The sequence below is a fragment of the Hemitrygon akajei genome, chromosome 31 (genome assembly GCF_048418815.1).
Source record: "Hemitrygon akajei chromosome 31, sHemAka1.3, whole genome shotgun sequence".
NCBI lineage: Eukaryota > Metazoa > Chordata > Chondrichthyes > Myliobatiformes > Dasyatidae > Hemitrygon > Hemitrygon akajei.
In genome coordinates, this window is record NC_133154.1 from 39,572,214 (window position 1) to 39,716,392 (window position 144,179).

The 144,179-nt window shown below is 44.7% G+C and overlaps 1 protein-coding gene across 1 annotated transcript; it reads left to right on the forward strand.

Moving 5' to 3' along the window:
* Positions 1 to 6,248: 6,248 nt before the first annotated feature.
* On the forward strand, positions 6,249 to 117,759 carry LOC140719259 (ras-related C3 botulinum toxin substrate 1-like). The gene is made up of 7 exons (XM_073033752.1): positions 6,249 to 6,467; positions 73,201 to 73,272; positions 78,038 to 78,155; positions 84,237 to 84,299; positions 87,062 to 87,221; positions 107,221 to 107,353; positions 113,669 to 117,759. Exons 1-6 carry the CDS (start codon positions 6,433 to 6,435, stop codon positions 107,349 to 107,351), a joined length of 579 nt encoding a protein of 192 aa, XP_072889853.1. The 5' UTR covers positions 6,249 to 6,432; the 3' UTR covers positions 107,352 to 107,353; positions 113,669 to 117,759.
* Positions 117,760 to 144,179: the final 26,420 nt, after the last annotated feature.

The window sequence follows — 144,179 nt, forward strand, 5'->3', positions numbered from 1 at the left end:
AGTGGTGCAATTCCTCTCAGTCCCTCACTTGGGGCATGTTCTGATGGACAATAGCTTACTTACCTGTAGCCATCTTAAAAGACCCTTCCTCTCACAGTGATGAGGTCAGGAACCTCAACAGCAGGTAGGTAACAGTTATTACCCCTCAACCATCAGGCTCTTGAAGCAGTGGGGATAACGTCACTCAGCTTCATTTGCCCCATTCCCGTACTGTTCCCGTAACCTATGGACTTACTTTCAAGGACCCCTCATATTCTTGATATTTATTTCATTTTTTTCTTCTTGAATTTGCATTTTGTTGACTTTTGTACGTTGGTTGGTTTTTCATCTAGTGTGCTGTTTTTCATTGACTATAATGTGTATCTTTGTGGTTACTGTGAACGCCCACAAGAAAATGAATCTCAGGGTTGTATGTGGTGACATGTATGTATTTTGATAGTAAATTTACTCTGAACTTTGTAACTGAGTTGTTCCAAGAGGACCAGTGGAGATCACTCCTTGGAACTATGTGAGGAGAATTACACAATAAGTATGACCACTTTATTATGTTTGTGGCCTTCTGCTGTTTTAGCCCATCCACTTCAAGGTTCAATGTGTTGTGTATTCTGCACACTACTGTTGTAAAGCGTCATTATTTCAGTTACAGTCATCTACCTGTCAGCTTGGAGCAGTCTTGTCGTTCTGCTCTGACCTCTACTCTGACGAGGTCTTTTCACCACAGAACTGCTGCTCACTGGGTGTGCTTATGCACCATTCTCTACAAACTCTGAAGGTTGCAGTGCATGAAAATCCCAGGAGATCAGCAATTTCTGAGATACTCAAACCACCCTGTCCGGCACCAGCAGTCATTCCACGGTTAAAGTCACTTAGATCACATTTCTCCCCCATTCTGATGTTTGGTCTGAACAACAACAGAACCTCTTGACCACGTCTGCATGCTTTTATACATGGAGTTGCTGTCACATGATTGGTTGATTAGATATTTGCATTAATGAGCGGGTGTACCTCTTAAAGTGAGTATATATCGAATGGTGGGTCCTACTGGAGAAGTTGAGAGCTTGTAGCTTTAGGAGGATGTTGGTAAGTATGGTTGTAAGCAGTAAATACGAGGGTAGGAAGGGGAAATTGTGGAGATAGGGATAACTGGTGGGAAGCACTGAGGTCTGGAAGCTGCTTTAGTGAAAAAGCACTCTGGCAGGGTGCCAATCAAACTGGATGGTTCCAGGAGAGACTAGCGGAGGCCAGTCCTTGGAACAATATGAGGAGATTACATAGGTAATTATGCCACTCAGTCACGAGCACACTTCAGAATAGGACTGGAGTGACATAATGTGTCTCAGAAATGATCATGATCACATTTCACCCCAGGAAAAAGTGCATTTTTCATCATGGCTTTGATCAAACTTCTCTGCATGTCTGTAAAGGAGGAGGAACTAGCACCTACTGTCCAGTTGACCTGAAGCAGAACGTACAACATCCTAAAACAGTGCAGCACAGTTCAGCACTGTCAGCCATGATGTTGTTCCAATCAATCTAATGCTTTTCTCTGTCCTCCACAAACAGAGGGATTTCCCAGTGGCCACCCATTTCAACTTCCCCTTCCCATTCCCATGGTCTCCTCTACTGCCATGATGTGGCCACACTTGGGTTGGAGGTGAAAAACCTCATATTTTCTCTCAGAAGAAGGACTCAACAGAATAAGGGAGATGATCTTGTAGCACAGTTTGAGATTGGTAGGTATGATGTTGTGGGCATCACTGAATAGAGGCTGAAAGAAGATCATCATTGGGAGCATAACATCCAAGGAAACACCTTGTACTGAAAAGACAGGCAGATAGACAGAGTGGGTGGTGTGGCTCTGTTGATAAAAAGTGAAATGAAATCCTTAGAAAGAGGTAACATCGGATTGGAAAATGTAGAATTCTTGTGGGTGGAAAGGGTAAAAAATTGGGTGTTGTGTAACGAATGAGATTTGGTGAGGAGCTGAAGGTAATGGAACCCTAAGAAGACAGTGATCATAATATGATAGAATTCACCCTACAGTTTGAGAGGAAGAAGATAAAGCTAGATGTATCAGTATTATGGTGGATTAAAGGAAGTTACTAAGGCATGAGAGAGCAGCTGGCCAAAGTTGTTTGGAAGGGTACACTAGCAGAGATGATGGCAGCATAGAGTTCATGATGACAATTTGGAAAGCCCAGGATAAGTACATCCCAAAGATGAAACAGTATTCTAAAGGGAGGATGAGGTAACTGTGGCTGACAAGGGGAGTCAAAGACAGCATAAAAGCAAAAGAGCGGGCATATAATATAGCAAAAATTAGTGGGAAGTTAAAGGATTGGGAAGCTTTTCAAAACCAACAGAAGTAAGAAAGCATAAGGAGTGTAACGATGAAATATAAAGGTAAGCTGGTCAATCCTGAAGAAGATGGTGGCAACAAACAATAGGACATCCTTTAAACAGTTCCAGAATCCACTTCTTTTACTCGTTTTACTACTTCTCCTTCCAAATATGATTCCACTACCAAGCTGCGTGTGATTGGAACCTGTGATTTACATTTTGATGGTGTGTTTTTGGGTCGACAGAGTAATCTGATGCTTTGCTGTCTCAAAGGAAGTTAGGTGAGGTTTCAAGTGGAGTGTGTGGCCTGGAAGCCAAGAAGCCTCGAAACAGAGCATGGGCCCATGGTTGACTCCTTTTCTCACTGATTAAAGTGTTGAGCAAGATTGTAATCGATAAGGATGACAGCAGAAGACAAGCACTGTTCAGTGCCATCTACCTGCCTCCCTCCCTTTCGCTCGATGCTGCTGGATGATGGTGTCAGAGTCTTGTGTCTTGGGCAAGACTTAATTAGGGCAGATTGTGGACTGGACCCTGCAGTTCATGTTATGTGATGTTGGTTTCTGGTCACTCCTTTATTATTGCTATTTTGATCGGGGCAGATTGACTCTGTGGCCTGCCGTCAACAAACGACACAATGCTAAATTGCACTGAACTGAACGTAGCTAGACTGTTCCAATGACTCTGTGGTCTGATGTTTTATATTCTGTTTTTCACTCATTTATTGCCATTTGCACAATCTGTTCTTTTTTTGCACATTGGGTGTCTGATGTTTTCATTGAATAAGTTCCATGGAGTTTCTTTGTTTCATGGCTGTCTGTGGGAAGATGAATCTCAGGGTTGTATACTGCATACACACTTTAATAACAAATGTACTTTGGATCTTTAAAAGAGCAGCAGGAGTAGATGTTGGTCTGCTGGAAAATGGCACTGGAGAGGAGGTAATGGGAGAAAGAAGTGGCAGATGAACTTAATCAGTACTTTGCATCTGTGGAAGACACTAGCATACACCAGAAATTCCAGAGTGTCAAGGGGCAAAAGTGAGTGTACTTGCTAAGGAGAAGGTACTTGGGAAAGTGAAAGGGCTGTAGGTAGATATATCACCTGGACTAGACAGTCTATACCCCAGGATTCTAAAAGATATTGCTGAAGAGAGGGAGGAGGCATTAGTAATGATCTTTCAAGAATCAATACAATCTGAAGTGGTTCTCCAGGACTTGAAAATTGCAAATATTATTTCACACTTTAAGATGGGAGGGAGGCAGAAGAAAGGAAATTATAGGCCCGTTGGCCTGAGCTCAGTTGTTGGGAAGATGTTGGAGCCCGTGATTAAGAATGAGGTTACTGAGAGAAGGCAGGAGAATGGGATTGAAAGGGGTAATAAATCAACCACAATAGAATGGTGGAGCAGACTCAATGGGCCGAGTGGCTTAATTCTGCTCCCATGTCTTATTGTCTAACGGATATGGTTAGCCTCCAACCTGACAACATGAACATCGATGTCTCTATGTTCCTCCTGGAGAATACACCGTATGTATGTCTGTGGGATCCTGCTGCTGCAGCCCATCTCCTTCGAGGTTTGACATGTTGCTCTCCTGCACTCCACCGCTGTAATGTTTGGTCATCTGAGTTACTGTCACCTTGAAACAGTCTGGCTGTTCTTCGCTGACCTCTCCAATTAACAAGGCATTTTTGCCCACAGAACCTCCACTCACTGGATGGTTGTTGTACCATTCTCTAAATAATACTGGGAACATGAGTGAGAGTGAGTCCATAAGTTCAGAGTTGAGATATGTGAAGTTATCCATGCTGGTTCAGCTGTAGGGTGATAACCTGAACCTGGTGGTCTGGGACCCAAGGCCCAATGGTAGAAGCAAGAAGAGAACATGGCCTAGATGGTGGGGGTCCTTCTTACTGACCAAATGTTTCATACTAATCAAATCACCTATCTAAGTAACTCCCATCTGTATGTATTTGGCATACATCCCCCCATCCATGCAACCTTTGAAATGTCGTAATTATACGGTGATGAGGAGGAATTCCCTCTCTTAAAAGGTCATCAATCTTTAGAAATTTCAGAAAGGCAGAGGGGGAGACATAAGAAGGGTAGCTGTTAAAAACCTCAAGAGATTCTGCAGATGCTGGAAATCCAGAGCAACACACATACAAACTGCTGGAGGAACTCAGAAACTCAGGCTGCATCTATGGAGAAGAATAAACAGTTGATGTTTTGGGCCAAGACCCTTCATCAAGACTGATGGGTGGCTGTTAGGTTTATAGGTGAGGCCTAGATGGAAGGAGTACATGGAAAGAGGGGTGGAGGAAGGCGTACAATTATGACATTTCAAAGGTATTAGGGAAATATTCGGCCAAATACATGCAGATGGGATTAACTTAGATAAGGGATTTGATTTGGATGAGGGGCCAAAGGACCTATTTTTATCCAGTTTTCCTGGGTAAGTTACAGAGACCAATTAAACCATTACCTATCACCTCCCAGCTTCTCACTTCACCACCCTTCTTTCCCCTCACATGGTCTCACCTTCCTCCAGCATTTTGTGTGTGACACCATCTTCCGCCAGCAGTCTTTCTTCCCCTCCCTCCACCTTCTTATTCTGGCTTCTTCCTCCTTCCTTTTCAGTCCTGATGAAAGGTCTCTGCCTGAAATGTTGACTGTTTATTCCCCTCCATAGATGCTGCCTGACTTGCCGAATTTCTCCAGCGTTTTGTGTTTGTTGCTTTGGAATTCCAACATTTGCAGAATCCAGGTGTTACAATTAACCAACCAACTACTTCCACACAGAACCCTAGAACAACTCAGCAGGTCAGGTTGTGGAAATGAATAAACAGTCAACGTTTCTGGCCAAGGACTGGACTGGAAAAGGAGGAGGGAAGATACGGAATAAGAAGGGGGTGGGGAAGGAGGACAAGCTAGAAGGTGAAAGGTGAAACCAGGTGGGTGAGAGAGGGAGAATGAAGTAAGATAGATAGATAGATAGATACTTTATTCATCCCCATGGGGAAATTCAACTTTTTTTCCAATGTCCCATACATTTGTTGTAGCAAAACTAATTACATACAATACTAAACTCAGTAAAAAAAATATGATATGCATCTAAATCACTATCTCAAAAAGCATTAATAATAGCTTTTAAAAGGTTCTTAAGTCCTGGCAGTTGAATTGTAAAGCCTAATGGCATTGGGGAGTATTGACCTCTTCATCCTGTCTGAGGAGCATTGCATCGATAGTAACCTGTCGCTGAAACTGCTTCTCTGTCTCTGGGACATGATAGGTGGAAAGGGCTGGAGAAGGAATCTGGTAGGAGAGGATAATGGACCATGGGAGAAGAGGAAGGGAAGGAGAAGGGGCAGGTAAGAGGCTTGGGAATTGAAGTGGGGGGGGGGGATTACTGGAAGATGGAGAAATCGATGTTCATGCCATCATGTTGGAGGCTATCCAGTTGGAATACGAGGAGTGTGAGATTCTGCTGGACCTGCTGAATTCCTCCAGCACATTGTGTGTGTTACTCTGAATTTCCAGCATCTGCAGAATCTCTTGTGCTACCAGCTAGTTTGTTCTTTGTTGAGATCTTAACCCCATACAGATTCGAGAATATAGATAGATATACAGACACAAAGGTGAGAAAAGGGTTCCTTTCACAGGCTTGCTTTAGATAACTAGATATATTTATACAAGGCAATTTGGTGCAATGCTGGTCCAAAATTGGCAACCTTGCCTTGCCTATTATCACTACAGTCCAATCGGAAATGAAGGGGCGGGCGCAAGACCGGCTGACTGACAGAAGGGACAGGCAAGATTGCTGGTTATGAATGACATCAATATGAACCAACCAGCTTAGAGTTGGTTGCTAAACGACCAATGAACGCGATGAGAAGGTGGAGGCTGTAACTCAAGTTAGTTAAATCTGCAGCGCAGGCTTTGGGTGGTGGCTGGTGTCCGGGTTTGGTCAGGGGAACTTGTCTGGGATTTGTTTAATTTGCAGTTATTTTATTTCTACCTTCTCACCGCTCCTGACCTATTTTTCACCAAACTAACTTTTGTTTGGGAAACTTTGAAACCTTATCTGGAAGATGCAGGCAATCAAATGTGTGGTAGTGGGGGATGGGTAAGTAAACTTAAACTCTTTAAACTTTTTTAAAGTTCTTTTTTTACGCTCCCTTCCCTTAAATTGAGAAGTTGTGGAAATGTTGTATTAATTCTTGTATTGATTTTTGTCATGATAGATTGTGTTTTTTCTCATGCTGTGTGCTGGGAGGATGACTAGAAGGAAAATCATCTTGATTTCGTTTCCTCAGCATTGTGCATGAAGGTTATTCGATGCAAGTTGCCTTTGAAAAAATAAAAATCGCAGCAGTAACATTAGCAATCTGAAACTTTACGGATCTTACATTGTGTCTGCCGCTCTCACTGTGTAACTCCCCACATCTGCCTTTAATGCTCCATCTGTTTTTAATAAAGGTTAATACTGTAGACTTGAGATTAAAACATATCCTGGTAGTGTTTGCCATCAGACAGTTGGAAAGTTCTCTTGTGAAATAAGTGTCAGGGCTTGAGTTAGAAGGAGCGACCTACACTGGGACTTTCTGCCTTAGCGAGGGGTATCAAATCACGAGGAGCCCAGATGAGGTGAATGGTCGTGGTCTTTTCCCCAGGCCTCGGGAGTCTAAAACCAGAGGGCGTAGGTGTAAGGTGAGAGGGGAACGTTTTTAAGGAGACCTGAGGGCGACATTCTCCACACAGATGGTGGTGGGTATGTGAGAACCGGGTCCTAAAATTTGTTGTTTTGTGGTAGCAGTGCGAAATTTGTTCATGAACTGTTCAGAAATCTGATGGCAGAGGGGAAGAAACTGTTGGCTTCAGGCTGCTGGAGTAATGAGAAGAGAGCGTGTCCCGGGTGGTAAGGGTTTTTAATGACGAATGCCGCCTTTCTGAGACACTGCCTTTTGAAGTTCTCGATGATGGGGAGACTCGAAGGAGCGAGCTGTCAAAGGGAGTGGTAGAGTTGGGTACAACTACAATGCTTGGTAGGCATTTAGACAGGTTCGAGTGATATTTGCAAAGGGGACCAGCTCAAGCAGACAACATGGACGAGTTGGGCCGAAGGGCCTGTTCCTTGTTTTATGGTCTGTAATCTGATTAGGGTTAATTTAATTCGAAATGACAGCTCAAAAAAATCTTCAGAATTTCTACATTCAGTATGATATATCTGTAGAAGCCAGCGATAACAGGCTACGGATGTAACGGTGATGACGTATCTAAGAATTTCAACACCTACTACCGCCGGCTTGATTTCCAGAAAGTATTGTTTTTAACGCTCGGGCAGTTTTTGCTCTTAGTTCGAGGTTCTAATTAACGATGATCTGCCGTTCTACAGTGTTCCAGCCTAACGGATCTTAACGGCAAGCAGGTGGACTGGTTGAAATTTCATAAAGTGGCAACACATCTGCGAGCTAGTTAGGCTCTAAGGTTTTGTGATTTTGTTCAGAAGGGAGTTATTTTGGGTAGATTTTTTTTTAATGATAACATCTTACTGGAAGGGCTATGATCACTGACAAATGAAAATCTGTTGCATTGCATTAGCCGTGCAGCGGGAGACATCAGAATTACCTTACAGCATAAAGAGTGTTAAAGTCAAATAAGGAGATGGTGTTGGAGGACCATTCAGAACTCCCCCGCCCTCCCCCACCCCTAACACCTCTCCAATCTCTAGAGTGTAATTCAGAGGAATATTTCTCTGTTGACTTTTTGGACTGAGACCTTTCATCGGGACTCATCCTGAAACGCCCGCTGTTTATTCCCCTCCATAGATGCTGCCTGACCTGCTGAGTTCCTGCATGTGTTGCACAGGACTTCCGGCTGCTGTAGATCCCTTGTCTTTAACATTTCCCTGTTGCCTGTACAGTATTTAATCCTTCCCAACCAGTTACAATTTATCTTGCTGTGGCTAATGGGATTTTGCTGAACATTAATGTGGTACTGTCTTTTCTCCGTGATGACTGCAATTTATGGGTGGGAAAGGGTGGGGGCACGAAAGAAAAATGTCGATCATTCTGCAGATGCGATAAATCCACAGTAACACACACACAATGCGGCCGGAACTCAACAGGTCAGGCAGCATCTATGGAGGGAGATAAACAGTAGGCATTGTAGGGCTGGTCTGGAAGGATCTCGGCCCAAAACATTGACTAGTTATTCCTTTTCATTGATGCTGCCCGACTTGCTGAGTTCTTCCAGGATTTAGTGTGTGTTACCAAAGAAAAATGCAAGTTGTTTCTTTCAACGAGTACAAATTTGCTGGGTGCGAATTCTGTTGTAACCTGCACCTCCCTGTCTGAGCCTGTCCTTCGTTAGGACGATGTTGATGAATTGATTGACTGGGGGCTTGGTGTAATGGGACCGGTCTGCTGATGGTTTACTGAATCTAGAAGAGAGTGGAGAAGGCCCTTCCGGCCCTTTGAGTCATACCACCACAGACAAAGCGGTTAACCCTAAACTATTTAAAATGATCAGTTAACCTACTGGTACATTTTGGAGGAAACCGGAGCACCCGGGGAACATCCAGACATTCCACGGGGAGGATTCCCAGACTCCTTACAGGGCAGAGCCGGAATTGAACCCTGAGCTGTGATAGCATCAAGCTAACACCACACTACCATGGCTACTTATTTAATTCCCCAGCTGCCATGGTGGGATTTGAGCTCTTGTCTCTTATCTCTGGATCACGATCTTGAACTCTGGCTACTAATGCAGCAAGTTAACTGCCTTGCTGTGGTACTATAGTGTATCAGCTTGGCAACTCTCCCACCCCTCAGTGCTGGCCTCCTGCCTGCAGGAAAGATACCAATAATGAGTGCAGAGGGTGTTGTCAGGACTTGAGGACCTGAGTTACAGGGGAATGTCTAATAGGTTAGGACTTTATTCCCTGGAATGTGACTAGCTGAGGGATAAATGGGTGGGTTGCTGGCTGTGCAGTTCGTTGAGCTGGAAGGGCCTGTTCTGTGCTGTATGTAAATGAATAAATAAAAGATTGCAGGGAGATTTCATTGAGGTATCCAAAATTATAAGTGTATAGATAGGGTGAGCAGGCATTTTGCACTGAGGTTGGGTGTGACTCGAACTAGAGGTCACGGTTTAAGGGTGAACGATGAAATGTTTAAGGGGACCTTTTTCACTTGGAGGGTGCCAGTAGATGCAAGTCCCAGTTAAGAGAAGTGTGGATAAGTAAATGGATGGGTAGGGTATGCAGGGCTGTGGTCCAGGTGTGGATCGATGGGCAGTTTGACATCGAACAGATGGGCTGAAGGACCTGTTTCTGTGCAATAGTGCTCGATGCCAGTCTGATCCCAGTGTTGTTCAAACACTGTTTTGGCACTGGTTTCAGTGATGTTTGTAAAACAAAATAAAATGGTTAATAAATTGAAAGACTCTTTTCCTTTTACAGTGGAGAAGGTGACAGGAAGGTGGGGGTGAGGGGATTTTAAAGGAAATTTGCAGATTTTTTTTAAACAAATGGGTGCTGGAAACTGGCTACCAAGGTGGTGGTGGTGAAACTAGATATGATGAAGGGATTCAAGTGGCTTTTAGAAATGTCAATACTGACAGATTTGAATCATGTGCAGGCAGAAGAAACTTGGTTTAATTTGGCATTGCTTTCAGTACAGATACTGTGGGCTGAATGGACTGTTCTGTGCTGTTCATATGAGCAAATCTATGGAGATAAAAAACTCTGCAGGAGGAACTCAGAGGGAAGGTAGTCACGTGAAAGTCAAAGTAAGTTTTATTACCAAAGTACATATGTCACCATATACATCCCTGAGAGTCATTTTCTTGCAGGCATTCGCAGTAAGTACAATGAAACATAATAGAATCAATGCAAGTCAGCACATAACAAGAAGGACAAACAACTAACGCACAAAAGTCTACAAACTGTGCAAGTACAAAGAAAAATAAGCAATAAAAATTGAGAATCTGAGTCCTTGAAAGTGAGTCCATAAGTTGTGGGAGCAGTTCAGTGAAGGGGCAAGTGAAGCTGAATGAAGTTATACCCTCAGAGCCTGGTGGTTGAGGGGTAATAACTGTACTTGAACTGGTGGTGTGGGACCCAAGGATTCTGTAAATCCTTGCTCATGGCAGCAATGAAAGAAGTGCATGGCTGGATGGTGGGAGCCCTTGGCTGCTGCTTTCTTGTGACAGTGCTCCATGTAGATGTGCTCAGTGGTAGGAAAGGCGGTATCTGTGACGGACTGGGCTGTATCCTCTACATTTTGTAGGCCTTTCAGTTCAAGGGCAGTGGTGTTTCCATATCAGGCTGTGATGCAACCAGTCAGTATATTCTCCATCACTCATTCATAGAAGTTTGCCGAAGTTTTAGATGATATGCCAAACCTTGGCACGTCATGAAGTGTAAAGCCAATTTAAAGTGGAGGGGCGAGAGTGGTGAGACAGGGACCAGTGGGCCATTTCATACTGACTTCCTCTCCTGAACCTTCTATTGGTATTTCTACTGACCTTGAGCAGAGGTGTGGAATACTTACCTGGGGCATCTCCTGTCATGGGCTGTCTGTTTCCGTTTACTAAACCAAATCCTGAGACCCAAGACCTTTGACCATGAAGAGTACAGTGCAGGTCCTTTGGCCCACATCATTGTGTATCCTTTTAACCTTCTCCAAGATCAGTCTAACTCTCCCCTCCTACACAGCCCTCCATTTTTCATAGTTATAAGAGTAGAGCACAGAAATGGCCCTTCAGCCCATCTAGTCCATGCTGAACATTTAAACTGCCTGTTCCCAATGATCTGCACCAGGACCAAAGCCCTCCATATTCCTACCATCTGTGTAACTATCCACACTTTTCTAAAACACTGAAATCGAGCTCATGTGGACCAGTTGTACTGGCAGTTCATTCCACACTCTCACAGCTCTCTGAATGAGGAAGTTTCCCCTCATGTTTCCCTTAAGCTTCCTATCTTCTGTACCCAGTATATTGATTTTTGAAGGCCAATGTGCCAGAAGCTTTCTTTATGATCTTCTCTACCTGTGATGTGCTCCTCAGTGCCCTACCATTCACTGTGTAAGACCTACCATGGTGGTCCGATCAAAATGCAAAATCTCACACTTGTCTGAATTAAATTCCATCTGCCATTTCTCAGCCCACTTTTCCTGCTGATGCAGATCCCACTGCAAGCCGTGATTGTCTTCCTCACTGTCCACTACACCCACAATCTTGGGGTTATCTGCAAATTTGCTGATCCAGTGACCTGCAATACCAACCAGATCATTGATATAGATATTTTCTTTCATCTATGTGTCTAACTAAGAGTCCCTAATCTATCTGCCTCTGCCAACACTCCTGGTAGTGTGTTTCATACACCCACCACTCTGTTCCTACCCCTGACATTTCCCCTTTAATCATTCCTTCAATCACCTTTAAAGTATGTCTTCTTGTATTGACCATTTCTAACCGGGGGAAGAAGGTGCTGGCTGTCCACTCTATCAAGTTGCATCTCATCCTCCTTCATGACTAAACACTCATCATCCTTGCTCTCAGTGATCTCCCATTCTAAGGGACGTGGGCCATTGGATGCATGAAACTTGTCACTCAGGGGAGCTGCTCCTTAACTGTGAAGGACCCAAGTCTCTGCTTGGGTGATTGCATTCTTGTCTACGTTCCAACAAGCACACCTTGGCCTTTAAGGCTAAGGATTTCAAAGGTCTGGATCTATTGTTCTAAAGTGTTCAGTTGGAGTGTGCATCACACTGGTGCGTAGGATGGTCTGAAACAAACACCAGCAAGGTGGGCAAACCAAATCTTGGTCAGGTTCAGCAGTAGGGATGGGGTCGGAGTTGAAATAGCTCCATGACCTCCATGTTGTCGGGACTGGGCTGTGTAGGAGAGTGGAGGGCGGCTGTATGAGGGAAGACTATAAGGAGTCTATATATGTGGAGTCACTATATGTGGTAAAGGAGTTTTGGTGTTTGCAACATTGTGCAAAGGTAGGCTCTGGATAAGGTACTGCTGAAAAATCCTCTTTAGTTGTCTGTCCTTCTGGGCAAGCCAGACCATAAAACATGAGAGCAAAATTAGGTCAGTCAGCCCATCAAAACTTCCCCACATTTCACCATGGCTGATTTGTTATCCCACTCAATCGCATCCTCCTACCTTCTTCACCGTTACTAATTAACCTCTGCTTTAAATATCTCCAATGACCTGGCCTCCATAGCTGTTTGTGGCAATGAATTCCACAGATTCATCTCCCTTTGGCTAAAGAAATTCCTTCTCATCTCTGTTCTAAAGGAACATCTTTGAACTCTGAGGCTGTGCCCTCTGGTCCTAGACTCCCTCCACTAGTGGAAACAACATCACCACACCCACTCTATCTAGGCCTTTCAATGTTCGATAGGATTCAATGAGATCCCCCCCCCCCCCTGTTTTTTCTAAACTCCTGTCAATACAGGCCCAGAGCTATGAAACATTTATAGCCTGGTCAGTCTGGTGATTGTGGGTGGGGCAGCAGAGGTGTGAGTGGCATTTGTAATCGGGCAATGATGTGAGACCTCACTCCTTCTGGTATTTGGTCCGTTGAGTCTGAGACTGTGGTTCAGGAGGGTGTCTACCAGGGTAAGGAGAGGAAGATCTGGAAGTCATTGGTGTACAGGAGCAGAGCACGTGTCTGAGACCAAAGGGAAATGTGCTGATGAAAGATCATGGGGAGGCTGAGGATAATGGGTAACAGGGCTGACCCTGGAGAGAACCCTCCCCATGACGGGCAAAGGCCAACTGAACAGGCTGCCTCAGGTTCCTCTTTGCTTCAGGCCTTGATTTCTACGCTGGGGTGCGGGGCTCAACTTCCTCAGCTGCTCACCACCTGCGATGCAACCACCATCCTGTCAGCCCTTGCATCACAGCCCTGCAGCTAGTAAGGGCTTGCCACACTCGTATCTGTTTTGATGCTTTCTGTGTGGACAGAGCTCCACTAAATCCTGGCCAGTGCTCAGAAAGAAATTTGTGGCAGTGAGGTTTGCAGGCAACAATCTGTTCCTAAACAGGAAGCAAACAGCTGGAGAAACTGTTTCTGGTCGAGACCTCCTGATTTCCTCCAGATTTCAGCACATGTAGGTACTCTGATTAGAGAATCAACACAATAACAGTCTCTCCTGACTCGAAAGTGAACTAAAAGTCTGAGAGGTGTGCTTACAATTTACTGAATTCCAAATTTTAAAAGTACATTTAATCCTTCATTACAAACCAATAATAAAATCATTCAACTCTTCCGTAATTTGTGTAAAAGTAATCGGATCCAATTCAAACAAGGCCGAGCAGTCAACTCCGAGCTCCCTACTCACTGCACCCCCCCCCCCCCCCCCCCCAACCGCCAGAAAGGTGAGCAGGTGACTATATTGGATTATTTTCACCGCCACCCAATCTGTGTGGCAAATTAGAATGAAGATGCTCAACAGTGATGCAATAGATTGATACAGGGCTTCTAGGCCACCCAGTTACACCCAGGTAACCCGTAGGTCTCTGCAATGTCGGAGGAAACTGGAGCGCCTGGAAGAAACCTGTGTGGTCACCGTGTGCAAACACTGTACAGACGGTGACAGAGTTGAACCGGCGTCACCGGCACTGTAGTAGTGTTACACTCTGCAGTATTACTGTGCCACATACCTTGTGTCTAAAATCTATTTTGGAGCCTCAGGAGCTGAATTCTACCCTCAAGGGATGTCATCTGCATTTGTCAATTACCGCAGTATCTCATAACTGTATACTGTCTCTTTGCTGTGCAGTTTAGCAGTAGGCAAATCAGGAGCCTTTCTGAGGTTTCTGAGCAGTCATTCTGTCACCTGTGACACTGAGTCATCCTTGCAGAGTTTAGGGTCCCTGCAGTGATCTCATTGGCGGTGAGAGGAAGGCTCACGTTCACGTGGTAGCTCAGGGACACAGAACTGCAGTTACTGGAAACTGGGGCAACACATGAGAAGCGGATGAAACTCAATGAGTCGGGCAGCATCTTTGGGGTAGGGAGAGGGGGAATGAACAGTCAGTGTTTGGGTCGAAACTCTTTAACTGTCCACTCAAACTATGGAGCAGAATGAGATTTGTCATCACTGACCTGTGTGATACGACATTTGTTGTTTTTCAGCAGTTGTACACAAAATTCAAAGGAAATTTATTGTCAAATTACATGTATGTCACTCTATATAACCCTGAGGTTTGATTTCTCACGGGCATTCAGAGTAAATCCAAGAAACGATAGAATCAATGATAGACCATACCCAACCAGACAGACAAATAATCAATGTGCAAAAGACAACAAACCGCAAATACAAAAAGAGTAAAAAAAATAAGAAATACTAATAATAAATAAACAATGCACCAAAGTTTCAAAGTGCATTTATTGTCAATGAATGTATAAATTATCCAACCTTGAGATTTGTTTGCTCACTGACAGCCACAAAGCAAGGAACCCAAAAGAACCCAACTTAAAAACAAATTAAGACCAACCCTCCCCCACCCCTAGTGCCCACAGAGAAAGAGGGGAAAAAAAACCCAAAAAAATCACATAAACTTTAGAAGCAAGCGACAACAACAGCATTCTGAACCAACTTGAATCCTTGAATCCAAATCCATGGAGTGGCCTAGAGTAGGCCCAAAGCCTCAGAATTCTATATATCATATTAGTGGGGCAATTCACCGCAGAGTTCACAGGCACAAAGCACAGCAGCCAGGGGCAGTCTCACATCCTTAGTGTTTTGGAGAGGGAAGCCTCCAGATTATCTGGGCTGACGTTTAAATTGTCCAAACCTTGCACTAGGACCCGGGCCCTGATGCCGTCAGATTACTCCGGGCCTAGATTTTGCTGCTGAAAGAGCTGTTCTTGACCTTTCCGAATCAGCTCAGCACCCAGAGCAATCTAACCTTGCCCGACTCTCAACAATATTTATCGCGAACATGAGATGAAGAGTCCTTGAAAGTGAGTGAGAACAGTTCCGTGATAGGGCAAGTGAAGTTAACCTCTCTGGTTCAAGAGCCTGATGGTTGAGGGGTAATAACTGTTCTTGAACCTGGTGTTGAGTCCTGAGGCTCCTGTACCACCTTCCTGATGGTAGCAGTGAGAAGAGAGCATGACCCAGGGCCTGGGTGATGGGCCTTGTAGATGATAGATGTTGCTGTCCTGCAACAGGTCTCCATGTTGATATGTTCAATAGTGGTTAGGGCTTTACTCTGTGAAGGACTGGGCCATATCCACTACAAAAGCATGAAATTACTATACATAGAACATACTGTAAAACGTAGAGCACTTTGGCCCATGATGTTGTGCTGAAGTTTTAGTCTACTCTAAGACTGGGCTAACCCTTCCCTCCCACATAGCCTTCCATTTTTCTTGCATCCATGTGCCTATCTCAGACTCTCTTAAATGTGCCTAATGTCTCTGCCTCCACCACCACCCTTTCCACACAGCCACCACTCTCCTTACAAGGTGCTGCCTGGCCTGCTGAGTTCCTCCAGCACTGTTCGTGTGCCACCCCATCAGACACGGAAGAGCTCAGTGCTCTGCCGGAGTAATGGTGTGTGGGAGCCCAGTGAAGCGATAGAGATTGCCGCTGATTTTTGTGCCTCAAAAAGGATACATTGACGTGCACCAGGATGGTGTTTTACTTTGCTTTCACAGAGAGAGGGGGTGAGGCTGCATGAGGAGTTCAAAGTTGAAAGTAAATTTGTTGCCAAAGACTTTAATCCTTCTGGCTTTGAGGCTGAGACTGAGGGGTGGGGAAGGGGAGAGCTGGACATCGCTGGATGCCTGAGGCTGCTGATGAGGGATTGTGGAAAGGTGTGGGGGGGGGGGGGGGTGTCGACAAGCCTGACCACAGTGAGACCAGGAATGGCCAACTGAACAGGCTGCTTGAGGCTGCATTGGAGTGTGGGGTGTAAACTCCACATCCAGCCTGCCAGAAACCTTCAGCGTTTTGTTTGTTTCCAGGGTTCCCAACCTTTTCTTATGGACCCCGTACCATTAACAGGGTCGGGAAACCCTTCACTGGACTGTTCAACCTTTCCTCATAAAGACATTCCAGGACCATAAGACATGAGAGCAGAATTAGGCCATTTGCCCCATCGAGTGTAGGCCAGTTCATCATGGCTGATTTATTATCCCTCTCAGCCCATATTCTCTTGTCTTCTCCCTGTAACCTATGCCACTCGTGCTCATTCCACTGTTTCTAGTACAGTATCAGAATCTGGTTTAATATCACTGGCATGTGTTGTGACGTTTATTGTTTTGCAGCAGCAGCACAGTCCAATACATTTTTAAAAAACTGTAAAATTATTATATGTAATTAAATGAACAAAGTGCAAAAAGAGCAAAAAAGAAGATAGTGAGGTTGTGTACATGGGCCTAATGTTCATTCGGAAATCTGATGGTGGAGGGGAAGAAGCTGTTCCTGAACTGTTGAGTGTGTGGCTTCAGGCTCCTGTACCACCTCCTTGATGGTAGCAATGAGAAGAGGACATGGCCTGGGTGGTGGGGGTCCTCAATGATGGATGCTGCCTTTTTGATGCATTGCCTTTTGAAGGTTGCTACCATTCTGTAATTAAGACCAATACATTTTGTAATACTCTGACATCTTTTTTCCGATGCTCCACAACATCACCTCCCAATGTTTGTATTCAAGACCCTCGTTCGTCCTATTGTGAAGGGGCTAGTGAATTGTCTTCCTGCACCCAGGATGTTGACTGTGAAGTGTCAATGACAAGAGACAATAGTTTTTCTCCAACTTTGTCTTGTGTCAAAGACTGCAAGGCTGTCACACTTTTTAAGTATCTGTGAAACATTTAAAAATATCTCTTAATATTCATAGAGATTTAAAAATTAAAACATTTCATATAAAATTGATTAAAAACTAAGACTACTGATCCAGTCATCCTGGAGAGGAGTTGGACTGAGGTTGCTTGGAAAACAGGTACAAAATGCTGGAGGAACTCAGCAGGTCAGGCTGCATCAATGGAGGGAAGGTCTCAGGCAGAAATGGCATCTGTTTGTCCTCTGTAGACGCTGCCCGACTTGCTGAGTTCCCCCAGTTTTTTGTGTGCATTGCTTAAGATTTCCGACAGCTGCAAAATCTCCTGCATTTATGATTTGCAGTTTCTCTGTGAAGTCTGTTCTGGTAAGCCTAACCTGAAGGAGTTGAAATCCTCTCTCTGGGAGTTCAGTGCAACCCTCTCTCACTGCTGCCCCTCTGCAATCTTTGCTCTTTGACATCTGCCGGTACTTCTTCCCCTCCATGGATCTTCTGAGATCCTTCAGCATTTTGAGTGTTGCTCTGAATTCAAAACTGTTCAATTGTGCCAAACATCTTGTACAATGGATCCAGATTTCACTGTGCAACGTTCTGCAAGTTGAGGCATTTTATTTCAAGATCAATGTAACCTTGCTAAGCAGGCACAATAAAGTCTGTTCACATCTAAATATAGGCGTGTACTAATGCAGAGGTTATTTCTTCCTTCCCAAATGCAAAGGGACTGAGGAACTGCTGCTTTTAGCATGCCATCCATTCAGATTGTTTCATCACATTAATGCACTAAAGTAACATAATGGAAAGCCATAACAGAGTGCAAAAGAAAGTGTCCAATGGAAGGCCATAATGAGGTCAAGAGTTCATCTTATTACTCAAGCGGGAGCCATTCAATAACTGTATAACAGTGTCATTGAGACTAGAAGTACAGTACATATCTACTGTACAATTTTGGGTGGAGAGGGGAGCGTGAAGAGAGAATGTCTGGGGTGGGTGGGGTCTTTCGTGTTGGCTGCTTTACTGAGGCAGTGAGGAAGGCGAGGAGGCTGGTTTCTGTGATGTGTTGAGCTATGTTTCTCCTTGCGGATTCCCAGGATGACCCCAAGAGCTCTGGCTTGCCCTGAGATGGGCAGGTGGGCAGTTTAGTTGGTCTCTGTATGCTCCCCTGATGTGTGGGTGGGAGGAGGAATCTAGATCAGTGATGGGAGTGTCAGGAAACCCAACCTGGGGTCTGTGGATCCCTTAGTTAATGGTAGGGATCTACAGCATAAAAAAGGTTGGGGAACTCCGGTGTAAAGAGGTGTTTAATTGGTGTGGTCTCATAAGACTATAAAACCATAAGACACGGGAGTAGAATTGCCAGGGGTTCCCACCCTTTTTAACAGCACAGACCCCTACCATTAACTGAGGGGTCTGTGGACCTGAGGCTGGGAAGCCCTGTGTTCGGCCATGAGTGATGTACTTTCAGTGGCCACTTTGTTAGGTACAGATGTGGAACCCAGTGTGGTCTTCTGCTGCTGTAGCCCATCCACTTCAACATCCAGCGTGTCGTGTGTTCAGAGATGCTCCTCTGCACACCACTGTTGTGACTCCTGGTTATCTGAGTTACTGTCACCTTCCTGTCAGCTTGAACCGGAATGGCCATTGTCCTCTGACCTCTCTCATTAACAAGGTGTTTTTGTCCACAGAACTGCTGCTCACTGAATGTATTCCTTTCGCACCATTTTCTGTAAACACCAGAGAGTGTTGTGCTTGAAAATTCCAGATCAGCAGCTTCTGAGATATGCAAACAGCCCTGTCTGGCACCAACAACCAATCCATGGTCAAAGTTAGTTAGATCACATTTCTTCCCCATTCTGATGTTTGGTCTGAACAACATTTGAACCTCTTGATCATATCTGCATGCTTATGATAGATAGATAGATAGATACTTTATTCATCCCCATGGGGAAATTCAACTTTTTTCCAATGTCCCATACACTTGTTGTAGCAAAACTAATTACTTATTAGTTTATATAATCTTATATAATCACTTATATGCATGGAGTTGCTGCCAAGTGATTTGCTGATATTTATATTACCGAGCGGTTATACAGGTATACCTCAGTGTACTTTTCCTCTTAACCCCATTAACCTTTGACATACTTACTAATCAAGAACATATCAATCTGCACTTTAAATATACCCGGTGGCTTGGCCTCCCCAGGCACCTATACCTATGCTTTATTGCTCTTGATTCTGTGAGGTTCTGTAAGGCAATCTCACTTGCCAGGGAGAGTCTCACTGGGCAGAAGAGCCCAGTTGCCATACCTGGCCATTTGAGAACTAAAAACTGCACAAGGAAAACTGAGCTGGTCCTTGGAGACCTTCCCTGAGGATTGGCACCCAGTCGGGGATGATTACTGGGGACAAAAGCCAACTCGGGCAATCTCTGTTGTCAGAACAGATTAGCAAGTGGGCCTTACTGGTGCTTTGAAGTTGACAACAGTATGGCTGGGAACTGGGCTCTACCCTTTCTTTAGATCCTGTTGACTCTGAACATCTGCCATAGATCTCTGATAAATAAATCTAACCTTTAGTATTGATTTCCTCCACTACTTCTATTCCCCACTCTGGCCTCTTGCCTCTTCCCACCTGCCTATCGCCTCCCCTGGGTTCCCTGCTCCCACCCTTTCTCCTATGATCCACTCTCCTCTCCTATTGGATACCTTCATTTCTAGCCCTTTACCTTTCCCACCTTTCTCCTCATCCCACCTTATTATTTTGGCTTCTTCCCTCTTCCTTTCTGGTCCTGATGAAGTTCTTGGCCCGAAACGTCGACTGTTTATTTATTTCCATGGATGCTGAGTTTCTTCAGCTTTTTGTGTCTGTTACTCTGGGTTTCCAGCTTCTGCAGAATTTCTTGTGTTTAATCTTTAGTTCAGTTGGGCATCTTGTTTGGTGTGGGTGAGCAGGGTCAAATCGCCTGTTTCTTTGACTTTAATAATACACATAGAATAGTACAGCACAGTACAGGCCCTTTGGCCCACAATGTTGTGCCGACCCTCAAACCCTGCCTCCCATATAACCCACCCACCTTAAATTCCTCCATATACCTGTCTAGTAGTCTCTTAAACTTCACTAGTGTATCTGCCTCCACCACTGACTCAGGCAGTTCATTCCACGCACCAACCACTCTCTGAGTGAAAAACCTTCCTCTAATATCCCTCTTGAACTTCCCACCCCTTACCTTAAAGCCATGTCCTCTTGTACTGAGCAGTGGTGCCCTGGGGAAGAGGCGCTGGCTGTCCACTCTGTCTATTCCTCTAATAATACACATGCAGAAGGAAACCTCTGATCTCAAACCTCTTTTACCTTGCAGCTCAGGGGAAGGCTTTGGGAGTAAACTCTGAGGGAAGAGTCTGGTGCTGGAGTCCCTAAGGCAGCTCTACATTGAGTTCAATGTTGACTGGCAACTGGTGTGTGCTGCTGGTACCGAACTGTATCGGTCTCTGCCGTTCCTTTGGGTTGATAGATGTGAGGCCTTGCTACATGGGCAACAGCCTGTTCTCCATGTGGTATTGCCCAGGCTTGCGTATCTAGACAGTTAGGACGCAATATCCATGGTCGACCCTGACTAAGGGAGGCCTCATTGACTAATACAGCCTCGAAGCCTGAGCTGAACACCTGAGTGCATATCAGAGTCGGAATCTGGTCCCTGATGGCAGCAATGAGAAGAGGGCGTGTCCTGGGTGACGGGATCCTTAATGATGGATGCCGCCTTTTTGAGCCAGTGCTCCTTGAAGCCATCCTGTGCACTGGCCCCTGGTGATGCAGCCAGTTAGAATGCTCTCCAGGATACATCTGTAGAAATTGGCATGGCAGTGCTGTCGTTCCAACGCTCCCATCTCTGAGGACTGGCTACTCTGATGCATAAGGATTCCAAAATGTCCATTTACCTCTGTCAGTGATCCCAGTATTCGGAATTAATATTCCCAGCCAGCTGCAGTTTCAAATGAAGTTGGAGCAAAAAAAAACAGGTACATGGATGAGAGGGGTATGGAGGGATATGGTCCAGGTAAGTGGGACTAGGCAGTAAAATGGTTCAGCACAACCAAGAAGGGCCAAAGGGCCTGTTTCTGTGTTGTAATATTCTGTAGTTCTAAAAACATACCTGCTGGAGGAGCTCAGAACATTGAGCAGCAACTGTGGGGAGGAAATGAATTGTCCACCTTTGTAATTAACCCTGCATTGGGGGACTCGAAGCATTAGAGATCTGCAGTGTTTCAGCCCAGAACATCAGCAGTTCCCTCCCACACGCCCACAGATGCTGCTCGACTTGCTGAGTTCCTTCAGCAGATTGTTTCTACAGATTACAGCATCTGCAGTCTCATGCCTTCAAAATAAAATGGGGTGCCATTTTGCCGCGTTGTGACACCAACATTCTGAGCATTCCAAAGACTGATTTTAAAAAAAGTGTCTGCAAAGTATTTTGGGATGTCCCAGAGGTTGTGAAAGGTGCTTTTTCTTCTCTGAAAGGCAAAAGCTTTTGCACCCAGTAGGAAGTTAAACCGCACGGGATATTAAGCAGCTTCGAGCCCCGGCCTTGACGGAAGTGTACACTTCCTGGCACAGTGTCTGCTTATCTGCTAGCACTTATGAACTGATGCAACTTCTCTCCCTCCTTCTGCGTTCTTCTATCAGGAGCCGATCAAGTGGTTGTGTGGAGGGCTGTATTAGTAACCTCCTGGAACTGAGCATTTGTAGAAGCAGCTCGAGGGTAACTGAGGTTTGTAGAGATGGAGGTCTGTTGCCAGAGGATGAATGCTGGATATTTTATACCTCCTGCCTTTAACTGTCAGATCAGATCACACCCTTCATCAGCGATTCTTGGCCGGTTTTGACTCAACTACATTGCCAAGAATAAATTAGAACATGAGCATTGAATTGCATCTTTGGCTAAATGCAATTCTGCAAGTTGGAAATTTCTAGTAAGTAGGATTTTCCTCTAACTGTACTGGCAGCCGAGAAGGACCACCACCTGCAGGTTCCCTCTAGTGTCACAGCATTGTCGTGGATTTGGTCTCTCATCATTCCTGTCTCCAGCAGTACTGTGGGAGCACCTTCTGTAGAAGGGGAACAAAAGGTCCCTTCTCAAAGACTGCTAGGAACTCATTAGGCCAGTGGAGTCCATGCACCCCTCGGTTAATCACAGGGGTCCATGGCATAAAAAAGGTTGAGAAGCCCTGCATCAGGGTGTCTCTAACGGCAACGTTGCTGTTGGTACTCTCTGTACCTCGTGGCTCTTCCCTATAAGCCAGGTATAGGTCTGTGACTGTCAACATTTCCCTAGCACAGGAAGGGCAAATCTTCTCTGTCAACATTATCCAACATTGTCTTCAAATATCATAGCATGCTATCACTCTATTAGGCTTATGAAAGATCTAGTCCAAAGTTATAGGAGCAGAAGAGGCTATTCAGCCCATCAAGCTGAACTGCCATTTTATCTTGGCTTATATTATTTTCCAATTCCATTGTCCCACCTTTTACCCATAAGCCTTAGTCCTGACTTAAGGACCTGTCAGTCTCTGAATTAAATACACCCAATGGTGGCCTCCACAACCCTCTGTGGTAACAAATTCCATTGATTCATAACCCACTGGCTGAAGAAATTTCTCATCTCTGGTTTAGAGGGACTTCCCTTTATTCTGAGGCTCTGCCCTCAGATCCTAGACTTTCCTGCTAATGAAAATACCCTATCCACATCCACTCTTTCCAGGTCTTTATCCAGTAGGTTTCAATGAGATTTCACCCCTGCCCCCCCCCCCCCCCCCCACTGTCCTTCTGAACTCCAACTTTGTTCAAATCCTGCCTTTTAAAGAACCTGCCCATTCCCCTTTTTATATTAAATTGAATTGAACCCATCACTACTAGGGGATTTTTTTTTACCGGTTCCTAGTATTCCTTGATGTGTACTTAGTCTTTGTGTATCTTAATGCCCAACCCTTCCAGTGAAGGTGCTCCCTTGGAAAGAGAGTTCAGGGGTTGGACTCGGAAATGATGGACCAAGTGAAAACGGTGTGACTCGTGGAGGGAACCGGCAGGTGGTGTGTACCTCCGCCTCTGCTGCCCTTGTGCCTCGAGATGAAAGGGTTACAGGTTAGGGAGATGCTGCTGGAATAGCTCGGATGAGGAACTGTGGTGCATTTTGTAGACGGTTGTACACTACAACTGTATCTGTACAGATACCGTGTGCTGGGTGTAGAAGGATTGAGTGTTTGGACTGGATATTAGTGAGTCAGTCAAGAAGGCTGCTTTGTCTTGGGTATGTCCAGCTTATTGAGAGAAGATGGTACGTAACTCATTCATAACGAATGTCATCATATTCTGTAGAAGGTGGAAAGGTTACAGGGTATCAGGAAGTGACTCATTTGCCACAAGGTACCTGAACTGCTTTGGTAACCATGGAAGTGGCCAATTGTGTTTCTTCTCAGGGGTGGGGACATTACAACTGTACAGTGTATTGACGGCTCACCATTGAGGCCACCTTCAAAAGGCATGGCAGACATAGCAGACCAACTGAATAACTACTCTGATTCTGTCTTCACTAAGGAGGACATAAATAATCTTCCGGAAATAGTAAGGGACTGAGGGTCTAGTGAGATGGAGGAACTGAGGGAAATACATGTTAGTAGGGAAGTGGTGTTAGGTAAATTGAAGGGATTAAAGGCAGATAAATCCCCAGGGCCAGATGGTCTGCATCTGAGAGTGCTTAAGGAAGTAGCCCAAGAAATAGTGGATGCATTAGTGATAATTTTTCAAAACTCCTTAGATTCTGGATTAGTTCCTGAGGATTGAAGGGTGGCTAATGTAACTCCACTTTTTAAAAAAGGAGGGAGAGAGAAACCGGGGAATTATAGACAGGTGAGTCTGACATCGGTGGTGGGGAAAATGCTAGAGTTGGTTATCAAAGTTGTGATAACAGCACATTTGGAAAGAGGTGAAATCATCGGACAAAGTCAGCATGGATTTGTGAAAGGAAAATCACGTCTGAAGAATCTTATAGAATTTTTTGAAGATGTAACTAGTAGAGTGGATGGTGAGAGCCAGTGGATGTGGTATATTTAGATTTTCAAAAGGCTTTTGACAAGATCCCACACAGGAGATTAGTGTGCAAACTTAAAGCACACGGTATTGAGGGTATGGTATTGATGTGGATAGAGAATTGGTTGGCAGACAGGAAGCAAAGAGTGGGACCTTTTCAGAATGGCAGGCAGTGACTATTGGGGTACCGCAAGGCTCAGTGCTGGGACCCCAGTTGTTTACAATATATATTAATGATTTAGACGAGGGAATTAAATGCAGCATCTCCAAGTTTGCAGATGACACGAAGCTGGGCGGCGGTGTTAGCTGTGAGGAGGATGCAGGGTGACTTGGATAGGTTAGGTGAGTGGGCAAATTCATGGCAGATGCAATTTAATGTGGATAAATGTGAGGTTATCCACTTTGGTTGCAAGAACAGGAAAACAGTTTATTATGTGAATGATGGCCGATTAGGAAAAGGGGAGGTGCAACGAGACCTGGGTGTCATTGTACACCAGTCATTGAAGGTTGGTGGCATGCAGGTACAGCAGGCGGTGAAAAAGGCAAATGGTATGTTGGCATTCATAGCAAAAGGATTTGAGTACAGGAGCAGGGAGGTTCTACTGCAGTTGTACAAGGCCTTGGTGAGAACGCACCTAGAATATTGTGTGCAGTTTTGGTCCCCTAATCTGAGGAAAGACATTCTTGCCATAGAGGGAGTACAGAGAAGGTTCACCAGATTGATTCCTGGGATGGCAGGACTTTCATATGAAGAAAGACTGGATCGACTAGGCTTATACTCACTGGAATTTAGAAGATTGAGGGGGGATCTTATTGAAACGTATAAAATTCTAAAGGTATTGGACAGGCTAGATGCAGGAAGATTGTTTCCAATGTTGGGGAAGTCCAGAACGAGGGGTCACAGTTTAAGGATAAAGGGGAAGCCTTTTAGGACCGAGATGAGGAAAAACCTCTTCACACAGAGAGTGGTGAATCTGTGGAATTCTCTGCCACAGGAAACAGTTGAGGCCGGTTCATTGGTTATATTTAAGAGGGAGTTAGATATGGCCCTTGTGGCTAAAGGGATCATGGGTATGGAGCAAAAGCAGGTACAGGGTTCTGAGTTGGATGATCAGCCATGATCATACTGAATGGTGGTGCAGGCTCAAAGGGCTGAATGGCCTACTCCTGCACCTATTTTCTATGTTTCTCATTGGTGACCTCCGGGAGGGGGTGGGGGCTTGTGGGTAATGCTGACGAATATTGAGGGTAGATAGTTAGACTGTCCCTTGCTGGCACTGGACATTGCATGGCACTCTCGTGACATCAGTGCTGCTCTCCACATTACTAGGTACACCTGCCTGCTGTCCAAGTCTTACTGAAAGTTGAAATGGGCTGCTTCACTCGCCAAGGAACAGAACACAGCGGAACCAGCTTCATTATCTCTGAGATACAGTATGGCATACTGTGGCAGTGGTACAGGGCAAGGTGTTAAAAATGACCACGTTACAATGCAAAGTAAAATCGTGCAGAAGTGAGATGGTAAGGTAGTGTTCAGAAGCTGTTTCTAAAATGCTGAGTGTGGGTCTTGAAGCTCCTGTACCTCAGTAATGTTAAGAGGGCATGTTCCAGATGGTGAGGGTCCTTAATGATGGGTCGCACCTTCCTGAGGCACTGCCTTTTGAAGGTGGCTTCAATGGTGAGCTGTCAATACAATTTCACACTGTACGGTTGTAATGTCCCCACCCCTGACGATGATGGAATGAAAGTCACTCATGAAGTTGGGTATAGAATACTACTGTGAGAATTCCCCACAATAACCCTAGGGGCTGGCATGATTTGCCTTCTTCCTTTGTGTGAGGTACAACTCCATCCACTTTATCCAATGTCCAGTGTCTTCAGTTTTTCCCAGAGGAATCTGCTTCCATCACCCGTCTGGTTTCCTGGGCTTTCCATTATTCCTGCCAATTGCTATCTTCAAGTGAACTCTATTGTAGTTAGATGGATAATGCAGAAAGTGCAGAGCTACGTTTGGGCAAGGGGGATGAACGTGAAACACCAGGGTTGGTCAAACGCCTAGGAGTATGATGGGGCTAGAACAGGACAGGCCCTGTGGCCCACAATGTCAATTTAAACTGCACATCCTTTCCCTGACTCTTCATGTGCCTCTTAAACATTGATGTCACTGTTTGGCAGTGCAGTCCAAGCATCTACCAGTCTCTCTGCCTCTTTAAAAAAAAACTTTCTCACCTTACATTAAAGCTGTTTGAAATTTCCACCTGGAGGGAATAAAAACCATTTACCACATCTATCCCTCCTGTAATTTTAGTTTCCCCTTGACATTTGGAGAACAGAATCCAATACAAGTTTTTATTTTGCTTTTGAAAAAATAATTAATTAGAGATGCAGCATGGTAACAGGCCCTTCTGGCACAGAAAGCTGGTGCTATCCTATTAACCCACATGTCTTTGGACTGTGGGAGGAAACCGGAACACCCAGAGGAAACCCATGTGGTCATGGGGAGAAAGAACAAATTCCTTACAGGCAGAGGCAGGAACTGAACTTGCATCGCTGGCACTGTAATAGTGTCATTAACCACTACGTTACTGTGGTACCCTAAACTGCTCCTTTTAAATGTCCAATCTCTCATGTCACCTGCCCTCTGATCCAACCAACATCTTCCTGCTGCAGTCTATAAGGAGTTTTTTAACTGGCTTGCTCTCTATTTAGCTAGAGGGAGAAGGATTTGTTGGATGACAAATGCGCCATTTTATTTTTAAAAAATTGTTTATCTTACAGAGAATGTTTCAAGAAACCCAAAATGTTACCCCACCCCGGTACATGAAAGGCATTAAACAAGCTTGTTAAATCTTGCACATTAGATTCTGCAGTACATGCAGTGTTTAGAATTGTTCCCTTGTCTTTGACGGGAGCCATAAAATCAAGATTCTGCGGATGCTGGAAATCCGGAATAACGCACACTAAGCACTTGGGTCAGGCAACGTCAATGGAGGGGAGGGAATAAACCGTCAAAGTTTTGGTCCAAGACCCTTCATCAGGACTGGAAAGGCAAGTGGCAGAAGCTGGAATTACTTGGCGGTGGAGATGGGGAAGGAGTACAAGACTTGCCTGATTGGACTCCTCCTCCCTCTACCTGAATCTGGAGTCTTCCCCTTTCCTTCCCAGTTCTGGGACATTGACTGCTTATTCTGCCCATGGAAGGAAGCCAAAGTGCTCATCCAGCCCTTTCTGGGTCACTCCTTTGCCCTTTTCCTGCAGCCCTGCAAATTCTTTCCTTTTTTGTTTCAGACATTTATCCAAGTTCAAGTTTATTGTCCTGAGCATACACACCCAGACTGTAAATGCAACAGCAGTGTATGACAATAAACAGGCACGACAAGATGACCATAATGACATTACTGCGAGCTGAGAGGGAGAAGAGAAAGAAATATGAAAAATATATGGGGTTGTATGGTGATTAGGAGTTAGCGCAACAGCTGTAAGATTGGGGTTGGATTCCTGATGCTGTCTGTAAGGAGTTTCTGCATTCTCCCCATGACCACGTGGGTTTCCTCCAGATGCTACAGTTTCCTCCCACATCCACAGGCCAGGGTTAGTGAGTTGTGGGCATGCTTTGTTGGCACCCTAAGCGTGCTAACAACTGCGGGCTGCCCAGCACAATCCTCGCTGATTTGATTTGACACAAGTGATGCATTTCACTCTATGCTGCCATGTGACTGTGACAAATAAAGCCAGTCTTTATCTCTAAGTACTCTGTGGGGTAGTAATAAGGTTTTTTAGGCTGGTTCAAGAACCTGATGACAATGGGAAGAAGTTGTTGTTGAACTTTGAGGTGCTGGTTTTCAGGTTCCTGTATTGCTGCTGAGCGCTTGGCTGAGAAGGCGGGGGTCCTTGATGGATGTTACCTTCCTGAGTCATGGTCTTCTGTAACAGCCATGAAAGGCTGGAGGAACTCAATGGGTCAGGCAGCATCTGCAGTGGGAAATGAATAGGCGCTGTTCTGGATGTGCAGAATCTTTTGCATCACCTCTTGGAACATAGAACAGGACAGCAGAGAAACAGGTCCTTCAGCTCACAATTCTGTGCTGAAACAAATAAATCAGTCATCAAATGGCTGATGAAACTAATCCCTTAAGCCTGCTGACTGCCCATATCCTTCCATTTTCCTCATGTCAAAGTCTCTAATGTATCTGCCTCTGCCTCCACCCCATGCAGTGCATTCTACTCTAAATGATTAAAACAAACATGATTTTCTCCTCACACCTCCTTAGAAATTGCTCCTTCTCACCTTAATTGCATGCATGCCCTCTGGTATTAGACATTTCAACCCTGGGAAGTAGTGTCTGTCTACTCTAACTATGCCTCTCGTAACCTTATGAACCTCTATCAGATCCCTCCTCAGCTTCCGACACTCCACAGAGAGAGAGCAGCCCAAGTTTGTTCAGCCTCTCGTCATAGCACATGCCCTCTAAACCAGGCGGCATCTCTTCACCCTCTCCAAAGCCTCAAAATCCTTCCTATAATGGGGCAACCAGAACTCCAGACGTAGCCTAACTGGAGTTTTCTACCCCTGCAACAGTGAGGAGGACAGATTCCATGATCCAGCTCCCTGTTGCATCTGCCTCCAGCAGCCTGCAAACTGTAATGGAGAGTGGGCAGGGGACTGGGTGAATGGTGCAGCTAAAGACGGACCAGCTTTCCTTTCAGAACGGAAAGGTTTGATTATAATTTGGTTTTGTTCCTTTGGGGCTAAGAGATGAGTCAGGGATTCCAGAGTTCTCTTGATCTGTAATCTCATCCTAGGCAGACCAGTGTCACAAAATAGAAACAATTTGTGCTTGTTAGGCTTAAAGTGGATGTTGTAGGCAGGCTAAATGGATTCACTAATTGTCCTGGCTAAAGTTTATCCCATAGGCAATGTTAAAAACACTTACCTGATCGATATCTCGCTGCAGTAAGTGTAGCAAAGTATGTATATACCACCCTGAGATTTATTTTCTTGTGGGCATTCACAGTAGTACAAAGAACTAATGAGAAACTAGACACAAACAAAGGCTGACAGGCAATGTACAAAAGACAAACTACAGATACACGCAAAAACACATTATAATAATAAGTAAATAATATTAGAAACATAGAAAACCTACAGCACAATACAGGCCCTTCGGCCCACAAAGCTGTGCTGAACATGTCCTTACCTGACAAATTACCTAGGGTTACCCGTAGCCCTCTATTTTTCTGAGCTCCATGTACCTGTCAAGGAGTCTCTTAAAAGACCCTATCGTAGCCGCCTCCACCACCGTCACCGGCAGCCCATTCCATGCACTCACCACTCTCTGTGTTTATATATTTTAAAAAAAACCTTGCTCCTAACATCTTGTCTGTACCTACTTCCAAGCACCTTAAAACTGTGCCGTCTCATGCTAGCCATTTCTGTCCTGGGAGAAAGCCTCTGACTATCCACACGATCAATGCCTCTCATCATCTTATACACCTCAATAATATTGAGAACATAAGTTGTAGAGTCCTTGAAAGTGAGTCCATAGGTTGTGGAGTTAGTTCAAATTTGAGGTGAGTGAAGTTATCCACACTGATTCAGGAGCCTGATGGTTGAATAACTGTTCCTGAACCTGGTGGTGTGGGCCCTGAGGCTCCTGTGCCTCCTTCCTGATGGCAGTAATGAGAAGAGAGCATGGCCTTGTTAGCGGATGCAGTGCTCCTTGTAGATGGGCTCAATGGTGGGGAAGGCTTTTTCTGTGATGGACTGGGCTGTATCAAACCTGACTGAATGAGACCCACTTTTCTCCCACCCTTCTCTCTAGCTCAGTTACCCTGTTCTATAGCTGACTGACACCTGTGGCTTACTCTGAGACCAGAGGAGTTACAGAATATTTTGGACACAGGAGGAGGCCACTGTGTCTGTACGAGCTGAAGCACCAGCCCCACCCCTAACCACCCGAATCATCATATCCTTTGTACCTGATCTGCGCAGGATAAGCTTTTGAGGCAATGCCTGAAAAAGGAAGCATCCATTATTAAGGACTCCCACCACCCAGGACATACCCTCTTCTCGTTGCTACCATCAATGAGGAGATAATGGAATCCTGAAGGTACACACTTAGCGTTTTAGGAACAGTTTCTCTGCCATCAGGTTTCTGAATGGACCTCATTTGCTCTCTCTTGCACTCCTTATTTAATTTTACACCATATATTTATTATAATTTAGAGTATACTTTACATATTGCACTGTCCTGCTGCTGTAAAACAACAAATTTCACAACAGACGTCAGTGATTCTGATTCTGAAATAGACATCGAAGTTCAGTTTAAATGCTGGGTGTGAGATAGTGAAATCTGTTTCACAATGCCTCGTGCCTTTTGCCAAGCAGAAAATTTCTGGTGTGTGTGTGTGTACACGAGTGTTCTATGCACAAGTAGAGGTGCATGCCTATGTCTGTATGTGTGTCCCTGTCTCATTTCTGTACATTCCAGTCAGTGCTGTCCATGATGACGTTCTCCAGACCTAAATGCCAGTCACTGTTACTGATGTTGGGCTCTGCATCTGATAGTGAGGTAGTGTACATTGTCCATTCAGAAATCTGAAGCCAGCAGATCAATTCCTTTCGTAAGTCCTTTTGTAATCTCTTTTCCAAGGCCAGCTGTACTCGATCTCTGAGCAGTTCTATGTGGTAACTCAGTGTGAAGTTTGCCTCAGCCCAAGACTCTTTGCTTGTGATTGTTATTATGTACATTATAGGAGAGAATCTCACTTTTAGAATGATCTTATTGATAGCTGACGTGATTTGCCATTTTTATTTAATGATGCCTTTCAATGCTATTTTAAAATGGTGTCTGTAGTGAGTCATAGCATTTCTCATCACAGAGCAAGTGTTTGAAACTGAACAGTACTCAGATATATTCGAATTAAAGGTACAAACAAGCTGGATGAGCTCAACAGGTCGGGCAACATCCGTTGAAATGAGCGGTTAATGTTTTGGCCCGAAACGTTGACTGCTCATTTTCAGTAGATGCTGCCCAACCTGCTGAGTTCATCCAGCTTGTTTGTACGTGTTGATTTGACCACAGCATCTGCAGTGTACTTTGTGTATTCTAATTAAAGATTAGCTTTATTTGTCATATTTAGCTTTATTTGACACGGACTAGGAGGGCCGGAATGGCCTGTTTCCGTGCTGTGATTGTTATATGGTTATATGTACATTGAAATATACAGTGAAGAGCATCATTTGCATCAGCAGCCACCACAGTCCGAGGATGCGCTAGGGGCAGCCCTCAAGTGTCGCTATGCTTCTGGCACCAACTTAGCCTACCCACGAGAACACACAAAGTCTTTACAAGCAGCAGTGGGAATTGAACCCTGCTGACTGCTGGTGCTGTGACACGTTACACTACCCACAATGTTACTGTGCCACCCTGTACACGTGCTGACCTTCAGCAGATGTGTACCATTAACCAAACCTGGGCCTCTGTACCTCCCTGTTCAACTGGATCCCTGATTTCCTTACTGGGAGACCACAGTCTGTGTGGATGAAAATAATCTCTCCTCCTCTCTGACGGTCAATACTGGCGCAGCTCAAGGATGTGTGCTTAGCTCACTGCTTTACTCTCTCTACACCCATGATCGTGTGGCTAGACACAGAGCAAACACCATCTATAAATTTTCCAGCAACACAACTATTAGCAGAATTTCACATGGTGACGAGGAGGCGTACAGCAGTGAGATATATCAGCCGGTTGAGTGGTGTCGCAGTAACAACCTTGCACAGTGTCCGTAGGCCAAGGAGTTAATTATGGACTTCAGGAACGAGAAGTCGAAACACGCAGTGGTCCTCTTTAAGCTAAAGTAAGCATAGGTCCCTTGGGGGACCAGAAGGAGGAATTGGTATTGGGTAATGACGAAATGGCTGAGACTTGAATGACTATTCTGTGTTGGTCTTCACTGTGGAGGACATGTCTGACATGCCAAAGAGAGATGTTATGGATGCGATGGGAGGTGAAGACCTTGATACAGTAGCTATCACTAAAGAGGTGGTGCTGAGCACACTTGTGGGCCTAAAGATAGACAAGTCCCCTGGTCCTGATGGGATGCATCCCAGGGAACTGAAAGAAATGGCAGAAATTGTAGTAGAGGCTTTGGTGAAAATTTACCAAAATTCTCTGGACTCTGGGCAGATCCTGGCAGATTGGAAAATGGTGCATGTCACACAACCATTCAAAAAAGGATGTAGGTAAAAGGCAGGTAACTATAGGCCAGTTAGTTTAACATCTATAGTTAGGAAAATGCTTGAAGCTATCACTAAAGAAGAAATAGTGAGGCATCTGGAAAGAAATCGATCCGTCAGGCAGACGCAGCATGGATTCAGCAAAGGCAGGTCCTGTTTGACAAATTTTTGTGGATATAACGAGCGCAGTGGATAGAGTGGAACAGATGGATGCTACTTGGATTTCCAGAAGGTGTTCGATAAGGTGCAGCATAAAAGACTTGTCCATAAGATATTGATACTTAGTGTTGGGGGTGACGTATTAGCATGGATAGAGGATTGGTTAACTAATAGAAAGCAGAGAGGTACGATACATGGGTGTTACTCTGGTTGGCAATCAGTGGTGAGTGGTGTGTCACAGGGGTCGGTGCTGGGTCCGCAACTGTTCATGATATACATTAACGATCTGGAAGAGGGGACTGAGTGTAGTGTACCTAGGTTTGCTGATGGTACTAAACTGAGTGGAAAAGCAAACTGTGCAGAAGGTATGGAGAATCTGCAGAGGAATATAGATATGTTAAGTGAGTGGGCAAGGGTCTGGCAGATGGAGTACAATGTTGGTAAGTGCGAGGTCATCCACTTTGGAAGGAAAAATGCAAGAGCAGATTATCAAGTCAAGTCACTTTTATTGTCATTTCGACCATAACTGCTGGTACAGTGCATAGTAAAAATGAGACAACGTTTTTCAGGACCATGGTTTACATGACACAGTACAAAAAACTAGACTGAACTACATAATAAAAAAAAACAACACAGAGAAGGCTACACTAGACTACAGACCTACACAGGACTGCATAAAGTGCACAAAAAAAGTGCAGGAATTACAATAAATAATAAACAGGACAGTAGGGCAGGGTGTCAGTCTAGGTTTCAGGTATTGTTATTTAAATGGTAACCTGCTGCACCTGCAAACCAGCCTTTTGTGATTCATGCACAAGCACTCCCAAATCCCTCTGCACAGCAGCATGCTGTCAAGAAGGCAAATGGGATGTTGGCCTTCATTGATAGAGGGATTGAATTTAAGAGCAGGGAGGTTATGCTGCAACTGTACAGGGTACTGGTGAGGCTGCACCTGGGGTACTGGTGAGGCTGCACCTGGAGTACTGCGTGCAGTTCTGGTCTCCTTACTTGAAGAAGGATATACTGGTTTTGGAGGCGGCTCAGAGGAGGTTCACCAGGCTGATTCTAGAGATGAAGGTTTAGTCTATGAGGAGAGATTGAGTTGCCTGGGACAGTACTTGCTGAAATTTAGAAGAATGAGAGGAGATTTTGTAGAAACATTTAAAATGATGAAAGGGATAGAGAAGATAGAGGCACTGGTAGGTGAGACTAGAACTAGGAGGCATTGCCTCAAGATTTGGGGGAATAGATTTAGGATGGAGATGAGAAACTGCTTTCCCAGAGAGTGGTGAATTTGTGGAATTCTTTGCCCAATTAAGTAGTGGAGGCTACCTCAGTAAATAAACTTAGACAAGGTTGGATAGATTTTTGCACAGCAGGGGAATAAGGGTTATGAGGAATAGTCAGGTAGGTGGAGATGAGTCCATGGTCAGATCGACCATGAATTGAATAGCGGAGCAGGCTCAATGGGCCAAATGGCCTACTTCTGCTCCTATTTCTTGTGTCCTTATGCTCTTATGAGGGATCAAAACTGGAAGGGGTGAGCAGTTTTGAGTTCCTAGGTGTCAATCCTGGGCCCAACATATTAATATAATAGAAAGAAGGCAGAATAGTGGCTATATTTCATTAGGAGTTTGAGGAGAATTTATATGTCAGCAAAGACACTTGCAAATTTCTATAGATGTACCATAGAGAGCATTCTAACTGGTTGCTTCAATGTCTGGTATAGAGAGGATACTAATTTAGAAATGTGTAAGCAGAGAGATTGCTTGGCCATTTGAGTAATAATTTAATTAGTTTGGCACAATTGTGAGCCGCAAGACCCGTTCTTGTACTCTACTCTTCTAACAACACACACAAAATGCTGGTGGAACACAGCAGGCCAGGCAGCATCCATAAGGAGAAGCACTGTCGATGTTTCGGGCCGAGACCCTTCGTCAGGACTAACCGAAAGGAAAGATAGTAAGAGATTTGAAAGCAGTGGGGGGAGGGGGAAATGCGAAATGATAGGAGAAGACCGGAGGGGGTGGGATGAAGCTATGAGCTGGAAAGGTGATTGGTGAAAGTGATACAGAGCTGGAGAAGGGAAAGGATCATGGGATGGGAGGCCTCGGGAGAAAGAAAGGGGGAGGGGCAGGCAGGGTGATGGGCAGAGAGAGAAAAAAAAACTAAATATGTCAGGGATGGGGTAAGAAGGGGAGGAAGGGCATTAACGGAAGTTAGAGAAGTCAATGTTCATGCCATCAGGTTGGAGGCTGCCCAGCCGGTATATAAGGTGTTGTTCCTCCAACCTGAGTTTGGATTCATCTTGACAGTAGAGGAGGCCATGGATAGACATATCAGAATGGGAATGGGACATGGAATTAAAATGTGTGGCCACTGGGAGATCTTACTTTCTCTGGCGGATGGAGCGTAGGTGTTCAGCGAAACGGTCTCCCAGTCTGCGTCAGGTCTCACTAATATATAAAAGGCCACACCGGGAGCACCGGACGCAGTATACCACACCAGCCGACTCACAGGTGAAGTGTCGCCTCACCTGGAAGGACTGTCTGGGGCCCTGAATGGTGGTGAGGGAGGAAGTGTAAGGGCAGGTGTAGCACTTGTTCCGCTTACAAGGATAAGTGCCAGGAGGGAGATCAGTGGGAAGGGATGGGGGGGACGAGTGGACAAGGGAGTCCTATGGAAAGCAGAAGGGGGGGGGGGAGGGAAAGATGTGCTTGGTAGTGGGATCCCATTTGAGGTGGCAGAAGTTACAGAGAATTATACGTTGGACCTGGAGGCTGGTGGGGTGGTAGGTGAGGACAAGGGGAACCCTATCCTGAGTGGGGTGGCGGGCAGATGTGCGGGAAATAGGAGAGATGCATTTGAGAGCAGAGTTGATGGTGGAAGAAGGGAAGCCCCTTTGTTTAAAAAAGGAAGACATCTCCTTCATCCTGGAATGAAAAGCCTCATCCTGAGAGCAGATGCGGTGGAGACGGAGGAATTGTGAGAAGGGGATAGCCTTTTTGCAAGAAACAGGGTGGCAAGAGGAGAGTCTGTAGGCTTATAGTAGACTACTCTTCTATCTTCTCTTTCTCCCTAGCCCCCTTTGAAGAAGGATTTCTTGTTTTCCTGTACTTGACTACAGATCCACATTTAGGGTTGATTCAGTTTGATATTTGCCTGTTGATTTACTATTGTCCCAAGTACTGAGATACTTCAAAAGCTTTTGTTTCCACGCTGCCCTCCAGATCATTCCATACGCAGGTACATGGAGCTAGTACAAAAGGGAAAGCAATAACGGAATGCAGAATGTCACAGAGGAAGTGCCATGCAGGCAAAGTACAAGAACATGTTGAGGTAGTTATTATGTAACCAGGTGCAAACACGAGCAGGATAGAAGCTAATGGGGAAATGAAAGATGGGCTACAATTGCCAATGTCTGCCATCAGACAGAAGCAATCTGGTGACAGCAGAGGCGGTTGATTTTCATCTGGTGCCCGACGTCAGTGAGTTGTTGTCAGGATTACCATGTGGGCAGAAAACATGAGCAACGGTAACCACTAGATCTGCAAACTGGTGAAACTGGAGTTCAAGGCCTTTCCCCATCAGTGGTGAGAATGGTGTTTGAGATTTACTGTGCAGGGTCCTGGCAATGGAGATACCACCACTCGAGGCCTAGTGTTCGGGCTCCTGTCATCAGAGTCTGGATTTTATAACCATATAACAATTACAGCACGGAACCAGGCCATCTCGCCCCTTTTAGTCCATGTCGACGCTTACTCTCATCTAATCCCACTGGCCCGCACTCAGCCCATAACCCTCCATTCCTTTCCTGTCCATATACCTATCCAATTTTACTTTAAATGACAATACCGAATCTGCTTCTACCACTTCTACTGGAAGCTCGTTCCACACAGCTACCACTCTCTGAGTAAAGAAATTTCCCCCTCATGTTACCCTTAAACTTTTGCCCCCTAACTCTCAACTCATGTCTTCTTGTTTGAATCTCCCCTACTCTCAATGGAAAAAGCCTATCTATGTCAACTCAGTCTATCCCCCTCATTATTTTAAATACCTCTATCAAGTCCCCCTCAACCTTTTATGCTCTAAAGAATAAAGACCTAACTTGTTCAACCTTTCCCTGTAACTTAGGTGCTGAAACCCAGGTAACATTCTAGTAAATATTCTCTGTACTCTCTCTATTTTGTTGATATCTTTCCTATAATTCGGTGACCAGAACTGTACGAAATTTTGAGATGTGGTGTTCAATGTCCTGTTATTCGCAGATGTAGCCCATCTTCAAAGATCTTTTCAGTTACAGGGATGTGGTCTTTGGAGCTTCTGTTGGCATTTCTGTAGCACTGGGATTTTACAGGGTGCAGTTGCTAGCCCCATACCTGAACCACCTCCTTTCATAGCCAGGCTTGGGCCCATCCTGATGGAGTGTCTGGTCTAAAACATCGGTTGATGAAGTGCGTGTACAAGATCCCCTCCCCCTTCCCTTCCATTCCCCTTATCACAATGTAAAATAATTGTTTTTTTTTTAACCCACGCAGTTTCAAAATAAAGGAAACAGTTTTGTGCAAATTTCGCAGAGCAGACATTTGCAGTTTTTAGCACAGTTAAAAGTTGAACTGTTGCTGAACGTAATCCATAAGACAAAAGGAGCAGAAGTCGACCATTCGGCCCATCGAGTCTGCTCCACCATTTCATCATGAGCTGATCCAATCTCCCCTTTAGTTCCATTCCCCCGCCTTCTCACCATAACCTTTGATGCCCTGACTACTCAGATACCTATCAATCTCTGTCTTAAATACACCCAATGACTTGGCCTCCACTGCCACCCGTGGCAACAAATTCCATAGATTCACCACCCTCTGGCTAAAGAAGTTTTTTTGCATCTCTGTTCTGAATGGGCGCCCTGCAATCCTCAAGTCATGTCCTCTCGTACTAGACTCCCCCACCACGGGAAACAACTTTGCCACATCCACTCTGTCCATGCCTTTCAACATTCGAAATGTTTCTATGAGGTCCCCCCTCAATCTTCTAAACTCCAAGGAGCACAGTCCAAGAGCGGTCAAACGTTCCTCACATGTGGGTCTTTTACCAGATTGACATGGATTATCTTCGCAAGGGTAGCTTCAATGGACACTTTAACCCTCAGTGTCTGCACTGATCTTCGACCACTTATTTACAATAATCCTAAACATTTATTTTTCCCGACTTTCTAAAGTTGTAGATTAATCCAACATTGAACATAAATTTCTCCAAATTCTGGTAATGTCTTCCTCCGTCCCCCTTCTCCCCTTTTCCATTCCTCTTTCCGGCTCCCCCTTGCCCTTTCTCTTCTCATCTGCTTGTTGCCCCTCTCTGGTGCCCTTTCCCACCCCTTTCTCTCCTGGTCCACTCTCCTCTCCTATTAGATTCCTTATTCAGCCCTTTGCCTTTTTCACCTATCGCTTCCCGGCTTCTTATTAAGCTGCATTTGGTGGTGAGTAACTCCTGTTTCCTTAGTAAAGAGAAGACTGAGGCACTGGGGAGTTTTTTAATTACTTTATTTGTCAATGTGAAGCTTCACATACAGTGAAACGCATTGTTTGCATCAACAACCAAAGCAGTCCAGGGATGTGCTGGGGGCAGCCTGCAAGTCTTGCTAAGGTTCCAGTGCCATCATTGCAGGCTCACAACTCGCTAACCGGAACTCTGTCTTTGGAATATTGGAGGAACTCAGAGTACCTCAAAGAAAACCATGTGGTCACAAGGAGTATGTCGAAACTCCTTACAGTGGCAGGGATCAAACGCTCATCATTGGCACTGTAAAGCAATTGCACTAACTGCTGCATTAGACCATCAGACATAGGTGCAGAATTAGGCCACCTGGCCCATCGAGTCTGCTCCACCATTCAATCATGGCTGATCCTTTTATTATTCCTCCTCAACCCCAGTTCCCAGCCTTCTCCCTGTAACCTTTGATGCCATGTCCAATCAAGAACCTATCAATCTCTGCCTTAAACGCGTCCAACAACCTGGCCGCCACCACTGTATGTGGCCACAAATTCACCACTCTTTGGCTAAAGAAATTTTTCTGCATCTCTGTTTTGAAAGGACATCCCTCTATCCTGAGGCTGTGCCCTCTTGTCCTCGACTCTCTGACCATAGGAAACATACTTTTTTGTGGTTACATTAAAGACTCAATGACTTATTAAAAGTATAACGTTTTAAAGCCAGGTTTGTGCTTTGGACAAAGGATTGAGTTAAGGTGTCGTTCTAAAGTTCCTTCCCTAAATTTCTCCAATTTCTCTTCAGGTCCTGTATTTCACTTCCTTGTGTTGTTTATGATGGATTCAAGCACCCTTATAGCACACCCACACCTCGCTAACCCTGACTCAGTCTTTGAAACCAGAACACCCGGAAGAAAACCATGGGGAAACATCAACTCTTTATTCCTTTCCATAAATGCTGTCTGACCTCCTGAATCCCTTCAGCGTCCTTATCCTTGCACTAGATTCCAACATCTGTAGCATCTTGTGGATCCAGACTCAAAGTTCAGATCCTGCCAAGACAGCTGTAGAATTTAAATTTGGTCAATACTCTTTCTCTTCTCACCTTCCCCAGTGCCCCTCCTCCTTCCCTTTCTCATGTGGTCCACTCTCCCCTTCCACCTGCCAGCTTGTACTCCATCCTTCCCCCACCTTCTGCCCCTTTCCTTTCCAGTCCTGATGAAGGGTCTTGGCCCGAAGCATCGTCTGTTGGTTTCTGCCCCATGGATGCTGCCTGACTTGCTGAGTTCCTCCAGCATTTTGTGTGTGTGCTTTCAGTATTATGTTTATTTTTTATTATGAGTTGTGTCTTCTCCAATTAGATTGGTTAGTAATCACAAAATACAACACTTAGCTGAAAGAGTATCACCGTTTGCCAAAAGGATATTTCCTTAAAACAAATACACTTCATCTTCTCTTCTTTGCCTTTTTGTGATGTTATGCTGAGAATTTATGACGCATTGGTCAGACCTCACTTGGAGAACTGCGAGCAGTTTTGAGCAACTGTGCAATGCTTGTTCCCCTCCAGAAGGGCACCTGGAGTCCAGACCTCAGCTCCACACTTAAAGGTCAGTGATGTGAACATGTGATCGAGGATGTCCATGTTGGTGGAGCCTGAGATCACGTGTCATTCTAGTGTGAGTCAGGTGATCAACAATGTTCTATTAGCTCCACTTTTAAGAAAGGACATGCTGGCATTGGAGAGGGTCCAGAGGAGATCCCAGGAATGGAAGGGTTAATATATCAGGGTCGTTTGAATGCTCTGGCCTTGTACTTGCTGGAGTTTAGAAAAATGAGGGGATTTCATAGAAACCTACTGAATATTGACAGGCCTACATAGAGTGGTTATGGAGAGGCAATATAATGCACTCAGACAAGAAGAACATTCTATTAGAACAGAGATGAGGAGGAATTTCTGTGGAATTCATCTCCAGAGGCAGCTGTGGAGACCGAGTCATTGGGTATATCTAAAGTAGAGTGTGATGGGTTCTCGATTAGTAAGAATGCCAAAGGTTACGGGGAGAAGGGAGGAGAATGGGGTTGAGAGGGATAATAAATCAGCCATGATGGAATGGCAGAGCAGACTCAACGGGTTGGACGTCCTAATTCTGCTCTTGTCTTATGGTCTTGTTTTGTGGGCACAGTTTGATAATCAAAAAAATTGTTTTGAACAAGATTTTTGATTTTGGTTGTCTTGAGCTTTTAGAGTTTCTTTAAATGTGGTCAGTCTAACAACAGCAGCAAAGTGTAAACTATGTGGTAAGTTAGAATACTTGACTGAAATTAAACCAGAAAATGTTAGAAACATTTAGCAGGTCAAGCAGCTTCTGTGGAGAGAGAAGGTGTCGAAGATGTTGGTTTTTCTCCTTTCCCACCAAACGTTGCCTGATCTGCTGAGTGTTTCCATCATTATCTGGTTATATTTGTCATTTTCCACCTTTTTTAATGTCTGGAGAATGATTTATATCTACATTGAAACATACAGCGAAATGCGTTGTTTATGTTAAACCCAACACAACGTAAGGATGTGCTGGGGGCAGCCCACAAGTGTCACCACATATTCTGCTACCAACATGGCTTGCCCACAATATTGTGCCTCCTGCTTACACAGACACTTGATCTCAGGCTCTACCAGCATGAACGTCCTCTATCACATGTTCACGTCACTGGCCTTTAACTGCGGAGCTGAGGCCTGGACGCCAGATGGCATTCCAGAGGGGAGAAAGCATTGCACAGTTGTTAACCTGGAATGTCTATGTGGCATAGTTCAGTGTCTCTAGTTTTCTGCGCGTTATCACGCTGTGTGTGATGTCATTCTAGTGTGAGTCAGGTGATCGACAATGTTACATTGGCTCCACTAGCAGTGAGGCACAGCTGTGCAAAAGTCTTAGGCACAAATACAGAGCTAGGGTGCCTAGCACTCTTGCACAGTACTGTATTTGTCGACGTGTAGTGTAGAGCGAGTTTGTAAATCTGGCAGGAGCAAAGGATGTTGGGATTAGCAAGGAAGGGGAGCAACGTAGCAGGGTGTGGGACAACAGGCAAAGAAGGAACAACAGAGGAGGTGGGGTGGTACAAGTGCAGATACACACAGCCTGGAGGTCATTTGATTCCAAACAATTGGTTTATTGATCATTACAGAATGTCTCTCTGTTGCTTCCTGCTCCCTCCCCTCTCCCTTCCCCTTTCCCAACCATGATTCCCCTCTCCCTGCCCCCTTCCCACTCTCTGTCCCCAATAGAGACCCACATCAGAATCAGGTGTATCATCATATCAGTCAAGTGTGTCATTTTGCTGTGCAAAAGTCTTAGGCACCCTAGTTCTATATATGTAGTGCACCTGTGCTGATGGAGATTGTGGAAGAGAAGTTGTTGCCAATATGGGGTCTGCATACACGGAAATCCAGGGTCCAATTGCACAGTAGGATAGTGAGGCCAAGGTCTTGAAGCTTATTAATCAGTTTTGAGGAGATGAATGCTGAGCTGGAGTCAATAAAGAGCATCTTGATGTACGCATCTTTGCTGTCCAGATGTTCCAGGGTTGAGTGAAGAGCCAATGAAATGGCACCTGCTGTGGACCTGTTGTACTGGTAAGCAAATTGGAGTGGATCCTTTGCTTCTCAGTTAGGAGTTGATATGTTTCAACACTCCAGCCCGTTGATCAACACCGGTCTTTGGTATTCGGCCAGATACCCGTCTGGGCTGGGTGCTTTCTGTGGGCTCACCCTCCTGAAGGAAGCTCTCACATCAGCCTTAGAGACTGAACCCACAGGGTCATCGGGGGTTGTGGGAGTTTGTGATGGTTCCTCATTGTTTTGATGGTCCAAGTTCTTACTCACAAACCAATCACCATCATGTTTAATCATAGACACAGGAGATTCTGCACACACTGGAAATCCAGAGCAACACACACAAAATGCTGGAGGAACTCAGCAGGCCAGGCAGTGTCTTTGGAAATGAATAAACAGTTTACAGTTCAGGCCAGGACCCTTCTTCAGGGCTGGAAAGGATGGGGGAAGATGCCAGAATAAAAAGGTGGGGGGAGAGGAAGGAGGATATCTAGAAGGTGATAGGTGAAGTTATATGGGTGGGAATGGTCAAGGGCTGGAGAAGAAAAATCTGATAGACCGCGTGAGTGGACCATAGGAGAAAGGAAAGGGGAAGGGGCACCAAGGGCAGGTGATGGGCAAGTCAGGAGAAGAGGTAAGAGGGGAATAGTGGAAAGGGAAAAATCTGAAGTAAGAAACTTGTAGTCTAGATTACTTTAAAGCTTATCTAGATTCGAGGTGTTTTTCTAGAGTCCCAGTGAGGGTTCTTGGTCTGGAATGTCAACTGTTTATTCCTCTCCCATAGTCACTGCCTGACCCACCGTGTTCCTCCAGCAGTATGTTTGTGTGTTACTCTGGATTTCCAGCATCTGCAGAATCTCATATTGGTGTATTGTTCCGTGAATGGTTGGATTAAAGCCATTAACACACATAATTACTTCCGATGGTGAAATAAAACCTAACTTGGTGAGTACATGCTGACAGGTCAGTCCAAAGAAGCCAAGCTCAGGGGTCACCGCATTAATGCAAATTTCTATTCAGCCAATCATGTGGCACCAACCCAATGCATGAAAGCAGATATGGTCGAGAGGTTCAGTTGTTGCTCAAAGCCAACATCAGAATTGGGAAGAACTGTGATCAATGTGACTTTGACTGTGGAGAAATTGTTGATGCCAGATGGGTTTGTTTGAGTATTCCAGAAACCCTGGGGTTTTCATGGACAACAGTTTCTAGAGCAGGGGTTCCTATCCTGGGGTTGATGGACCACTCAGTTAATGGTAGGGGTCCATGACATACAGAGAATAGTGCGAAAAACAGCAGACATCCAGTGAGTGGAAAATGCCTTGTTATTGAGAGAGGTTGGAGGAGAATGGCCAGTCTAGTTCAAGCTAACAGGAAGATGACAGTAACTCAAATAACCATGTGTTTAGTACAACTGTGTTGTGCAGAATGGAATCTCTGAACGTACAACACGTCAATCCTTAAAGTGGATGAGATGCAGCAGCAGAAGACGAAAGACACAGCTGCCTCTGTAATGTTACTCCACATCGGGAGTGCTGGCCTCGTCACAGGAAGGATTTGGAGGCTTCAGGCGGTGTAGAAAGGTTTATCAGGATGCTGCCTGAATTAGAGGTCACCTATAAGGTTGGACAAATTGGAGTTGTTTTCTCGGGAATGTTGGAGTTTGAGGGAAGTCCTGATAGATGATAGAGTGATATTGACAGGCAGTATCTAGCTTTCTCCTGGGGTCACAATGTCTAGTTTTAATAGGCATGCATTTAAGTTGAGAGGGGGAAAGTTCAAAGGAGAAGTAAGGGAGAGTGCTGTGTGTTTAGAAAGCACTGCTAGGCTGGTAGTGGAGACGGGCTTCACTCACCTCAGCCATCGAGCTCCTGGATTGGCCTCACTCACCTCAGCATTGACCTGACTCCATGGCTGTGAACTCACTTTTGGGAACTCTGCGGATCAGGTTCTGAGTATTATTTTTTTGTTTGCGCGTTTGTTTTTTTTCACACGTTGGATGTTTGACAGTCCTTGATGTGGGGGGTCCTGACTGATTCTGTTGTGTTTCTTTGTTTTGTGGCTCCTGCAAGGAGGTGAATCTGAAGGTTGTACCTGGACAATAAATGCACTTTGAACCTTGAAATACATTTGAGGTGTTCAAGAGGCTCTTGGATAAATGTAAATATGCAGCGAGCAGAGGGATATGGACATTGTGAAGGCAAACGGCCATTCTGCTGGCTTTGACTCGCCATTCTATGTCAGAATGCTGCTTCTGGATTTCGTTTTGGCATCCAACACTATTGCCTCACTGACTTGGTGAGCAAACTCCTTCTCCTCGGTCTGAATACACCACTGTGCAACTGGGTGGTGGAATTCTTACTGAACAGAGCTCAGATAGTCGAGATGCACAACCGCCTCTCCCTCCCCATCATCCCCATCGATAATGTCCCCCAGGGCTGGGTGCTGAGTTCACTGCTCTACGCTCTGCTCACACACGACTGCACAGCCAAACACCTGAGTAATCACATGGTCAGGTTTGCTGATGACACAACAGTGATGAGACAGCTTACAGACACTTCATGTCAACAAGACAAAGGAGATGGTTATTGACTTCAGGAGCACAGCAGTGGAAACTGTGAGCAGTTTCAATCTCCTGGAAGTGCACATCACGTACAACCTCTCATGGCCTCAGAACACATTCTACACAGCCAAGGAAGCTCACCACGCCACGATTTTCTGAGGAGACTGAAGAGAACTGGACTATGCACATCCACACCCGTGTCATTGTACACGTGCACAGTAGAGAGCATCCTACCATCTGCATCACTGCTTGGTACGGAACCTGCACTGTGGAAGACAGGAAGGTCTACCATGGGTTGTTAAAACTGCCCGACACATCACTGTCCACCGTGGAGGACATGTACACAGAAAGGTGCCAGGAAAGGTCCAGTAACATCATGAAGAATCCCACAATACTTGCTCGTGGACTGTTCCTCCCACCCCCTCAGGGAGGAGGCTACATAGTAGTCAGGACTCCCAGAGTCAAAAACAGTTCCTTTCCCCAAGCAGTAAGTCTGATCAACACCCCACCCACCAACTCCACCACTAAGTTATTGTTCCCCATCAATCGCCTTGTGTCCATAAAGTGACACTGGCAATCACTATTCTGTGTATTTATATTTATGTTCTGTTTCGTTATTATGATCACGTTCTTTATCTTATGTTTATTTTTTTGTGCTGCATCGGATCTGGAGTAACAATTATTTCATTCTCCTTACACTTGTGTACAAGAAATGCCGTTATATAATCTTGAATGATTTGGTGCCGACTTCAGATAAATGTAGTGATACAGACCACCAGGTCTGGTGATGAGGTCAGGCTAGCTGGGTTTGGCTTTAATTCTTGCACTGGAGAGAGAATATTTGTTTTGGAAAGGACAGAGAAACTGCTGAACATGACCTTGAGACATGAATGGCTTGTGAAGCTTCAGGGATGCGGAAACTGAAATGGGATGTTGGGTCATTGAATTATATTCTTGTGTGTATATTTTTATAAAAACTTGCAGATTATAGATAACAGAATTCTGAATATTCATTTAATATGAAACTAAGGAACTTGCGTTGGAATTGGGAAGTAGGCAAAAATAGATACTGAAAGGAGCTGTTTCACAATGTGAAATAATCTGGCTTTCAAATGCAAAGTACTGTGACGAGCAGTGTTGTAGGAACAGAGGGAGACTTTTATTAAAGCAGAGGTTGACAAGTTCTTGATTAGTAAGGACATCAAAGGTTATGTGGAGAAGACAGAAGTGGGGTTGAGAGGAATACTAAATTAAAACCATAAACAAGAGAAAATCTGCCAATGCTGGAAATTCTTAAATCAGATGATTTCAGAGCTTGCATTTGCTTGTTTAGAAGATTGAGGGGGAATCTTATTGAATCCTATCGAATGTTGGAAGGCTTTGATAGAGTGGACATGGAGAGGATATTTTCTATATTGCGGGAGTCTAGGATGGGAGGCACACCCTCAGAATAGAAGTACATCCCTTCTTCAGAACGGAGATGAAGAGGAATTTCTTTAGCCGGATGGTGGTGAATCTGTGGAATTCATTGCCACAGGCGTCTGTAGAGGCCAGGTCATTTGGTGTATTTAAAGCAGAGGCTGACAGGCTCTTGATAAAGGACATTAAAAGTTATGAGGAAAAGGCAGGAGAATGGGGTCAAGAGGGATGATGAGTCGGCCATGATTGAATGGCAGATTGGGCTCGATGGGTTGAACGGTGTAATTCTGCTGTTATGTCTTGTGGTCTAAGGCCCTGGTTTGGGCAACTGTTTGAGTACATATTCACATTGCACTTTGGGAGGACAAACCAAGGTAGGGCTTAGAGAGTGAGTGGTAGGGCACTGCAGAGTGTGGTCATCAGAGGGATCTGGGAATGCAGACCTCTATTTGTAATGAGAACCTTTGGCACATTGGCTTTCGTAAATCAATGTACTGAGTATAGATAGATAGATAGATACTTTATTCATCCCCATGGGGAAATTCAACTTTTTTCCAATGTCCCATACACTTGTTGTAGCAAAACTAATTACATACAATACTTAACTCAGTAAAAAAAAATATGAAATGCATCTAAATCACCATCTCAAAAAGCATTAATAATAGCTTTAAAAAGTTCTTAAGTCCTGGCGGTAGAATTGTAAAGCCTAATGGCATTGGGGAGTATTGACCTCTTCATCCTGTCTGAGGAGCATTGCATCGATAGTAACCTGTCGCTGTTAGAAGTTAGGATGTTATGTTGAAATTGTGTAAGACATAGTTTGGAGTATTTTGTGCAGTTTTATTCACCTACCTACAGGGACGATATCAATAGGATTGAAAGAGTGCAGACAAAATTCACAAGGATCTTGCCAGGACTTGAAGCCCTGATTTATTGGGAAATGTTGAATAGATCAAGACTTTATTCCCTAGATTGTCGGAGAATGGGAATGGAGGATGAAGTGAGAAGTAATCGGTGGAAGTGGTAAAGGGCTGACAAAGAAGGAATCTGGTAAGAGAGGAGAGTGGACCATGAGGAAAATGGAAAGGAGGAGGGGCACCAGAGGGAGGTGATGGGCAAGTGAGAAGAGAAGTGGTAAGATGGGAGCTAGATGGGGGAGTGTGGGGAGAAATCGATGGTCATGCCGCCAAATTGGGGGATACCTAGATGGACTGAGTTGTTGCTCCTCCACTCTGAGAGATTCTCTTGTGTTTATGTTGTCCTAAATTGGTCATCTCACAAAACTACAGATTTCCATGATCTTTCATGTTCACTTCCTTGCCTGAATCAGCTCATTTCCAACGGGTTTCTGAGCCTGAGGTGAAGCCTGTGCTCTCCCAGGACAAGGCTGCCTGGGCTGCAACCAAGAGTTCATTGTTTCCTGTTCAACATGTGTTACTGTAATAACAAATTTCCTAAACTGTTCCAGCAATGTACCACTTAAATCAGCTTACCGTGTGTGATATAAACACCCCACCCACATTTGTAAGTTTCCTTTTACATACCAATTCCATTAGAAAATTAGCCTTTCTTTCCATAAACAGAATGATGTTTAATTCTGAGTTGACATTTTCCAAAGGCAGGACTGGGTGGGATTTGGGAGAATGTTTGCAGTAGGTTAACCCTGATAAAGGAGCAAGACTCCTGAGAATCCAGCATATTTGGGACTTCAGTAGTGCTGGATTGATTTTTTTTAGATTTTGTTTTTAGGATTAAAGATTCAGCTTGGTAACAGGCCCAACAAGCCCGTGTTGCCTAACTAAACCTGTGTAACCAATTAACCTACGAGAAAACCGGAGCCTGTCGAGGAAGCCCACACAGTCATGTGCAGAGTGTAAAAACAGCGGCAGGAATCAAACACTGGCCACTAGGGCTGTAATAGTGTTACGCTAACCTTTACACAACCATGCCGCCCCAATTGACTGATTATCTGGATTAATGGTATTATTAATATTCCAACATATTTGCTTTTAATTTGATTTTTTAAAAATGTTACTCAGTATTATTTAATTGTGAACCAATTAAGCTTAAAGGCAGCGTTAGAATCAGGGAACAGGGAGTGGGTCAGAACTGTGGGGATATCAGTCCCCTGTGAGTGTCAGAGAGCATGGCAAATACAACTTGGTGGACAATAAGACATAGGAGCAGAATGAGGCCATTCAGCCCATTGAGTTGCTCCACCATTCCATCATTGCTGGTTTATTATCCCTCTCAGCCCAATTCTCCTGCCATGTCCTTGTAACCTTTAACATCATTACAATAGACAATAGGTGCAGAAGTAGACCATTTGGTCCTTCGAGCCTGCACCGCCATTTTGAGATCATGGCTGATCAACTACTATCAATACCCGGTTCCTGCCTTGTCCCCATATCCCTTGATTCCCCTATCCATAAGATACCTATCTAACTCCTTCTAGAAAGCATCCAGAGAAGTGGCCTCCACTACCTTCCGAGGCAGTGCATTCCAGACCCCCACAACTCTCTGGGAGAAGAAGGTTTTCCTTAACTCTGTCCTAAATGACCTACCCCTTATTCTCAAACCATGCCCTCTGGTACTGGACTCTCCCAGCATCTGGAACATATTTCCTGCCTCTATCTTGTCCAACCCCTTAATAATCTTATATGTTTCAATCAGATCCCCTCTCAATCTCCTTAATTCCAGCATGTACAAGCCCAGTCTCTCTAACCTCTCTGCGTAAGACAGTCCAGACATCCCAGGAATTAACCTCGTGAATCTACGCTGCACTTCCTCTACAGCCAGGATGTCCTTCCTTAACCCTGGAGACCAAAACTGTACACAATACTCCAGGTGTGGTCTCAGCAGGGCTCTGTACAAATGCAAGAGGATTTCCTTGCTCTTGTACTCAATTCCCTTTGTAATAAAGGCCAACATTCCATTAGCCTTCTTCACTGCCTGCTGCACTTGCTCATTCACCTTCAGTGACTGATGAACAAGGACTCCGAGATCTCTTTGTATTACTCCCTTATCCAACTCTATACCATTCAGATAATAATCTGCCTTCCTGTTCTTACTCCCAAAGTGGATAACCTCACACTTATTCACATTAAATGTCATCTGCCAAGTATCTGCCCACTCACCCAGCCTATCCAAGTCACCCTGAATTCTCCTAACATCTTCATCACATGTCACACTGCCACCCAGCTTAGTATCATCAGCAAATTTGCTGATGTTATTCTCAATGCCTTCATCTAAATTGTTGACGTAAATTGTAAACAGCTGTGGTCCCAATACTGAGCCCTGTGGCACCCCACCAGTCACCACCTGCCATTCCGAGAAACACCCATTCACCGCTACCCTTTGCTTTCTATCTGCCAACCAGTTTTCTATCCATGTCAATGCCTTCCCCCCGATGCCCTGAGTTTTGATTTTACCCACCAATCTCCTATGTGGGACCTTATCAAATGCCTTCTGAAAATTGAGGTACACTACATCCACTGGATCTCCCTTGTCTAACTTCCTGGTTACATCCTCAAAAAACTCCAACAGATTAGTCAAGCATGATTTACCCTTGGTAAATCCATGCTGGCTCGGCCCAATCTTATCACTGCTATCTAGATATGCCACTATTTCATCCTTAATAATGGACTCTAGCATCTTCCCCACCACCGATGTCAGGCTGACAGGTCGATAGTTCTCTGTTTTCTCCCTCCCTCCTTTCTTAAAAAGTGGGTTAACATTAGCCATTTTCCAATCCTCAGGAACTGATCCTGAATCTAAGGAACATTGGAAAATGATTACCAATGCATCCGCAATTTCCAGGGCCACCTCCTTTAGTACCCTAGGATGCAGACCATCTGGACCTGGGGGATTTGTCAGCCTTCAGTCCCATCAGTCTACTCATCACAGTTTCCTTCCTAATATCAATCTGTTTCATTTCCTCTGTTACCCTATGTTCTTAGCCCATCCATACATCTGGGAGATTGCTTGTGTCTTCCTTAGTGAAAACAGATCTAAAGTACTCATTAAATTCTTCTGCCATTTCTCTGTTTCCCATAACAATTTCACCCAATTCATTCTTCAAGGGCCCAACATTGTTCTTAACTATCTTCTTTCTCTTCACATACCTTTTTTTTTTAAAAAAAAAGCTTTTGATATCTTCATTTATATTCCTGGCTAGCTTACGTTCGTACCTCATTTTTTCTCCCCGTATTGCCTTTTTAGTTAAGTTCTGTTGTTCCTTAAAAACTTCCCAATCATCTGTCCTCCCACTCACCTTAGCTCTGTCATACTTCCTTTTTTTTAATGCTATGCAATCTCTGACTTCCTTTGTCAACCACTGTGGCCCCTTTCCCCCCTTTGAATCCTTCCTTCTCTGGGGGATGAACTGATTTTGCACCTTGTGCATTATTCCCAAGAATACCTGCCATTGCTGTTCCACTGTCTTTTCTGCTAGGATATCCGTCCAGTTAACTTTGGCCAGCTCCTCCCTCACGGCTCCATAGTTTCCCCTGTTCAACTGCAACACTGACACCTCCGAGCTGCCCTTATCCTTCTCAAATTGCAGATAAAAACTTATCATATTATGATCACTACCTCCTAATGGCTCCTTTACTGCAAGATCACTTATCAAATCCTGTTCATTACATAACACTAAATCCAGAATAGTCTTGTCCCTGGTCGGCTCTCGTACAAGCTGTTCCAAGAATGCATCCTGTAGGCACTCTACAAACTCCCTATCCTGTGGTCCAGCACCAACCTGATTCTCCCAGTTCACCTGCATGTTGAAATCCCCCATAACTACTGCGACATTACCTTTGCCACATGCCAATGTTAACTCCCTATTCAACTTGCACCCAATATCCAAGCTACTGTTTGGTGGCCTGTAGACAACAACCATTTGGGTCCTTTTGCCTTTACTGTTCCTCAGTTCTATCCACACAGACTCTACTTCTCCTGACCCTATGTTCCTCCTTGCAAAGGACTGAATCTCATTCCTCACCAACAAGGCCACCCCACCCCCTCTGCCCACATTTCTGTACCTATGATAGCACGTATACCCTTGTACATTCATTTCCCAGGTCTGATCTCCCTGCAGCCATGACTCCGTTATCCCAACAACATCATAGTTACCCATTCGCACCTGAGCTTCAAGCTCATCCGCCTTATTTCTGACACTTTGTGCATTCAGATATAGAATTTTTAGCCCATTTCTCCTCTCTCTGTTTGAATCGCTGCCTATTGTGCTTAACGCAGCTCCCCGAACTCCCATCTGGCTATACGCCCCTAGAATTTTGTTGTCCTTCCTAAATTTACTTATTCTTTCAACACATTTAACTTCATGTTCCACACCTCTACGTATCTGTCCAAATGCTTCTTAAATGATACTTTCGTACCTCCCTCTACCACCACCTCTTATTGCATGTACTCACCACCCTCTACGTGGAGAAAAGGTTGTGCCAATGGGTCCCTTCTCCTCTCACCCTGAATCTCTGCCCCCTAGTCTTGGACTCCTCTACCCTGAGGAAAAGATTGTTACTATCCATTTGTAAATTTGTGCCTCATTCTCCCGCATTTGAAGATTAAAGATCTAGCCTGGGTAAACTCTCCCTAGGACTTGGGCCTTCTATTCCTGGCAGTATCTTTGCAAATGTTCTGTGCACTCTTCCCACTTTAAGCACCTCTTTCCTGTAGTAGTTGGACAACAGGTTATCAGAGATTTACACTACATGGAACTTTTGGAATTCTTTGCCATATCCAGACATCTGAAAAGAAAAATGTAATTTGTTGTTTTCTGACCCAAACAACACCCATGAAGCAGGAAAATTGAAAGAAACTGCCCATCCACCATTACATTGCAGGAACAGCGTCGATCTGAACGCCAAGCACAAGAAAATCTGAAGATGTTGGATACAGTTGATGTTTCGGGCCAAGACCCTTCATCAGGACTGCCTCAGGTCTTGCCCAGAACATCGACAGTTACTCTTTTCCGTAGATGCCGCCTGGCCTGCTGAGCTCCTCCGGCATTTCTTGTGTGCTGCTCGACCTTGCACTGTTGTTTGTGATGCTGGGATTTGATTTACTTCCTGCTTATCCTGAGCCCATGTCATTTAGAGATTAACTTCATTTCTCACATGTACATTGAAACATAGAGTGAAATGCATTGTTTGTGTTGAAGATGTGCTGGGTACTGCCTGCAAATATTGCCAGGCTTCCTATGCCAACGTAGCATATCCACAACTTACTAACTGTAACGTGTATGTCTTTGGACTGTGGGAGGAAACCAGAGCACCTGGAGGAAACCCATGCGGTCACAGGTATAACATACAAACCCCTTACAGACAGTGGCGGGAATTAACCCCTATCTGATGGCTGGTGCTGTAAAGTTTGTGCTAACCATTACTCAACTGTACCACTTCAGACTTGCCACTAACTTGAGCTCTCATTCGCATACTGAACACCCCCCCCCCCCGCCCCACCGCCGTGAACCGAGCTGACTGCATTCTGTCCCAGTAAGGTCCCCATGACGCATCTGATACAGTATGTCTGATCCATCATTCATTTTCAAATGGTTAATCTCTTTACAGAAGCAAAACCTGGTGACAAGAGACCAGCTAGTTTCAAAACTTAACTGTAACTGAGTTACAGGGTAGGTTTGAATAGGTTCACACTTTCTTCCCATGACCAGAGGAGAATGAGAGGAGATTTGACAGAGTTATGAAGGGTAGTGCAAGCATGCTGTTTCCACTGTGGTTGAGTGAAACTAGAGCTAGAGATTATAGTTTATGGGTGAGAGTTGAGATGCTTAAGGGGGGAACATGAGGGAGAAAACGTCTTCACTCAGAGGTTTGTGAGAGCGTGGAACGAGCTGGTAGCAGAAGGGGTGGATTCAGGTTCGACTGCAACATTCAAGAGAAGTTTGGACAAGTACATTGATGGGAGGGGTATGGAGGACTATGGTCCGTGTCCAGGTCGATGGGACGAGGCAGAAGATCAGGTTGGCATGGAGTAGATGGGCCAAAGGGCCTGCTTTTGTACTGTAGTGCTCTATGACAAACCTGACCAGCCCTCTGTCATATGTCAGACTCCTCCTAGTTCACCCAGTTGGCGCAGTAACACCCTTCGTTCCTTTAGAATATAGAATATTCCTCTATATAGAATATAGAGCATGCAGACCCTTTGGCCCACAATATCTGTGCTGACCATGTTACCAATTTAAAAAGCATATCTGCTTGCACGTGGCCTGTACCCTGAATGTTCGTATCTGTCTCGGTGTCTCTTAAACATCACTGCTTTCTGCTTCCACCACTTCCTCTGGCAGTGTGGGATGTTCCAAGCTCTTTCTACTCTGTGTTTTTAAAAAAAACTTACCTCATTACCCTCCTCTCCTTTAAAGACTCACAGTTCTTCACTGTCATTTCCAGTACACGAGTGTAAAGGAGAATGAAATGATTGTTACTCTGGATGTGATGTATCAGAACTAAGCATAAAGAACACCATAAAAACACAATAAGATAAATTATATACACTAGGTACAGGATTCTACACAGGTAGTTCTGACAGGAAATGATAAAGTAGTGGTGGTGTAGGGTGGGGTAGGTTAGTGGGTGAGGATGTTGATCAGTCTTACTGTGTGGGTAAAGTAACTGTTTCTGAGTCTGGTGTCCTGGTGTGGATGCTACGTAGCCTCCTCCCTGAAGGGAGTGGGACGAACAGTCCATGAGCTGGGAGGGTGGGATCCTTCATGATGACAATGGGGGTGGTACCTTTCTGTATAGAGTAGATGTCTTTGACGGTGAGTAGGCTGGTGCGTTGGGCAGTGTTGTCCACCCGTTGTAGAGCCTTCCTGCCCACTGCAGTACAGTTTCCGTACCAGGCAGTGATGCAGCTTGTTAGGATTCTCTCTCCTGCGCATCTGTAGGCAGACAAGAGTATGGATGTGCGTAGTTCTGCCTCCTCAGAAAGTAGGGGCGTTAGTGAACTCTCTTGATTGCGGAGGGCGTGTTCTGGGCCCATGAGACATTGTGCGAGATGTGCACTGCCTGGGGTTTGAAACTGCTCATAGTTTTCACCACTGTGTCACTGGCATAAGCTTCCTACTGTAAAGCGATGCCTTCTAGCATTTCACGTTTACCCCCAAGCAAAATCTAGATGGATTTCTGGTTTAAGATGGCATCACTGGAGGGTGAGCAACAACTTACTGGGGGGGGGGGGGGTTAACAAAACATCTAAATACTTTATTAATAACACATTTTCTGTATAAAATATGGTAAACGATTGCTGCAAACAATGAAGAGGTGAACAAAGGCGAAGTTGAGTAGAGAGTTGAAGCGTGCAGGTGTGAGACAAAGTTGGAGTTGGGTTGTGGAGACATCAGAGCAACTCGCACATTCGAGGCTAAGTTGGGGCAAGTGGAGTTGAAGTCAGATGTCGGGCCCATCCACCTAAACCGAGAGCGAGGTTTGATCGATCTAAGTGCCGGATCAATTTGGAAAGGTCGGGTACAGTCCAAAACATGGCAGCGGCACCCAGGCCCAGAGCGTGTTGATACAACAGGGCCCAGGTCCCAGAGCGAGGAACAATATTGATGTCTAGACAACTTAGATGTGGAGCCAGATGGATTGAAAAGGCAAGGTGTTTGGACCAGAGGTGAGGGTCAGGCTGTTCTGCTCACTGCTCCATGACGTTTACTCTGCTCTTCACTGCACTGAGGCTAAGGCCTGCTACAGGCTTCATGTCTGCAGGCTCTGCGACATTTCCTCTGCTATGTGATGCACTGAGGCTGGGGCCTGCTCCGGCTGCTCCAGGCTTCATGTCTGCAGGCTCTGCGACATTTCTCTGCTATGTGATGCACTGAGGCTGAGGCCTGCTACAGGCTTCATGTCTGCAGGCTCTGCGACATTTCCTCTGCTATGTGATGCACTGAGGCTGAGGCCTGCTCCAGGCTTCATGTCTGCAGGCTCTGCGACATTTCCTCTGCTATGTGATGCACTGAGGCTGGGGCCTGCTCCAGCTGCTCCAGGCTTCATGTCTGCAGGCTCTGCGACATTTCCTCTGCTATGTGATGCACTGAGACTGGGGCCTGCTACAGGCTTCATGTCTGCAGGCTCTGCGACATTTCCTCTGCTATGTGATGCACTGAGGCTGAGGCCTGCTCCAGGCTTCATGTCTGCAGGCTCCGTGACATTTCTCTGCTATGTGATGCACTGAGGCTGGGGCCTGCTCCAGGCTTCATGTCTGCAGGCTCTGCGACATTTCCTCTGCTATGTGATGCACTGAGGCTGGGGCCTGCTCCAGGCTTCATGTCTGCAGGCTCTGCGACATTTCCTCTGCTATGTGATGCACTGAGGCTGGGGCCTGCTCCGGCTGCTCCAGGCTTCATGTCTGCAGGCTCCGTGACATTTCTCTGCTATGTGATGCACTGAGGCTGGGGCCTGCTCCAGGCTTCATGTCTGCAGGCTCTGCGACATTTCCTCTGTTATGTGATGCACTGAGGCTGGGGCCTGCTCCAGGCTTCATGTCTGCAGGCTCTGCGACATTTCCTCTGCTATGTGATGCACTGAGGCTGAGGCCTGCTCCAGGCTTCATGTCTGCAGGCTCCGTGACATTTCTCTGCTATGTGATGCACTGAGGCTGGGGCCTGCTCCAGGCTGCTCCAGGCTTCATGTCTGCAGGCTCTGCAACATTTTCTCTGCGATGTGATGCACTGAGGCTGGGGCCTGCTCCAGGCTTCATGTCTGCAGGCTCCGTGACATTTCTCTGCTATGTGTTGCACTGAGGCTGGGGCCTGTTCCAGGCTTCATGTCTGCAGGCTCCGTGACATTTCTCTGCTATGTGATGCACTGAGGCTGGGGCCTGCTCCGGCTGCTCCAGGCTTCATGTCTGCAGGCTCTGCGACATTTCTCTGCTATGTGATGCATTGAGGCTGAGGCCTGCTACAGGCTTCATGTCTGCAGGCTCTGCGACATTTCCTCTGCTATGTGATGCACTGAGGCTGGGGCCTGCTCCAGGCTTCATGTCTGCAGGCTCTGCGACATTTTCTCTGCTATGTGATGCACTGAGGCTGAGGCCTGCTCCAGGCTTCATGTCTGCAGGCTCCGTGACATTTTCTCTGCTATGTGATGCACTGAGGCTGGGGCCTGCTACAGGCTTCATGTCTGCAGGCTCTGCGACATTTCCTCTGCTATGTGATGCACTGAGACTGGGGCCTGCTACAGGCTTCATGTCTGCAGTCTCTGCAACATTTCCTCTGCTATGTGATGCACTGAGGCTGAGGCCTGCTACAGGCCTCATGTCTGCAGGCTCTGCGACATTTCTCTGCTATGTGATGCACTGAGGCTGGGGCCTGCTACAGGCTTCATGTCTGCAGGCTCTGCAACATTTCCTCTGCTATGTGATGCACTGAGGCTGAGGCCTGCTACAGGCCTCATGTCTGCAGGCTCTGCGACATTTCTCTGCTATGTGATGCACTGAGGCTGGGGCCTGCTACAGGCTTCATGTCTGCAGGCTCTGCGACATTTCCTCTGCTATGTGATGCACTGAGACTGGGGCCTGCTACAGGCTTCATGTCTGCAGGCTCTGCAACATTTCCTCTGCTATGTGATGCACTGAGGCTGTGGGCCTGCTACAGGCTTCATGTCTGCAGGCTCCATGACATTTCTCTGCTATGTGATGCACTGAGGCTGGGGCCTGCTCCGGCTGCTCCAGGCTTCATGTTTGAGGACTCACTTTCATTTGAAATGCTATTTGCTCACTTTTATTGTATGCACGATTTGTTTCTTTTTCTCTCTCCGTCCAGTGGGTGTTTGTTGGTCTTGTTAATGGTTCTTTTGGGTTTGTTTGGCTGCCTGTAAGGAGAAGTATACAAAGTATACATTTATTATCAAAGTATACATACTTTGATAATAAATGTGCTTGAACTTTGAAAATGATTCAACTACCCTCCCTATTTTTTTTCTCAGACCCTTTCCTCTCATCTTTTCACACCACCACACCCAAAAGCCGTTTTAGTGGTTGACTTTGTTGGTGAGACTGAGACCATTCTTTCATCTTCCGCTGCCCTCTGGTTCTCTCATCAAATTCCTCTGCTTTGCTGGTTCCCCCACTCCTCGTTGTCCTATTCCCAGGTTACTGCTTCTATTGATTCCCTGACCTTAATTCTGAGTGCGATCCAACAGTACTCGTTTAGAGGGCACGTGCTATCACGCGAGTCTGGATACACTGGGGTTGTTTTCTCTGGAGCGTCGGAGGCTGAGGGTAGATCTGATACAGGTTTACATGATTATGATATGCATAGATAGAGTGCACAGAGAGTAACTGTTTCCCAGGGTTGAAATGTCTATTACCAGAAGGCATGCATTGGAGGTGAGAGGGGGTAGATTCAAGGGGGATGTGAGGGGTTGTAGATGTCTGGTATTGTGGTAGAGGCAATTACATTATGCCTCTGTCTCTCTCCACCCCCTGTACCTCACTGAATGGGGGACCTAGTGGCTCAGCTAATTTTCATCATGGTTACTATTATATGCTGTGTCGTATAATGTCTCCTATAATGATCTTTGAGCATGATGGTTCTTGGCAAACCTTTCTACAGAAGTGGTTTGCCATTTCTTTCTGAGCAGTGTTTTTTCAAGACGGGTGATCCCAGCTATTTCCAATACTCTTCAGAGATTGTCTGTTTGGTGTCAGTGGTTGCATAACCAGAACTTGTGATATGCACCAGTCGCTCGTACGACCATCCACCACCTGCTCCCATGGCTTCATGTGACCCTGATCAGGGGCTAGGCAGGTGCTATGCCTTGCAAGGGTGACCCACAGGCTAGTGGAGTGAGGGAGCACCCTACACCTCCTTTGGTAGAGATGTACCTCCACTTCACAACCAACTGCTATTTTTAAACCCTTCTAAAAATGCAAACAAACAGGAACAGGAGTAGAATAATCACAAAAAAGAGAGAATCTGCAGATTCTGGAAATCCAAGCAACATGAACAAAATTCTGAGGGAACTCAGCAGGCCAGAACAGGAGCAGGATATTCATTTGGCCTTCATCAAGCCTGGAGTGGGACAATCGGCATCATAGTGCAGTGCTGTTCAATAACATAATGGCTAACCTCTGCCTCAAATCAACCTTCTGTCTCCCCTAGTCGTCGGTCTTTTCAGCCTTGAAGCAATTGGTGATTCAGCCTTCACAATGCTCTGGTGTCAGTAATTCCAGAAGTTCGCAACACCCTGAAGTGAGAAATCCATCCTCCTCGCTTGGATTACAGTCCCATTTCTGGACCCAGTTCCGTCACAGGTAGAACCATCACAGCCCAGTCCATCTGAGGAGAAGCCAACCCCTCCACTGAGCACATCTACTAGGAGCGCTGCCACCCGAAAGCAGTGAAACTCCACGTTCCAGGCTCTCTGCTACATCAGGCAGGAGGTAGAGGAGCTTCAAGACGCACACCACCGGGTTCAGGAACAGTAATTACCCTAGACTCCTAAACCAGTGCCGATAACATCACTCACCTCAACTCTGCACTGATTTTACAGAATCACTTTCAAGGACTCTACATCTCGTGTTCTCAGTGATATTTACTTTTATTGACATGATCTGTCTTTTGACATTGGCTGTTTGTCAGTCTTTGTACAGTTTTTCATAAATTCTATTGTATTTATTTATTTTCCTGTAAATGCTAGCAAGAAAATGAATCTCAAGGTAGTATTTGGTAACATACTGTGTATGTAAGAACTTTGGTAATACATTCACTTTGACTTTGACCTCCTTCAAGGGGCAGTGCCTCTAGAATGTGGCATATATCACTAAGGACCCTCACTATCTGGGACATGCCCTCTCTCATTACCATCAGGGAGGAGGTACAAGAGCCTGAAGACTCGCACTAAATATTTAGGAGCAGCTTCTTCCCTTTCTCTGTCAGATTTCTGAACAGTCATTATTCATCTTTTACACCATTTATTTGTTTTGTAACAGTAATTTTGTGTACTGCAGCTGCACAACAATATCAGTGATAATAAACCAGATTTTGATTTTTGTCCTGCCATGAGAGGGAATAACCTCTTATCTGCTTACAGAGTCCCTCTTTCTGTAGTTCCCCCATGCACTAGGGTGGTGCAGTGGTGCCACGGTTAGTGCCTCGGTATTTTGGGTTCGATTCCTGCTGCTGCCTCTAAGGGTATGCGCATTTTTCCTGTGACTGGGTTTCCTCCCATGTTCCAGAGATGTACAGCTTGGGGTTAGTGAGTTGTAAGTATGTCGCATTAGTGTGGGAGGCGTGGTGACACTTGCAGACTGTCCCCAGCACAGCCTTGCTGATTTGATTTGACACGAATGGCACATTTCACTCTGTTTCGATGTACCGTATCTATCTATATATATCTCTTCGATACTCTGAAACTACTCAGTTTTGTGACTGGTTAAGTCGATGGCTTTTGCTTTGCCTTTCCCCAGTTGCCAACTTCCTCCTTCCTGGTGAAGTGTTGCAAGATTGAGACCTTTGAGGCTATTGGATGTGGGGCTGCTTCACCTCCTCCTCCCCCCCCCCCCTCACTGCTGCCCCACCCCAGCTGCTTTGACAGGAAGAACAGTCATTTGAAGGTTGCATCAGCAGTGTGGGGGTTACTCCACTGCGATCTTCTTCCTGTTCGAGATAAATGGGCAGCAATGTTCTGAAATGGCTGTGGAAATTGTTGCCAAGCTGTGATAGAAACTTCCTTTCTGACTCACCGTCGCTTTAGTCCTGTTTGAGAAGCGGGAAGCTTGCAGATGCTGGAACCTGGAGCAACAATAGAACTAGGGGACTGGCCTCACGATTCCGAGGAATAGATGTGGGACGGAGATGAGAAGGAATTGCTTTCCCGGAGAGAAGGGAATCTGCGGAATTTTCTGCGCAGGGAAGCAGTGGAGGTTACCGCATTAAATATATTCAAGACCCGCTCAGATTTTGCATAGCTGGGGATTGAGCATTATGGGCAAAAGGCAGGTAGCTGGGGCCAGATCAGCCATGGTATTTTTGAATGCTGGAACAGGCTCGATGGGCCAAATGGTCCACTCTTGCTCCTATGTCTTGAGTTCTTAACACAAAACCGATTGCCTGTTTCCCTCTATAGATGCTACCTGGCCTGCTGAGTTCCTCCAGGTTTTTGTGTGTCACCTTTATTCCTGTTACTGTGGCTCTGAAGTTGTTATTCATACAAGAATTTTGAGCTCAAGTACATGAGTCATCCCTACTAAACCCGAGAAAAGTTGAATAACTGTAGCCTTGAACCACTGCCGCCCTTCTGGAGAAAGTGCTCCAGCAGAGGGAGAAGGGCTCCTGGAGGTTATTGAGAAAGGTACTTTAACATTTGAAAGGAATGTGGACAGGTACACGGACAGGTATATGTGTGGAAGTCGAATCCAGATAAAGTCATTCAGAGACTGTTTAGGTACAAACTCTTTATTCAAAGCCCCCAGGGCTTACTCAGTTAGTCACTCAAACAGGAACAGTCAGTGACTGTTCCTGCCCAGTCCACCAACTAACTGCCAGTTCCCCTTACAGAATGGATATAGTCATTCAGATACCCCCACACATACCAAGCTGGAGCCAGACTATCGATTGCTTTACAGTACTGAAAGACACATTACAGAATAGTCATAATGGCCTCATACACAAAACAGACTGGAGCAGTCTTATCTCTGCGCGTGACTACACAAGGAGACGGGGACCTTGAAACACTAGCTGGCTAACTACGAGAAGAAATATTGCTCAGCATTGAATAGCATACCTGTTGATCATCAGGTTTCTTTCAGAGAAAACAGCCTGCTATATTTAAGTGACAGTGTTAACCCTTTATCATATGGATAGGAAGTGTTTAGAGGGTATGGGCTAAATGAGAGCAGTGGAATCACCTTAGATGGGAATCTTGACCGGCATAGCCAGTTGAGCTGAAGGGCCGGTATCTGAGCTGTACTCAAGTGTTGTTGAGAACATTCCAGGATTTAGGGCTGGCTTTTGCGGTGTTTCTACATTGGAGTTGTGTGTGACCTGCGTGTCATGGTGTTCTGAAGCATCTCCTGTCCTTGTCTTTGGTTTGATGGCAGTACAGGCCACTGGCATGGGAGGGTTGCACATGTTGTGACTGTGAATGAGGCTCCGAGACACCAGAATGGTCGATTTAAATCATTGCCAATCACCATCATCATCCAACGAAGGAGAGTAAGTGAATGTTGTTTGCTTCGATTTTCAGAAGGCCTTTGACAAGGCGCCACACGTGAGGCTGCTTAACAAAATGAGAGCCTGGGGTATAACAGGAAAGATTCTAGCATGGATAGAAGTCTGGCTGATTGGCAGGGGGCAAAAGTGGGAATATAGGGGCCTTTTCTGGTTGGCTGCTGGTGACTAGTGGTTTTCCACAGAGGTCGGTATTGGGACTGATTCTTTTCAAGATGTACGTCAGTGGAGGATGGAATTGAAGGGTTTGTGGCCAAGTTTATGGACGATAGGCAGAGTGGCAGTTAGTGCTGGGGAAACAGAGAGGCTGCAGAAGGACTGGGACAGATTGGGCCAATGATGGGCAAAGAAGTAGCAGATGGAATATAATGTAGGAAATGTATGCCCATGCACTTTGGTGAATAAAAGCAGAGATGATTTTCTAAATGGGAAGAAAATTCAAAAATCTGAGATACAAAGGAGCTTATGAGTCCTTGAAACATAGAAAACCTACAACACAATACAGGCCCTTCGGCCCACAAAGCTGTGCCCAACATGTCCTTGCCTTAGAACTACCTAGGTTTACCCACAGCCCTCTATTTTTCTAAGCTCCTTGTACCTATCCAGCAGTCTCTTAAAAGACCCTATCATTTCCGCCTCCACCACCGTCACCAGCAGCCCATTCCACGCACAAAATGAGAGTCGGTGGTGAGAAAGTCAAAGAGCAAGGATTAATGCTGAGGCTTTATAAGAGTGTCCAAAGAGAATCATGAGAATGAGTCCAGGAATGAAAGGGTTAACGTATGAGGAGCTTTTGATGGCTCTGGGCCTGTACTCACTGGAGTTCAGAAGAATGAGGGAGGACCTCATTGAAACCTATCAAATATTGAAAGGCATAGATAGAGTGGATGTGGCGAGGATGTTTGCTATAGTGAGGGAGTCTAGAACCAGGGGTTATAACCTCAGAATAGATGGACATTCATTTAGAACAAAACTAAAGAAGAATTTCTTTAGCCAGCCAGGTGAATTTGTGCAATCCATTGCCACGGACAACTGTGGAGGCCAAGTCATTAGGTACAGGTATATTTAAAGCACAGGTTGGAATATTCTCGACTAGTCAGGGCGTCAAAGGTTACAGAGAGAAGGCAGGAGAATAGGGTTGAGACGGGTAAGAAATCAGCCATGATGAAATGGCAAAGTAGACTCGATGGCCTGAATGGCCTAATTCTGCTCTTGTGTTTTATGGTCATTGCCCAGTGTGGACCATGTGAAATGATGTGGATACTTCCAAAAATAGTCAATAAAACTGTCGATGTTTTTGGTCGAGACCCTGTACAGGACAGGGTCTTGGCCCAAATTGTCGACTGTTTATGGATGCTGCCTGACCTGCTGAGTTCCTCTTGCATTTTGTGTGTGTTCCTGTGGATCTCCAGCATCAGCAGAGTCTCTGGTGTCTAACTTCGCCCATCAATTGTGTAAAACCATCATAATCAATTTTACCACTGACTTGTGTGTGTTGGTCTGCAGCAGCAGACATAAAATTAGAATAAATTAATGCAGAAATGGAAGGTACATGGATTGTTCAGAAATCTGTGGCTCAGTAGAAGAAGCTGCTCATCAATGATTGTGTGTGGATCTTTGGGCTCCTTCCCCCTCTCCGACAGGAGTAAGGGAAAGGCTAAAGTGACTCTAATAGGGATCTCTGTTGTGGAATGAGATTGGGAAGGGGGCAAGGAGAAGGAAATCATGGTTAGGAAAAGGGAGAGGGGAGGGAGTGGGAAGCATCAGAGATATTCTGTTAATGATCAATAAACTAATTGTTTGGAATCAAATGACCTTGCTGGGTGTGTCTGCACCTATACCATTCCCCCCACCCTCGGCACTCCTTCTCTGCCACCTGTCCCCCACACTTCCTCTGAGCTCCACCCTCCCCTTTTCCAACATCCTTTGCTCCTGCCAGATTTACAAACACTCTGACAAATACCGTATGGTGCAAAAGTCTTGGGCATGTGTATAAGATTTTTACATGGTACCGTAGCTGGGATAGGTATAACTTGTGACAGAATTCAGTGCGAGAAGCTGGCATTCTGGTAGAGCCTGTTAAAAATAATCTCACTGAAAGTTCAATGAGATTTTATAATTTTTAAGCATAAAGTTAACAGCAGGTGATTATATACAGTTTCAACTTCAGTGGAGGCAAATCACCGCAGAATCGCAGATGGAGGGAGAAGGGATATAAAAGCTGAGGCAAGAAACCCTGGTGGAGATGTATGTGGGCTTTGGGTAGTCTGTTTCTATCTTCCCACCATCTCTCCTTAATAGTCATAGAGAAGTACAGCACAGAAACAGGCCCTTTGGCCCATCTAGTCCATACCAAAACCATTTAAACTCCCAATAACTTGCACTGGCGCCATAGCACTCCTTACCCCAACTACCCATGTACCTATCCAAACTTCTCTTAAATGTTAAAATTGTGCTCACATGGACCACTTGAGCTGGCAGCTCATTCCACACTCTCATGGCCCTCTGAGTGAAGAAGTTTTCTCTGTACTCTTTCAACCTTGTTTACATCTTTCCTGTAGGTAGGTGACCAAACTGCACACAAATCTCCAAATTAGGCCTCACCAACATCTTACACGACTTCAATGTAATATCCCATCTTCTCTGCTCAGTACCTTGATTTATGAAGGCCAATGTACCTAAAGCTTTCTTTACAACCTTCTCTACCTGTGACACCACTTTCAATGAATTATGGACTTGTGTTCCCAGATCCACCACACTCCTCAGTGCCCTACCGTTCACTGTGTAAAACCTAGCCTGGTTGGTCCTACCAAAGTGCAAAACCTTGCACTTGTCTGAATCAAATTCTATCTTCCATTTTTCCAGCTGATGCAGACCCTCTGCAAGCCATGGTAGCCTTCCTCAGTCCACTATTCCACCAGTCTTGGTGTCATCCACAAATTTGCTGATCCAGTGAACCACAGAATCATCCGGATCATTGATATAGATAACAAACAACAATGGACCCAACACCGATCCCTGTGGCACACACCCCTAGTCACAGGTCTCCAGAGAGGCAACTATCTACTACCACTCTTTGGCTTCTCCCACAAAGCTAACTTCTAATCCAATTTATTACCTCATCCTGAATGTCGAGCGACTGAACCTTCTTGTCCAGCCTCCCATGTGGGATCTTGTCAAGTGCCTTAAATGTAGACAACATCCACTGCCTTGCCTTCATCTATTTGCCTGGTAACTTCCTTCAAACAACTCTAGAAGATTGGTTAGACATGACCTACCACGCACAAAGACATGCTGACTATCCTTAATCAGTCCATGTCTAACCAAATACTCTGGTCCCTTAGCACACCTTCCAATAGCTTTCCCACAAATGATGTCAGGCTCACCAGTCTATAGTTTCCTGCTTTAGGTTTAGAGCCATTTTTAAACAGTGGAACAATGTTGGCTATCCTCCAATCCTCTGCTACCTCACCTGTTGCTAAGGATGATTTAAATATCTCTGCTAGGGCCCCGGCAATTTCTGCACTTGCCCCTCATAGGGTCCGAGGAAACACCTTGTCAGGCCCTGGGGATTTATCCACCCTGATTTGCCTCAGGGTAGCAAAGATATCCTCCTCTATAACCTGTGCAGGGTTTGAAGTTGATGATGCTTTGCCTGTATAAATTTCTATGAACTGTGCATCAATCTCTCGAGTAAATCAAGGTGAAAAGCATCTGATTCTTGACCAGTTGAAAGGCAGAAGGACAGGCATTCCAGAATGGTGACATCATGGTGTGCAGGTTCATATGTTGCAGCTTCATTTTTAGATTCAGATTTATTCCACATGCAGTTACATGCACATTGACAACCCAAGGATGTGCTGGAGGCAGCCCGCAAGTGCCCGTAGAACAACACAGAACGTACCGAGTGACAACAGTGAAACAGGCTATCCCTCCCACACACACATTCCTCTAACCCCACCTCAGACCATCTTCGGCCTCCTTTGGACTCGTGCATTCATAGACCTTGGACTCGGAGGGTTGAAAACCTGGGTCTCTGGCCATCAGGCCTCGAATTCTGGCATTGCATTTGACCTTCAGGCTTCGATCTTTGGTATCAACCGATGATGATGAATGAGAACTCTGAGCACCCAAATACCAGGCCTTGAATTATGGACTTACTGTTGACAGGATCCTGAATACTATGCCGCAAGCTCTGGACTTGTTACTTGCATACCCAGGAGATTACCATCCCTCGTCTGTCCTGCCTGCATGGAACACAGTTCCCATAACACACTGACAACCCACTGACTTGTGAGGGCCACTAACCCCTGACTTCTCCTAACCCAACATCCGACCACATCACTAGCTTCCGAGCTCAGAGTGAGGCTTAGACTCTGTCCTCGAACTTCCCCATTCCTGTCCCTAAACCCTAACTCCACCCTCTGTCCCCCAAACCATCCCTATGAACCTAAAAAGTCTGAGATACGACATCGTCAGAAACCGCAACTCAGTGCCATCTGGATCGGAACCTTTTTAAGCATGCTGTTATCTCCATATCCATGTGATCCTGATTGGAATAGGAGTCCTGAGGTGTGCCTGCTTTGTAGGAATGTCAGAGGCATTCTGAAACATTTAATAGTTTAATGACTGATTAAATAAATAGTTTCAGTATCCTGTCTTGTAGAATTAGCTATTCAGTAGTGGTGAGATGTCTCGATATGTTTCTTACTGGTAATCTGGTGATGGTTGCACAGTGACGATAGGTGCAGAAGTAGACCATTCGGCCCTTCAAGCCTGCACCGCCATTCTGAGATCATGGCTGATCATCTACTATCAATACCCAGTTCCTGCCTTGTCCCCATATCCCTTGATTCCCCTATCCATAAGATACCTATCTAGCTCCTTCTTGAAAGTGGTATCAGTGCGGCCTATTGCAGCCATCTTAGCCTGCACTGCAAGCAAGTGGTGGAACCTCACTGCTCATGTCAAAGGATAGAATCATAAATACAAGAGATTTTGCAGAAGCTGAAAACCTTGAGCAGCACCTGAAATGTTGGTGGAACTCAGTAAGTTGTGAGGGGAAGGAGTATGCACTCCTCTCCCATCAGATTCCTCTTTAGCCTTTTATTGGTTCCATCTATCACCTGCCAGCTTGGCTTCTCCCCCCCCCCCCACCTCCCCATTCATTTCCAGTCCTGAGGACAGGTCTCAGCCAAAATGCTGAAAGTTTATTCCCCTTCATCGATGCTGACTGCAGAATTCTTCCAGCACGGTGTGTATGCTGCTCAGTGGTACTGAAAGCTCACCCCTCTGTCCACTGCAGCCACCTTGTCAGAATCATTTAGTTTTCCGTCAAGATCATCTCTTGTTCTTCTAAACTCCAGTGAACATGGGCCCTAAAACCATGCCTTTGTTCAAAAAAAATAAACAAAACTTTGCATTCCATGAAGCAACAAATACTGAAGAGGAAGAAGAGAATGAATACTGTGCTTTGTTTAAATAGAGGGAAGTCATTTACACAATGTCTGTAGAATTCTTTCTCAAAAGAAAACCTGTTACTTTATAGACCCCTTTTGGCAATGGTATTAGTGGTAAACAAACAAAGAATGCTTTTATCAACAACATATTTACAATATTACTCATACTACTGAGATATGAAATACACAACTCATTCCTTCTCATTATAATGGGAGGAGTCTGTTGGGAAATAACAGTAGCCCTGGTCACTGGTGAGAAAGACCTACAGGTGCAACACACACCAACTTTTCTGGGGAAAAATGGTGTTTCTGGCCAACTGTTGATCAAGATTGGAAAAGAGAGGGGCAGAACCCAATAAAAGAAGATGGGGAAGGGAAAGGAGTAAGGGGGGGGGGGGGTGTAGAAATTACCAAAAGTTGGAGAAATCAAGTTGGAGGCTACCAAGACAGAATATGAGGTGTTGCTCCTCCAACCTGAGTTTGGCCTCAGTCGTGGCAGTAGAGGAGGCCATGTCATGGGAATGGAAGTCAGACTGAAATAGGAGATCCTACCTCTTGCAGCAGACAAAATACTGTTCCTCAACAAAGCAGCCTCCCAATCTGGGCCAAGTCTCACCAATGTAGAGGTACACCCATGGCCTCATTGGTTGTGCTGCTGTTTGGAGTTTTGGTTAATCTATAAAAATATTTGGCGGGACAGGTCACCTGACCCTACGATCACACTCGTCATTGTTGGTGATGAGCTCCACCACTGTCGCGTCATCAGCAAACTTGACAATGTGATTACTCAGGAGTTTGGTCGTGCAGTCCTGTGTGAACAGAGTGAACTTAAACGTATCACTTAAACGTAGATGCAATATTCCAGTCAGTCACTGTAAAAGATTCCATTGTTTCATAAACTTCCCCTCTGTGCTTCCTTATCCTTCGTTGCCCTTGCCTGGTTCTGTTGTTGAGAAGTTTGTGATGAGGGGTGGTTACCTGTGCCCAGGATTAATGGGAGAACTGCACTTGAACAGTACAGGCACCTTGGCCCACGATGTTGTGCTGACCTTTTCACCTGCTCTAGGATCAATCTAACCCTTCCCTCCTACATCCATGTGCCTATCAAAGAGTTTCTTCAATGCCCTTAAATTCTCTGTGCCTCCACCGCCACCCTCGGCAAGGATTCCATGCACCTACCACTCTGTGAAAAAGAAAACTTAGTTCTGTCACCTCCCACCCCCACCCCCCACCATACTTTCCCCCCACTCAGCTTAAAAATGATGCCCTCTTGTGTTAGCCATTTCCACCCTCGGGAAAAATCTCTGGCTGTCCACTCGATCTTGTCATCTTGTTACCTCTATCAAGTCACATCTTATCCTCTTTTGCTTCAAGGAGAAAAGTCCAAGCTCACTCAAACTTTCTTCATAAAATTTTCTCTTCTAGATTTAAACCTAAGCCCTCCAGTTCATGACACCACAGCTCTGGAATAAGGATGTCCTATGTGCCCCCCCCCCCCATGATTTCATACACCTCTATAATATTACTGCTCAGAAGTACACAGGTACAGTGTAATGGGCCAAATGGCCTCTATCAGCCTCATGGCCCTCATCATAAACTGTTCCGCTTTCAAGTTACCTGCTGGCTGAAAATTTATTGCCTTCAGGAGCGAAAACTTTCTACCAACAAGGTGCTCATCGAGGTATTTATTTCACAAACTATCTTGTACGGTTTCCATCTGAACCAGAATTAGATTTTATCACTGACTTGTGTCATGAAATTTGCTCTGTAGCAGCATCACAGTGCAATAGGTAAAATTAATATAAGTTACATTAAGAATACATAAACATGAAATTATACAAAAGAGTGAGGTGGTGCGCAAGGACCATATTCAGAGCTCTGATGGTGGAGAGGAAGAGACAGTTCCTAAAATGAGTGTGTGTCTTCAGGCTCCTGTACCTCTCCCCTGATGGTGGAGAGGAAGAGACAGTTCCTAAAATGAGTGTGTATCTTCAGGCTCCTGTACCTCTCCCCTGATGGTGGAGAGGAAGAGACAGTTCCTAAAATGAGTGTGTATCTTCAGGCTCCTGTACCTCTCCCCTGATGGTGGAGAGGAAGAGACGGTTCCTAAAATGAGTGTGTGTCTTCAGGCTCCTGTACCTCTCCCCTGATGGTGGAGAGGAAGAGACAGTTCCTAAAATGAGTGTGTATCTTCAGGCTCCTGTACCTCTCCCCTGATGGTGGAGAGGAAGAGACAGTTCCTAAAATGAGTGTGTATCTTCAGGCTCCTGTACCTCTCCCCTGATGGTGGAGAGGAAGAGACAGTTCCTAAAATGAGTGTGTGTCTTCAGGCTCCTGTACCTCTCCCCTGATGGTGGAGAGGAAGAGACAGTTCCTAAAATGAGTGTGTGTCTTCAGGCTCCTGTACCTCTCCCCTGATGGTGGAGAGGAAGAGACAGTTCCTAAAATGAGTGTGTGTCTTCAGGCTCCTGTACCTCTCCCCTGATGGTGGAGAGGAAGAGACAGTTCCTAAAATGAGTGTGTGTCTTCAGGCTCCTGTACCTCTCCCCTGATGGTGGAGAGGAAGAGACAGTTCCTAAAATGAGTGTGTGTCTTCAGGCTCCTGTACCTCTCCCCTGATGGTGGAGAGGAAGAGACAGTTCCTAAAATGAGTGTGTATCTTTAGGCTCCTGTACCTCTCCCCTGATGGTGGAGAGGAAGAGACAGTTCCTAAAATGAGTGTGTATCTTCAGGCTCCTGTACCTCTCCCCTGATGGTGGAGAGGAAGAGACGGTTCCTAAAATGAGTGTGTATCTTCAGGCTCCTGTACCTCTCCCCTGATGGTGGAGAGGAAGAGACAGTTCCTAAAATGAGTGTGTATCTTCAGGCTCCTGTACCTCTCCCCTGATGGTGGAGAGGAAGAGACAGTTCCTAAAATGAGTGTGTGTCATCAGGCTCCTGTACCTCTCCCCTGATGGTGGAGAGGAAGAGACAGTTCCTAAAATGAGTGTGTATCTTCAGGCTCCTGTACCTCTCCCCTGATGGTGGAGAGGAAGAGACAGTTCCTAAAATGAGTGTGTCTTCAGGCTCCTGTACCTCTCCCCTGATGGTGGTAATGCTGACAGGGGGTGTACAGGATGGTGAGGGTCTTTCATGTTGGATGCTGCCTTCTTGAGGCAACTTCTTTTGAAGATGTCCTCGATGGTGGGGAGGCTGGTGCCCATGATGGAGCTGCTGAGTCCACGATCCCCTGCAGCTTTTTAAATCCTGTACGGTGGTCCCTCCGTGCGAGATGGTGATGCAGCCTCTCCACAGTACATCGCAGAAATTAGCTAAGAGTCTTCGAAGACATACCAAGTCTCCTCAAACTCCTGATAAAATATAGCCGCTGACATGCCTTCTTTGTAATGTTGGGTCCAGGATGGAGTTTCGGATACTTTGGCATTTGAAACTGTTCACCCTTTCCAATGCTGACCCCTCAATGAGGACTGGAGTACCTGTAAGAGGGAAGATGCTAGTGACCACCTGTATTTGTATAGCTCCTTTCACTCAATCAGACGAAGAAGCTCTTTGTGAAAGTGTTGGGGTTTGAGAGGAGGGAAGGGTTTGGGGTTCTAAGTCCAAGATGAGCTTGTGTGAGTGTGGGAAGAGGCCAGAGATCGCAGAAGATGAGAGAATTTGCACTCCATGAAACACTGTTATTACAGACAAGAATAAATCTTTGCAGCCCCTGAATCTGGCTGTTTCTTAAGCTAAAATATATAATTTTGAAGTGGAATTTCTTTAGTTAGAAGGTAGTCAATCTGTGGAATTCATTTGCAAAGACTGTTTTGGAGCCCAAGTCATTGGGTATATTTGAAGTGGAGGTTGATAGGTTCTTGATTAATAAGGGTGTCAAAGGTTACAGGGAGAAAGCAGGAGAATGGTGTTGAGGAAAAATAAATGAGACAGGATGGAATGGTGGAGCAGATTCTATGGGCCAAATGGCCTAATTCTGATCCTATGTCTTATGGCCTTATTTGTTTGAAGATTTGAGATGGATTTTGTTGTATAGAGCACAGAGCTTTCAGAATGACTCAACCCTTTAGGCGAGTTTTCAATGAATCATAATCCACAATGCTTGGAAATCCAACCCAGCAACAACGAAGCCTCCACTGTTTTCTTTGCCACCTTGCTGCATGTTGGACCAAGCTGAGGGTCTGTACTTCCACCCTAAAGTCTCAAGCTTCAGCAGCAAAGATTTGTATTTCCGTAGTGGCCTTCCCAACCTCAGAACATCCCAGGGCACGTTACAGCCAAAGTGATAATTCTCCAAGCTGTTACAGTTTTGGTAAGTGTGGCAGTCTGCTTCAACATAAAAAGTTCCCATAAACAGCATTGTTATGACAATGTTTTTGCTGATTGAGCATTTTAATCATTACCCAGGAGATTTCAAAGTTCAAAGTAAATTTTATTATCAGAAGTACATATATGTCACCAAATACAACCCAATTTTCTATTGGGCGAACTCAATAAATCCATAGAATAATAACCATAACAGAATCAATGAATTTGAGTGTTCAACCAGATTGCAGAACACAACAAAATGTGCAAATACAAAAAGAACTAATCATAATAATAATTATTATAAATAAATAAGCAATAAATGTTGAGAACATGAGATGGAGAGTCCTTGAAAGTGAGTCCATAGGTTGTAGGAACATTTCAAAGATGGGTCAAGTGAAGTTGAGTGAAGTTATCCCCTTTGGTTCAAGGGCCTGATGGCCCTTGATAGCAACTATTTCTGAGCCTGGTAGTGTCAATCCTGAGGTTCTAATACATTTGTCCTGCTGACAGCAGCAAGAAGAGAGCATGTCCTGGGCGGTGATAGGCATGATGATGGATGCTGTTTTCCTGCGACAACATTTCATGTAGATGCTCTCAATGGTTGGGAAGGCTTTCCCTGTGATGGACTGGGCTATATTCACAATTTTTGGTAGGATTTTCCATTCAAGAGCATTGGTGTTTCCATACCAGACTGTGATGCAGCCAGTCAATACACTCTCCATCGCACATCTTTCGAAGTTTATCAAAATTTTAGATGTCAGGAGGGAAACGTTGCTTCCTTTTTCCCCAAAACAATTCAGTAGGTGTCTCCCGTGTCTACATTTGGAATGATGTTATAATGTTTTGCCTTGGGGGAGGGGGGTTTGCTTTCTAAGAAAGCAACAGTGTTCATTACTGAGATACTTCTTCATTGAGGGTGTAAATCTTTGGAATTCTTAACTTGATTTATGATTTAATCTTGCCCTCCCCACACAGAGTGCGACCACGTCTGTCTTTATTTGCCTCTTAACTTTAATTATCGTAATCCTCCCACCCTTCACCATGGCCCACAATAGTGGACCTGGTATCTCCACACCCCTGCCCCGACCCTGGAACCATGGCCCATTCTCCTGCATAAACCCCACCTCCCCAACACTGCGATGCACTAATCTTGGGTTCTGACTCTCTCCCTTCCCCTCCCCCAACCCTGGGGGATTGGATGTATGAGGACCAGAGGCTATAGGTCCTGTCCTGGATCAGACAGCACATCCTGGCTTAGGAGGATGTGAATGCTAGGAATTATAGATCTCTTGTCTTGCTGGAGTCTGGCATAGGAAGTCATTAACCTGGTTCACTGCAACCCATGTGTTTTTGGAAACTGAAGTTCCTGTAGTGAGTTGCCCTCTGGTATAAAACATTACTGACTAGTCCGAACACTTCCCAGTGATTTGTGATAAACACCCCATTTTGTTTACAGTCCTGCATTATGTTGAAGGAAGCTACAGAAATACTTGTATATTATCAATAAAACCTAGGGCTAAAATTCGGTTTCTTATCAGAAAAGTGCAAGAATGAAACTTTTTGCCAAGTTATTATTTACCAAAGTTTTCTTTGGTATTTTAAATTGAAGAGAGCAATTGCTAGAATGTGCAGAGAAATCCTTTCCCTGGGGTGAAGGAAGGGCTGGCTGGAACAGGCAAGGAATCTGGAGCAACACACACAAAATGCTGCAGGAACTCAGCAAACAGACAGCATCTATGGAAATGAATAACTAGCTGACTTTTTGGGCTAAGGTTCTTCATCAGGAATTGAGAGCAGTAGTGAAAAGTCTGACCTTATTAAGATCTGGGCTGTTCAGGAATAAGTTTCAGATACAGTTTGCATGTATTCACAAAGTAAATTTCAGAACCCTGTGTTCTGCATTTCATTTTGCCTGTGCATAGTAAACAAGGCTTCCACAACTAAGGCAGGATCTCACTGAATAGTGAGATAGTTGTGAAGCTTAATGACCTTCTATTCCTGGATTCCTACATCTGGTTTTACCAATCCTACCCTTGCTCTCAGTCCTGAAGAAGGATCTTGGCTCAAAACATTGACTGTTTATTCATTTCTATAGATGCTGCCTGACCTGCTGAGTTCTCTGATGCTGTCCTGTGCAAATTTCTTTTTAAAGATGACCTTTACTTGTCACATGTACTTTGAAACAAGCAGTGAAATGTGTCATTTGCGTCAATAGCCAACACAGTTCATGTGCTGTGGACAAGCCACAAAAGTTACCACGTTCCCGGCATGTTCACAACTCAGCAACCCGAACCCATGTGGGAGGAAACCCGAGTGGTCACGGGGAGAACGTACAGCCTCCTTACAGGCGGCGGTGGGAATTGAACCTGGGTCACTGGTGCTGTAAAGCATTGTACTAACCACTACACCACCGTGCGCTTTCCGAAGCGCAGGCACTGCTGTAATGTGGGTGATAAGGCCGCCAGAGCAAAGTAGAGCAGACTGTGATGGTCACGTTTTTGATGCCTGTTTCTCTTTTCATTCACAGGGCCGTGGGTAAAACCTGCCTCTTGATCAGCTACACTACAAACGCCTTTCCCGGAGAGTACATCCCGACTGTGTAAGTATCTGTGCGTGTGTGTGTGCGTGTCTGTGTCTCTGTGTGAGAATGTGTGTCTCTATGCTACAGCACAGAATAGTAATCATTTGGTTTATATGGCTGTTCATTACCTACAAGGACTGTTTTTAAAGGCCCACGATATGTCACCTCTGTTTTATGTCTCACCACCAACAAATTGGCTGCCTTTGCCAAATTTTCCTTCACCTCTGGGACATCTATAAAATATATTTTTCCAGATCAGGTGTAGAATCATCTACCTGGGATCCAACTTCATCTTGAACCACAGAATCATACAGCGTGGAAGCAGCGCCTTTGCCCACTCTCGTCCGTGTTGCTCAGTGAGCTAGTCCCATCTGCCATGTCTGGCCCGTCACCTCTCCAGTCCCTGAACGTCAGGCATTTGAGCGTTGCTAACAGGCTCGTCTCAACTACTATTTCTGGCAACACGTTCCAAATACGCAAATTGTGTGTGTGTTAGTCTGGAGTTCCAGCATCTGCAGAATCCCTTGTGTTCCAAATACGCGGAACTGTGTGTGTGTGTGAAAACGATGCCCCTGATGTTTCTTTTAAGTCCCTTATCTCTGATGTTAAGCCTGCTCCCCCGTCCCTGTACTTTTAGCTCCCACTCCCTGCTTAAAGACTAGGACTTTGTAGGTGTGAATGCCACACTGAAGTACACAGTTGTAACTTTACACGTCACTGTGTGAAGCGTGGCGGAATTGGCTCCGTTCCCCTCTGTATTTCCAACAGCTTCTATCCAGTGCATCTTGTGACTGTACCTGGAGTCATTCATTTGATTACGTCCGGAATATCGCATTCAGTTCTGATTTGCCCCTTACGGGAAGGATTTAGAGGCTATGGGGAGCGTACAGAAGAGGTTTATCAGGATGTTGCCTGAATTAGAGGGCATATATGATAAGGAAACGGTGTACAAGCTGGAGTTGCTTCCTCTAGAGTGCCAGAGGCTGAGGGGGCACATGATAGAAATGCTAAGACTGAGAGGTAGGGTGTTTTGAGATATTTTACACAGGGTGTCTGGAATGCACTGCCAGGGTTGGCTTTCGAGGCAGGTACATTGGGGACGTTTAAAATGACTCGTAGATGGTCACATGGTTGATGGTAAAATGGAAGACTGTGTGGGAGGAAGGGGTTAGAGTGGTCCAAAGACCCGATACTGTGCTGTACTGTAGTTCAATGTATAGACAGGATAGAGAGTCGGAATCTCCAGAGATTCTGCAGATGCTGGAAATCCAGGCAACACACACAAAATGCCGGAGGAACTCAGCACCTATGGGCCTTTCTTCAGTCAGAATCCTGTTTTGGTTTTTTCTCTCCCCCCCCCCCCCCCCCCCCAGGGATGTATTATCTAATACTACAGCCATTTATGATGAGAGAGGTGATTTAAAAGGAGACGTGTGGGAGATGTGCAGGACAAGTTTTCTTTTTACACTGTTGAGGGCGTTGGTAGAGGTTCTTCGATAGGTACATGACTTTGAGGAGTTTGGAGGGGTGTGGACAGTTGTGTAGGCAGAAGAAATTAGTTTAATCAGTTCTGGGCTGAATGGCTGGTTCTGTGCTATTACACGGGCATTGAAGAGGCTGGAAATCTTGAGCGACACACTCAAGATGCTGGAGGAACTAAGTCCCTAATGAAGAGTTTCAGCCTAAAACATTGACTGTTTATTTCCCTCTACAGAGGTTACCTGACTTGCTGAGTTCCTCTAGCATTCTGTGTGCGTTACTCAAGATTTCCAGCATCTGCAGAACATCTTTTTAAGCTAGTGTTCTAATTTTGCTCATGTCTTCTGCCTGCACGTGGTCTGTGAATCTCCATTCATCGCATAGACAATAGGTGCAGAAGTAGACCATTCGGCCCTTCGAGCCTGCACCGCCATTTTGAGATCATGGCTGATCAATTACTATCAATACCCGGTTCCTGCCTTGTCCCCATATCCCTTGATTTCCCTATCCATAAGATACCTATCTAGCTCCTTCTTGAAAGCATCCAGAGAATTGGCCTCCACTACCTTCCGAGGCAGTGCATTCCAGACCCCCACAACTCTCTGGGAGAAGAAGTTTTTCCTTAACTCTGTCCTGAATGACCTACCCCTTATTCTCAAACCATGCCCTCTGGTACTGGACTCTCCCAGCATCTGGAACATATTTCCTGCCTCTATCTTGTCCAATCCCTTAATAATCTTATATGTTTCAATCAGATCCCCTCTCAATCTCCTTAATTCCAGCGTGTACAAGCCCAGTCTCTCTAACCTCTCTGCGTAAGACAGTCCAGACATCCCAGGAATTAACCTCATGAATCTACGCTGCACTTCCTCTACAGCCAGGATGTCCTTCCTTAACCCTGGAGACCAAAACTGTACACAATACTCCAGGTGTGGTCTCACCAGGGCTCTGTACAAATGCAAGAGGATTTCCTTGCTCTTGTACTCAATTCCCTTTGTAATAAAGGCCAACATTCCATTAGCCTTCTTCACTGCCTGCTGCACTTGCTCATTCACCTTCAGTGACTGATGAACAAGGACTCCGAGATCTCTTTGTATTACTCCCTTACCCAACTCTACACCGTTCAGATAATAATCTGCCTTCCTGTTCTTACTCCCAAAGTGGATAACCTCACACTTATAGTCAGATACGCAAGAGCCTGTCATGAATGGCTTCACCCCCACCCCTGGCGCTCGCCACTCTCTGTAAAAGAAAATCGCTTGCCCCACATATCTGGTGGCGCACGGTTGTGTCACGGTTAGCATAACACCGTAGTACCAGTGACCAGGATTCCGTTCTGCCGCTGCTGATGAGGAGTTCTCCCCATGTCTGGGTAGGGGATCTCTGGGCGCCCCCGTTTCCATCCACATTCAAAAGGTGTACGGTTAGAGGGTTAACTGGTCGCGCTTCGAGGAAGGGCCTGTTTCCATGCTGTACCTCGAAGTAAAATAAATAATAATCAGATAAATAAACATCTCTTTTGAACTTGCCCCTGCTCACCTTAAATGCCAGAATGGTGCTGGAAGGTTGAGGAAACAAAGGCACTAGCATGGAACGAGTGTAAATCAAATGGAGGAATTGGAACTGAAATACCGATTGAAAGAGACATAATGAGGAAAAAGAAATGTTAACAGTTTCTCTCTCCACAAAGGCTGCCTGACATCATTTCTGTTTTCTCTCAGCATTTTCTGTTCTTATTTTGGATTTCTTGTACAGCATTGTGCAAAAGTCTTAAGCCCATATATATAGCTAGAGCGTCTAAGGCTTTTACACAGTACTATAGTAATTTTAGGTATTGCTCTGTACTGCTGCCGAAAAAAACTGATTTCCTGACGTGAATGATGATAAACCTGATTCTGATGTGGGTCTTTAATGTGGACTGAGAGAGGGAAGGGAGCAGGGAGAGGGAAATCACGGCTGGGGAAAGGGGAAGGGAGAGGGGAGGGAGCGGGAAGCACCAGAGAGACAGTCAGTAATGATAAATAAACCAATTGTTTGGAATCAAATGTCCTTGCCTGGTGTCTCAGGGCTGGGTGTGTCTGCACCTGCCCCTGGCACTCCTTCTCTGCCACCTGTCCCACACCCCGCCCCTGACGCTCCACCCTCACCATTTCCAACATCCTTTGCTCCCACCAGATTAACGAACCCTAGCTGTTGCATGTGTCTTATTTTTTCTTTTAGCTTTTGGGAGCTATAACCATTTGAAGGCTTGGCTAGAGAGTTTCTCTTCACACTCAGCAACTCTAGTCGTGGCTTTTAGCTGCTGATTGTTAGTTTTGTTTTGACTCAGACAGCAGAAGGGGGAAATTCTTGCCTCTGACACACCAGTTTTTGTTATTTCCGGCTGGTAAACAGAGCTGTAGTGTCAGCTGTGGGGGGGGGGGGGGGTCAGTGGGGGGGAGATAATGGAGAGTTCACTGCTCTTGGGAAGGCCCCTTGAGGAACCATTGCAGATAAATAATGGAAAAATATGTGTAAAAGCAATTTTCAGTAATTTTTCCCCTCCCCTCTTTTTCAAATCCCCAATCTGCCCTGCCCCACCTCTTCTCCTCACCTGCCTATCACCTCCACCAGGTGCCCGTCCTCCACTGTCTCTTATGGACCACTCTCCTCCCCTATCAGATATCTTCTTCTCCAGCCCTTTATCTTTTCCACATAACCTTCGAGCATAAACTTCTCCTTCTCCCCTCACCTTATTTCTGGCTTCTTCCCCATTCCTTTCCAGTCCTGATGAAGGGTCTCGACCCCAAACCTCGACTGTGTTTTCATTTTCATGGATGCTGCCTGACCTGCTGAGATCCTCCAGCATTTTGTGTGTGTTGCTCTGGATTTCCAGCATCTGCAGAATCCCTTGTGTGTATGAAGTAATGCCAAAGTTGGTAAAGTAATGCAGTGATCCACTGCACAAGTGGCAGGAATAATGCATTTCCAGGGAGATTTTCGAGAGCGACACAGATGCGGAGCAGTTAGCAAAATGCTTTTATAGAATGAGTGACCTGACTTCAAAATCTGCAGCTTTTGTAAGGAGTTCGTACGTTCTGCCTTGACCGCGTGGGTTTCCTCTGGGTGCTCAGGTTTCCTCCCTCATTCCAAAGATGCATGGGTTGTGTTGAGCTGCTTGCAGGCTGTGCCGTGCGATCCTCACTGGTTTGATTTGACTCAAGTAGCATGTTTCACTCTATGTTTCGGTGTACGTGCGACTGATGAAGTGAATCTTTATCTTTATTTGCACTTGTGCCATTGATACTCTTCTGTCCCCATTCAGGTTCGATAACTACTCTGCCAACGTGATGGTGGACGGGAAGCCAGTGAACCTGGGACTCTGGGATACAGCTGGACAAGAGGATTATGACAGACTTCGGCCACTCTCTTACCCACAGACAGTACGTACCCCTTTGTCACTCTGAAGCAACCTTCCCTCTAATTTTGTTACAACTATTGCTCTGAGCAGGAAATGTTTACATGGCCTGAAAACTGTGTAGCACATTATATAAAAGAAAATTCCAGCTGCGCACCAGCCAAGTCTATCTGTGTGGGAACTTTTCTGTTACTGCACGGCCGTCTCTCATTGTCCTACGCAGAGTGCAATGAAAAACTTACAGGCTCAATATTCACAAGAAATACATAACCTAAACTATCTGAGGGGAAAAAACTATAGGAACAAAAACAAATTCCACAGTAAGGCCGAAGTGGTTTTGGTGCTTTGTGTTGAAGTAGAGATTAGAGTTGTGCCTATTGGTTTTAGAGCGAAGGGAAGTAGCTGGGACCTCATACTTGCTGCCTGCTGGGAACTGTGAGAAGATGGTGTGGCCTGGATGGTGAGGGTCTCGGATGATGGATGCTGCTTTCTGGAGGTAGTGCCTTGTGTAGACACTGCCGATGGTAGGGAGGGATGTATTGGGTTTAATTCCTCCACTCTCTGCAGCTCCTTGCATTCCTGCACATTTGGATTGTCACACCAGAGCATGATGCAACCAGTCAGGACACTTCAACAGTACATCTGTTTGTATAAGTGTTTCATTAACAAGCCGAACCTCCTTACCCTCTAAGAAAGTAAATTCGCTGGCATGTCTTCCTTTGTGCTGGGCCCAGCACAGGTCACAGTGCTGCTGTACTGAGGTAGTGATTAGGATTTTGTTGGTTGGTTCAAGAACTGAATGGTTGAAGGGAAGTCACTGTTCCTGAACCTGATGGTGTGGGACTTCAGGCTTCTGTAGCTCTTGCCTGATGGTATCTGTGAGAAGATGGTGTGGCCTTGGATGGTGGAGATCTTTGAGGATGGATATTGAAAGTTCAAAGTAAGTTTATTATCAACGTACATATGTATCACCATATACAAACCTTAGATTCATTTTCTTGCAGGCGTACTCAGTAATTCCATAGAAAAATAACCAGAACAGAACCAATGAAAGAGCAGACCAACTTGAGCACTCAACCAGTGAGCACGAGACAACAAACTGTGCAAATACAAAAAGAAGGAAAGAATAATAATAAATAAATAAATAAGCAGTTAGTATAGAGAACATGAGATGAGGAGTCCTTGAAAGTGAGTCCAAAGGTTCTGAAAACGTCTCGGTGATGGGGCAAGGGAAGTTGAGTGAAGTTATCCCCTTTGCTTCAGGAGCCTGATGGTTGAGGGGTTACAACCTTTCCTGAACCTGGTGGTGGTCTCACCTGGAGTGAGAACAAAAAGCATTCACTACTTTTTGTAGGATTTTCCGTTCAAGGGCATTGGTGTTTCCCCACCAGGCTGTGATGCAGCCGGTCAATATCCTCTCCTCCACACATCTCTAGATGAGTTTTAGATGTCATGCCGCATCTTTGCAAACTCAATAGTTCACCAGTTCCTTTTAATATCGGAGAATATATACAATACACAACCTGAAATTCGTGTTCTTTGCAGACAATCACGAAAACAGAAGGGTACCCAAAGAATGAATGGCAGTAAAAACATTGGAACCCCAAAGGCCCCTCCCCACACACAAAGCAACAACCCTCCCCCACCCTGAAAAGCATCAGCACCCTCCCTCCACCAAACACCAAAGCCCGCAGGAAAGTCCATCATCTGCAGTACAGCAAAAGCTAATAGTTCACCTGACAATTTAACCTACACTGGCTCCCTCTCCCTCATAAAAGGGCAAAGAGGTGCCACACAGCGAGAGGGGAGACTAACAAGACAAAACAAAATGGTGTTAATGACTGCTGTGCCTTTTTTCCCTGAGTTCTCTGACTCAAGAATCGGCATGAAGCTCTCCCCTACCAATGGGGGGGGGGAGAGAGAGAGAGAGTGAGTGAGTATTTCTACGTAATTGCACGGATGTGCTGGGCTCAGGACAAGTCGTCTGAAATAATATCACCGAAGCATTTAAAGTCACCTTCCTGAGGTAGCACCTCCTGTAGATGTTATCGATGGAGGGGAGGATGTGCCCTGATGTATTAAGCTGAGTTCACTGCAGCTTCTTCAGTTCTGTGAGTTTGAATTGCTGTATTAGACCATGATGCCACCAATCAGGCTAGTTTGTTTTAGAGTGATTGCTGACAATCCAAACCTCCTAACCCTAAGAAAGTAAAGATATTGGTAGGCCTTCCTTGTGATTGTATCTCTGTGCTGGGCCCAGGACAGGTCATCCATTACCCAGTAGTTTAAAGCTGATGACTCTCTCCATTGCCTTCCCTAATGATAGACACATGTTTGCATTACTTCCCCCTCCTGATGTCAACAATCAGCTCTACTTCTGAGAGTCGATAACACCCCTGCATTGAAATCCAACGTTTCCTTCCATTCCTTGTACTTTCCTCCCCCACCCCCAACCTCTTGTTTTGTCTGAACTATTCACTGCATTAGCGAGGACCAGTTCCTGGTTGAGCATGACAATGCATTCTCGGGGGGTGAGTGTTGTGTACGTGTGGACTCCATGATGCGGTTGCAGTGTCAGTGTAATGGGAGTCACCGAGTTAGCACAGGATCTCAGTCTAAGTGTCTGTACCATATACGACCTTCAGGTAAATTTTCATGTAGGCATTTACAGGAATATAAAGAACTATGGTAGAATTTATGAAAGTGAGCCTGCAGGTTCTGGAAGCAGTTCTGAGTTGAGGCAAGAGAAGTTATCAATGCTGGTTCAGGAGCCCAGTGGTAGTTGATAGCTGTTCCTGAATCTGGTGGTGTGGGACCTAAGGCTGCTGTACCTTGTACCCGATGCTGGTAGTGAGAAGAATGGGTTGGTGGGGTCCTTGATGGATGCTATTTTTCTGTGCAGTGCTCCTTATAAATATGCTCATTAGTGGTAAGGGCTTTGCCTGTGATGGACTGGGCTGTATCCACTGCCTTCTGTAAAAATTTCCGTTCCTGTGCAGTGGTGTTTCCATACCAGACTGTGATGTAACCAGTCAGGATGGGATTGCGTTTGTGTAACTCATCCTGGGAATGTGTTTAACACAGTGATAGCATCGTGGGGAACCCAGTGGTCTAGGGTGACTCCAGTTTCAATTCTGCTGAAACCTGGGCATGTAACTGAGCTGGCTTCAGGAAAGATTTACCCAGTCTGCTCAAAGTGACTCAGATCCAACAGTGACCTTGGCTCTAACTGCCTTCTCAATTCAGGAGTAGTGAGGGATGGACAATTAATGCTGGCATTGTCAGTGATGTCAGCATCCCATGAATATAGTAATAATTTTTTTCCCAATTTTTAATTCTAATTTGAGATACAACATGGTAACAGACCCTTCTATACAAATGAGCCTGTGTCGCCCAATTACACCCATGTAACCAATTAACCCATTAACTTGTACGTCTTTGAAATATGGGAGGAAACCAAAGTGCCCAGAGGAGACCCACACAGCCACAGGGAGAATGTATGAACACCTTAAAGGCAGTGGTGGGAACTGAACTGGGGCTGCTGTAATAATGTTACGCTCACCACTGTGATACTCTGCAAGCTCCTACTTGTTACACTGGACAAATGGCATGGCCAATTAAGCACTTCCTCACTGCTCCAGTGATCCAGGGTCAATCCTAACCTCCAGTGCTGTCTATGTGGAGTTTGCACGTATTCTGTGGTCTGGTAGGCTTTCAATGGCTGCTCCTGTTTCCTCCCACATTCCAAAGATGTGCTGGTTGTTAAGGTTAATTGGATGCTGTACATTTCCCCTTTTGTGTGGGTATGGGGAAGAATCTTGGCGGGTGAGGGCGTAACTAAGGGGAATATGGGCTGAGTAAAATGGGATTCATGTAAATGGTTACTGGACAGTCAGTGAAGACTTTTAGGTTAAAGCCTCTGTTTGCCTCTAGGTTGATTGTGAGATTCTGATGATCTGCATCCCAGGGTACTTAAAGAGGTGGCTCTAGAAATCGTGGACGCATTGGTAATCATTTTCCAATGTTCTATAGATTCAGGAACAGTTCCTGCTGATTGGAGGGTGGCTAATGTTGTCCCACTTTTCAAGAAAGGAGGGAGAGAGAAAATGGAATTATAGACCGATTAGACTGACGTCAGTGGTGGGAAAGATGCTGGAGTCAATTATGAAAGAGGAAATTATGACGCATTTGGATAGCCATAGAAGGATCAGTCCGAGTCAGCATGGATTTATGAAGGGAAAATCATGCTTGACTAATCTTCTGGAGTTTTTTGAGGATGTAACTATGAAAATGGACAAGGGAGAGCCAGTGGATGTAGTGTACCTGGATTTCCAGAAAGCTTTTGATAAAGTCCCACATAGGAGATTAGTGGGCAAAATTAGAGCACATGGTATTGGGGGCAGAGTACTGACATGGATTGAAAATTGGCTGGCTGACAGGAAACAAAGAGTAGTGATTAACGGGTCCCTTTCGGAATGGCAGGCTGTCACCAGTGGGGTACCGCAAGGTTCAGTGCTGGGACCGCAGCTGTTTACAATATACATTAATGATTTAAATGAAGGGATTAAAAGTAACATTAGCAAATTTGCTGATGACACAAAGCTGGGTGGCAGTGTGAAATGTCAGGAGGATGTTATGAGAATGCAGGGTGACTTGGACAGGTTGGGTGAGTGGGCAAATGTATGGCAGATGCAGTTTAATGTGGATAAATGTGAGATTATCCACTTTGGTGGCAAGAACAGGAAGGCAGATTACTATCTAAATGGAGTCAAGTTAGGAAAAGGGGAAGTACTACGAGATCTAGGTGTTCTTGTACATCAGTCAATGAAAGCAAGCATGCAGGTACAGCAGGCAGTGAAGAAAGTTAATGGCATGCTGGCTTTTATAACAAGAGGAATTGAGTATAGGAGTAAAGAGGTCCTCCTGCAGCTGTACAGGGCCCTGGTGAGACTCACCTGGAGTATTGTGTGCAGTTTTGGTCTCCAAATTTGAGGAAGGACATTCTTGCTATTGAGGGAGTGCAGTGTAGGTTCACAAGGTTAATTCCCGGAATGGCAGGACTGTCATATGTTGAAAGATTGGAGCGACTGGGCTTGTATACACTGGAATTTAGAAGGATGAGAGGGGATCTGATTGAAACATATAAGATTATTAAGGGATTGGACACGCTGGAGGCAGGAAGCATGTTCCTGCTGATGGGTGAGTCCAGAACTAGAGGCCACAGTTTAAGAATAATGGGTAGGCCATTTAGAACAGAGATGCGGAAAAACTTTTTCACCCAGAGAGTGGTGGATATGTGGAAAGCTCTGCCCCAGAAGGCAGTGGAGGCCAAGTCTCTGGATGCATTCAAGAGAGAGTTAGATAGAGCTCTTATAGATAGTGGGGTCAAGGGATATGGGGAGAGGGCAGGAACGGGGTACTGATTGTGTATGATCAGCCATGATCACAGTGAATGGCGGTGCTGGCTAGAAGGGCCGAATGGCCTACTGTCTATTGTCTATTCCTTGTTCTGGTTTTGTGGAGCACTCTGTCCAACCTTGAAGGCCACCATGTGTGCTTTGCCCTTTTGTTGAGAGATCATTCTCATGTTGTGTTTTGTGCTGGGCCTCCACACCATGGTCTCATTTGGCATGTCATTGGTCAGTGGGAAGCTGCTGCCAAGTGGGCTGGCCCCAGTGACCAGGAAAAGATGCAGGGGTGAAGTGAAACCCAGTTTCCCATCGACAAGAATGTTATAAATCCTGAGCAACACACACATAATGCTGGAAGAACTCAGCGGGTTAGGCAGTATCTATGCTGAGGAATAAACAGTCAACATTTTAGGTTGAGACCCTTCATCAGGACCAATTTTCCTATCCTATTTGATTCTCCTATACAGACAAAAGGCTCAGGGACGCTTGTTATTGATGCTTGTGTGTGTGAGGAGCAATTATTTAGTAGGTGAATGGGGATAGAGGGAGAAACAAAAATTATCGAGTGCTAAGAAGAGACAAAAAGAAGAGTGAGTCTGTTCCTACCAGGTCCACTTCCAAGGATGTCACAGTTACGGGCGGGTGTTGGGCTGCACCAACCCACCAAGTGACCATTTATTGTCTTTCCTTTCCAGGATGTTTTCTTGATCTGCTTTTCATTGGTCAGTCCTGCATCGTTTGAAAACGTTCGTGCTAAGGTGAGTGTAATTTCGTGTTGGTGCTGCCTACACCCAGTGCGCCCTGAATCGTGTCCAGGCGTTGCCGATTCTGCCAAGTACCCTGGTATTAAAAGCCGGAGCTTGGATGCCAACATGCCACTGCTCGCTGCCGGAACCATCGCTCCAAACAGCCCCAAACTACTCAGAATCTGGTCGTTCAATTTGCTGTCATTGGCTTATCGAGCCAGTGGCTCCTGGCAACACTGTGTCTGCTCTGCATGCAAGGCAGGTGTGGGCATCTGGAAACTTTAGTACTAATTAAACTCTGCATGCGGGACAGGATGTTCAGAAAGGGAGAGCAGAGTATCTTAGTGATGTCTGAGAATGGGATGTGGAGCAAAGAAAATGGGACTAGTGTAGAATGGTCAGTATGGGCTCGAGAGGCTAAAAAGCCTGCTTGACACCATTGACCCCAAAACTACAAAATGTTTTGACAAGGAAGATGCATGAATAATGTTTTCCTGGCTGAGGAGTCTAGAACCAGGGATCACAGTCTCAGCATAAAGGGTCCGTCATTTTGGGTAGAGATAAGAAGGTTAGTCATCCAATGGATGACAAAAGTCTATAAGACATACAAGCAGAATTAGACCATTCAGCCCATCAGGTTTCTCTGTTATTTGATCATGGCTGATCCAATTCCCTCAATCCCATTCTCCTGCCTTCTCCCCGTAATCTTTCACTCCTTGACTTATCAAAAACCTATCAATCTCTGCCTTAAATCTACCCAATGAATTGGCCTTCCCACCGCCAGTAGCAACGAATTCTACAGATTCACTACTCTCTGGCTAAAGAAATTCCTCCTCTCTGTTCTAAGTGGATATTCCTCTATTCCAAGGTTGTGCCCTTTAGTCCGAGACTCACTCACTCACTCCTGTCCACATGCACTCTACCCAGGCTTTTCAATGTTTGATAGGTTTCAATGATGTCCCCCCTCATTCCTCTAGAATCCATTGAGTACAGGCTCAGAGCATCAAATGTTCCTCATTGATAAGCCTTTCATTCCTGTAATCATTTTCATGAACCTCCTTTGAATCCTCTGCACTGTCAGCACATCCTTTCTTAAGCAGGGGATCCAAAACTGCTCACAATATTCCAAGTGAGGTGCCACCAGTGCCTTTTGGAGCCTCAGTATTACATCCTCGCTTTAATATTCTTGTCCTCTTGAAATGAATACTAACCTACATTTGCATCCTCTCCACCGACTCAACCTGCAAGTTAAACTTCATGGAATCTGACACAAGGACTCCCAAGTCCCTCTGCACCTCATTTAAAAATCAGATGACGTTTCTATTCCTTCTACCAAAGCACATGTCGGTACACTTCCTGACACTATTCCATTTGCCATTTTTTGCCCATTCTCTTATTCTGTCTGTCTTTCTGTAGCCTCCCTACTTCCTGTTCCTCCACCTATCTTTTTATCATATGCAAATTTAGCCACAAAGCTATCAGTTCCATCATCCAAATCATTGACATACAATGTAAAAATAAGTGGTCCCAACACCAGCAGAAAACCACTAGTTGCTGGCAGCCAGTCAAAAAATATTCTCTTTGTGCTCCATCCATGCTAGTATCTTTCCTGTAAGACTATGGGTGTCACACAAGCAGCCTCATGTGTGACACCTTGTCAAAGGCCTTCTGAAAATCCAAGTACACAACATCCACTGATTCACCTTTATCTATCCTGTTTGTTATTTCCTCAAAGAATTCCAACAGATTTCTCAGGCAATGTTTTCCCTTGAGGAAACCATACTAACTTTGGCCTATTTTATCATGTTCCTACAAGTATTCAGAAACCTCATCCTTAACAATTGACTCAATCATCTTCTGAACCACCTAACTGGATTATAATTTCAATTCTTCTGCCTCTCTCCATTCTTGAAGAGTGAAGTGACATTTGAAATTTTCCAGTCCTTTAGAAACATGCTAGAATCTAATGATTCATGCAAGATCTTTACTCTTTGGAAATCTCCAAGAGGCTCAGTCATAGATTATAGTCAAAAGTCAGATCAGTAGATATTGGGATGTTTAAGGAATTGAGGGATGTGATCTTGATTCAAGACAGTGGCCTGAAGTAAACTGCTAACCCTGAGCTTGTTAAATGGCAGATTATGGGAGCTAGGGGGTGAATGGCCCCCTTCCTGTATCTGTTATGTCCTTGCCATTGCGCCACACACTGTAGGACCATAAGACATAGGGGGCAGACTTAGGCCATTTGGCCCATCGAGTCTGCTCCATCATTCTATCATGGCTGATATATTATCCTCCAAACCCTATTCTACTGCCTTCTCCCTCCTTACCTTTGACACCCCTGCTGATCAGGAACATAGCAGCCTCCTCTTTAAATATATCTAATGATTTGGCCTCTGCAGCCATTTGTGGTAATGAAACTAATCTTCATTTCTGTTCCAAAGCATCATCCTTCTATTCTGAGGCTGTGCCATTTGGTCCGAGGTTCCCCCAACACAGGAAAGATCCTCTTCACATCCACTCCACCTAGGCCTTTTAATATTCAATAGGTTTCAATGAGGTCCTCTCTCATTCTTCTAAACTCCAGCAAGTCCAAGCCTAGAGGAATCAAAATGCATAAGTTAACCCTTTCATTCTTGTGAACCTTGTCTGGACCCTCTCCGAGTGGAGCAGTGATGATCTAAAATGCCTATGGGACACGATCATGAGCTGCTGGTGTGGGGACCAGGAGGTGGGTCGCAGGTAAGCTGACAGATCTAACCTTCTTCTCACAGTGGTACCCTGAGGTGAGGCATCACTGTCCCAGCACTCCCATCATCCTCGTGGGCACCAAGCTGGATCTGAGGGACGACAAGGACACCATCGAGAAGTTGAAGGAGAAGAAGTTGGCTCCTATCACCTATCCTCAAGGGCTCGCCATGACAAAGGAAATTGGTATGAGTCGTCCCTTCTCTGGGTCATCAGCTGTGCACACCACACTGAGGGGAGCGGGTGTTTGTAAGGATGGCTCAGTGTGTTAAGGGGTTGACATGTATAAAGCCTTTGAGTTGGTGGGTAAGTGGCCTTTGTAAATTGTCCCCAGTGTGTCGGTGAGTGGTAGTAGGTGGGGTGAATTGATGAATATAAATAGGTGGTTGATGGTTAGTGTGGAATTACTGTTGTCTGAAGTTACTTCATAATGACCCTAATTCTAAACACTGGGCAATGATTTTGAACAAGACTGTCAGGCCCTTCAGCCAATGATGCTATGCTGTCCTTTTAATTCGCTCCAAGATTAATTTAAATTGGAAAGTCTGCTGAGCAGATTTACGAAGATGTTGCCCAGACTAGGGGGCATGAGTTATAGAGGGAGGTTGAGCAGACTAGGTTTATATTTCTTGGTGTGTAGGAAAGTGATGGACAACATCTTTAAAAAAAAAGTCTAAAATTGAGGCACATTGATATGGTGGACTAGGATGAGTGTGGAATGATTTAAGAGGGACATGAGGGGAGACTGAGGAACTGGTTGAGACAGGTACAATAGTATGATTTAAGAAGCAATCAAATAAAATACATGGAAGCCTGGGGCTTGGAGGGATATTGATTAAATGCAGGAAATTGGGTGGTCATTATGGACTGGTTGGGCCGAATGGCCTGTATCCATGCTGTATTGTTCTATGACTCTACTCATGATCAAAATAAAAACTGTAGATGCTGGAAACCTGGATAACAGGAAATGTTGGAAACACTCAGCAGGTCAAGCAGCGTCTGAGGGGAGAGAGAGAGAGAGACTCGTTTACAATTCAGGTCGATTGTGAACACTGCCTGACCTGCTAAGTATTTCCAATCTTGACTGTTTAAGATTGCATTGTCACTGTGTAAAGTCTGCTTGTGTCCCAAACTTTAGTATATTGCTCAATCAAAATGAACATGTTTCACTCCAGTTCCTCATTGAGTGCCTGTCATAAAGCTGATGTAAACTTAGAGCTTTGAGCAGTACAGACCCATTGGACTACAATGTCACACTGACCTTTAAACCCGCTCCAAAATCAATCGCGCCCTTCCTTCCTGCATCAGCCTCCATTTTTCTTTCATCCATGTGACTGTCTAAGTCTCTTAACTGTCTCTAACATATCAATGTTCACTGCCACCTCTGTCAATGTGTGCCACTCTGGGTATAAAAAAAACTTACCTCTGACATCTCACTTTATTTACCTCCAATCACCTTGAAGTTATGCCCCTTTGTATTAACCAACTTCACCCTGGACTGTCCACGCTGACTGTCCACTCGATCTATGCCTTTATCAATATGCTCCTCTATCAAGTTCCTGGATTGAGGTAGTGAATGTTTTCTAAAACACCCTAAGATATAGGAGCAGAATTAGACCATTTTTCCTCTCAGCCCCAATCTCCTGCCTTCCCTCCATATCCCTTCATGCCCTGACCAATCAAGAATCTATCACCCTCTGCCTTAAATATACAGAAAGACTTGGTCTCCACAGCTGCCTGTGACAAAGAATTCCAGATTCACCACTCTCTGGCTAAAGAAATTCCTACTAATTTCCATTCTAAAAGGACACCCCTCTATTCTGAGGCTGATTTTTGACTCTCCCACCATAGGAAAATCCTGTCATTTGATGGCTGAATGTGTAATTGAATCCCTGTAGTGAGCGCTGGTTCTGTGAAACCCAGAGTCATCAGTGACTTGGTGAACTGGAGTTTCTGCTGTACTTTCCGGCCACTTTGAGTTGCCATGTACACCTGCGACAGTATGGGGTCTTTTCTGGTTTCTCCCTGGATCATTTCTGCCATAATAGGGAGACTTTTAATTGGCATTAGAGGGAGTATATCAAGAGGAGTATCCTCTTTTGTAAATATTTCAGGCATTTCATTTTCCAAGGGTAAACAGGACAATCCATCAGCATTTTTGTGATTAGTCGTCCCCACTTCACCCTTCCATTGATGCCCACATCTTATATGTGAGTACTAGTTCTGAGGGAATGATAAAACAAGTCTTGCTTGGCTATTTGGTTCCCTGATCATTTCTTCTCTACATATGTTGAGGTAAGCTGCTTGTTCCCCTCACTTAGAATACCTGACAATTAAACGTAGACCATTCTATTTCCCCTGGGAGTTCTCACCCGTGATCTTGACGGCAGTTTCATGCCACCAGCGGCTAATTATAAGCAAGCACTTGCGACACTGCACAGTGCTGTGTGCAGACAAGAAACAGCCCATCCCAATGCATTTCAAGTTATTGGTGACGACCTTAACCAGGCGTGTTTAAAGAAAACTCTGCCGAATTATCACCAGCCTATAACCTGTTGCACCAGAGGTCCCAAGCACGAGACCACTGCTACACTGTAATAAGGAACACCTGTCTTTCCTTCCTGAGACCACGTCGGATCATTTGGCTGGACTCCTATTTCCTGCGTACAGACAGATCCTGAACAGCAAGGCTCCAGAGATCAAGATAACCAAGAGGTGGTCGTGGGAGGCTGAGGAACGGTTACAGGATTGCCTTGGGTCAGTGGACTGGGCCAAGTTCAAGAACTCACCTGAGGACCTGAATGACCACACCAGGGTCATTACAGACTCTATTGAAACAGCTGTGGATAAGTGTGCCCTCACAAAATCGTTCAGGGTTTTCCTCAATCAGAAACCTGGGCGAACAATGAAATCTGGAACCTGCTGAGAGCCAGAACAAAGACATTCATGCCTGAAGATGAAGAATGCTACAAGAGGTGCAGGTATGATCTCCGGAAAGCCATCTCTCGGGCAAAGTGGAGATTCTGGACTAGGCTGGAGTCAACGAGGGATGCTCAATAGCTATGACAGGGTTTGAATGCCACAACCTCCTACAAAGATAAATCTGTGACAAAGGGGACAGCAGAGCTTCACTTACAGATGAGCCCAATACCTTTTATGCTCGCTTTGATAATCAGAACAGAGAGGAACCATCGCACTATCTTTGGTCTCAGTACCTGAAGATGATGTGCAGGCTGCCTTCAAGGGAGTGAATCCAAGGAAGCATTCGGTCCGGATGAAGTACCTGGCTGAGTACTGAGAACCTGTGTGGACCAGCTGGCTGGTGTATTCACAGATACCTTCAATCCCTCACTCCAGCAGTGTGTGTTACCCATCTAGGCTAGATTAGCCACCTAGGCTTCAATCGTACCGGTGCCCAAGAACAGCCTGGTAATCTGTCTGAATGACCATCACCCAGTGGCATTTACATCCACAGTGATGAAGTGTTTTGAGAGGCTGGTGTTGAAGCATACTAACTCCTGTGTGAGTGACGACTTGGATCTGCTCCAATATGCTTACCAAAGCAACAGGTCCACAGCAGATGCTGTCTCATTGGGTCTTCACACAACCCCGGAACATCTGGACAGCAAAGATGCAAACTTCAGGATGCTCTTTATTGATTACAACTTGGCATTCAGTACTATTCAAAACTAATCAGTAGACTCCAGGACTGGGTCTCAATACCTCCTTGTGCATTTGGATCCTGAATTTCCCCATTTGTAGACTCCATTTAGTTTGGATTAGCAAAAACATCTCCTCCACAATCTCCAGCAGCACAGGAGCACCACAGGGATGTGTGTTTAGCCCCCTGATTTACTCACTTTACACCTACGACTGTGTGGCTAAGCACAGCTCCAATACCATCTACAAGTTTGCTGATGACACCACTGTTGTGGACTGAATCAGCATTCAGGAGGGAGAATGAAAATTTGGCTGAATGATGTAATAACAACAACCTGTCACTCAATGTCAACTGGAACTGATAGTAGACTTCAGGGAGAGGCAAACCAGAGGTCCATGAGCAAGTAATCATCAGAGGTGGAGAGGGTCAATAACTTTAAATTCCATGGTGCACTACCTCAGAGGACCTCATCATATAAGCATAATTGCAAAGAAAGCACAACAGCATGGCTCCTCAGGAGACTGTGGAGACTCGGCGTGTCATCAAAATGCTCGGCAAACTTCTATAGATGTGTGGTGGAAAGTGTACTGACTGTCTGCACTGTGGTCTGGTGTGGGAACGCCAATGCCTTTGGAGTGGAAAATCCTACAGAAGGTAGTGGATTTGGCCCAGTACATCACGGGTAAAACCACTGAGCACCTCTACGTGAAACGTTGCCGTGGAAAGGCAGCATTCATCATTAAAGATCCTCACCACCCAGGCCGTGCTTTTTTCTCACTGCTGCCATCAGGTAGAAGGTACAAGAGCCTCAGGACTCGCACCACCAGGTTCAAGAACAGTTACTGCCCCTCAACCATCAGGCTCTTGGAAAAAAGGGGATAACTACACTCATTCTACTTCTGGTGTTCCCACAACCAAAGTTCTCACTTTAAGGACTCTTTATCTTGTTATTTCATGCTCTCGTTATTTATTTTACATTTGTATTTGCACAGTTTGTTGTTCATTGATCCTGTTTAACAGTTACTGTTCTACGGATTTGCTGAGTATGCTGGCAGAAAAAGAATCTCAGGGTTGTATGTGGTGACATGTATGTACTCTGATAAATTTTACTTAAACTTTGAGGACAGTGTTGAACAAGTTAAGAGTTGGCCATGCCAGCTGAATTGTTTTTATACAACAACTGGGGTTGATTTCATGTTCATTACTACTGGAATTGATTTTAATTCCAGACTTGTGGTTTAAATCTCCTAGCTGCAGTTGGGGATTCAAACCTGTATCCCTAGAAATATTGTCCCGAGTTCCAAGCTATTGCACCAATATGCTCGTTATTGCCCTCAGACCGGGACTCTTGCTGAGAGGCTGTGCTGTAATTTCCTGCCCACCATTTCCTTCTCACCATAGCACCCTGTCAATGTGCAACAACTGTTCCAGATATTGATGTGGGAGGAACCATGATTCCAGAGATTGCTGGAAAGGGGTAGAGTCCAAGCTATTGGTCCACAGGGAATGGTGGAGTTTGATATGACTGGTTCTGTCTTTGCTCAGTTGAGGAAGTTGGTAACTTGCCTTGTGTTGTAATCTCTCTGAGTGTTTGGGGAAGGACAGCCCTGCCCTGTGCTGAATTTGGACACAACCACACACCACTTCCTTTAACGTTTCTATGTACCACGGACTTTCAGAACAAGTCATTACTTCAGTATGCATTCTGTTCACCAACTGAGACCATCTCTTCCCTCCCCTCTAATATAGTCGGCAACTGACTCACTATAGAAAAAAGTTTTAAAAATCACGTCTTGATCTTCCCATATACAGCCAGTAAAACTAAGGCCTGTTTAATCCTTCCTATTGTAAGTCAGCTGCCATGCCAGGATCCAACTTGCTAAACCTTTGCTGTCTGATCACAGGAGTGTGTTCAAAGTCTACTTGATTTAGAGGCATGTAAGGAGATTAGAACAGGAATCAGCAGTTTAGGCAAAGAGGTGGGTGTTCAGGTGAAGAGTGGTCCTATTGAAGGCTCTCAGCCCAAAACATCTACTGTTTATTCCCTTCCATAGATGCTGTCTGACCGCTGAGTTACTCCAACATTTTGTGTGTGTTGCTCTGGATTTCCAGCATCTGTACATTCCCTTGTGCTGACAGTGCCCAGATTGCCAAAGAAATGAATTTAAAGTATTTACTTCCGGCATTGTGTTCAGTGTCTGGTTATTTGCAGTAATAACAATGTGGAATTTGGAGCAGTGATGTTGAGGTGGCAGCACGATATTAATAGTAATACAATCACTTGGAGTCGAGTATGAGTTGTTGTCTATTGGTGGCTGTGGAGCTCAATCTGGGATCCACACAATCCTGACCTCTTTGCCACTTACTGATCATCATGGGACTTAATCCGGGATGTTAGGGAGGCTTCCCTTAATGGAGTACACCTGTGTGTGACTTTGTTTATTGTGGAGAGGCTGATGCACGGGCAGCCACAACGTGGTCCTTGACAGATCAGGATCAGTGAATAGTGGCATGGAGTGAAAGATGACTGGGGACCTTCACTGCCGCAGGCTTCCTCCACCTTCCCTGCCATTGTGATGTGTCGTCATCTTCTGCCAGCTCCACTGTTGAAGTCTCGGTTGGATCATTCTTTGTCTGGAACCTCCTCCTTCACCGTACCAGCATGGGCGACCCAGCCAGGAGCTAAGCTCCAGACGGCATCGCTCTGAGGGTCTCAGGAAGTGGCACCACGATAAGATGATGACCCTTGGAGAAGGGCAGCACGATGTCATTTAGGCTTGTGTTCACTAGAGCTCAGAAGAATGAGGGAGGATCTCCTCGGATTTGCAAAACTCAGTCAGACTGAGAAGGATGTTCTCATGGTGGGAGGAGGTCCAAGGTCAAGGGGTCACAGTTAAGGATGAGGTGGGGAGGGAAGAGTTCACAGACTGAGAGAAGGGGAAAAACTTTTAAGATGAGGATGTTCTTTTCGCAGAGCTGCACAGCTGAAAGTAGTTGAAGTCATCATTTAATACTCAAGAAGGATTTGGCTATTGTTCTTAGGATGAGAGATTTAAAGGAATATAAGTCATAGAATCATAGAAAAGTAGAGCAAAAAAAAACAGGCCCTTCAGTCCATCTCGTCCATGCTGAACCATTTAATCTGTCTACTTCCACCAACCTGCACTGGGACCATAGCCCTCCATACCCCTACCATCCATGTACTGAACCAAACTTCTCTTAAATGTTGAAAACATGGAGGAATTTAAGGTGTGGGGGGGTATATGGGAGGCAGGGTTTGAGGGTCGGCACAACATTGTGGGCCGAAGGGCCTGTAATGTGCTGTACTATTCTATATAATCTATCTATAAAACGAGCTCACGTGCACCACTTGCGCTGGGAGCTTGCTCCACACTCTCACCACCCTCTGAGAAAAAAAATCTCCCCTCATGTTCACCTTAAACTTTTCACCTTTCATCCTTAACCCATGACCTCTAGTTATAGCTCCGCCCAACCTTAGTACGAAAAGCCTGCTTGCACTTACCCTATCTGTACCCCTCATGAGTTAAACAGAAAGGGGGCAGGCATAAAACAATGACATTTGGACCATCGAGTCTTCTCTGTCATTCCATCATGGCTGATTTATTAACCCTTTCAACCCCATTCTCCTGCCTTATCCCCACAACTGTTGTTGCCCTTACTAATCAAGATCCTATCAACCTCCATTTTAAATATACAGGTAGTCCCCGAGTTACAAACGTCCGACTTACAGACAACTTGTACTTACGAACCAAGGAAGGAGAACGCCGTCCGCCATTTTAAGTCGTTGCCATTGACACTGTGTTGAGTGTTTAACTTTGTACTTGGCTTAAATTTTTCTTAGTAAGACTCACCCTGACCCTGCCCCCCTCCCCAGTTCTGGTCGGCTGGTGGCGCAGTGAGATCAGCAAGTTCGATCCAGTGACAGACTGCTCCTGTGCTGGGTTGATGTAAATCCAGCGACTCCCGTACCATCCATGCTGGGTGGATGTCGAGCTCGCAACACGACCTCGTAAAAAAAAAAACTACCACCTCCAGTTTAAATACCCACGGAATATTGTGGAGGATCAAATACCCAAACCCAGCACAGCCCCCACTTGTCCCATTCAGCCTGTCTCAGTCTTAGGACCCAGCAGACCTTGGGAGCCGGCACAGCTCGGGAACCGATGCCCACAGTGTTTCTGTTCCATTGATGGGAAGCGATCGCGATTGAAAATAAAGTGGAAATGATAAAGCGTTTGGAAAGAGGTGAAATGCTGTCGGTCATTGGAAAAGCTTTAGGCTACAGTTGGTCAACAATCGGAACAATTTTAAAGGATAACAGATAAAGTGAGAAGAATGGAGCATGTGAAAGGCCCTGCCCTGATGAAAGCTACAATTATTACTAAGCAATGCAGCAGTTTAATTATTGGAATACATACGTTTCTTAAGTGTTTTATATGCATAGAAAGGTAAAATATATAGTATATACTAAAACAAATGTTTGACGAACTGATGCTAAATAATACCAGATGTACTTGTTCCGACTTACCTAAAAATTGGACTTAAAGACGGACTCAGGAATGGAACTCGTACGTAACCCGGGGACTGCCTGTACCCAATGACTTAGCCTCCACAGCTGTCTGTGATACTGAATTCCACAAATTTACTATCCTTTGGCTAAAGAAATTCCTTCACATCTCTGTTCTAAAGGGATATCCTGTTCTGAGGCTGAGCCCTCTAGTCCCAGACCTCCCCCACTTATAGGGAACAACCTCTCCCTAACCACTCTATCAGTATTCAGTATGCTTCACTGAGAATCCCCGGATTGTTCTAACATCCAGTGACTACAGACCCAGAGCCATAAAATGGCCTTGAGATCATTCGCAAGAACCTCTTCTGAACCCTCTCAAATGACTTTGTTAGGTAAGCACCCAAAACTGCTCATGTTACTCCACATGAGGTCTGACCAATGTCAACATTGCTTTTAAAGACTGGAATATATAAGCAAGGATGGAAAGGGGTATACTCCTGAATTTTGCTACTCAGCACTGATGATATTGAATGCTGGCGAAGTCTGAATTGGTTTGTTTCTGTGAAGACCCTTTCATCACCTCCCTAGTCCTCCCTTACATCACCTCCCTACAGTTGTCTTTCACCAGCACCCAAGGCATCCTGGCCCAGCAATGTGTGGGAGCATCTTCACTGCATTGGGCAGAGTGGCCTGTTTCTGCTCCCAAACCAAATGCCTACAACACTTGTCAATCACTGTGGTTTCAAGGGGATGGTTTTTGGGGAAGTGAAGGGTCAGGTTAGGGTTTAGGGAAGCGATATGGGGGAATAGGTCAGGCCAGAGTCTAAGCCAGTGATGCAGAGGTGGGATACTGGTGGTCAGCTGTTGGATGCGGAGTTGGCAGACTGGCATGGACAAGGGCTGATACCCCCTCCTCCAGGCCAACAAACTGTCAGCAGGTTCTGTATGGACAGGAGGAACAAGAACCAAGAGGTACGCAAATTGGTGAGACTGGGTTTGGAGGTCCAGTGTCTGGAGTCCGTCACAGGCAAATCCGGTGTTCAGTGATCACCGGGTTTCAGAGTCGATGTTACGGCCCAAGGGTCGATCGGAAGTCTGGAAATTGAGGCCCATTGGACAAAGTCTTGGGTCGAGCTGGGGAAGTCAAAAGTCTACTGTCTCTGAATCTGCTGGGGTTAGGGAAATGAGAATGTGCTTGAGAGTGAAGGAGGCATGGGGCTGGTTTTGCTGCTAATCATATTCTGCTGAACATGGAATGAATGCTGTGTTGTTGCCAGAATGTGTGTCAGCACATGGGCACTACCCCCAGCATTTCCCTGAGTGAATTGGTTGTTAATGCAGATGCAGCATCTCACTGCAGGTTCAAGTTCCTTTGTCATTCAACCATACATGAATGCTGTGTTCCTCCAGTGCCAAGATTCAAAAGACAATTCCAACATTCACATACAGCACAGGGCACATATAAGACAGCAGTAAAATACAGTCTCACACAAAACTATGTACAGTACTGTGCAAAAAGTCTTAGGCATGTAGCTAGTACAGTATTTGCCAAAGTGGAGCGGTGAACAAGCTTGTAAATCTGGCGGGACCAAAGGATATTTAGGAATGGCAAGGGTGGAGCACCACAGGAGGGGTATGGGACAGGTGGCAGAGGAAGTGCCAAGGGTGGGCAGTGGTGCTGGTACAGACACACACAGCCCTGAGTGACACCAGCTTATTTGATTCCAAACAATTGGTTTATTGATCATTACAGAATGTCTCTCTGGTGCTTCCTGCTCCCTCCCCTCTCCCTTCCCCTTTTCCCAACCATGATTCTCTTCTCCCTGCCTCCTTCCCACTCTCTGTCCACAATAGACCATATCAGAATCTGGTTTGTCATCACTCACATGTCATGAACTTTAATTTCAGCAGCAGTATAGAGCAATATATAAAATTACTACAGTACTATGCAAGAGTCTTGGGCACCCTGACTATATGTAGTGCCCAAGGCTTTTGCATAGTATAATGGTCCTAGTCCAAGTCCCTGAGTCCATAATGTTGCAACTGCCTACAGTCGAACACAATACAGCTTGTCTTCTGCCGAGCTAACACTGGGGGGCAGCACTGCCCTTAGCGTGGATGCCACACCGCACCGCTTCTCCTGAGTGGCAGCAAACTGGTGACATCACGGCTTGGGGCCTAGTCCGCGCTTTGCCCGAGGCCACACAGCTCTCCCACCGAATGCTCCCGTCGTTGGGCAATAAACCAATGAATTGGACTTGCACATTCCACACCTCCATTATCCAACAGGGTCTTGCAGTCACAAGAAAAACGATGAAGACGATTACTTGCTTTTAGATTGCACACCTCCTTCGCGCACGAATGACTCTCTGTCGCTCACATCAACACCGTCCCTATCAAATCCAACTTCTCCATTAGTGAGGAACTGGCTGATGGGTTAGACCTGCAGGACTTTAAGCTCTTGTGTTTGTTAAAAAATGTTTAAAAAAGACATTAACACCTTTGGTTGACCCCTGGAGGCCACTGCGTCTGAGTGTACTGCCAACTTACCAGAAGGTTCTGTTATGATGTAAATGTGATAAATAAATATGAACCTTGAAAAAGCCGTGACCTATTTGAATGGGTGAAAGAGGCAGACATTTGCTTCACTACCTCATGATGGCGACTGAGAGGGTGGGGGAAATCCGGCCTATATTTAAACAAAACAAGTTAGCCACTTCTGCTTTCCCTGCTCTCTTAAAAAAAAATCCCTCTGCTCCAAAACCTGCCCTGACCTTAATTCAGAGTTATTTATTTCCAATGAATAGTTATACTGTTCTATTACATTATTAAGGATTAAGTTTTGGGGTTCTTAGAGCCACATGATAAAACAGACCAAAGTCTGCATAGTTTTCTTAAGGGGAAATCTTGCCTGAATTCTTTGAGGAAATAACAGGCAAGATACCACGGCCTAGTATGAAAACACTAATTTCCTTGAACGGAAAAGCCTACAAAAATAGTGCATACGACCCAGTCCATCACAGGTAAAGCCCTCCCCACCAATGAGTACATATACACAGAGCCCTGTAGCACGAAAGCAGCATCCATCTTCAAGGACCTTCACCAAGGCAAGTAATGCAATTTTTGCTCACTGAGGAACATTTTGAGTTGAGATCGTTACATGGTCTGTTGGTTGCTGAGAAAGAACCACTAAAATATATAAAGGTTGTAGATGCCATTGCATCTACAATTGTAGAACAAATGTTTTCTTCTTGCTCCTGCCATCAGGAAGGAGGTACAGAAGCCTCAGGACCCACCCCACCAGCTTCAGAAATCACAGTAAAGGCCTCCTGAATCAGAGTGGATAATTTCACTCACTCATGACCTATGAACTCTCTTTCAAGGACTCTTCATCTCATGATCTTGATATTTATTTGCTTATTTATCATTTTTTTCTTTTGGTATTTGCAGTTTGGTGTCTTTACTTTGTCACCAAACAATTGATACTAGAGCGTACAATCATCACAGCGATATTTGATTCTGCGCTTCGCGCTCCCAGATATAATAAAAAAATTTAAATTATAAATCATAATTAGAAAATAGAAAAGGGAAAGTAAGGTAGTGCAAGTCAGGTCCAGATATCTGGAAAGTACGGCCCAGATCCGGGTCAGGATCTGTTCAGCAGTCTTATCACAGTTAGAAAGAACCTGTTCCCAAATCTGGCCGTACGAATCTTCATGCTCCTGAACCTTCTCCGTGAGGGAAGTGGGACAAAAAGTGTGTTGTCCTTGATTATCCTGGCAGCACTGCTCCAACAGAGTGCGGTGTAAAGTGAGTCCAAGGATGGAAGATTGGTTTGTGTGATGTGCTGGGCTGTGTTCACGATCTTCTGCAGCTTTTGATCTTTTCCTCATTGGTTGCTTGTGCATTCATTCTATGGTGTCTGTTTGTATCTGCTGTGAATGCCTGCAAGAAAATAAATCTCAGGGTTGTACTTGATCTTTTGATGAAATGATGGAGCAGACTTGATGGGCCATACGGACTACATTTGCTGCTTTGTCTTGTGGCCTAATTTCACAAAGGTCGTTTGGTTTCTCCCCACATGGCAGACTGACATGCCTGATTTGAGGAAAGGAACAAATGTATGAAATTGAGTCTGCAATTTTTCAGAATCTGTTGGACTCCCTGGGCTGAGAATTGCTTGAAGTGATCAAAGTTGTGTTTTCATCATCCTGGTTATTTCAGTTGGTGTGGGTATACTGCCTGAACGCAAAGCTATTATGGAATCGTGATAATGGGGCCTTTTCAGCCCACTAAGATGGTATTAACCATTAACAGCAATTTGCATTAATCCCATTTTATTCTCCCCTCATTCCTATGAATTCCATCCCATCCCAACACTCCTCTACTGCTCACCTCCACACTAGGGGAAAGTTACAGTGACATCTAACATACTGGACATCTTAGATCACATGGAGAACATGCAAACACCATCAGAATCAAATGCGGGTAACTGAAGTTGTTTGGCAACAAAACTCAACAGGTTGGTCACCATCTACAGAGAGGAATAAACAATCGATACTTCAGGCTGAGATCCTTCCCCAGGACTGGAGAGGAAGGGGTAAAGTTTCTTTCTTTCTTCCCTTTATGGTCCTGATGAAGGTTCTTGGCCTAAAACATCAACTGTTTATTCCTCTTTAGAGATGCTGCCTGACCTGCTGAATTCTTCCAGCATCTGCAGAATCCCTTGTGTTTTTGGCAGCAGCACTACCTGCACCATCTTCATGGGATTAGTCTACCTGTTAATCCTAGCTTCGATGACCATCCATTGCCAAATGTATGTGAGTGATATGTTCACGACTGAGCTGGCAGCAAAAGTCTGCTAGTGAGACTCTCCCACAGAGGAAGAGCTCACTGACAAGTTGGCTGGTGGATGATAATACTGAGGATGGAGTAGGGCGGAGGGTTGGCAGTGTCGAGAGAGGAAGGGATACCATTCATAGTCTTGGAGAGAGATTGAAACAAAATTCTGGAAATGCTCAGCAGGTCAGGCAGCATCTGTGCAGACAGAAACCTCACATCAGAGCCTTTTTTGGAAGATTATCGACGTGAAAAATTAACTGTTTTTCTCTCCACAGATCTCAATTAAGTGTTATCTGTTAAGGTGAGAGGGAGCAAGTTTACCCAGCATAGTGTGTGCATGGAACTCACTGCCAGAGGTGGTGGTGAAGGTAAATATGTTAGAAGCATTTTAGAGGCCCTTAGATAGGGACATAAATGTGCAGAGAATGGAGGAATATGTAGGCAGAAGGAACTAGTTTAATTAAGCATCTAATTATTTTGGCACAACGTTGCGGACCGAAGTGGTCTTGTACTGTTCTATTTTCAGATCTTTTTACAGCTTTATTTTTCTTTTTCTGTTTCCTGCTTCCAACCAGACCAACAAGGTTGTTTCATTGTTTGCAATGTTCAGACTTCTGTCCCAAAGGCCAGGCTGACTTGAGAACCCACCCCCTGCCTCCTTGTTGCAGTCTGGGTTACACCGCCACCTGTTGGATGAGCTCTGGTGGTGCATCTTAGCTCTGATGCAAGTGATGCAATTTTTGCTCACTGAAGGAACATTCTGAGTTGGGATCATGACTCAGTTTGTTGGTTGTTGAAGAGCTGCCATTAAAATACCTAATGGCTGTAGATGCCATTACATCTACAATCTCTTCTCACTGCTGTCATCAGGAAAAGGGTACAGAAACATTAGTTCTCACACTACCGGGTTGAGGAAGAGTTATTACCATCAGGTTCCTGAACCAGAGTGGATAACTTCACTCACCTTGACACTAAACTAATCCCATGACCTATGGACTCTCTTTTAAGTTCTCTTCATCCCATGATATTGATAGCTATTGCTTATTTATTTATTACTAATTTTCTTTCATTTTGTTTGCAGTTTGTTGTCTTTTGCACATGGGCTGTTTGTCTTTCTGAGCAGTTTTTCAGATTCTCTTGTCTTTGTATTTATTGTAAATGCCTGCAAGAAGATGACTCTCGCGGTTCTATATGGGGACATGTACTTTGATAATAAAGCTTACTTTCAACTTTGAGCTTTGGCAAAATGTAACAACACAGATGCAGAGTCTCATCCCGAACTGTCGACTCTCCACCTCCATCTACGAATGCTACCTGGCCTACTGAGTCTGTCCAGCAGTTTGGTTTTCACACTGAATGCCACTAGGACAGTGGGCTAAGGGCAGGACCTGAGTTAACTTTTCATTTCAGCTTTGCAGTTTGATGGACAAGGTTGGACCCGAACCTGCTGGGTGGTAAATTCAATCAGAATCTGTGAGGTGCTCTCAGTCACACTGGCCAGTGAAATGTTGTTGTTGGGGCATTTCTGTTCGGATTACTTCGAACAGTTTTCAAGCTGTCCCTATTGTGGAAGTACAGTTTAAACCTGCCCATGTTTTGTTACTGAGATGTACACGTGATAATACATGATCCATGATACAAATGACTTTCCACGGCATAGATGTGTGAAAAATCAGGAACACCTTTATGATTATCTAATCTGTCTGCGGCCTCTCTCATTCTCTGAAACTACCTCCAGCGCTGCACCTTCGGATGTCTCCAACTGTGGCTCTTTGCACAACTCTATCTCCGCCACCTCCATGTTGGTGGCCATACCTTCAGTTCCAGGTCGGTTTATTGTCATATGTACAGCAGCACCACGGGCACAAAGCATCAGCTACGTGGTATTCACAAGGAAATAGAAATTAAGCATAAATTGTACATGATATTTTATAAGAAAAATGCAATTAGAACAAAAAAGTGGTCCATTGGTGCATTGAGCTAGAAGAAGGCCCAATAATCTGCAGTAGCAAAGCAGATAAAGGGTAAACGCTATAGAGAGAGGGCAGTGCAGATAAAGGGTAAACGCTATAGAGAGAGGGCAGTGCAGATAAAGGGTAAATGCTATAGAGAAAGGGCAGTGCAGATAAAGGGTAAACGCTATAGAGAGAGGGCAGTGCAGATAAAGGGTAAACGCTATAGAGAGAGGGCAGTGCAGATAAAGGGTAAACGCTATAGAGAGAGGGCAGTGCAGATAAAGGGTAAACGCTATAGAGAGAGGGCAGTGCAGATAAAGGGTAAACGCTATAGAGAGAGGGCAGTGCAGATAAAGGGTAAACGCTATAGAGAGAGGGCAGTGCAGATAAAGGGTAAACGCTATAGAGAGAGGGCAGTGCAGATAAAGGGTAAACGCTATAGAGAGAGGGCAGTGCAGATAAAGGGTAAACGCTATAGAGAGAGGGCAGTGCAGATAAAGGGTAAACGCTATAGAGAGAGGGCAGTGCAGATAAAGGGTAAACGCTATAGAGAGAGGGCAGTGCAGATAAAGGGTAAACGCTATAGAGAGAGGGCAGTGCAGATAAAGGGTAAACGCTATAGAGAGAGGGCAGTGCAGATAAAGGGTAAACGCTATAGAGAGAGGGCAGTGCAGATAAAGGGTAAACGCTATAGAGGGCAGTGCAGATAAAGGGTAAACGCTATAGAGGGCAGTGCAGATAAAGGGTAAATGCTATAGAGAGAGGGCAGTGCAGATAAAGGGTAAACGCTATAGAGGGCAGTGCAGATAAAGGGTAAACGCTATAGAGAGAGGGCAGTGCAGATAAAGGGTAAACGCTATAGAGAGAGGGCAGTGCAGATAAAGGGTAAACACTATAGAGAGAGGGCAGTGCAGATAAAGGGTAAACGCTATAGAGAGAGGGCAGTGCAGATAAAGGGTAAACGCTATAGAGAGAGGGCAGTGCAGATAAAGGGTAAACGCTATAGAGAGAGGGCAGTGCAGATAAAGGGTAAACGCTATAGAGAGAGGGCAGTGCAGATAAAGGGTAAACGCTATAGAGAGAGGGCAGTGCAGATAAAGGGTAAACGCTATAGAGAGAGGGCAGTGCAGATAAAGGGTAAACGCTATAGAGAGAGGGCAGTGCAGATAAAGGGTAAACGCTATAGAGGGCAGTGCAGATAAAGGGTAAACGCTATAGAGAGAGGGCAGTGCAGATAAAGGGTAAACGCTATAGAGGGCAGTGCAGATAAAGGGTAAACGCTATAGAGAGAGGGCAGTGCAGATAAAGGGTAAACGCTATAGAGAGAGGGCAGTGCAGATAAAGGGTAAACGCTATAGAGAGAGGGCAGTGCAGATAAAGGGTAAACGCTATAGAGAGAGGGCAGTGCAGATAAAGGGTAAACGCTATAGAGAGAGGGCAGTGCAGATAAAGGGTAAACGCTATAGAGAGAGGGCAGTGCAGATAAAGGGTAAACGCTATAGAGAGAGGGCAGTGCAGATAAAGGGTAAACGCTATAGAGAGAGGGCAGTGCAGATAAAGGGTAAACGCTATAGAGAGAGGGCAGTGCAGATAAAGGGTAAACGCTATAGAGAGAGGGCAGTGCAGATAAAGGGTAAACGCTATAGAGAGAGGGCAGTGCAGATAAATGATCAAGTGCAAGATCATAACGAGGTAAAGAGTGAGGTCAAGAGGTCTGTTCAAGGGTCTGATAACAACAGGATAGAAGCTGTCACTGAGCCTGGTGCTATGTGCTCTCAAGCTTTTGTATCTTCTGCCTGATGGGACGGGGGAGACAGAGTCATGGAACACTACAGCACAGAAACAGGCCCTTTGGCCCATTTAGTCCATGCCAAACTAATGATCTGCTTAGTCCATTGACCTGCACCCACATCATAGCCCTCCATTCCTCTCCCATCCATGTACCTTGCTGCACCACGTAGTGGTTAGCACAACGTTTTACAGTGTAACTGACCCAGGTTCAATTCCCACCGCTGTCTGTGAAGTTTGAACGTTCTCCCTGTGATCCTGTGGGTTTCCTCCCACAATCCGAAGACATACCCGTTGATAGTTGTTCTGTGATTAGGCTAGGATTAAGTCAGGAATTGCTGGGTGACGCAGCTCGAAGGGCCAAAGAGCCTATTCCGTGCTGTATCTCAATAAATAAGTATTTTTTAAAAAACCTCTCTTAAATGTTGAAATCCACCATTTCTGCTGGTAGTTCACTCCACACTCTGAACACTCATGTTTGCTGTAAACATTTCACCTTTCACCCTTAACCCTTAACCCATGATATCTAGTTCTCATCTCACCCGCCTCAGTGGAAAACACCTGCTTGCATTTACCCTCTCTATACTGCTCATAATTTTATGTCTCTATCAAATCTCCCCTCATCATCCTACACTCTGGGAAATAAAATCCTGATCTTTTCCTTTCCCTATAACTCTCACTCTCAAGTCCTGGAAATATCCTTGTAAATTTTCTCTGTACTCTTTCAACCATCTTTGCAGTAGGTAGGTGACCAAAACTGCATACAAGGCTCCATATTAGGCCTCACCAACATCTTACAACTTCAACATAACATTCCATCTCCTGTGCTTCATAAGTACTTTGATTTATGGCCAATGTGCCAAAAGCTTTTTTAATGACCCTATCTACCTGTGACACCACTTACAATGAATTCTGGATCTGCATTCCCAGATCCGTCTGTTCTACCACACTCCTCAGTGCCCTACTGCTCTCCGTGTAAGGGAGAAGAGAGGGTGGGTGAGGTCTTTGATTGGTCTGGCAGTGAGAAGTATAGACAGAGGCCACGGGGGGTGGGGGGGGGCTGGTTCTTGTGATGTGCTGAGCTGTGCCCACCACTCTATAGTTTCTTGCAGTCATATGCAGAGCAGTTGCCATGCCAACTGTGATGCACACACCTATAGTGCTTTCTAGCTCTTTCTTTCTTTTAATATTTTATTTTCCCTTTATTTTTCTACTGTCTTCTCACTTCCTAAATTTTAAACACAAGGGATTCTGCAGATGCTGGAAATCTAGAACATCACATACAAAGTGCTGGAGGAGCTCAACAGGCCAGGCAGCTTCAATGTCTTCCCACATCTGCCCGGGATGTTTATGTGCATGAAAAAGCTTAATAGATGTTGATAGTTTGTTTGACACCTGAGATTCAAAATCAAATTTAAAATTAAATTTATTGTCAAAGTACATATATTGTCACCATATACAGTGGATTCCAGTTAACTGGGCTATCGATTATTTGGGACAACTCTTGAAGAACAAAAACTACTTGAGAAAATAGCCTGGATTCCCTTCATTTATTTAAGACATTATGCCACTTAATTGGGGCAAGAGACTATGAGACATCTTCTAACTAGTGTCAGTGTGGCCATTCGATACTACACTCTGCTTAGAGTGAACAGTTTTTAAATAGCATCAGTAGTGTGTGCTAGTCTTCAAAAAGCAGCGATTTTTGTCACTGATAGTTGGTGAGAAATAAACTGCAAGACAATTGGGAACTGTTTTGTTCACTTCAGCATCAAGCATTCAGGCTTGGAAATGCCAGAAAATATTAGGAACCAGGCTTCCCTCGGAGGGGTGGCTAGTTCATGTTGCTTCCCTCGGTTGGGCGGCTGGCTCGTGTCGCTGCCCTTGGGGAGTCTGCCGGTTCGAATTGCTTCCCTTGGAGTCCCGATGCTCTCAGAGATGTCCTCTAAATTCTGACATTTATAGATTGGACTGCAGTTCAAATTGGCCTCTTTCAGTTCTGTTTTTTTTTCCTGTTCTCACCCTTTCGGTCTTGTTGCCGATTGGCAGGCTGGAGGTTTGGGTGGTCCGTTAGTTTTTGTGTGAGGGAGGGGTTGGGTGGATTTGGGTGATCTGTTAGTTTTTGTGTGAGGGTGGGGTTGGGTGGGTTTGGGTGGTCTGTTAGTTGTGTGAGGGTGGGGTTGGGTGGGTTTGGGTGGTCTGTTAGTTTTTGTGTGAGGGAGGGGTTGGGTGGGTTTGGGTGGTCTGTTAGTTTTTGTGTGAGGGAGGGGTTGGGTGGGTTTGGGTGGTCTGTTAGTTTTTGTGTGAGGGAGGGGTTGGGTGGGTTTGGGTGGTCTGTTAGTTTTTGTGTGAGGGAAGGATTGAGTGGGTTTGGGTGATCTGTTAGTTTTCATGTGAGGGAGGGGTTAGGTGGGTTTGGGTTATTTTGTTTCTTTCTTTTCATGTAGGGGGAGATTGATGGCTTTTCTTTCAACTACTATGGTTTTTCTGTAATTTATGGCTATCTGGAGAAGACAAATCAGAGTTGTATTCTGCATACTTTGATAATAAACTGAACCTTTGAAACTTTTTAATAGTTTTACTGTACAAGTGATGGTAGTGTTCTAATTTGTTCTGTATTTCAGTTAAATACATAATGTGTTACTGAGTTGAATGCCTTTTTTATGCCTTTTTAACTATTTCCATTAAACGTCAGCTAATTGGGCCAAAATGTACTGGGCCTGATGTGTCCCAATTAACCAGAATCTACTGTACTACCCTGAGATTAATTTTCTTGTGGGCATTCACATTAAATACAAGGAAACACAACGGAATCAGTAAAGAACTGCACACAACAAAGACTAACAACCAACATGCAAAAGACAAAGTGCAAATGCTAAAAAGAGAATAATACAAAATAATAAAATAAATAAATATTGAGAACGAACACGGAAATCTGCAGATGCTGGAAGTTCAAACAACACACACAAAATGCATCTATGCTGCCTGGCCTGCTGTGTTCCACCAGTATTTTGTGCGTGTTGTTTAAATACTGAGAACCTGAGTTGCAGAGTCCTTGAAAGTGCATCAGTTTAGTGTTGGGGTGAGTAAATTTGCTGGTGTGGGACTGAAGGTTCCTGCACCTCCTTCCCAATGGCAGCAGTGATAAGAGAGCATGGCCTGAAGGAAGGAGTCCTTGATGATGGATGCCGCTTTTCTGTGACACCGCCTCTCGTGGATGTGTTCAGTGATGGAGTGAGCTTTAGTTGAGATGGAATGGGCTTGTTTTGTGATCCTGATTCTCAGCCAGTCTAGGAAAACCAACAAGAGGCCAATCATTTGCATTACTGGGGAAACATTGGCCCGAACGTTGCAACAAGCATTTTATTATCGAAGCAATTCCTATATTTTCCTCTTTCTTTGACACAGGTTCCATGAGGTATTTGGAGTGCTCCGCCCTCACCCAGCGAGGACTGAAGACTGTGTTTGATGAGGCTATTCGGGCTGTCCTCTGCCCTGCCCCTGAGGAGAGGTCCAAGAAGAAGTGCCTGCTACTGTAAAGGTGCCTGGTTTTGCTTTGTGACTGAGACATTAGGTGCCTTGAGCCCACTACGCTATTGTGTTAGATGTGTACACCTGAATTGGCTCCAGATCTGGGGATGTCTAGTTTCATGGGTATAGGATCCACTGTCACTTTAGAACAGAGATAAGGAGGAACTTCTTTAGCCAGAGGATGATAAATTTGTGGAATTTATTGCCACAGATGGCTGTGGAGGTCAAATCCATTGGGTATATTTAAAGCACAGTTTGATAAAGTTATTGATTAGTCAGGGTTTCAAAGGTTATAGGGAGAAGGCAGGAGAATGGATTGACAGGGATAACAAACTAGCCATGGTGGATGGTAGAACAGAGAAATTCAATTGGCTGGATGGCCTAATTCTATGTCATTGCCTTATCTTTATCACATAGAAACATACAAAATCTACAGCACAGTACAGGCCCTTTGGCCCACAAAGCTGTGCTGAACATGTCCTTACCTTATAAATTACCTCAGGTTACCCATAGCCCTCTATTTTTCTAAGCTCCATATACCTGTACAGGAGTCTCTTAAAAGACCCTATCGTATCCTCCTCCACCACCATCACCAGCAGCCCATTCCACACACTCACCACTCTCTGCATAAAAAAACTTACCTCTGACATCTCCTCTGTACCTACTTTAAAACTGTGCTCTCTCGTGTTAGCCATTTCAGCCCTGGGGAAAAAGCCTCTGACTATCCACATGATCAATGCCTTTCATCATCTTGTACACCTCTATCAGGTCACCTCTCATCCTCCATCGCTCCAAGGAGAAAAGGCCAAGTCCACTCAGCCTATTTTCAAAAGGCATGCTTTTCAATCCTAGTAAATCTCCTCTGCACCCTTTCTATTGTTTCCACATCCATCCTTGTAGTGAGGTGACCAGAACTGAGCACAGTATTCCAAGTGGTGTCTGACCAGGGTCCTATATAGCTGCAACATTACCTCTCGGCTCCTAAACTCAATCCTACGACTGATGAAGGCCAATGCACCATATGCCTTCTTGACCACAGAGTCGACCTGCGCAACAGTTTTGAGTGTCCTATGGACTCGGACCCCAAGATCCCTCTGATCCTCCACACTGCCAAGAGTCTTGCCATTAATACTAAATTCTGCCATCATATTTGACCTACCAAAATGAACCACTTCACAGTTATCTGGGTTGAACTCCATCTGCCACTTCTCAGCCCAGTTTTGCATCCTGTCAATGTCCTGTTGTATCCTCTGACAGCCCTCCACACTATCCTCAACATCTCCAACCTTTGTGTCATCAGCAAATTTACTAATCCATACCTCCACTTCCTCATCCAGGTCATTTATAAAAATCACGAAGAGAAGGGGTCCCAGAACAGATTCCTGAGGCATTCTACTGGTTTGCCTTCAGTGGGCAAGCCAGTTCTGGATCCACAAAGCAATGTCCCCTTGGATCCCATGCCTCCTTACTTTCTCAAAAAGCCTTGTATGGGGTACCTTGTCAAATGCCTTGCTGAAATCCATATACACTACACCTACTGCTCTACCTTCATTGATGTGTTTAGTCACATCCTCAAAAAATTTGATGAGGCTCGTAAGGCATGACCAGCGCTTGACAAAGCCATGCTGACCATTTCTAATCATTTTACGTCTCTCCAAGTGTTCATAAATCTTGTCTCTCAGGATCTTCTCCATCATCCTACCAACCACAGAAGTAAAACTCACTGGTCTATAATTTCCTGGGCTATCTCTACTCCCTTTCTTGAATAATAGAACAACATCCGCAACCCTCCAATCCTCCGGAACTTCTCCCATCTCCATTGATGATGTAAAGATCATCGTCAGAGACTCAGCAATCTCCTCCCTCACCTCCCACAGTAGCCTGTGGTACATCTCGTCCAGTCCCGGTGACTTATCAAACTTGATGCTTTCCAAAAGCTCCAGCACATCCTCTTTCTTAATAACTACATGTCCAAGCTTTTCAGTCTGCTGTAAGTCATCCCTACAATCGCAAAGATCCTTTTCCATAGTGAATACTGAAGCACAGTATTCATTAAGTACCTCTGCTGTCTCCTCCAGTTCTATACACACTTGTTCACTGTCACACTTGATTGGTCCTATTATCTCATGTTTTATCCTCTTGCTCTTCATGTACTTGTAGAATGCCTGGAGGTTTTCTTTAATCCTGTCCCCCAAGGTCTTCTCATGGCCCCTTCTGGCTCTCCTAATTTCATTCTTAAGCTCCTTCCTGCTAGTCTTATAATCTTCTAGATCTCTATCATTCCCTAGTTTTTTGAACCTTTCATTAGCTCTTCTTTTCTTCTTGACTAGATTTACAACAGCCTTTGTACACCACGGTTCCTGTACACAGCCATCCTTTCCTTGTCTCATTGGAATGTACCTATTCAGAACCGCACATAAATAACCCCTGAATATTTGCCACATTCCTGCTGTACATTTCCCTAAGAAAGTTTCCAATTTAAGCTTCCAATTTCCTGCCTGATAGCCTCATATTTCCCCTTAAATTTTCCCTTCCAATTAACCGCTTTCCTAACTTGTCTGTTCCTATCCCTCTCTAATGTTATGGTAAAGGAGATAGAATTGTGATCACTATCTCCAAAATGCTCTCCCACTGAGAGATCTGACACCTGACCAGGTTCATTTCCCAATTCCAGATCAAGTACAGACTCTCCTCTTGTAGGCTTATCTACGTATTGTGTCAGGAAACCTTTTTGAACACACCTAACAAACTCCACCCCAGCTAAACCCCTTGCTCTAGGGACATGCCAATCAATATTTGGGAAATTAAAATCTCCCACTACAACAACCCTGTTATTATTACAGGGTTATAATAACCCTGAATCTGTCTCCCTATCTGATCCTCTATGTCCCTGTTACTATTGGATGGTCTATAAAAAAACACCCAGTAAAGTTATTGACCCCTTCCTGTTCCTAACTTCCACCCACAGAAACTCAGTAGACAGTTCCTCCATATCTTCCTCCTTTACTGCTACTATCTCTGATCAACAGTGCCACACCCCACCTCTTTTGCCTCCCTCCCTGTCCTTTCTGAAACATCTAAAGACTGGCACTCGGAGTAACCATTCCTGCCCTTGAGCCATCCAAGTATCTGTAATGGCCACAACAACATAGCTCCAAGTTCTGATCCATGCCCTAAGCTCATTTGCTTTGTTCATAATACTCCTTGCATTAAAATAGACACATCTCAAACCATCGGTCTGAGCACATCCCTTCTCTATCACCTGCCTATCCTCCCTCTCACACTGTCTACAAGCTTTCTCTATTTGTGAGCCAACAGCCTGTTCCTCCATCTCTTCAGTTCGGTTCCCACTCCCCAGCAATTCTAGTTTAAACTCCCCCCAATAGCCTTAGCATACCTCCCCGCCAGAATATTGGTCCCCCTCAGATTCAAGTACAATCCATCCTTTTTTTACAGGTCACACCTGCCCCAAAAGAGGTCCCAGTGATCCAGAAATCTGAATCCCTGCCCCCTGCTCCAATCCCTCAGCCACGCATTTATCCTCCACCTCACTCACTGTCACGTGGCACAGGGCGTAATCCTGAGATTACTACCTTTGTGGTTCTGCTTCTCAACTTCCTTGTTAATTCCCTGTAGTCTGCTTTCAGGACCTTCTCCCTTTCCCTGCCTATGTCGTTGGTATAAATATGTACTATAATCTCTGGCTGTTCTCCTTCCTACTTCAGGATATCGTAGTCACGATCAGAAATGTCCCAGACCCTGGCACCTGGGAGGCAAACTACCATCCGTGTTTCTTTCCTACGTCCACAGAATCGCCTGTCTGACCCCCTAACTATAGAGTCCCCTATCACTGCTGCCAACCTCTTCCTTTCCCTCGAAACATAACCATACAGTGAGAATGTGCCATTTGCATTAATAACCACCACACCCATGGATGCACTGGGGACAGCCTGCGAATGCCAACATAGCATGCCCACAATGTTCCATAGAATAACACAATCAGCAACAGGAAAACGAGCCCCTCCTCCACCCACTCAGTCACATACACAGACAGGCCTACAACCCCAGGACAGGCCTCCACTGAACTTAAAAGATCCTGGTCTAAGGAGGTGCCTCAGCCAGTATTTTGGGGAGGTTGAGGGAAGATCTGCTGCAGGCCAGCACTGAGGGTATAAAATCCACCTTTGACTGCTGGCACAAGTGCAAAGCTCTCTCCACTCTGTGATTTTTGTTAGGGCCAGAGGAATCTGATGTGCAGGAGCTGTTCTAGCTTCTGTATACTCTCAAAAATCCAGCCCTTTGGTGAGGAGAATAAATGTGTGGTCGGTGGCTCTGTGAGTGGTGACTGAGTGGGAAGATAAGGTTTATTGATCTCACATGTACTGAGATACAATGGAAGACAGATTATACCTTGCATTCGTGTGTCCAGTTATTAAAGAGAAAACCAAGGCCAGTACGATGTGGTGGGGCGAAGGGCCGCTACTGTGCTGTAATGTGCTATGTTCTAGTGTTTGCGACTCTACAGGTCATCTGGAGGCCAAAGGCAGCCTGTCCTCAGGTTAGGAGACTCTGTATACAGTATATCCACAGGTCTTCATGGTGGCCAAACAGTTTAATTCTGATTCCCATTCCTGTTCCAACATGTAGGTTCATGGCCTCCTCTTGTGAGGCCACCTTCAGGATGGAGGAGCAACACCTTTTATTCCGTCTGGGTAGCCTCCAACCTGATGGCATGAATATTGATTTCTCCTTCCAGTAAAAAACATTCTTCCGCTTCCCTCTTCTTCAATTCCCACTCTGGCCTCTTACCTCTTCTCATCCGCCTATCAACTCCCCCGGTGTCCCTCCTCCTTCCCTTTCTCCCATGTCCACTCTCCTGTCCAAACACATTCCTTCCCATCCAGCCCTTTACTTGTGTTCATCTATCACCTTCTAGCCATCTTCCTCTCCCCCCCCACCTTTTTATTCTGGTGTCTTCCCCCTTCTTTTCCAGTCCTGAAGAACGGTCTCGGCTCTAAACATCAGCTTTGTATTCACTTCCATGGATGCTGCCTGACCTGCTGAGTTCCTCCAGCTTTTTGGGTGTGTTGCCCAAGAATCTCTGGTGTTTCTGATGATCCATGGGAGGGAGGGACACTGTTGTTTGCTGTGTTCTGTGTCGTTCTGCTGAGCATTGTGACATCGTATGTTGGCGCCAGAATTGTGGTGACTCTTGAGGGCTTCCCCTGCACATCCTTGGGTGTGTTGGTTGTTAAAGCAAATGATGGATTTCAGAGTGTTGCGAAGTACCGTAAGTAGATCTGAATCGAACTGGAGAATGTAGTGGAGCAGAGGAAGTGAGGTGAGTTAGGTTGACAGGTAAAGGCTTTTTCTTTCAGCTTGTGACAGATCCGTTCAAGAGGATGGTCACAAACATTAGAGAACACTCAGTCGTCACTTTTTTAGGAACCCGGTGAGGTTTTCTGCTGTAGCTCATCCGGTTCAAGGTACAATTTGTTGTGTGTTCAAAGATGCTCTTCTGCACACCACTGTTGTAATGAGTTACTGTCACCCTCCTGTCAGTCTGACCATTCCCCTCCCACCTCTCTCATTGACACTCACTGGATGGTTTTTTTTGCTTTTCGCACTATTTCCTAAAAACCCCAGTGACGGTTGTGTGTAGAAATTCCAGATCAACAGTTTCTGAGATACTCAAACTACCCCATCTGGCACCAACAATCAATTCATGGTCAAAGTCACTTAGATCACATTTCTTCCCATTCTGATGTTTGGTCTGAACTACAATTGAACTTCTTGACCGTGTCAGCATGCTCTTATACATTGAGTTACTGCCACATGATTGGCTGATTAGATATTTGCATTAAAAGCAGGTGTGCAGATGTACCTAATAAAGTGGCCATTGAGTGCATGTAATGTGGAGGGAGATCCATTTGTGAGAGATCAGGAAATTAAATGCTGTGGCATAGAGGAAGAGATGAGTCTTGGCCTATCAGCCATGATTGTACTGAATACAGGAGGCCGGAGGGGCCTATTTTCTTGTCCTTTTTTGGATCAGGTGACCCCTTCGTTATGGGGATGGGAGTTTACATTCCTATAAAATGCCTAGATTTTCCATAACATGGCTAGGGTCAAGAAATGAGAGTTTATTTGATATTTATTAGTTGACTTTTTCCACGTAAATTCCACAAGGGAGTACTTTTATTCTGTGCATCAAATTTTCAGACAGTGAGTTGTAAGTCTTGCAGGGGAGAGTTTTGGTTACACAGGGTTGCTGGTGCTCAACACTGTCACTATAACTCCTGTCTGATTTCTCTCACTATTGCAGTTGTATGGATGCCACATAGCCGATAACCAAGCCAAGGAATTCTACCAGAGGACGCACCATCAAGCCTTATGCAGATGAATAATGCCTTTTGTAACATATTTGGGGTTGTTTAATTACGTTTCTTAGAAGGTTTCTTTTCATTTAGTTTTATAAAATTCTATGTTGATCCCAAAAAAATCTTTTATTTTTGCTTGCGCATTTGTTGCCAGTTCTGTTAGTTAAACAGAATTCACACCCAGTTGAAACATATTATATAGCAGCTTAATGTTGAAAAACATCCTATAAAATATGTGAACCATGAACATTATTTAACTTATTTTCCTCTTCCTGCTGGGCCCTCTTTCACCACTCCCTGTAAAACCAGAAGCAATTAAATGAAGATATCTGGGAGGACATGGGAGGGTTTTGACAGTTCAAAAAGGAGGCTTCTGTACATTTTAATACTGAAAAGATATCCCCAACAACTGTCCAAATTGAGGACCCCTAAAATGACTCCAGCAAAGGTCTCGGCCAATTTGTGGAAGATGGGGATTGGGGGATAAGTGGGGCCTAATTTGGAATATTGTGTGTCACCTACCAACAGAAAAGATGTAAACAACATTGAAAGGGTACATAGAAAATTTACAATGATGTTGCCAGGTCTGGAGGACCCAAGTTAGAAGGAAAGATTGAATAGGTTAGGACTTTATTCCCTAGATTGAGAGGAGGTTTGCAAAATTATGAGGGATATAGGTAGGGTAAATGCAAGCAAGCTTTTTCCACTGAGGTTGGGTTTGACTACAACCAGAGGTCATGGGTTAAGGGTGAAAAGTGAGAGGTGTAAGGTGACATGAGGGAAAACTTCTTCACTCAGAGGGTCGTGAGCGTGTGAAATGAGCTGCCAGCACAAGTGCTCAAGTGAGATCGATTTCAGCATTTAAGAGAAGTTTGGATGGTAGGGATATGGAGGGCAGGTCGATAGGAGCAGGCAGTTTAAATGGTTCAGCGAGACTAGATGGGCCGAAGGGCCTATTTAAGTGCTGTACTTTTCTGTGCTATTTACTTTCAGAGCCAGCGTGCTAATTAGGAGCAAAAACAGGACACCCAGCCCCTTGAGTCAGTTCTGTCTGTCTGTAACCTTGGTTCCATGTTCCATTTGACCCCCCCCCCCCCCCCCGGTAACTTAACTCTTCGCTTATGGAAAATCTATCTATTTCTGCCTTAAAGTTATCTAGAGACGTTTGTTTCCACTGCCCACTAAGGAAGAGTGTTCAATCCTTTCAAAAAAGAAATTGCCTCTGATGAGAGACCTCTCAAATATTTACCCTCCAGTTTATAGTCTCCCACAAGAGGCAATGCTGTCTCCAGATCCACCATCAGCATCATATTGTGCTACTTTGTAACAGTTAGTTTCTGGGTCAAAAAGTTGTTTAATACTTAACAAAAAAACCCCCAGACAACCCTGGAAACTCTGCAAGTGAGCCGAGGGAGAGATTGGAGTGTGGGAATGAATCTGACAATCTGGCCCCTATGGCAGAGGCCTCTTGCAAAGGGTTCTGCAGTTTCTTCTGAATCTCGGGTTAGCTAGGGCCCTTGCTGTAGCATTGTTGGACAAAGATTCCTGCCATATCAGTACCAATATGTTGGTCACAGCATGAAAAACCTAACAGCATGAGCATCAATTGCTCTAACTTCCAATAAATTCACTCCCTCACCCTCCTCTCATTTTCCATTCTCTGTTCTGACTTCCCTCTAAACCCTTCTCTTCTCCTCAGCTGCCCATTACCTCCTACTGGTGTCCCTCCTCCTTCCCTTTCTACCCTAGTCCACTCTCCAATTTCTCCTTCAGCCATTAACCTTTTCCACCAATCACCTCCCAGCTTCCCACTTCATCTCCATTTCCCCCATCCATCCATCCATCTTCCCCCTCACCTGGTTCCACCTATGACCTCCTAGCTTGTACTCTCCCCATCTTCTTGTTTTGGTGTCTTCCTCTTCCTTGCCAGTCCTAGTGAAGTGTCTCAGCCTAAAATGTTGGCCCTTTATTCCTCTTCGTAGATTCTGTGAGGCCTAGTGAGTTCACCCAGCATTTTGTGTGTGCTACTGCAGGTACAGGCTCAGTGAACCCATGCCAACCGACGGGCCCATGCAGATAGTCACGATTTCCTGTGTTCGACCCAAGCTGCACCCCTTCAAGTGCCTCTTAAATGATAAAATTGTAACTACCTCACCAAAAATGGTGCCCGTGGGTCTCTTTTAAATCTTTTCCCTCTCACCGTAAATCTGTGTCCCCTAGTTTCGGACTCCCCTATCCAGGAGAAAATACTGTTACTGTCCACCTTTTCTGTGCCCCTCAGAATTTGAAGCACTTCCATGAAGTCACTCCTCATTCTTGTTTTAAGGGATTTAATTTAGAAAAGGTTTAATGTTATTCCCATTTTTCAGTATTCTTCCCTAAAATGTGTGTGTGTGTGTGTGTGTGTTGGGGGGTAAGAAACCCTCTGCCTCCATCACCCTCACTCCCCCCTCACCCTCTTCTTCCCCCTTCCCCCCTCTTCTTCCCCCAAAAAGTGCTTTCACATGTACAGTTTTTTTTATTCCAAGCTAATGGCAAATGGATGAAAGGAAAATAAAGGGCTTTAGGGGAGAAAGGGGTGAGCTTGATCTTTGTTGGACCAAACTGAGAAATCACATTACACTGGTGTTCAAAACATAGGCAATTTGTTTAAAAAATGGTGTGCACCAGGAGACCTGGTCTAGGGGGGCATGAATTTGGTATAGGTTTTACACTCTCAGTTGAGGAGATTACCAGTGAAAGTACATTTGATAACAGAATGGTGGCAACAGGAGGACTGAATTAACGAACAGACTGGGTCCTGATTACAGAATAACGATCTAACAGCCAATCCAATTTTCTGTTACCACAATGGGTACTCTAACATAATTAGTGAAGTTCCTGAAACGTGGGTGGTGTTGCTGCTGCATTCCATGTCCCTATTTTTGTCTGCGGTTTCCTGTAACCACATTAACACAATCCACATCACTGTTTTACTAGTTAATAGCCCTCTCCATTCTTCCCCCACAACAAATTTAGAATAGGCTAAAAGGCTGGCACAACACCCTGTACCATTTATTGTGCTATGTTAAATTGTGTCAGAAAATAACAAATTATTCCTCCATTAAAGTCATGTGTATAAAAGTGGAGAGGTGGGATTAAAGAGAGGTTCACAAACGGGTAGTGTCAGAAGTAGCTTTGCGCTCATTATTTTCAGAAATTGCAGATGAAATTAGAACAGGTTTACAGGTCAGGCAGCATCTGGGGAGAAGGAAGCAGCAGATGACCTTTCCTCAGATTAATCTCCTTCGCAGTGGAACTGGAAGGTGATACATGACTCCTAACCTCCTTTATAATTTCTTTATCCTCTTGTAACGACCAGGTGGGCAGGACCTATTTACAATGGAGAGATGATGTCATCATCTTAACTTCGGTTAATCGTTTTCCATTCCATTTCTGAGAGATTAAGATTAGCTTTATTTGTCACATATACATCAAAACATAGTGAAGTGTGTTGCTTGCGTCAAATCAAGTCAACAAAGATTGTGCTGGAGGCTTCAGATGCCAATGTGGCTTGCCCACAACTCGCTAATCCTAATCTGTAAACTTTTGGAATGTGGGAGGAAATCTGATCACGTGGAGGACAGGCAAACTTCTCGCAGGCAGTGGCAGGAATTGGACCTCAATCGCTGAAAATTCTGGGAGCCATTTCCTTGGACTTTGGAGGGATGGTAAAATTCAACAATGTTGTCCCTGAAAAGAATTCCTTTCCAAACATTCCCTGCATTCTGTTAAATGTCCTGGTTAAAAATGCTCTCTCCCCACCCACCCTGGTGTATCAGCCATGGTGACAGGATTGACTGTAGCCTAAGGTCATCTACTTAGTATTAGTTACAATTTCTTCCTTTCTGATCTAGTTGCTACCCTGCTAGTTCATTGTATGTGTTCCATTTTTATTACAAAGAATAAGAAATTTGAATGAACAAGCTATTGCTGCTGGTGATGAGCCATGTATGAACTTCGATACATCTTTTCTAATAAAATGAGCATTCTAAAACTGGCCTGCCTTGTTTCTGTTTTAAAACACAAGGGATTCAGCAGATGCTGGAAATCCAGAGCAATGCAAACACACACTGTTCCGGGGGAGCTCAGCAGGTCAGTCAGCATCTATGGAGAGGAATAAACAGTTGACATTTGGACTGTGACTCTTCTTCGGGACTGGAAAGAAAATGGGGAGAAGTACAAGGTGGCTTCTCCTCCCCCTTCTTTCTTTTCCCATTCCTGCTCTCCTCTTACAACTTCTCTTTTCCTCACCTGCCCATCACCACCCTCTGGTTCTCCTTCCCTTCTTTAGCTTACTCTCCTTTCCTATTAAGTCCCTTCTTCTTCAGCCCTTTACCTTTAACACATATCATAGCTGAGCTTTTCACAATATTCGCCCCCAGCCTTCCCACCTGCACCCTCAGATGGTCCCTCCAGAGGCCAGATTGTACTCCTCGCCCCTCAACTTCTTATTCTGACTTCTGCCCTCTTCCTTTTCAATACTGAAGAAGGGGCTTGGCCTGAAATATCAACTGTTTTGTTTTCTAGTGTTTTGCCTCTCGCCAGTCTCTTTCTCACGTCCCACCCCTTTCACATCATAAGACATAGGAGCAGTATACAGCCAAGTCTACTCCACCATTCCAACTTGGCTGATTTATTATCCCTCTCAACCCTTTGTGTTGAAGAAACAGGTAGGATTCAGAAGGACTTGGACAGATTAGGAGAATGGGCAAGAGAGTGGCGAAGTACATGGTCATGCACTTTGGTCGTAGAAATAAATATTCTGACTATTTTCTAAATGGGGAAAAAATTCAGGAATCAGAGATGTGGAGAGACTTGGGGGTCCTTGTGCAGAACACCCTGAAGGTTGAGTCAGTGGTAAGGAAGGCAAATACCATGTTGGCATTCATTTCAGGAGCTCTACAATATAAGAGAAAGGATGTGTTGCTGAGGCTTTATAAGGCGCTGGTGAGGTGTCACCTTGAGTATTGTGAACCGTTTTGGGCCCCTCATGTTGGAAAAGATGCTGGACTCTCTGAATAATGGAAAAATCCTCTACATGACCTTTCAGTATCCAGTCAATTTCGATCAGATTCCCCACTCCAGTTTAATTGTCACTGAACTATGAATATGCCAAACAAATAGCGTTACTCCGGGGTCATGGTGCAGAGCACAGTACCAACAGTCACACACAGCATAAACCGAATATAGCACATACAGTATAAGATAGCTGTAAAATACAGTCACGCCAAAACATACAGTCCAAGACCCTGAGAACATGAATGTTGCAGCAGTCTGCAGTTGAACACAATTCAGCTTGTCTTCTGCTGAATGACCACCGGGGGCAGCACTGACTCCAGCATGGATGCTGTGACTCACCACCTCCAGTAGAGAGCAGAGTCTGATGCCTCTATCCTGGGTTGCTGCAAACCGGTGACACTGCAGTTTGAGATCTAGTCCTCTCTATGATCGATGCCACGCAGCACTCCTGCCTTCAGTGAACCGGATTTACACCATTCCACATTCACAATGTCCAACAGGGTCTTGTATCATAAGAAACGATGAAGACAATCACTCACCGTTAGACTGCACTCCAACACCTCTCTGACACAGGCAGCAGCTTCATCCACACTAAGTCCAGCTCTTTCAGTTTCTCCACCAATGAGCAACTGCAATACTTTTTCTTAATGTCCATCAGGGTCTTGCAATCGTAAAAATTGTCTTGATAAAGGCCTTTGGTTCTGGGCCTGAACTCACTGGAGTTTAGAAGAATGAGGAGGGATCTCATTGAAACCCATCAAATATTGGAAGGACTGGATAGAGTGGACATGAAGAAGATGTTTCCTTTAATGGGGGAGTCTAGGAACAAAGAGCACAGTCTCAGAATAATAGGACATCTCTTTAGAACAGCGATGAGGAGGAATTTCTTTAGCTAGAGAAAATTCATTGCCACTGACAGCTGTGGAGGCCAAGTTATTGGGTATATCTAAACTGGAGGTTGATAAGTTCTTGATTAGTAAGAGCGCCAAAGATCGTGGCTGTTGTGCATTTAATACTTCAGTAGTATTTGAGGAATGTATTGTTTGATTTAGCATATTGTTCATTTAAATAATTCATTATGGGTTACATGTAAAAATCCATCAGTTGTACATGTCATGACGCTACCACATGGTAAGTGTGTGCCTCGCTTAAAGTAAAAACAAAATTAGACTCTCATTCCCGGCTCCATGTTTGCTTTCAAATTAGATTTTATGCTTCAGAGTTACGAATCATAATAGTGACAGCAAGGAAGTTTTAAATGAGCCCTACCTTTGAAGCACGGCGAGACAGTTGAGTTAAGAAAAACAGGGCATGTTTTTTCTTCAGAGCAGCATGTTTTCTTCACAAAAGGAAAGACAATTGAGATAAAAACAAAGGCAGAAAATGGAAGAATTCATGGGTTCATAAACAGTGAACACCAGGTGATAACAATCATAAATAAAAAGAGCAGAAGATAGCTGCCTGTATCAGAAAGATAGATGCATTTGATTATACAACAGATAATTGGAATGTATATACTGAGCAAATAGAGTAGTATTTTGAACAAATCAAATAGCTAATGAGAGGCAAGTGCCAATTTTGCTGAGGGCATTGGATTTAAAGGCATACAGTTTGCTTTGAAGCTTCACTGCTTCAACCAAACCAGCTGAAATGAGCTTTGCTGATATCATGAAAGTAATGTGGGAACCTTTAAAACTGAATGCTTTAGGTTTCATCAGCGGCACCAAAAGGTAGAGGAGGCCATTTCTGCATGTGTGGCTGAATTGAAGAGATTGACTGAGCATTGTCAGTTTGATAATAGCTTAGTGAAGCAATGAGAGATTGTTTCCTTTGTGGAATCTTGAAAGAAAGCATCCAAAAATGGGTCCTAACTGAAGCACAATTTATATTTAAAAGAGCAGTTGAAATTGCTCTATCAATGGAAATAGCAGGCAGAATCACCATTGACCATTGAGTCAGGAAAGAAAGTGAATGTGAACAAAATTGCAGCATCTGAACAGAAACTGATCTGGCTGGACAATTTGTGTTACCATCGTGGCAAGGGTTCACATACACTAGACCAATGCAAGTTTAAAGCTGAAATTTGCAGATCGAATTTAAAAGGATGACTAATCATGGAAATGTGGGTGGATTATCCTGTTTACCTTTGCAAAAGGAAATAACTGAAAAATTTACAGAAGAGGACAGTTCTCTAGACTATTCTCTCTAACGTAAATCAAATGTCTCCCTATAACAGCAGAGATGATCCAAAGGGAAAGCAGAAAAGAACCAACACTGGCTCTACACATGGCAACCCAAAATGGCTGGAATATGTAGCAGAAACCCCAGTTCCCCCATTATTACCAACACCAAGATGAACTTGCCCTTGACTAAAGTTGTACTATCCAAGCGGAGACCTAAAGAGTTGGAGGAGCTACATGCTGGTCATTCAGGCATGGTGAAAATGATAGCATTGGCTCTAAGCTTTGTCTGGTGATCTGGGAGAGATCAGCAGATCAAGTAGATTGCCATGCACTGTGCAGGAAGTCAACACATCCAGCAGTGCCTCTCAATCCCCAGGAATGGTCTGTATTGCCCTGACAAAGGATTCATGTGCATTTGGCCGGATTATTCATGGACACAAATTTCTTGGTAGTAGAGGATGCAAGTACAAAGTGGCCATAAATGTTCCCTTTTCACCAGGACAGGTGTTCCAGAACACGTGGTCAGTGCCAAGACCACAGTCCTGAAAATGAATGGAAGAAGACAAATTACATCTGCACCGTGCCACCCAGCTACAACAGGCTTGGCAGAAAGATTTGTCCAGAGTCTAAAGAATGCACTGTCAGCAGAACACTGCTCACTGACACTGACAATGAGTCAGAAACTCGCCAGTTCCCACCTTGCATATCACAATGCAGCCCACTCCACAAACAACAGCTCACCCGCCATGCTGATCCTGGGCCATCCCTTGTGTTCGTGCTTGGATCTCCTCAAAGCCAGTCTCAGGACAAACAGCTGAGACAAATTGAGGCATCCTCAAACAAGGAGGGAGGATGTTTCAGTCCTGGCGAGGTGATCAAATCTGGGTACTTGGAAAGATTAGGGACAGAACTGGACCACTCTCCTACCCAGTGAAGATTATGCCCAATGTCATCTGGAAGTAACACATTGATTAGTTGAACAGAACAGAGGCAATTGATAGAGAAGAAAGGTGCCCAGAGCTGTCAGAACCATTTCCAGCAGTCCCAGAGTCAACTCCTTCAACCACCACAGACCCTGAGACTCGTTCACAGCCACAATCTCTCCGGCTAAGCAGAGTGACCCCCCCACCACCCATCAAGAAAGTCATTATCACACAAAAGTAAGTTTCCACGGTAGTTAAATCTTTAGGACTGAATAGGATGATTTTAATTTTACTGTGCTGTAAATTATGTAGTGTACTGTGTATATACCTGAGTTGGAGTTTATAGCTGAGCATGGAGGAGTGTTGTGTATTTAATATTTCAATAGTATTGGAGTAATATTGTAAATATATTGTTTGATTAATGTTTGTTTAAATAATTCATTGTGGGTTACATGTAAGATATGTGAATTACATACATCATTACACTACCACGTGATAACTGCATCCCTTGCTTAAATAAAAATGATGCTAGACTCACATTACCGGCTCCGTGTTTGTTTTCAATCGTTTCTTATGGTTTGGAGTTACAAGTCATATCAATGGGAAGAAGGCAGGAAAGTGTGTTTGAGAGGGTTAATAAATCAGCCAGGACTGAATAGTGGACGGATTCAATTCTCCTCCTATGCCTTATAGTCTTACGAAGTACAGGCTCAGAGATAGGAAATGCTCCTTTATTAAATGGTCCTATTTAGTACAAGTACTTTTCCCTTCGCTATTTGAGAAATGGCCACCCCATTCTACTCGTTCATTGACGTTGCAGGATTTACTCACGGTGTCGACTTCACTGCAAATGCACTTAATATCCAGATGGTTCAAGTAATTATCTCACATTACATCCAGCTGAGCATTAGACCACCACAGGCTTTAATGCTTCCCTTGCTACGACACCAGCACCTGCTGTCTCTGTGGATCTTGTGTGTCAATGTGTAAAATTAAAACAAACATCTAACTTCCCAGCAATCAGAAAAAAATGACAGAAGCAGGTAATCAGAAATAAAAACTGGGCAGGTCAGATGACATCAGTAGAAAGGGAAACGGTTAAAAGTTTCAGCTCAAAGTATCAGGTGCCTAAGGGCCTTCAAACTGAAACATTAACTCCAGTTCTCCCTCCTCAGATGCTGCCTGGTGTTGGTTTATTATTGTCACATGTACCAAGGTACGATGAAATCTTGTCTTGCATGCTGTTCATACTCCTGAGGCCCTCTGTTGGCCAGGATTAATCAGGGATGTGCGTCCCAGCTGTCTACATGATAAGGAAGCCCAGGCAGTACAATATGGAGAGTTGCCATGCAGTGAGCCCTGTCCCTTCACACAGCTATGAATAAAAAAGGAACAGCAGAGTCCAATAGACAATGTATTAAGTTATCAGATCATTTAAATCGCAGCAAGAGGTGGAGAGGGAAGAGGTAAAAGAAGCTCGGAGAGAAGCTTTTATTAAAACTGATCACGGCAAAGAGGCTAGACTGCGCAGGCGCGTGACGTAGCGCGCCAAAGGTTTAAAAAGGAGAGGAAGTTTTCAACGGTCATTTAAATTGCAGCAAGCGGTGGAGAGGGAAGAGGTAAAAGAAGCTCGGAGAGGATCTGTTTTTTTTAACTGATCGTGGCAAAGAAGCTAGATTGCGCAGGCGCGTGAAAGTCGGCCTCTGAGATCAGTGGGAGAATTTAAAAAGCGAGCAGAGGCTGAGTACGAGCTTCACTCCAGGTGAGGTAAGGCCGGGGAAGCTCCTTTAATTAATCTAATTAGCTTAGGAGTAGGTAATGGAGACAGCAGTTAGGGCAGTTGAGTGCTCCGTTTGCAGTATGTGGGAAGTCAGGGTGAGCACAGCTGTCCCTGATGACTACACCTGCAAAAGGTGCATCCAGCTGCAGCTCCTGACAAACTGTGTTAGGGAACTGGAGCTGGAGCTGGATGAACTTCGGATCATTCGGGAGGCAGAGGCAGAAATAGTCAGGAGTTTCAAGGAGATAGTCACCCCTAGGAGTCAGGAGACAGGTAGTTGGGTGACTATCAGGAGAGGGAAGGGGAATAGACAGGAAGAGCAGAACACCCCTGTGGCCATTCCCATCAACAATAAGTATACTGTTTTGGATACTGTTGGTGGGGACGACCGACCAGGGACAAGTTGAAATGGTTGTGTCTCTGGCACCGAGACTGGACCCTCAGCTCAGAAGGGAAGGAGGGAAAAGAGGAGAGCAGTAGTGATAGGGGATTTGATAGTTAGGGGGACAGATAGGAGGTTCTGTGGAAGAGATCAAGAATCCCGGATGGTCTGTTGCTTCCCTGGTGCCAGGGTCCGTAATATCTCAGATCGTGTTCTCAGTATTCTCAAGAGGGAGGGTGAGCAGCCGGATGTCGTGGTCCATGTAGGGACCAATGACGTGGGTAGGAAGAGTGAGGAGGTCCTGAAAGGTGAGTTTAGGGAGCTAGGTGCCAAGTTAAAGAACAGGACCTCCAGGATAGCAATCTCAGGATTGCTACCAGTGCCACATGCAGGTGGGTTTAGAAATAGTAAGATAGTGCAGATCAACACGTGGCTGAAGACATGGTGCAGGAGGGAGGGCTTCAGATTTATAGATAATTGGGCAGTTTTCCAGGGAAGGTGGGACCTGCTCCGGTGGGACGGTTTACATCTGAACTGGAGGGGGACAAATATTCTTGCAGGTAGGTTTGCTAGAGAGGCTCCAGTGGATTTAAACTAGATATGAGGAGGGGAGGGGAACCAGAGTGTAGGAACAGATGTATGGGAGAAGGAAGAAAAAGAAGACAGTAAAGTTCTTCGTACTGTTAGAGATAAACAGAGAGGAAGAAGTGGAGAATTTCTTAAATGCATTTATTTTAATGCTAGGAGCATTGTAAGAAAGGTGGATGAGCTTAGAGCATGGATTGATACCTGGAAATATGATGTTGTAGCTATTAGTGAAACATGGTTGCAGGAGGGGTGTGATTGGCAACTAAATATTCCTGGATTTCGTTGCTTCAGGTGTGATAGAATCAGAGGGGCAAGAGGGGGAGGTGTTGCATTGCTTGTCAGAAAAAATATTACAGCGGTGCTCTGGCAGGATAGATTAGAGGGCTCATCTAGGGAGATTATTTGGGTGGAATTGAGGAATGGGAAAGGTGTAGAAACACGTATAGGGGTGTATTATAGACCACCTAATGGGCAGTGAGAATTGGAGGAGCAAATTTGCAGAAGATAGCAGATATTTGTAGTAAGCACAGGGTTGTGATTGTGGGAGATTTTAATTTTCCACACATAGATTGGGAAGCCCATACTGTAAAAGGGATGGATGGTTTGGAGTTTGTAAAATGTGTGCAGGATAGTTTTTTGCAGCAATACATAGAGGAACTAACTAGAGAAGGGGCAGTGTTGGATTTTCTGTTAGGGAATGAAATAGGTCAGGTGATGGAGGTATGTGTTGGGGAGCACTTCAGGTCTAGTGATCACAATGACATTAGTTTCAATATAATTATGGAGAAGGATAGGACTGGACCCAGGGTAGAGATTTTTGATTGGAGAAATGCTTACTTTGAGGAGATGTGAAAGGATTTAGAAGGAGTGGATTGGGACAATTTGTTTTATGGGAAGGATGTAATAGAGAAATGGAGGTCATTTAAAGGTGAAATTTTGAGGGTACAGAATCTTTATGTTCCTGTTAGGTTGAAAGGAAAAGTTAAAAGTTTGAGAGAACCATAGTTTTCAAAGGATATTGGAAACTTGGTTAGGAAAAAGAGAGATATCTACAATAAATATAGGCAGCATGGAGTAAATGAGGTGCTCGAGGAATATAAAGAATATAAGAAGAATCTTAAGAAAGAAATTAGATAAGCTATAAGAAGATACAAGGTTGATTTGGCAAGTAAGGTGAAAATAAATCCGAAGGGTTTCTACAGTTATTTTAATAGCAAAAGGATAGTGAGGGATAAAATTGGTCCCTTAGAGAATCAGAGTGGACAGTTATGTGTGGAGCCGAAAGAGATGGGGGAGATTTTGAACAATTTCTTTTCTTCGGTATTCACTAAGGAGAAGGATATTGAATTGTGTAAGGTAAGGGAAACGAGTAGGGAAGTTATGGAAACTATGACAAGTAAAGAGGAGGAAGTACTGGTGCTTTTAAGGAATATAAAAGTGGATAAATCTCCAAATCCTGACAGGATATTCCCTAGGACCTTGAGGGAAGTTCGTGTAGAAATAGCAGGGGTTCTGACAGAAATATTTCAAATGTCATTAGAAATGGGGATGGTGCTGGAGGATTGGTGTATTGATCATGTGGTTCCATTGTTTAAAAAGGGTTCTAAGTGTAAACCTAGCAATTATAGGCCTGTCAGTTTGACGTCAGTGGTGGGTAAATCAATGGGAAGTATTCTTAGAGATGGTATATATAATTATCTGGATAGACAGGGTCTGATTAGGAACAGTCAACATGGAATTATGCGTGGAAGGTCACGTTTGACAAATCTTATTGAATTTTTTGAAGAGGTTACGAGGAAAGTTGACGAGGTGTTGGAAAAAGAGAGAGAGAGATACCGTTTCTACCTCTTCTAACGATTCTGAGTGAGGCACAGAGAGATCTGTATTTACTGACAATTACCTTTATTGTTCAAACTAACAAATACATTAATTCATACACTAAATACCTTGTGCGCACACCTGCTAAGTATCCCTGACTCTTCTGGATAGTCAAAGAATAGCAAAGGTATTACCCGGGCAGAGGAATTTACGCTGGCCAGGCGTTCCTTGTTCCTCGTGGTCCCGACTCACTCTCCACGTGCTTCACTCAGGGTTCTTCTTGCTTGTATCTGCGATGGTTATTCTTCGAAGTCACCGCCACCGGCACACACAAAGCATCCACTTTTATATCCATTGCTTATCAATTCAAATGTCGCATTCCTGTGTCATTGGCTGCAGGTCATGTGTCTGGCCTTTAACACCTGGTCATTGGCTCTGGTCCAAGCCAGCATCCATCTATTATCCTCTTCCCATCAAGGGACAGTTGCTGACTCATGGCTCTTTGTTCTCAGTCAGCAATGAGCTTGAATCGCCTCAGGCATTCACAATCCTGCATGTTATAGCCAACCAAAGAACACCTCACAAATAACTCTGATGCACCATCAATAACTCTCTGAGACGTGAGGCGAGATATTGACTTTTATTGACTGGAAGAAAGAACAAGCAGTAATTGACCACCATACTACATCCTGGAGACTGAGGTCTGGGCTCAGGCCTCAATTGCCTTTATACCGGGGTCTGTGGGAGGAGCCACAGTCAGTGGGAGGAGCCACAGGAGCGGTCAGCAGGGGGGCGTGTCCAGACAGGTATATGTAGTTCACCACAAACTCCTTATTTGGAAACGACCTCCAGTCCAGCAGATTACCTGAAGAGTCTTTGTACCTTCTTTAAAACACTAATCAAGTCCAGCATGTCAAGCTCACAAAATGGAGAATTGATTGTCTTCACAAAAGGGCAGCCTCCATCCCCCAAGCACACAGCAAGAACAAAGGCTGCTTCCACTGTCCTTGATTTATTTGAATTCATTGATTTGAAGAATTTCATTCTTTCTGGGTAAAGCAGTGGATGTTGTCTATATGGACTTCAGTAAGGACTTTGACAAGGTTCCACACGGAAGGTTAGTTAGGAAGGTTCAATCATTAGGTATTAATATTGAAGTAGTAAAATGGATTCAACAGTGGCTGGATGGGAGATGTCAGAGAGTAGTGATGGATAACTGTTTGTCAGGTTGGAGGCCGGTGACTAGTGGTGTGCCTCAGGGATCTGTACTGGGTCCAATGTTGTTTGTCATATATATTAATGATCTGGATGAAGGGTGCTAAATTGGATTAGTAAGTATGCAGATGATACTAAGGTAGGTGGCATTGTGGATAATGAAGTAGGTTTTCAAAGTTGGCAGAGAGATTTAGGCCAGTTAGAAGAGTGGGCTGAAAGATGACAGATGAAGTTTAATGCTGATAAGTGTGAGGTGCTACATTTTGGTAGGAATAATCCAAATAGGACATACATGGTAAATGGTAGGGCATTGAAGAATGCAGTAGAACAGAGTGATCTAGGAATAATGGTGCATAGTTCCCTGAAGATGGAATCTCATGTGGATAGGGTGGTGAAGAAAGCTTTTGGTATGCTGGCCTTTATAAATCAGAGCATTGAGTATAGGAGTTGGGATGTAATGTTAAAATTGTACAAGGCATTGGTAAGGCCGAATTTGGAGTATTGCGTACAGTTCTGGTCACCGAATTATAGGAAAGTTATCAACAAAATAGAGAGAGTACAGAGAAGATTTACTAGACTGTTACCTGGGTTTCAGCACCTAAGTTACAGGGAAAGGCTGAACAAGTTAGGTCTTTATTCTTTGGAGCATAGAAGGTTGATGGGGGGACTTGATAGAGGTATTTAAAATTATGTCGGGGATAGATAGAGTTGACGTGGATAGGCTTTTTCCATTGAGAGTAGGGGAGATTCAAACAAGAGGACATGAGTTGAGAGTTAGGGGGCAAAAGTTTAAGGGTAACACGAGGGGGAATTTCTTTACTCAGAGAGTGGTAGCTGTGTGGAACGAGCTTCCAGTAGAAGTGGTAGAGGCTGGTTCGGTATTGTCATTTAAAGTAAAATTGGATAGGTATATGGACAGGAAAGGAATGGAGGGTTATGGGCTGAGTGCGGGCCAGTGGGACTAGGTGAGAGTAAGCGTTCGGCATGGACTAGAAGGGCCGAGATGGCCTGTTTCCGTGCTGTAATTGTTATATGGTGATATGGTTATTACCATTGACATGTCATGAAATCTGTTGTTTTGTGGCTGAAGTACAGTGGAATACATCAAATACTGTACATTACAAGAGATACACATCCAGTGGCCACTTTGCTGGCTTGTTATTGATAGATAGATAGATACTTTATTCATCCCCATGTGCAAATACCTAGTCAGTCATTACAATGCATAAAGCACGCAGACATGGTCAAAAGGTTCAATTGTTGTTCAGATCAAACATCAGAATGGGGAAGGAATGTGATTAAAGTGACTTTGACTGTGGAATGATGGTTGGTGCCAGACAGGGTGGTTTGAATATCTGAGAAGCTGCTGATCTCCTGGGACTTTTGTGTACAACAATCTCTAGAGTTTACAGAGAATGGTGCGAAAAGCACAGAGTGGCAATTCTGTGGGCAAAATGCTTTACTCATGAGAGAGGTCAGAGGAGAATGACCAGACTGGTTCAAGCTGACAAGAAGGTGACAGTAACTCAAAAAGCCATGCATTACAACAGTGGTGTCTAGAAGAGCATCACTGAACAGACAACACACCAAACCTTGAAGTGGATGGGCCACAGGAGCAGAAGACCACAAACGTACATTCAGTGCCCACTTTATTAGGTGTCTCCTAAAAAAATATTAATTAAATAGTGCAAAAAACTGTGGTGGACTACATATACCTGTCTGGACACGCCCCCCCCCCCCCCCCCCCCGCTGAATGCTCCTGTGGCTCCTCCCACTGACCGTGGCTCCTCCCACTGACCGTGGCTCCTCCCACAGACCCCGGTATAAAGGCGATTGGGCCTGAGCCCGGCCCTCAGTCTCCAGGATGTAGCATGGTGGTCAATTGCTGCTTGTTCTTTCTTCCAGTCAATAAAAGCCGATATCTCGCCTCACGTCTCAGAGAGTTATTGATGGTGCATCAGTAAACAGTAGTGAGGTACAATGCGTTCATTGTCCATTCGGAAATGTGATGGAGGAGGGGAAGAAGCTGTTCCTAAAGTGTTGAATGTGTGTCTTCAGGCTCCTGTACCTCCTCTCCGATGGTGGAGGATGAGATTAGCTTGAATTAGGTAAAACAATAACAATGCAGAATTAAATGTACAATCTTCTGAAAAAGTCTAGCAAATGACAAAGTGCAAGCTCATAGTGAGGTAGATTGAGAGGCCCTGAGTCCATCAAGATCCATTCAAGATTCTGATAACTGTGGGACGGACAGGGGATGTACTTGAGCCTGGTAGCATACCCGATGAGGGAAAAAGGAACGTCCGGGCTGGGTGGATCTTTGATTATGCTCGCTGCGTTACTAAGGCAGTGAATATTGACAGTTTTCATAGGAGGTTTCCTGTGAAGTGCTGGGCGTGTCCACAACTCTCCGCAGTTTCTTGTGGTGAAGCGTAGAGCAGTTGCCACACCAAGTCTTTATGTGTCGAGACAGAACGCTTTCTATAGTCCGTCGACAAAAGGATCGACAGGGACATGTTGAATATCCTTAGAAGAGGTGTTGATGATTTTCTTAACAGTGACATTGATGGAAATGTCCAGCATGTTTTGGTTTTTTCTATACAGTAACTCTCCAGACACAAGGCGAATTAATCCAATTAGTTTTGATAATGTACTGACTAAAGCAGAGTGAAATCTCTTCATATCTCACACAGTGTATGGTTTGCTAGCCCAAGTTATACCATGTCATTGCAGGAAAAGGCAATATTCTCATGCATTGCGTCCACTACACCACTCCGATTTCCACCTTAAATAAGTTCCACTTTATTGCCATGTGTAAGCATACCCAAGTTATAAGCACCATGAAAATTAGCTTTCAGTAGAACCAGCATTTTACATTACAACCATGAACTGTATTAACTTAGATTAACATAAATTGTACATAATTGCATGGCACAATAAGCAAAAAACTAAGGATCAAGGATTACGTTTATTTTCCATGTACATTTACAGGTACAATATTAGGAATTTGCTGTGGTGTGGTGCTTATGACGTGACATGCAATAAGAATATAGATCCTTCAACAATAATAAAGAATTAAGAATAAGAATAAAAAGAAATAAAGAATAAGGAAAATAACATTAGAGATTAAAGTGCAGATCTGTAAAGAAATGAATGTATGAATTCTTCAACTGCAACTGTCTTTTTGGGTATAGCCACTTTGGTGTTGGCGGGGCTGTGGGAGGTAAGTTCTAAGATTTTTATTTTACAATGCTGAAGGGACAGCAGTAGACTCTCTGTGTTCACTTTCTTATACACCTGCTGTACATGAATATAACAACATTGGTGTAAATTGAGGGGAATATAGACCCAGTTACAATTAGGGTTTCGCAGGTCAGTCCAAGAACCTGATGGTGGTGGGAAAGGAGCCTTTGTTCAGCCTTGAGAGGTGAGAATTCAGGATTCTGTACCTCCTGGCAGCAATCAGAAGAGGGCATTGCTGTGATAGTAGGGGCCCATGATGATGGATGCTGTCTTGTGGTTCCCTCGACATTAGTGAGGAAAGCTCCTCCCCAATGGAACTGTCCAAATCCACCACTTTGTATACATTGGATTTCCATTCCAGTCCATGATCCAACTGGTTGGAATGACCCAGCATAACATCAACCAACATGCTTCTTCTTACAGATTTTTTATAGTTATACGGACTTGATAGTTCAGGATGTCACTTCAGGGTACTTGGAAGCACCTGATAAAATAGGCTAAAATGAGCATGATTTCCTTAAGGGGAAATCTTGCAAAACAAATCTGTCAGAATTCTTTGAGGAAATAACAGGCAGGATACCACAGCCTGGTATGGAAACACCAATGCCCTTGAATGGAAAAGCCTACAAAAGGTTGTGAATAAGGCCCAGTCCATCACAAGTAAAGCCCTCCCCACCATTAAGCACATCCACATGGAGTGTTGTCATAGGAAAGCAGCATCCTTCATCAAGGACACTCACCACCCAGCTCTCACTGCTGCCAAACTAACGGAGATGGGAGTAGACTCTCACATGGTGGATTGGATAGTGGACTACTTGACAGATAGACCTCAGTATGTGCGGTTGGGAGACTGTAGGTCTGACACAGTGGTCAGCAGCACAGGAGCGCCACAGGGAACCGTACTCTCTCCGGTCCTGTTCACCCTGTACACATCTGACTTCCAATATAACTCGGAGTCCTGCCATGTGCAGAAGTTCGCTGATGACACGGCCATAGTGGGGTGTGTCAGGAATGGACAGGAGGAGGAGTATAGGAAACTGATACAGGACTTTGTGATATGGTGCAACTCAAACTACCTGCGTCTCAATGTCACCAAGACCAAGGAGATGGTGGTGGACTTTAGGAGATCTAGGCCTCATATGGAGCCAGTGATCATTAATGGAGAATGTGTGGAGCAGGTTAAGACCTACAAGTATCTGGGAGTACAGTTGGACGAGAAGCTAGACTGGACTGCCAACACAGATGCCTTGTGCAGGAAGGCACAGAGTCGACTGTACTTCCTTAGAAGGTTGGCGTCATTCAATGTCTGCAGTGAGATGCTGAAGATGTTCTATAGGTCAGTTGTTGAGAGCGCCCTCTTCTTTGTGGTGGCGTGTTGGGGAGGAAGCATTAAGAAGAAGGACGCCTCACGTCTTAATAAGCTGATAAGGAAGGCGGGCTCTGTCGTGGGCAAAGTACTGGAGAGTTTAACATCGGTAGCTGAGCGAAGGGCACTGAATAGGCTACGGTCAATTATGGAAAACCCTGAACATCCTCTACATAGCACCATCCAGAGACAGAGAAGCAGTTTCAGCGACAGGTTACTGTCGATGCAATGCTCCTCAGACAGGATGAAGAGGTCAATACTCCCCAATGCCATTAGGCTTTACAATTCAACTGCCAGGACTTAAGAACTTTTTTTTTAAAGCTATTATTAATGCTTTTTGAGTTAGTGATTTAGATGCATATCATATTATTACTGAGTTAAGTATTGTATGTAATGAGTTTTTGCTACAACAAGTGTATGGGACATTGGAAAAAATGTTGAATTTCCCCATGGGGATGAATAAAGTATCTATCTATCTATCTATCTATCTATCAGGAAAGGGTACAAGAGCATCAGGACCCACACCACCAGGTTCAGGAACAGTTATTACCCCTCAATCTTCATTCAGCATCACTTGCCCCATCACTGAACTGTTCCCACAACTCGTGGACTCACTTTCAAGGATCTTCATCTCATCTTCCCAATATTTTTGGTTATCTATCTATCTATCTATCTATCTGTTTATTTATTTATTTTTCTTTATTTTCTCAGCTCAAGCTGGTGAAACCTGAGGTATGGGCATAGCCAGATACACTCATTTCCCAATTGCTGGGAACTTTCAGACAATTTTAGTGGTGTTTAATATTGTGGCTTTCAGGAGATTTACATAAATATTGCTGTGTAGCCCTAATTATTTACGCTATTGTGTAGTGACTTTAAGATGATACCAGTTGTACGTATTAATATAGGACAATGTACTGTATACCCTTGTACATGATTCATAATTTTCAATTTCCTAATTTATTTCAGTGTATTTCTGGTGTTCTTCACTTATTGATTTCTGTGTGTTATGTGTGTTTGGAATGGCTATATTGTCCTTGCTTGTTCATCCTGTAATATTGCATCCGGACAGTTGTTATGGATTGTAATAACAGATCAGTAGTAATATAACTCTGACTCTACAACTGGATCAGGCGTGTAGTAAGCTCTGGTTTCTTTCTTGAGTTTGTACTTTAAAGAGAGATTTTGGTGAATGATATTTGCCACTTGATTGTGCCTGTGTCAGTAATCAGATTGAGTTAAACAGCTGCAGGATCCTGTAATATGTTGGATTGTTTCTGGTTTCTCTTGCCATTTACTGCATTTATCATCTTGAATTTGTCGGTCTTTTATTCTATATTTTTGATAAGTTTTTGCGTTAATCCCCTGGTCCTGTATTGCCACAAAGAACACCTCTGTGTCTGGGAAGAGGTCTCCAACTCTGAGTGAGGCGTTGGATGCTCCGTGTCGACATCTAATCTGCTCAGATCATGGGGATGTTGTCCATGGAGGGTCAGGCTTTTACAGTGGTTAATTTTTCTTCAATAATGATAATGTCTTCATTTTTCTGGCTTGTGCTTTAATTTAAGTTTAATGGCGTAAACCTCTTATCAAGATTGCCTGCGCTCGTATGGAGTGCCAAATCCTGTTTTGTTGATGAACATATATCCTTTGAAGTTTTATCTGACTGTTGTGTAAATTTTTTATGTCTGTTATCCCTCTTCCTCTTTCTGTCCTCGGTGGTGTTAATCTAAACATGTTCAAGAGTACGTAGTGCTTTCTAAAATTCGTCATTTCAATTCTTCTTAGTATTATCATCATTATTATTTCTTTTTTTCTTTATTTTTGTATTTGCACAGTTTGTAGTCTTTTGCACACTGGTTGTCCATCCTGTTGTTGTGCTCTTTCATTGATTCTATTATGGTTATTGAATTTATTGAGTATACACAAGAAAATGAATCTCAAGGTTATATATGGTGGCGTATATGTGCTTTAATAATAAATTTACTTTGAACTTTGAACATCCATGCTGTATCAGAGACAATTACATAGGTCCAACCCCCTCCACATCCAGTGGTGTGGTGGGTATGGGTCAAATCAAGGTGGCGGAGCCCAGGCCTGAGAGTGGGGAATGTAAAAGGAAACTTAAGAAAGAGATTAGAAAAGCTAAAAGAAGTTACGAGTTTGGTTTGGCAAATAAGGTGGAAGTAAATCCGAAAGGCTTCTACAGTTATATTAAAAGCAAGAGGATAGTGAGGGATAAAATTGGTCCCTTAGAGAATCAGGGTGGTCAGCTATGTGTGGAGCCGAGGGAGATGGGAGAGATTTTGAACGATTTCTTCTCTTCGGTATTCACTAAGGAGAAGGATATTGAATGGTGTAAGGTGTGGGAAACAAGTAAGGAAGTTATGGAACCTATGACAATTAAAGAGATGGAAGTACTGGCGCTTTTAAGAAATTTAAAAGTGGATAAATCTCCGGGTCCTGACCGGATATTCCCCAGGACCTTGAGGGAAGTTTGTGTAGAGATAGCAGGAGCTCTGACGGAGATCTTTCAGATGTCATTAGAAACGGGGATTGTGCCGGAGGATTGGCGTATTGCTCATGTGGTTCCATTGTTTAAAAAGGGTTCTAGAAGTAAGCCTGGCAATTATAGACCTGTCAGTTTGACATCAGTGGTGGGTAAATTAATGGAAAGTATTCTTAGAGATAGTATTTATAATTATCTGGATAGACAGGATCTGATTAGGAGTAGCCAGCATGGATTTGTGCGTGGAAGGTCATGTTTGACAAACCTTATTGAATTTTTTGAAGTAGTTACGAGGAATGTTGACGAGGGTAAGGCAGTGGATGTAGTCTATATGGACTTCAGCAAGGCCTTTGACAAAGTTCCACATGGAAGGTTAGTTAAGAAGGTTCAGTCGTTAGGTATTAATGCTGGAGTAATAAAATGGATTCAACAGTGGCTAGATGGGAGATGCCAGAGAGTAGTGGTGGATAATTGTTTATCGGGATAGAGGCCGGTGACTAGCGGGGTGCCTCAGGGATCTGTTTTGGGCCCAATGTTGTTTGTAATATACATAAATGATCTGGATGATGGGGTGGTAAATTGGATTAGTAAGTATGCTGATGATACTAAGGTAGGAGGTGTTTTGGATAATGAGGTGGGTTTTCAAAGCTTGCAGGGAGATTTATGCCGGTTAGAAGAATGGGCTGAACGTTGGCAGATGGAGTTTAATGCTGAGAAGTGTGAGGTTCTACATTTTGGCAGGAATAATCCAAATAGAACATACAGGGTAAATGGTAGGGCATTGAGGAATGCAGTGGAACAGAGAGATCTAGGAATAACAGTGCATAGTTCCCTGAAGGTGGAGTCTCATGTAGATAGGGTGGTGAAGAAGGCTTTTGGAACGCTGGCCTTTATAAATCAGAGCATTGAGTACAGAAGTTGGGATGTAATGTTAAAATTGTACAAGGCATTGGTAAGGCCAAATTTGGAATATTGTGTACAGTTCTGGTCACCGAATTATAGGAAAGATATCAATAAATTAGAGAGAGTGCAGAGACGATTTACTAGGATGTTACCTGGGTTTCAGCACTTAAGTTACAGAGAAAGGTTGAACAAGTTAGGTCTCTATTCATTGGAGCGTAGAAGGTTGAGGGGGGATTTGATCGAGGTATTTAAAATGTTGAGAGGGATAGATAGAGTTGACGTGAATAGGCTGTTTCCACTGAGAGTAGGGGAGATTCAAACGAGAGGACATGATTTGAGAGTTAGGGGGCAAAAGTTTAAGGGAAACACGAGGGGGTATTTCTTTACTCAGAGAGTGATAGCTGTGTGGAATGAACTTCCTGTAAAAGTAGTAGAGGCCAGTTCAGTTGTGTCATTTAAGGTAAAATTGGATAGGTATATGGATAGGAAAGGAGTGGAGGGTTATGGGCTGAGTGCGGGTAGGTGGGACTAGGTGAGATTAAGAGTTCGGCACGGACTAGGAGGGCCGGAATGGCCTGTTTCCGTGCTGTGATTGTTATATGGTTATATGGTTATATGATCCAGTGTTTGGCCATTGCTGGAGGTGATTCAAAGCGGCAGTACTGGGGTGAGGCAGGGCTATGGCAGATGGGATGGCTTGCTATTTGGCCAATTTAAGCACTGGGACAGAATGGAAAGGTTGAGTAAGGGCCGAATCAAGGCAGTGGGCCCAGGCCCGAGAGCATATCAAAGCGGCAGCGCCCAAATCGGAGAGCAAGGAATTACCTGAGGTTTGGCCGACTTAAGTGCCAGGCCAGATTGAAAAAGTTAGGGTATTGGAGCTGGAAGAGAGTGACCAGCCAGTGTTAAACTCCCTGCTCTGTGAGGTTTACTTGTCTCTGCACTGAACTGAGGCTGTGGCCTGCAACTAACGGGCTCCTGAATTGGCTGCAATGATGACTGGCTTCATGGCTTTAGAACTGCTTTCATGAATGTTATTTGCTTGCTTTTATTGTTTGCACTATTTGTTTTTCTCTGCACGTTGGGTGTTTAGTTGTCTTCTTTTTTAGCGGGTTTAGTGGCTGCCTGTAAGGAGACGAATCTCAAGGTTGTGTACAGTATACATTGATAATAAATGGACTTTGAACCTTGAACTTTTAAGTATAGTACCCCTAGAGCATAACACATCTGATGACCAAGTTCTGCCCAGATATTGGCAGCAAACACTGTTTCTTCAGACTCAATTTTTGTTTTACCTTCTCAATCCACCCCAGCCAATTCCTGTTATACATCTCGGTCCCTGAAAATGAGATCTCCATCATTTTTGATCATACCTGATGATGAAGGAGTCGTTGGACTGGTCAGGCCAGTTTCCAGAGAGCACGGCCTTGCTCTTCGCATGGTTAACTCTGGGCCCTGATACCATCTCAAACTAGTCACAGGTGCTGATCAATCTGTGAACTGACCTCAGATCTGAGCAGACATCAATCGGACATCATCCACGTAGAGGGAGGTTTTCACCTGACTGTCCCGACTGCATGCCAACATTACCCCTCTTATGCTCTTGACCTTCCTGTTGGATTCAGCAATTAAGCACCAGGCCAGGTTGTGTAACACACAAGATGGGGGAGAGTGGATAATAGTGACACTAACCAAATGACTGAGAGATACAGTTAAGAGTCAGAGGATGTGGCAGCACCAACAGGAAGGGAAACTGAAAGTAGTGATTGGTTCAGAAGTCTGATAACAATAGGAAGAAGCTATTCTTCAGTCTGGTCATCCAGGCTTTCAAACTCCTGAATCTTGTCCCAGAAGGTCAGAGAGAGAAAGTGAATGGCCAGGGTGTCAGGCATCCTTGATGATGCCGTTCCCTTCCTGAAGCAACGCACGGTGAAGGTGATGAAAGGAAGTGGTAAATGCTTTTGAAGGATGGGACAGTGTTAATCACTCTCTACAATCAGCTGGAGGCTTTGCTTCATGCACACAAGTCCAGCAGAAATGAAAAGGCCAAAGATCAATAGCTTACAGCGTTCTACAGAAATCTTAGCTCAATAACCAACACAAACACTTTGAAACAGAAATCACCACCAGCAGGGGATTTAAAGCAAGGGAGAGTGAGTGACCTTGGAAGGTAAATCTGTGCCGTGTGAACTCTGAGCTGAATGGATATTTTACCAATCTGCCCTTTAGTGAATGCTGTTCTCTTAAATTAAATTACAGCCAGTAGGAATTCCAGAACTGTCGTCAGCTTTCACGGATGACTGTTCAATGAGAACCAGCACGTCCAGCAGTGGGTAACGCCAGCGTGCCAGCTTCAGCTTATCAGCAGTTTGAGGATATTTGGTATGTTACCAAAAACTCGAGCCAACCTCTGTAGATGTACCGTGACGAGCATTCTGACTGGATCCATCACCACCTGGAATGGAGGCTCCCCTGTGCAGGATTGAAAAGGGCCACAGAGGGTTGTAAACTCAACCAGTTTCATCATGGATACTGCCCCTCCACACCATCAAGGACATCTTTAAAAGGCAATGCCTCAAGAAGATGAAAGAAAAATGGAGGGTTATGGGGTAGTGTGGGTTTAGTACTTTTTTTTAAGGATTATATGGGTCGGCACAACATGGAGGGCTGAAGGGCCTGTACTGTGCTGTACACAGACAGCATCCATCTTGAACAACCCACACAATCTGCAACATACCCCCTTATTACTACCAACCGGGAGGAGGTACAGGAGCCTGAAGACCTACACCAACATTTTAGGACATATTACAACAATTTTCAAGGCATTCTGTCAGTGATAATAAACCTGATTCTGATTCTGAGGATTTCTGAACCGTTTACCTCACTATTTTTCTCTCCTTTTGCACGATTGGGTACTGCTGCCACAAACCCGCACACTTGATGACTTACATCAGTGATAACAAACCTGATTCTGGGCCAGAGGTTCCAGACAGAGACTGCAGTTACAAGTTCAAGAGGCACGCCTGAGCTAGCTGCCTACTGCTGGGAAGGGGGGAAGAGAGTGGGACAGAGGGAAGAAAGGATCAAGAGAGCAGGAATTGGAGCAGAAAGAGGGCATGGAGATTAAAGGGAAGGAAGGGCCAAGGGGAGGAGGATTGTGGGGGGGAGGGGTAATAAATAGGGCTGGGAGATCCATAGAGCAAGTGACAAGAGGTAGGGAAGAGAGAAAGGCAGATGGAGGACAGGGGAAGGAAGAAGGAACTTAGCCCCAATGATTTCTTGCATTGACAAATAACATGCCAAGACACAATCTATTTCCTTCACAGTATCTTGTTTCCACGGCAACTCAGATATTTGGTGTGTTGCCAAGGACAGATGCTAAAATGCACTGAATGAGCTTAATGCCTTCTCAGGAAATAAAATAATCACCTTGACATTAGCAATCATTTAATAAGCAGAGTGTGGCCCCCATTAGTGTGTTAGACCAGGATTCCAGCTCCAAGCAGCAGTGACGGCCGCAAGTGCAGCTCAAGGCAGGTGGGGGGAGCTCATCGCATTTGACTGCCATCTTGCCTGGTACCTTTCCCTAGTGGAAGCTCAGTGATACAAAGTGACAGCACTCAATACCCTCAACCTGTTGGTTATGGAGTCAGAGACATTGAACACTACAGCACAGAAACGAGCCTTTCGGCCCATCTAGTCTGTGCTTCTGTCTAGTCCCATCGACCTGTATCGAGACCATAGCCCTCTGACCCCTCACATCCACCAATTCAAATTTCTCTTAAATGTTGAAATTGAACCCGTACCCATCACTTGTGCTGGCAGCTCATTCCACACTCTGAGTGAAGATGTTCCCCTTCATGTTCCCCTTAAACATTTCACCTTTCACCCTTAACCTATGAGCTCTAGTTGTAGTCTCACCCAACCTCAGTGGAAAAAGCCTGCTTGCATTTACCCTATCTATACCCCTCATAATTTTGTATACCTCCCTTCATTCTCCAACACTAGAGGGAATAAAGTCCTAACCTATTCAACCTTTCCTTATAACTCCGGTCCTCAAGTCCCAACAACATCCCTGAAAATTTTCTCTGCACTCTTTCAATCTTATCGATATCTTTCCTGTAGGTGAATAACCCATAAATGCTCACAATGTTCCAAATTAGGCTTCACCAGCATCTTATACAACTTGAGTATAACAACCCAGTGGTGAAATGCTTTTCAGTGGCATCCACTGGCACCAGCTACCACTTTTTGACTGTGGAGGCATTAGGATTTCACCAAGGTAAGCTCTTACCAAACTCTCAGTCCTTTAAGAGGAGGGCTGATGACCAGCAGGGTCAGAGAACCCCACCCCTCACCATTACTTTGGAGATGCCCTGGTAGAGATTGGTAAAACTGTATTGAGCGGTGGGGGGGGGGGGGGTGTGGAATGCTTAGCCACAAAGGAACTGCCGGGGGACCTCAGCGGGTTAAGTAGCATTTGTGGAGGAGAAGGGTCAATGTTTCAGGTCATGACCTTGCGGAAAATGCGGGAAGGACAAGAACACAGGAATATAAGAACATGGGAGAGGGAACGGGCTACTGGTATCTCAGTCCTGCTCTCCCAATCAATATGATCTTAATCCAAAGCATTAACTGTTCATTACCTTCCATAGATGCTGCCTGATAGAAACATAGAACATTACAGCACAGAAACAGGCCTTTTGGCCCTTCTTGGCTGTGCCAAACCATTTTTCTGCCTAGTCCCACTGACCTGCACCTGGACCATATCCCTCCATACACCTCTCATCCATGTAACTGTCCAAGTTTTTCTTAAATGTTAAAAGTGAGCCCGCATTTACCACTTCATCTGGCAGCTCATTCCACACTCCCACCACTCTCTGTGTGAAGAAGCCCCCCCCCCCCAATGTTCCCTTTAAACTTTTCCCCCTTCACCCTTAACCCTTGTCCTCTGTTTTTTTCTCCTCTAGCCTCAGTGGAAAAAGCCTGCTTGCATTCACTGTATTATAATTTTATACACCTCTGTCAAATCTCCCCTCATTCTTCTACGCTCCGGGGTTCTGCTGACATCCTCTGGCATTTTGTGTGTGTTGCTCTAGATTTCCTGCATCTGTAGGAGCTCTTGTGTTTATGACTTTGATTAACCTGTGCTGGGCTCACCTCCTCTTCTGTGCCCATTCCCTGTAACCCTCAATTCCTGAAGTTATCAAGTATATATCTGCCTCCATCTTGAGTATTTTATCAACTTGGGCTGCACCAACCTTGAGTTCCTGAGATTCGTTACCCTCTGAGAGAAGGAATGGCCTCACGACCGGCCCTTTACCTTGTAGCTAAAGATTAGGTTTATTTGTAAATATGTGCATCAAGAAAACAGTGAAATTCATCATTTGCATCAAGTTCAAAAGCCAGAAGTTCAAAGTAAATTTATTATCAAAGTATATATATGTCACTATATACAATCTTGAAGTTCCTTTTCTTCTGGGCATTCTCAATAAATCCATAATTGAATAATGACTGTAATCGAATCAATGAAAGACCACACCAACTTGGGCATTCAACCAGTGTGCAAAAGACAACAAACTGTGCAAATACAAAAAGAAATAAATAAGAATAATAAATAAATTAGCAATAAATATCAAGAGGATGAGATGAAGAGTCCTTGAAAGAGAATCCGTATGTTGTGGGAACATTTCAATGATGGGGCAAGTGAGGTCACGTGAAGTTATCCCCTTTGGTTCAAAGAGCCTGATATCTGAGCCAGAACCGGGTGGTGTGAGACCTGAAGCTCCTGTACCTTCTTCCTGATGGCAACCATGTGAAGAGAGCATGTTCAGGGTGGTGGGGGTCCCTGATGATGGATGTTGCTCTCCTGTGACAATGCTTCGTGTAGATGTGCTCAATGGTGGGCATGGCTTTACCCGTGATGATTTGGGCCGTATCCACTTCTTATAAGATTTTATGTTCAAGTGTTTCCATACCAAACTGTGATGCAGCCAAACAATATAGATATAGAAGTTTGTCAAAGTTTCAGATGTCATGTCGAATCTTCACAAACTCCTAAAGAAGTGCCGTGCTTTCTTTGTACTTGCACTTAAGTGCTACGCCCAGGTCAGGTCCTCTGAAATGATAACACCTAAGAATTGAAAGTTGCTGACTCACTCCATCTCTGATCCTCTGATGTGGACTGGCTCATGGACCTCCTAAAGTCAAGAATCAGCTCCTTGGTCTTGCTGACAGGTTGTTGTTGCGACACCATACAGCCAGATTTTCAATCTTTCTCCTATTTGCTGATTTATCACCACCTTTGATTCCGCCTACAACAGTCAGCATTGGAGCTGTGCTTTGCCACACAGTCATAAGTGTAATGCGAGTAGAACAGGGGTAAGCACACAACCTTGTGGTGTACCTGTGCTGCTGGAGATTGTGGAGAAGATGTTGTTGCCAATCTGAACTGACTGGGGTCTGAAGTGAGGAAATCGAGGATGCAAGGAGATAGGTATTGAGGCAAGGTCTTGAAGTTTATTGATTAGTTCTTAAAGGATGATGGTATTGAAAACCAAGATGTAGTTGATAAATAGCATCCTGGTGTATGAATCTTTGCTGTCCAGATGTTTCAGGGTTGAGTGAAGAGCCAATGAAATGACATCTGCTGTGAACCTATTGCTCTGGTAGGCAAATTAGAATCAATCCAAGATATTCCTCAGGCAGGGGTTGATATGTTTCATCACCAACCTCTCAAAACACTTAATCACCATGGACGTGACTGCAGCTGTGTGACAGTCACTGAATGAGGCCACCATGTTTTTCTCAGGCACCAGTATAGTTGAAGTCTGCTCAGACTGCCAAAGAGAGGAATGAAGGATCTCGGTGGACTTTCTAGTCAGTTGATCAACACAGGTGCTTAGTACTTTACCAGGAACCCATCTGGGCAGGATGCTTTTTGTGGGCTCACCTTCCTGAAGGCTACTTGTACAACAGCTTCAGAGACTGAAATCACAAAATCATCAAGGGCTGTGGGAGTTTGTGATGGTTCTTTCTTGTTTTGACGGTCAAAGTGAGCAGAGAAGGCACTGAACTCATCTGGAAGCAAAGTCCTGTGCTCAGCTATGTCGTTTGATTTAACTTTGTAAGAGGTGATAGCATTCAAACCCTGCCACAATTGTCGAGAATCCTTCATTGAATCAAGTTTAGTCCGGAAATCCCACTTTGCATATGAGATGGTTTTCAGGAGATCATACTTGGAACTCAGGTATGATGTTGTGGTCAGCATTGAATCATGGTTGAAGGATGGTTGCAGTTGGAAGCTGAATGACCATTGTATCAGAGGGATAGGAAGGTAGGCAAAAGGGCTCTGCTGGTAAAGAATGGCATCAACTCAGTAGGAAGATATGACATGGGATTAGAAGATGTTGAATCCTTGTAGGTTGAGTTAAGAAACTTCAAGGGTTAAAGGACTCTGATGGCAGTTATATACAGACCTCCCAACAATGGCTGGGAGGTGGACCACAGATTACAACAGGAAATAGAGAAGGCATGTCAAAAGGGCAATGTTATGATAGTGATGGGAGACTTCAACATGCAGGTCGATTGGAAAAATCAGGTTGGTAATGGATCTCAAGAAAGTGAGTTGTTGAATGCCTATGAGATGCTTTTTAGAGCAGTTTGTCATTGAGCCAACTAGGGGATCAGCTATACTGGATTGGGTGTTTTTTTTTGTAATTTATTTTTTACTGAAGTTCATCATCAAGCAAACATTTCCATAAGATGTATTTCAGATGTTGTGTAGCAATACATAGAGGTACCGACTAGAGAATGGGCAGTGTTGGATCTCCTGTTAGGGAATGAGATAGGTCAGGTGACGGAAGTATGTGTTGGGGAGCACTTCAGGTCCAGTGATCACAATGCCATTGGTTTCAATATAATTATGGAGAAGGATAGGTCTGGACCCAGGGTTGAGATTTTTGATTGGAGAAAGGCTAACTTTGAGGAGATGTGAAAGGGTTTAGAAGGAGTGGATTGGGACAATTTGTTTTATGGGAAGGATGTAATAGAGAAATGGTGAAAATTAAAGGTGAAATTTTGAGGGTACAGAGTCTTTATGTTCCTGTTAGGTTGAAAGGAAAGGTTAAAAGTTTGAGAGTGCCATGGTTTTCAAGAGATATTGGAAACTTGGTTAGGAAAAAGGGGAGATCTATAATAAATATAGGCAGCATAGAGTAAATGAGGTGCTCAAGGAATACAAAGAATGTAAAAAGAATCTTAAGAAAGAAATTAGAAAAGCTAAAAGATATGAGGTTGCTTTGGCAAGTAAGGTGAAAATTAATCCGAAGGGTTTCTACAGTTATATTAATAGCAAAAGAATACTGAGGGATAAAATTGGTCCCTTAGAGAATCAGAGTGGACAGCTATGTGTGGAGCCGAAAGAGATGGGGGAGATTTTGAACAATTTCTTTTCTTTGGTATTCACTCAGGAGAAGGATATTGA

Bases quoted from the DNA above. Each gene is read 5' to 3' on its own strand.
- LOC140719259 (XM_073033752.1), top strand. From the start codon at position 6,433: ATGCAGGCAATCAAATGTGTGGTAGTGGGGGATGG. The intron at 6,468-73,200 runs GTAAGTAAACTT...TTTCATTCACAG, and splicing joins TGTGTGGTAGTGGGGGATGG to GGCCGTGGGTAAAACCTGCC. The intron at 87,222-107,220 runs GTATGAGTCGTC...TCTTTGACACAG, and splicing joins CGCCATGACAAAGGAAATTG to GTTCCATGAGGTATTTGGAG.